Source organism: Culex pipiens, chromosome 1 (genome assembly GCF_016801865.2).
Source record: "Culex pipiens pallens isolate TS chromosome 1, TS_CPP_V2, whole genome shotgun sequence".
Taxonomy (NCBI): domain Eukaryota; kingdom Metazoa; phylum Arthropoda; class Insecta; order Diptera; family Culicidae; genus Culex; species Culex pipiens.
The window spans coordinates 58,192,341-58,336,519 of NC_068937.1; the positions used below are offsets into that span (position 1 = coordinate 58,192,341).

Consider the following 144,179-nt stretch of genomic DNA (forward strand, 5'->3'; position numbering starts at 1 on the left):
GAGAGTAAGAAATGCTCCATTGGACGTGCCAACGTCAGAGGCCTTTCAAGTTATCACCTCAACCCTTCGCCGGAAAAGCTCAAATCCGTTGGGACGACCATCCTCAAAGTGTTATCCGGCGTGTCTTCCGAGTGCTAATTTTCCACCATATGAATCAGCGAACGTTGAGAATAACGGGGGTGGAACCAGCAAAAGTTTTCCATTATGCCATGATTTGGAAACTCCCTCTCCTTCCAGGACAGATCAGACAGGTGTGGGGTGGCAAAGCTTTTGAGTTGCGTAACTCCCAGTAGCGGTTCCGACAGAGATTTTCCTCCTTCAAATAAAGACACCACGAATGAGCTGACTTCTGCCGACAACTTCTTTCGAATACCTACTTAGTATATGGGCATGACCATGTCCTTCCCACTGAGGAGTGTCCTCCCAAGGGCATGTACGGGGTGCCATACCGTAGGATAAAAAGTTTTTCCCCCTGGTCTTGACGATAATTTTGCTCTGTCCGCGCTTGGCAATTGCTGAAGAAGAAAAAATCGTTCACGCTTTGATTCATACCCACAAAAGGTGGGCGAAAACGGTTTGGAAGAATAAAGCACCCGGCTGAAGGCTGCTGCTGCTGCTGCTGCTGAAAACTTGATGACAAAGTGTTATTCTGATGAATTGGCTCCTTTTGTTATTCGATTCGCGTGGGCAGAATACAAGACAAGTTACAAAAGTGAAACTTTCTGCTCCTGAATATAGAGTGAATTTTAACTAAAATAATTATTAACTGCTTAAAAACTCATGCTTCTATAAAACACATAAAATATCGGGTTTTAGTGTACAATTTAGATTGTACTTTTCCTAACGCCTAATGAATTTCAAGCTCGACCTAGGTTCAATTTTTCAAATTTTCCAATACACAAACATCTAATTTTTCATTGCTATCCAAGTGTCTACCAGAAAGGAAACTGAATTATCCGAGGCATCGTGCCAGTCACAGTCGGAAGCCAGCAAGAACTTGGCTGTTGCCACTTCCTGTGTGCTCTTCCTGAATTGGAGTCGCAAACATGGGTCCGAGATCTTTTCGGCTGGTCTGGTTTGGTAAGTTGGTATGGTACACACATTAAGGTTGGTGTGTCGGCCGAAAGGAAATAAACAACGCTATTAATCATGTTTTCTCGTTCCCTCCCCCCTCGGAGGATCTTGGGATTTTTCAAGGAAAATCTAGGCAGCCGGAAGCCGGTCGAGGATGTGGCACTGTGAAGGATATTGTTGTGTCTGCTAAATTACGCTGCTGGCCAGTCTAGGGGTTGGGGAACCATTTTGGCAGAAATCTACTTTATTAAGCAAACATCATGACAGAAACACTGCAGCCTTGGTGGGTCTGGGATTTATCTATTTGTAAAAAGGCCGAGTTGATTTTTGAGTGCCTATCTAATCTAATTTTTCTCTTTGGCAAGCATCATCGTAGTAGTATTACATTTGGCCAGTGAAAATGACTTCGTTTAATCTTATCGTTCATTTATTTCTGTCTTTTATCGCTGCCCTTATAGTTTGTTTTGTAAGTGAGGAAGAAAAAGATTTTTTTAATTTAAAAAATATGAAAATACAGGCTATGGTTCCAGTAATTGAATGAAGAAAAGGATTGTAAAATGCATTTTTCACCAGTCCACTTATTTTGCAATCTTTAGTTTTCAATATATCTTAGTATTGACAAAAAATATTTTTCTTTGGCAAATTTTTTTTTTTGAATTGCACGAAAATTTAAAATATTCTCATACAAGCTTGATATGATGATAAATGAAGGAAAATGCATTTCAAACTGTTTACAGTTGATTAGACTTCACTTTCCGTTAATAAAATTAAACTTTTACTTTTTTGCCTTCCTCACTGAGGTAAGGCTATAATCCTGCTCTAAAAATGAACTTTTTATTAAGAGCTCAGAGACACACCTTCATGTATACATATCGACTCAGAATCGAAAACTGAACAAATGTCTGTGTGTATGTGTGTGTGTGTGTGTGTGTGTGTGTGTGTGTGTGTGTATGTATGTATGTGTTAAAAATTCTTGCCAAGTTTTCTCAGCACTGGTTGGACCGATTTTGATCAAACCGGTTTCATTCGACTTGGTTTAGGGTCCCATACATCGCTTTTGAATTGTTTGAAGTTTCGATAACTAGTTCAAAAGTTATGTATAAAAATGTGTTTTCACATATATCCGGATCTCATTTATATGCATGTAACCGATGTCCGGTTCCATCATCCGACCCATCGTTGGTTAGGTAATCAAGAGACCTTTCCAACGAGTCCACAACATTGGAGTTCTGGCAGTTATGACCACTTAAGTGAAATTTATGTACTTTTTTGAAGCCGGATCTCACTTAAATGTATGTAAACAATGTCCAGATCCATCATCCGACCCATCGTTGGTTAGGTAATCAAGAGACCTTTCCAACAAGCTCACAACATTGAAGATCTGGCAACCATGTCTCGAGTTATGACCACTTAAGTGATATTTATGTACTTTTTTGAAGCCGGATCTCATTTATATGCATGTAAACGATGTCCGGTTCCATCATCCGACCCATCGTTGGTTAGAAAATTAAGAGACCTTTCCAACGAGTCCACAAAATTGAAGATCTGGTAACCCTATCTCGAGTTATGACCACTTAAGTGATATTTATGAACTTTTTTGATGCCGGATCTCATTTATATGCATGTAAACGATGTCCAGTTCCATCATCCGACCCATCGTTGGTTAGAAAATCAAGAGACCTTTCCAACGAATCCACAACATTGAAGATCTGGCAACCCTGTCTCGAGTTATGACCACTTAAGTGATATTTATGTACTTTTTAGAAGCCGGATCTCATTTAAATGCATGTAAACGATGTCCGGTTCCATCATCCAACCCATCGTTGGTTAGAAAATCAAGAGACCTTTCCAACGAATCCACAACATTGAAGATCTGGCAACCCTGTCTCGAGTTATTACCACTTAAGTGATATTTATGTACTTTTTTGAATCCGGATCTCACTTAAATGTATGTAAACGATGTCCAGATTCATCATCCGACCCATCATTGGTTAGGTAATTGAAAGATCTTTCCAAAGAGTCCAGAACATTCAAAATCTGGCAACCCTGTCTCGAGTTATGACCACTTAAGTGAAATTTATGTACTTTTTTGAAGCCGGATCTCACTTAAACGTATGTAAACGATGTCCGGATTCATCATCCGACCCGTCGTTGGTTAGCTAATCAAGAGACCTTTCCAACGAGTCCACAACATTGAAGATCTGGCAACCCTGTCTCGAGTTATGACCACTGAAGTGCTATTTATGTACATATTTTTCTGGATCTAAAAAAAATAGCTGAAATATGTGTCCAAACCACTCATATTACCCATTGTTGATAAAAAGTGAGGAAGGCATCAACCACATAGGTGGATTAAGTTAGTTTTTTTTTTGTTAAACAATATTGAATTGCAACATTGCAACCATGTTCGATGGTTAACATCTTAATAATCATTTCGCAATCGAATAAAGAGTAGCAAAAACTTTTTCAATCCAAATGAGCATTCATTACAACATTTCTCACACAAAAACGGTGTGTGGCAAATGAAACCCATCCCACCATGGATTGGATCCTTTTCCCAGAGATAAACTTTTCCTCTATATCTTGTTCAACTTTCACAATAGAAAGCTAATAAACTGTGCAACAGAATGCCTAAAGTATGCCAAGTACGTGACTGGAAATTTGGTAAAAGGGTTCAATGGGATTGGATAAAATCTTTATCTTTTTCCGAAAGGTGGAAATCCCAAAAGAGGAACTTTGATTATGTCACTGAACGAACAATGCGATTATGGTTGTTCGGTTCAACGCGGATTGGATTTTTGCAATTAGTGAAAATGTATTGCACATTTGAAAGCATAAACCGATTCCGATTTCATATTGATAAACCAACCAATCATAATCGACATAATTATTGGAATTCTTTAATGTATCTACACGATTCAATATCCGTACCTACTCATAAAACATATCTAATAATCGTTCTTTCATACCACCACAACTAAAGATGACCTCCCTGCTCCTTGCGAAAAGGCTCGCATTCATCATTCTCTGTGATATTGTTGGGCAAAGCAATCGACATCGACCAACACACTTGTATGCCACCACCCACCCGTCGTTACACATCGCAAGTAAGCGTAACGTGCTGGAAAACTGCTTGATTGCATCGTAAAAAAAGCTAATCAGTCCTCTTCAGGTCTGAAGAGAGATTATATTTTTAGCCTGGTGATTGATTCGCTAAGATCAGACAGACCAAGCTCATTCAACGGTTAAGTGTCTTTAAGAAAGTTTTAGTGATAAACTTCAATTAAGGTTGTGAATGAAGGACGCAGTACGAAAGAAATATAAAAAATATGAATTTTCTGAGTGTCAGCATAACGTGAGTTCCAAAAGTATCAATGGCATGGGCAATTTACAAAAATGAATGTAACTGACATCACGTACAGCAATGATCCAACATCTAGTCTGTCTAAATAAGCATTTAGAGGTGGAACCATAAATGTGAGCAACTGGTTTAATAGGGTGACTCCCAAGATGTTCAAATTAAGAATGTTGAGCTTTTTGTTGACATTTGAAGCTATGCCTTATTGCCAATTATTGCTGAAATTGGACGTTTATAGAGCCATTTTGGCACATCCCACTGTCTATTGTATCACCATCTAATCCCGTACGTCGTTATCCTTTGACCTGTGATATCCTTTTACGCCAGTAGCTAGGAGCTAATGAGCTTATATTCTACCTGTGTTTATAGACATTAACGGAGTAGCCTTATCACTTTCCCCTGCGTTTTCTCGGTGAATAGCGCAGCGAAATGAGTGGCCCTTAGTGGCTGTTTCTTTTCACATCAAGCCACTTCTGAGACAAACAAAAAATCGTCTAATTTGCAAACATGACCCCTGGCTCCAGCTAATTTGGAAGCTAACGTGCAGAGTAGGCACCCATTATTAGAGTGGCTCAATTACATGACTGGATGGAATAGCTGTATGAAATTGTGTGATTTTCTACATGTATGTAACCCATTAAATATTTCGGCTGTATTTGGCAATACATATTCGTATAATTTTGTCTTGTACTTTTTTGTGCCACCGTCATTACAAATTTATTCATTAGTTGTCGTGTTGATTCAGCACTTTTTTCTGGCGCTCTTCTACTGAACCATTCCATTCATAAGATTTTTGGCACCGACTCAGCCGTCGTCTCCGGATAGATGTCTCTGCTGGCCAGGATGTATGTTTCGCAGAGAGCTGGAATTTCTTGGCGCCATTCCAGTGCCATTTTGTTGGCAGCACCTTGCTCGTTCACCTAGCGATGTAAGAAAATCCCAGTTTTGCAGCTGTCGACCTCCCGCCAGCCGGGCCGTTGCTCTCGACAAGTAATCATGAATATTGGGCACATAAAAATTACACACCCTCAACCGATATCCATCGTCGTGTTAAACCGGATGGCTCCTGGGACGCTGGTGGTGGCTCCAGCAGTACCTTCAAGTCGTCATTTATCACATTGATATATCTTTTGCAGAACTTGGCGAACCGAAGGCGGAACCAGCCAGCAAAGGACAAAAGTGTTGTGCTTCGTTTGGGATTTTCATTGTGACTCACTCCTTGGGGGCAGGACACTGGGGATATCCGGTGTAAAACAATAGAGCAAGGTTATACTTTACATTTAACCCTGCTTTGTATGAACGGATTCGCCCACAATTTAGGTGATAATTTATTGCAACGGGATCGAAAATGGCACTTTAGAAATAAACTGGATTTTTGAAGTCCGCTGACTTATACATATCACAATAAATTGGTTTATCTAATGATCACTAAGTGATCGACGTAAGGCGTAATCAGACAACTCTCGTCTCGAAAATGCCAACCGATTTCGAACCCAGGACAAAAGAGATGCGCATCACCTTCGTCAAAAAAGACACTTAATATTACACACTGCATGTACAATATTTGTTAAACACATAAAAAAATGCAACCGACAGGATTCTAACCCAGCACCAACAGTCCATCAGATGTACATAACCAACTCTGCCATGTAATTCAAATAGGCCTGTACCCCCATCGAGAATCGCTGATCCAATATTTTTTTAAAGGAATGCTAAACATATGGGTAAACAAATTCTTTCAGCACTTTTTTTTCTCCAGTGTCATTCTAATTTATTAAAAGTTCAACAAAACTGCATCGCCCGGCTTTCATTTTTTGTTCGCGAAATCCAACCACTTCCCCTTCTTTTTTCTTCGCGTTAAACTAACCGGAAGTTCTAAATTATTCATGACTATCCGGGCTCTCATGGACCATCTTTTTTCAGCCCTTTGCCCCTATCATCATTATCATCGTCGTCGTCGTCTTCGTTATCGGACGACCGGACTAAACTCATTTGGTGGAGAGCAAAGTTTTCCTGGCCAACTTTCCAGCAGGAAGAACTTTCGGCTCAAGACTTTTGAATATTATTACGGTTTCTTTGTGTGACTGTTAGCTGAAGTTTAAATTACACTTCATTAGGAACCATTTCAATGAAGTCCCGATGGTTGAAAATATATTTGTTTTGGTCAGCTCTTTTGAAAATTTAGATTTTTTTTTAAGTTTATCAAATATGATTTCATCGGTTTTCCTACATTCACCAAACCTTCAAGAAGTTCAATATCAATGTTTACTATATTCAATCATAATTAATTGTAAAATAATTCAAAACGAACAAATAAAACAAGGATTCTTTTACAACATTTTACAAACAAAAAACTACTTTTTAAGATGACTGATTATTTTCGTTTGTTCAAAAACAATTCTTAGAAACACTTCAATGTTTTGTCTTCAATTGAACCATCTGTGAACTGATCCTATTCTTGGAACAAATATCGCATTTCGTCCATCAATTTGTCCAACTTTTGAAGGCAAGCCCATCTGCCAGTATGGACTTGTTGGATGAGAGAAGGAGGATAGCAGCCCGGGTTGTTGGATTTTCCCGGAATGTACAAAACTAGCTCAGTGCGAGATTGAATGAGAAGTGAGGCAACAGAGTAAAGCAAATTATTGGGTGTTATATTTGCCTTTCTCCGCACTACTTGGGTAAAACGTGTTCTGTTTTACGAAACAGAAAGGGGGGGCGTTAGAAGAGGTCCTCCGGGAAAGCTAGAACGTCCAGTGCGCTGCGGCCAGGACATTTTGATTTGTGTCCCTCGCTGGCGCAGTTCCCCATGGGATGATGACGTTGGGCGGATAAACGTCGAGATTTCAATTAACGCAGCGATGCGAGTCACGAGCCAGATTATGTTGTCAACCATTATGGGCAGGGGTAGTTATTTTAGTTACTTGGGCGAGGGGGAGATTTGCTGCAAAAGAACAGACTTAATTTGCTAATCACTTTTGGCAGACCAGCACTATTGCATTGCAAGCTAACATAAGTTATATCAGTTTCAGCTTGGTTTGTGAGAAATAAAATCAAATTGAAAGGTTTGATGAGTGCCTTTACTGATTTCTGTAGTTATTCATTCATGGATTGCCTTTTCCAAACCAACAACTATTCTAGGGGTAATTTTCGGCCCCATTTGAATGGTTGACTATCTGTTACATTTCTGAATAAAAATGTCTAATATTTGCTAGCACCATATGAGGCCTCATCATACACACAAACAAATATTCCGAATGTTACATCGTTTATGAAATTCAAATTTAAATGCAATTTGATGTTAATTTGATGTTTACGTGTGATTCAACCAAAAAAAAAGAAGCACGGACCCGGTGATTCAACCGTTTACGTCGAATCTCAAATTTAAATGTAGAGGTGGGCAAAAAAGAGCGAGCCGCTCAAAGGGCCGGTTCACTAAAAAGAGCAAAAGATCCGTGACTCACAAAAAAGAACCGCGGTTCTTTTTTAAACTTTCGTCTTTTGAAAAATCCGGCTTGAAATGGCATGATTTATGTTATAAATATAATTTATTGAACTTAAAAAAAAAAAATTGTATTGAATTTGTTTTTGAGAATTGAAAATAAAATTTCAAATTTTTCAATGCTTATGAAAATTAATTCCAAAAGTAAATGATTTATTAAACAATATGAAAAAAAAACTATTGTACATTAAAGTATTACTGGAATACCAATTTGAGCATTTCAAACTGCATAATTTGTAAAATATTACCAAAAATTTACTGAATAATTCAGAGATTTTGAAAAAAATCCTTTTAGCAATTACAGACTTTATTGATTAAACCAGAATGTAGAAAATAGTTCGCAGAATGTTTTCTCCAAATAAAATATCAGCATTAGTTCAATTCTTGCAGAAATAAACGCAATTTCAAAATTAAAAGCAATTTTTCCAACATCCTAGATTTAAGTTTGGATGCCATTCAATTACTTGAATGTATAGGTTCGAGTAGAAATCTTGACCTAGAGACCGCCAAGACCTATGGTTTTAAAGGGCATCTTCTCGTTTTCAGTTTTAATTTTTTTTATCAAATTATTTGTAAAAGTCCAATGTGAAATAACTTATAAAATCATACGATTTTAGAAAAATCTATTTACATGTGATTCATTCTTTCCGTGACGAGTCAAGTCACACTTTTTTCTGTGTAGATTGCAAATTTTCAATTAACTTTGGATCATTCATATTCGAGTTCAGCAACCCATATTTAGTTACATTTTAGTTGTTAATTGAATGTGTATTGAATTCATTGATTTTTTCTCCATTCTGCCATATCTTACGTCGCGCATCTCTTTTGAGATCGAGTAAATCAACCGGCATATTCGGATTTAAGAGGGTTGATTTAGCCTTGATCTATAAAATCTGGTTACACAATTTGTTTCCTGTCTCTCTATTTTCGGGTTGTGTGCCTTGACTTATAGGCATGCCGATGTGTTCCTGTAAAGTTCTATACCGTCAACTGGGGTAAATCGAGGATACAGTCTTAATAGGAACAATTGTTTTTAAATCAGTTTAAAGCATGAAATTTGGAAAATGATGCACTATTTTTGTTACTCTGAGTCTGTTTTATCCGAAACTAATCAAAAATATAAAAATATTATGCAGTAACAATGCTAAAACAGCTGTCCGAATTCGCCCCATGTGTCCCGATTCACACCTGTTGACGGTACTGGAAGTTTACCATAAAATTCAGTTTTGTGCGTGTAATGTTCATTGCCTCCGGATGAAAAGTACAACTGAACGAACAGCCAATGACAGTTGATAGCATCAGTCAGAAGTTCGATACGGTTCTCTATTTTAGACTAGACTGGTGCACAATACAGCAGGAATGAGCCAATCAAATCGGGTGAAGCTTTTTTTCTCCCTCTGTTGTATTGAAAGTACGTGACAGATACGTAGAGTTCGAAAAACTGAATCAGACAAGCTGGCGTTCCTTGTTCCGGGAAATAAATCTAGCACCTTTTTCTATATTGTATGAAATTGATTCATAAAATGGACGCTTTGAAATTATACATTAAAAATGTTACCAAGCAATATTTTATTCCCTGAAATTAAAGGTTGCCCAATAAAAAGAGTGCTGACTGCCCACATTATATTTTATGCATATGACTCATTCCAGCGTTGCAACGTCTCGTCGTAATATGTCTCGTATCAAAAACCATTCCAAAATATAATTTACGATTCGGATTCGGATTAGAAATTGAATATTCTACAAATGAAAAACAAGTTTTATTTCGAACTTTTCATTTGCTACATCGATTACTCCGTGACGTTGCAAAGGAGTGAGAAATTGCGAAATTTCGATCCTTTTTGGTTTCAAACAAATTAATAATATGTTTTAGCTATCATAAACATTTGTCATTGTTAATCCTCCAGCGATTGATGACTGAACCAATCAAACAACGAATAAATATTTAAAATGTACAACCTGTCAGCCAAAATGTGTCGTTTTTGTCACTGTTCTCCTAATCTTTTCAAATCATTTATTTTGTTAAACTACGTAAAACCAGTGAGGATTGCAATTTTGTTTTCAATAAAATCTCAAGCTATCCAATTGAAAACCGTTCAGCGTTTGCAATATTTTCAGATTTTGATTAATATTGATTTGGCTTCAATTGTACGATAAATCTGCCATATTGAATAGGTTTATCTTCGAATATCCTTTGGTTTGGTCACATTGCTGAAGCCGTATAATGTAACAGCTGCAATTGAACTTTGCTAATAATATACCATTGACGCACCACACACCTTCTGTTTGCGGTCAGTATGTTCCAACAAACCCTTCATCCCTTTTCCGTGGCGATGAAGAAAAATCTGACCGTACGTGCCACTTTCAGCCACAGCCATCAAGCCTGGCCCATGAAGTGCCTCCGGACCAGATACGGGGTTTTATAAATTTGTCCTTCATACATTATGCAATTTTCCATTTGACATACTTTGAGAATGATGAGGCAGCTTCCAGCTTTGCAGCGCATCCTCGCCGTTCTACCCTACCGATGACGCTGGGACCAGAAGGGAATGTGCATCGAAAGTGTGAGTTATGGAGGATAAACAACGATTTTTCCACCATGTCTTCTTGTGCCTTTGCTGACGTTCTGTTCCAAGTTGGCATCAATTTATTTCCGTACGGTGAACCATCCACCCACAAAAGCTGCGATGTGCACTTTGGTAGAGCTTTATAAGGGGTAGTAGGGATCTCCCCTGGAAGTGATTTAAGAATTAGCTTTACGAACAGTAGAACAAAAGAGAGGGGCGACTTTTTGGGCAATTCCTAACCTCTATTAGGCTTGTTTTTGCTCTCGCCGGAAGCAGCAAGTTTGCAAATAATGTTCTTGATCGCTTTGGGACCATCCATAAACCATGTGGACACCTAAGGGAGGGGCGGGGGGGGGGGGGTGTATTGCGATGGCCACGATCCATACAAAAACTTTTTTTTTGTATGGACAATTGTCCACGAGGGGGGGTAACAGATTCTCAAAAAAAGTGTCCACGTGGTTTATGGATGGTCCCTTTCCTATCAAGTGCATTCTAGGGTGCCCAGAATATGAGACTTCTCCTCAAAACCTCGCTCCACATGCTGAATATTGTTCCTTGGCTATTTTAGGACTCTGGGCCAAACATGAGCAAAATTGGTCATCATTTACCCATTGATACTCGAAGGTGAAGTTTGTATGGGAAAAATCGAAAAATGTATGGAAACCCCAATTTTATTACAAATTGGTCTGCACGGTGCGCTACTTCCATCCAAATATTCCCAAACGTGAGATTATTAATCAAAATTTATGCTTTACAACTTACAACATTTTTTCGCCAACTTTAGGTTCGGGTATCAATGAGTTAATCTCATCCAATTTCGCTTAAAAATTGCACAGATGCTTACAATAACCCAAAAAAAAAAAAATTTTGCTTGTGGCGCAGGGGGTCATTTTTTTCTGGGCACCCTAGTGCATACTCATCTTATGCGGACAATGTTAATAACAGAAGACAGATCATTTAAACAACCATTATTTGAATTACCACAATGTCTCCCACAAATCAGTATCGATATTATCGTTCCCTCGAACTTTTATTTTGCAAATGAACATCGAGGGAATAATTCTCTCTCCTATCTCGAGCTGTGTCCACTGTGTCCGTAAATGGTACCACTATTCTCTCGGCTTGAGGCCATTTTTCTCTCGGACGCGTGCTGCTCGGTTTTGGGTGTATGATGAAAGTAGCTTTATTTTCACATTTTTTTGTAATATAAAACATACCTTCAAATCCATGATAAAAAAGGTGCAGGTGGTTATGTTCTACATGACCAATATGACAAAGAACTTTGTACAAAACTCTAAAAATTATCAATTTTTATTTGTATTTTTTAATTCTTTGCCAATTTATTTAATCATTAATAATTAATTCTAATTTAATGTTTTCAATCATTGGCACCTCTGAGGAAATAAGTTACCAAAAAACGAAAATATTGCCAAAACAAGTATTGTTCGGAAAATGAACTTTTATACCCATAATGCCCCAATTTGTATGGTTCCGTAAATGTCCTCACGGGAGAACCTTCCCCAGGGCAATGGCCACTCCGGGTGTGGTTAATCCTGTCAAAATGGCCATTTTCATTACCAGTATCAAAAACCATAAATTGTGATACCCATATTGCCCCAATTTGTATAGTTCCGTAAATGTCCTGCCGGGAGAACCTTCCCTCAGGGCAATGGCCACTCCGGGTGTGGCCAATCCTGTCAAAACGACCGTTTTCATTACCAGTATCAAAAACCATGAATTTTGATACCCATAGTGCCCCAAGTCGTATGGTTCGATAAATGTCCCCGGTAGAACCTTCCCTCAGGGCAATGGCCGCTCCGGGTGTGGCCAATCCTGCCAAAATGGCAATTTTTATTACCAGTATCAAAAACCATGAATTTTGATACCCATATTGCCCAAATTTGTATGGGTCCGTAAATGTCCTCCCGGTAGAACCTTCCCTCAGGGCAATGGCCACTCCGGGTGTGGCCAATCCTGCCAAAATGGCCATTTTTATTACCAGTATCAAAAACCATGAATTTTGATACCCATATTGCCCCAATTTGTATAATTCCGTTAATGTCCTCCCGGTAGAACCTTCCCTCAGGGCAATGGCCACTCCGGGTGTGGCCAATCCTGCCAAAATGGCCATTTTCATTACCAGTATCAAAAACCATGAATTTTGATACCAATATTGCCCAAATTTGTATGGTTCCGTAAATGTCCTCCCGGTAGAACCTTCCGCAGGGCAATGGCCACTCCGGGTGTGGCCAATCCTGCCAAAATGGCAATTTTTAATACCAGTATCAAAAACCATGAATTTTGATACCCATATTGCCCCAATTTGTATGGGTCCGTAAATGTCCTCCCGGTAGAAGCTTCCCTCAGGGCAATGGCCACTCCGGGTGTGGCCAATCCTGCCAAAATGGCAATTTTCATTACCAGTATCAAAAACCATGATTTTTGATACCCATATTGCCCCAATTTGTATGGGTCCGTAAATGTCCTCCCGGTAGAACCTTCCCTCAGGGCAATGGTCACTCCGGGTGTGGCCAATCCTGCCAAAATGGCCATTTTTATTACCAGTATCAAAAACCATGAATTTTGATACCCATATTGCCCCAATTTGTATAATTCCGTTAATGTCCTCCCGGTAGAACCTTCCCTCAGGGCAATGGCCACTCCGGGTGTGGCCAATCCTGCCAAAATGGCCATTTTCATTACCAGTATCAATAACCATGAATTTTGATACCCATATTGCCTTAATTTGTATTGTTCCGTAAATATCCCCGGTAGAACCTTCCCCAGGGTACTGGCCACTTCGGGTGTGGCCAATATCCTACCAGTTTAGTCCCAACTCCATTGCCCCAAATCATTCTGGTTTTCGGGTAGCCGTCTCAACAATCTCCATTAGAACAGAACTCCTCCCAAGTTGGTGCACAAACTGTGGCTTCCCATGTGTGCATGTGTGTGTATGAGCAATAAAATTACCACCGTCGATCCGTCTCTGACGGATTTTCAGTCAAAACTAAAATTGCTCAGAGGATATCTGTTAGATTATATAGTTCGCATGAAATGTGGCAACAGTGGTGCAACATTCTCGCGTGACAGTTCCAAGAAAGCAGGAGACGAGGCAAAATTTTGCGCCATGTTGCCGCATTTCATGCGAACTATATAAGCTAACAGATAGCCTCTGAACAATTTTAGTTTTGATCGAAAATCCGTCAGAGACGGATCGACGGTGGTAATTTTATTGCTCAAACACACACACATGCACACATGGAAAGCCACAGTTTGTGCACCAACTTACGAGGAATTCTGTTCTAATGAAGACTGTTAGGACGGTCACTCGAAAACCAGAATGATTTGGGGCAATGGAGTTGGGACCAAACTGGTAGGATATTGGCCACACCCGGAGTGGCCATTGCCCTGGGGAAGGTTCTACCGGGAGGACATTTACGGAACCATACAAATTGGGGCAATATGGGTATCAAAATTCATGGTTTTTGATACTGGTAATGAAAATGGCCATTTTGGCAGGATTGGCCACACCCGGAGTGGCCATTGCCCTGAGGGAAGGTTCTACCGGGGACATTTATCGAACCATACGACTTGAGGCACTATGGGTATCAAAAGTCATGGTTTTTGATACTGGTAATGAAAATGGCCATTTTAACAGGATTCCCAAAAAAGTGTCCACGTGGTTTATGGATGGTCCCTATCTGTAGTTTTGTTGATGCTGAATCTTAATCCTTGGCAGACAAATTTTCTCGGGAACCAGTTTGGGACATTTGCTTGTTGATGACATCAACATCAATTTACCGGAAAATCGGCAAGTAAAGAAACAATTCTCGAGTTTTTTTGAAAAGGTCCTATAAACACAATTTTTATTTTTTGCTTTTTGGGTGTTTTTAGAACCGCCTTGAGTCAGGGGTATTCAAAAACACCCAAAAAGCAAAAATTGAAAATTTTGTTTATAGGACCTTTTCAAAAAAAACTCGAGAATTGATTTTATGTGTGATTTCCAAGGTGATTTCTAACAAATCATTTCACAGCTCCCTAGATTTCGCTCTCAGAACGTACTTGGTCCACCACGACTCGCAAGCGTGTAAAACTGAATTGAAATATGTGTAATATTGTTTCTCAGTGTAGACAATACGTCATTATCCAAGCGCTTAAAAAGGCTTAGTTATTTACAATTCCACACTTCTTCGCCAACAACCACAACTGAAAAAGATATAAAAAGTGGCCTGCTGTGTCTCGTTCATCAAATTGATTAATCTGTTCCGGATTACGCAAGCCAGGAGTTGATTCGGGCCACATGCCTGTTAGTGGTCCATCTGGTAGCTGATCCAGTTCCTCAAACATTTAGTCCGGAAAATGTTCCAACGCAGTCTACGAAGGCCGAGTTGGACAAGGACGCAAACACGTTGCTCCCGTAGTGTGCTGTAGGGACGTCGAGCACTCTCCGGCCAATTTCCAAGCGTCGTTCTGGTTCCGGAATCCGTTATCCCAGCAAACGGAGGTGAGGATCAAACTGGCAGCAACGGATGGCAAGCGATCATCGATGGCCGTTTCCGTCGCACCCACTCCGGGGGCAACGGGCGCATGTTCGACATCCAGCAGTGCTCAAACACCATTATATAGCGGGCCTGACCTCCCCGGAACCCGGCCGCCGTGTGCGGAGCGTGATCCAGCCGCTCGGGGATTCTGGAGAAAGCTTCTATTATTAAATGGATGTTCCGGCCGAGGAAACGAAAGGCGACGATTATAGGCGGTTATTAGTGAGGAAGGTTGGTTGAAGGTGTTGTTCAAAAACAATCGTTTTTAAATAACATTTTTTTTAGCTTCCTACGAACCGAGGAATAAGCATGTGTCTTTGGTGAGGTCACCGGATTAACACTTCTTCAATCGAAATGGCCAGATTCACCGCCTGCGGTAGAAGCAGTTGAAGTTCCACGAGCCGCAGTTGAAGTTCCACATTTTCCGCAGGTCAAGAATCCTACCCTGAGCGGCCGCCGACCGGGTGTTGATCATCGTAGGGGGTTAGCCGGAGAGAACGAGCCAACACGAATGCAATTCGATTTCGCTGCCCTCGAGCTGAAACCTGAGCCGCCACTGGGAGATTCACCAATGTCGCTAGTCGTGTAAACGGTTAACACCCACAATCCCTCTAGTCTCCGTTACCGGAAGTAGAATTCAGCAACGATACATCCATCTCTCTGCCACTGGAGATTCGTGGCCTGATGTACTGCCTGGAATTGATGCAGATACCGGTACAGAATTCGTTGGTCTGCACGTACCAGGAGTGCACCAATACGCCGATCAAGATTGACGATTGCGCGGTATGGACGGTGGAGAATGAGCATCGAAAGCGGTGGCCCTGAAAAGGCAGCCCAACTTGCAGGTCGTGTCCCACTTCATGCAAACTTTCGGCAACATTGTCCAACTCGCGCCCCTTATTTCCGTGGTTCGGCCAATACTTTGGTCATTGAAGGATGACCTGTGTGAGCTGGGCCATTAAGTCGGCTTTAATTTAGCCACCGTTCAATCTCTTGTTATAAAATGAAATGAAATAGCAACTTAACTTAGTTTTATGTTATAATTAAAATGTTATGAATTTGATGCCATGTCCAGTATCAAAAACCATGAATTTTGATACCCATATTGCCTCAAGTCAAACGGTTCGATAAAGGAGAACCTTCCCCAGGGCAATGGCCACTCCGTGTGTGGCCAATATTCTACCAGTTTGGTCCCAACTCCATTGCCCCAAATCACTCTGGTTTTCGAGTGACCGTCCTAACAATTTTTGTTAGAACAGAATTCCTCCCAAGTTGGTACACAAACTGTGGCTTCCCATGTGTGCATGTGTGTGTGTTTATGCAATAAAATTACCACCGTCGATCCGTCTCTGACGGATTTTCAGTCAAAACTAAAATGGTTCAGAGGCTATCTGTTAGCTTATATAGTTTGCATGAAATGCGGCAACATGGCGCAAAATTTTGCCTCGTCTCCTGCTTTCTTGGAACTGTCACGCGAGAATGTTGCACCACTGTTGCCACATTTCATGCGAACTATATAATCTAACAGATATCCTCTGAGCAATTTTAGTTTTGACTGAAAATCCGTCAGAGACGGATCGACGGTGGTAATTTTATTGCTCAAACACACACACATGCACACATGGGAAGCCACAGTTTGTGCACCAACTTGGGAGGAGTTCTGTTCTAATGGAGATTGTTGAGACGGCTACCCGAAAACCAGAATGATTTGGGGCAATGGAGTTGGGACCAAACTGGTAGGATATTGGCCAAACCCGAAGTGGCCAGTACCCTGGGGAAGGTTCTACCGGGGACATTTATCGAACCATACGACTTGAGGCAATATGGGTATCAAAATTCATGGTTATTGATACTGGTAATGAAAATGGCCATTTTGACAGGATTGGCCACACCCGAAGTGGTTGTCCGGTAGGAACTACTTCAGAACCTTCCCCCAGGGCAATGGCCACTCCGGGTGTGGCCAATCCTGCCAAAATGGCCGGTTTTATTACCAGTATCAAAAACCATGAATTTTGATACCCATATTTCCCCAATTTGTATGGGTCCGTAAATGTCCTCCCGGTAGAAACTTCCCTCAGGGCAATGGCCACTCCAGGTGTGTCCAATCCTGTCAAAATTGGCATTTTCAAATTTTTATTACCAGGATCAAAAACCATGAATTTTGATACCCATATTGCCCCAATTTGTATGGTTCCGTAAATGTCCTCCCGGTAGAACTTTCCCTCAGGGCAATGGCCACTCCGGGTGTGGCCAATCCTGCCAAAATGGCCATTTTGATTACCAGTATCAAAAACCTTGAATTTTGATACCCATATTGCCTCAAGTCGTATGGTTCGATAAATGTCCCCGGTAGAACATTCCCCAGGGCGATGGCCATTCCGGGTGTGGCCAATCCTGCCAAAATGGCCATTTTTATTACCAGTATCAAAAACCATGAATTTTGATACCCATATTGCCCCAATTTGTATTGGTCCGTAAATGTCCTCCCGGTAGAACTTTCCCTCAGGGCAATGGCCACTCCGGGTGTGGCCAATCCTGCCAAAATGGCCTTTTTCATTACCAGTATCAAAAACCATGAATTTTGATACCAATATTGCCTAAATTTGTATGGTTCCGTAAATGTCCTCCCGGTAGAACCTTCCGCAGGGCAATGGCCACTCCGGGTGTGGCCAATCCTGCCAAAATGGCCATTTTCATCACCAGTATCGAAAACCATGAATTTTGATACCCATATTGCCCAAATTTGTATGGTTCCGTAAATGTCCTCCCGGTAGAACCTTCCGCAGGCCAATGGCCACTCCGGGTGTGGCCGATATCCTACCAAATTGTTCCCAATCATTTCGGTATTCCGGTGACCGTTCTGGCAACCATAAACAACTTCTTGGACCTCCTCTCAAGTTCGTGCACCACCTGTTTCTTTCAACGTGTGCGTGTGTGTGTGAGCAATAAAATTCCCAACGTAAGGTCCGTCTTTGATGAAAGTCTGATGGACACTAAATCCACCAGAGGCTAACTTTTAGCTTAAATAGTTGGCACGGCATCCACGCAACAAAAACAGAATGTCACGCCGAGGGCATGCGACGGTAACGCTACATTTTCGAAAAATTTTGCATTGACACCGCAGATAGAGCTTTAAGACAAAGTCCTTTGTCAAAAGAATGAAGTGGTCTCCAATGGAAAAGATCGTCAATGCACATATTCTCGCGTTACCTTGGTTTTTCTTTATCTATAAGTTAGTGAAAGATGGAAATTCTTGAAATTCCACCAGGAAGACGAGCTCAACTCTAGCGAACAATAAGTTTTCAGCTGTTCCCTGCCATTAATCCTTCGTTTCCTCTCCACACCAGCTCATCACCAACGGTGAACGACTCCTGGGGATGCCACTTAAGGTAGTGCAGCCCAGCAATGTCACAGAGGCTGGAAGGCATGGGTTTTCTCAGTCTTTTCCCAGTTGTCAGGTTGTTTTAGTGACGTATTTTTGTCTCCACACTCCATTATCGATTTGAGGAGACCTTTTCCCGAAGGGGGAAAGGAGAGATTTTTTGCCTTTATCGGTTGGTTTCCGCTGTTACTGTAATAAAGAACATATTGTGGTGGAACTTATTTGTGGCTAATGGATATTCATTGTTTTCAGAAAGAAAAATTCTACAAGCACATATTTTTAGAGTAGAGTAGGGTGACCAAAAAAACGAAACGACATCAAAACCTTGGTGCTTACTTCTAGGATGATGGGATAGGAACATTGTTTTCATACACTTCTCAAAAATGGTTTGCAACTCATCATAAGCCATGCTGAAAAAAACTCATTTTGGATTTTTTTCCAAAAATATACCTTATAATAATATGAACGTCATTAAAATTTTACCGTCTTATCTTTCAAGTCGTAGTTTAATATCCCCTAAAAATTGTGTACAAATATTTCCCATATAATCTTGTATATATGCAAACCAGGGCGTTTAAAGGAGAAACATTGTTTTTTTTTAGATTTTTTCACAGAAATTATTTGGCAAAATAATCTAATCATTTTTAAGACAAACGCCAATGCACGTAGATTGCAGGAATTTTTTAAATGTTAATTTATAAATTTTGAAAAATCGTGATTTTTTCTAAACTTAAATACCTTGGCTTTGCGTGGATGCTCTGGAATGCACAAATACAAGCTTTAATGGGCTATATTTGTACAGGAACTTTTTCAGAGGAGACATTAAACTATGACTTGGACGCTTTAATTTGATTTTAAGGAATATTTATGGCAAAAAATACTTCAAAAAGTGATTTAGTAAGACTTAGCCCGCGAGTTGTAAACATTTTTGGGGAATTTTTTTATGTATGAAATTATTGTTCCTGACATCTCAACCTAACGTTCTACGGGTGAGCACCAAGGTTTTGATGAATTTCCCTTTTTCGAAACAGCCTGGTAGAATAGATTATTATTATTTTTTTTTTTATTTGAGCTATTACCATTTTTTTAAAGTTCATGCCTCAATGTTGTTTGAGTTGTTTTTTAATCTTTTGAATTTTCGATGTTTATTATCGCTAAAATTTTTGTTTTCGTCAAATCTAACATTTTTGAAAACTAATGATTGCAAAACAACTGAACTAGTTTAAAATGCATTTTAAAATACTTTTTCCATGCAAATGTTATAACTATAGCTTATTATTTCAGTATTTATATTTTTTTTATTTTTTGTGAAAGAAAATAAATGGCAAAAATACATTTTCTCCCGCAGACGTTAACACGATACAAACTTTTAATTCAATTCAACTCGTGATTTCATTGTCTTTTGCAAACAGAACATAACAAAACTTTTCGGTACCCTCCACATAACGTTAAATCAATAAAAAATGCTGCCAGATCTATTTCTGGATCTCTCCTGGAAAAGATCAGGCAGCAATTTCAGCCAACTTGACCTCCGAAACAAATATTCGTTTTTCTCCAAATTGTAACAAAATTTCTATCGAAGACCGATGCAAAAAATACTTTATCATTTTTTCATAATAATATATTCAAATGCTTGTTTATTTTTGAAATTTTCACTCGAGGAGCGAAATAAAATCTTTGCAATGTCCGAACAAATCTGTTGATACTGTACAAAGCTCAGAAAAAAATATCTTATATATGTATATTTCGCAAACTTTTAATAAAGAGTAACATGAAAGAAATCAAGCATTCACTCAACCCCCGGTGGTTGGTCACTTTTTTGTTTGACACTTTTTTAGTTTGTACCCCGTTGGTTGGTCAAAGTCAAACTAAAAAGTGACGACATGTCACTTTTTACACGCCGCTCACGAACACTATCAAGACAAACGTTTGGTAGTGTCTGTGAACTCCGTGTAAAAGGGGTGTCAAACTAAAAAGTGACCCCGTTCGTTTGACAACAGCTGGTGTCAAACCATCGGGGTTTGAGTGTATAGCATTTTGTGATACCTTTTACTTATGTGGGAGTGTGGTTCAATTCAATACGCGCTGACCAGCAGTGAAATAATGGAAAATATAGTTTGTATCAGACATTAGTTATGCAGATATAGCTTATCGCAGTCTCTTGTTTTAGACGTTGATAGCCCTGGCGCTGCTTTCAACAATGTTTCCGAGGTCGTTGAGAATTGTTTGGTCCACGCGTAAATTTTTCGCCTTGAAAGAATTGGCCAAGCAGCAAATGTTAATCGAAATTATTATTTCTTAGTTTTGCTACACTTGCCTGTATCATATATCCTTTCACACATTTTTTTAAGCTTCAGATCCGATGGACCTTAATCAGAATCTTAAACATACAAAAAAACATAGAAAAAAGTAGACAAAAACAAAAAAAAAGTTTAATATCAAAATTACACCTCGTATTTGAAGAGAAAAATAAAACACGAAAATCACCACACTATCTCCAAAACAAACCCTAACAACCGTATTAGTCGGATGCTGCAACCCTTCTGAAGGAACAGAAAATTGATCCTTGAAAAGGGAAAAGGACTTCGTGTGTATAAATCGCAAATCCCACCACTAACAGAGAGTAAAATAGGGAGACCACATCGAGTGAGCATGTATGTTTGCACTCTCTTGCTCGAAATTATCCCTTTTCTATTATCCTACCAAGGATAAGGGAGAATTTCGTAACGCTTGTGAATACACTGCCATTTGCCACCTGGCGACGGGTTTGAACATCGACCCAACTTTGATGAGAATATTGAAATTTTGGTCGCTATTTGCCTCTCAAAGTAAATGTTCAATGAATTGAATCATTTGTTTAGTTGAACAATTTGTAAGTTCTTTGTAGTTTTTGTTTCATAGTTTCTTTGTTGATTCAATATTGCGCAAATAAATTTTCGTTTGAACCCATTTTGGATCACAAACCAAGTGTTATTTTCACCGAAATGTTCTGTTTTTGCAGTTGTTTTGATCGCCACTTGGTGTCGCTATAATATAAAAGCACAGGATAATAGAAGGGACGCAATCCAAAGTTAGTATATAAAAGCCGTTCCATTCTATTACAGCGCACTCCAACTTGAAAACACAAACGTCCTTAAACCTAAAAAGGAGAGGGGGGAATAACTACATACAAACCGTCATCTGGAGTGAATCAGGACACATAGGGCGAATTGGAACTCTTAATATAACTTTGTTTTTGCCCATTATTTTGGATTTTTTGAGTGGTTTCGCCAAGAAGAGATACAGAACAATGCCAGATCATCCATATTTTGGACTCGTTGGAAAGGTTTTTCGATTACCTACCTAACCAACGATTGGTCGTATGATGCATCCGGACATAATTTAAATGCGTGCAAGTGAGATCCTTCCTCAAAAAATACATAAATATCACTTAAGTGCTCATAACTTACGACGATTCTTCCATCGCTGCTCTTAAGTGCTCATAACTTATGAAGATTCTTCCATCGCTGCTTTTAAGTGCTCATAACTTTTGATAGGGTTATCAGATCTTCAATCTTTTGGGCTAGTTAGAACGATCTTTCAGATACCTTTCTTAGCCCACCGGCAGTAAGGGCATTTGTATGAAACGCTAAACCACGCGACTTTCGGCCCATTTAAGCATTTCCCCATTATAGTACAATTTTTTTTATTCAGGCTCGAAAGGTTTACGCTGAACCAATTTCATAGGTGAACATAGCCTAACCGGATCATTCGGGAAGACTGACAGTTTACTACACTGCTGAGTAGATATGTAAACGCGAGTGTGCGTCTAGGAGGTCTAAATAAGAAGTTAATATTGCAAGTGTTTTAAAGCCTTTCTTCGGTGATGTGAGAAAAAGCAAAATCTGTTCAAACTTTTTATACAAGTACAAACTTCATTGTACTAATAAAAGTGTTCAAATGAAAACAATGTAGTGAAGTCAGCTTACCTCAATTTGCGTTAAACATCTGATCGACATGGTAAGTCAAAGATAGCTGATGCAACATTTCATTCAATATTCACAATACAGTGGATGTTACGATGGACGATGGAAATGCGACTGTTTACTGGTATGCTTGTTATTCAATGAAATGTTTATTTACTGCTCGAATATCTCGAACTTATTATAGCAAACTTTTACATGTATTATTACGTTCTACAACCATAACTTATGAAAGGCTTTTCTCTTCAAGATAGGATCTATAACTAAGTACTAAAAATTTTCATATTGTAAAATTTATTATGGCAAACTTAACGAGTGGAACATTTCAACCGTAAATTTATGGAAAAATTTCACACACGCAGTTTGTATACAATGTTTCATTCAGCATTGTGTACAATATTTCATACGTATTTATTATCTTTCTAAATCGTGTGTGTGTGTCAACGATGCCAAATTATTTTATGGAAGATCTGTTATTTCCTAAAAATAATTAATTATATTATCTTTCTTTATTTCTCGATTAAATTTTCAAAAGGCCCTATCTGCATAGGAAACCCATGAGGGATAGGTTGTTTTGAAAATTTAATCTAGATTTTATCTTTTTAATTTTTAACAGCAGAGTGGCATTGTTAATATGATTTTGGTTAACCGCGGTAATTTTTTGAAATATTTCGAACTGTCAAAAATCTACCGAGCATCTATCACATTGATCACACAAAATACTGAGGTAGAAAAGTATCCACCGCGATCAATTTTTGACAGTTTGACACCAACGAATTTTTTCAAGAAAATTTACCGCGGTTCACCAAAATCAAAGTGACAATGCAACTCAGATTTAAACTTTGAAATCATATTAAAGAATAATAAAATTACTAAAATGTTAAAATTTCGAAAAATAATTGTTTTTGGGATTGAAAAATCTGTAGAATACAGATTTATCTGTATAATTGGCATGGCTGTTGTTTGTGTATGTGGTATAATGCAATACCTGCTGACCGGTATCGAAATTGCGGGAAAGTAAGGCTAAGCTCCTGTTAATAGTACGGTAAAGCAAATTAGTTTTACTATTTTGTCGTTTTCTTGTGATCAGTCCTATCTTTTTTCAGCAGATGTGTCACAAGAGCCGGGACCCGTGGTGTAGGGTAAGCGTGGTTGCCTCTCACCCAGTCGGCCTGGGTTCGATCCCAGAAGGTACCGGTGGCATTTTTCAAGACGGGATTTGCCTGATCACGCCTTCTATCGGATGGGGAAGTAAAACGTCGGTCTATTTGCGTAAAACAGGTTTTGCTGCTGTGCTTTGCTTTTTTTGTCACAAGATAGCACACAAGAGACGATTTAATTTAAGATGTTTTACTTGTAATGTAGTGACTTGCTTGTTTCCAAAAAGTCCATAAGTGCACTCAAGAATACAAATATTGGCTATAAAAGTGATTCTAGTTGTAAAATGAACGAATAAAACTATGTCCGAAATTTGAAGCAAACTTTTGCCTGCTTCGAACTGCTGGAAACTCAGTTTATTTCTAATAAAATAATAACAAACTTGTTAGAAAATCATTCAAAATTAATTACAAATACACAAAGCTAAACTTTATGGTATATCGCAGGTACATCACACGCCTGCTCCCAGCTAACCTTATGGAGCCAAAAAATGTAATGACTTTTCTTCAGACTGGTCACCCTGTGTTACTCTGTGGATGTAGTGTTCATAAAACATAAAAATCGGTTTAATTTGAAAGACAACTAACAATTATATTCTATGCCTTTTTTAAATGTGATGTTGAATTGATATAAAAAGAAGAGTTTTTTTTATTGAGTTTAACGTTGAGAAATTAATAATCAATAAGTGGTGTGAATCAAGTATTCCGCTTCATCTTTGAGTTGCAGTCGTCAATTTGTGAGAAGCTGGAGTCAGAGCTGATTATTTTATTATTATATTTGAATTGAGTAAGATGTTGAAGTCGAAGAATATTTTTGAATGCTGTAGTCGTATAGTTACTTTGAAAATACATCATTGTTATTTTTATTTCATCAATTATAATGGATATTACACTGTTTTTTTGTACTTTGCCCAAATTAAAATCAAGCCAGTGGCGTACTAAGGGGGGGGGCGGCGGGGGCGGCCCGCCCCGGGTGTCACCCATCTTGGGGTGACACCCGAGCTGATGGGGTGACACCTGACTCAGACGAAGAAAAAAATATAATTGACCTAAAATATGTTCATAAAAAAATCATCAAGTATCTAACTAATATAAACAAAACATACAAGTTAAATTTTCTGAAACATTCATTTTAGATGGGGGTGACACCCAAAAGTAATACTCATTTTTTAGAATATGTTTACATAGTATACTTATAATGATGAAGTTAAGTATTCACAGTTAGTAAAAGTGCATGTTTATATGAAGACTAAAGACTTCAAAAATTTAATTTTCGGGGGTGACACCCGATCATCAAATAAAGAAATTTTGATAAAGATACTAACATGAAAGGGGTGTCACCCCTATATTATTAATGTACAAGCTTATAAAAAGAGTTAAATGGAAAATGTTTTCTCATAAACATGTTCTTGAGACAAACCACTCTTGAGTTTGATTTTTTTTTAAATTTTCTCGGAATGTGGGTTTATTTTTGTTTTCTTCGGCAATGTATCAATTGAAAGCAAAAATAATAAAAAAAACACTTTGAATTGAAAAATTAATAAAACAACTGTTTGCTATCAAAACTGGAAGCTAATAAAAGGGTGCAGAAAACGGCAAATTATTTTAATGACAATCAGGAATGGAGTAGTTGCTAAAAAAACTTTTTCGCTTGCGAACTTTCATCACCCGGAGCCGAAACACGCAAGAGAAAATTGCCCTTGAACTAGTTTGATTGTTAGCAACACTTAAATTATTTTATATCGTTTTGCTTACATACATTGTTACTCTACGAAATGAGACAAGCCATTTTTCAACGTATGAAGTTACATCTGAAAGTGTAGTAATGAAATCGGTGTTTCACCGAACGGACTGATGATTTTTTGGTTACATTTTACCGATCTTTCGTGCACGATTAAGAAGAGCCATGTTCCTTTTCGATTTTTTTTTATTTGAACATGTACTTTTATTCATGTATTCAACTATTTTATATAAAAATCACCGTATTTCTTTTAGGAAGGTCAAAGTATAACCTAACAGTAGATACAGTTTCAACCGTAGATCCGTTTGAAAATGTGTTTAATATTTTGAACAATATTTGATTATATTTATTATTCTTTAGTATTTACATTTTACACAACCTTTGATATGATTTTTAGATTTAATTAAATGTTATAGATTTTAATATTTAACAAGATTTACGTCCGTCTCAATCCCTTTTCATAAATTTCCTTCTAGTAAAATTTCCTGTGCAAAAAATAATTGTCATTCAATTCGATACTTTAATTCAATTATGTTTAAGGTTTGTTTCACCGAATTTAAGATTTTTGGAAAGTAAAATATTTTTCAGTTTTACAAATATGTTTGTACAGAAATCCCTTTTGTAAAGAAACATTTCTAGATTTTTTTTTTGAAAAGGTCCTATAAGCTATTGTGTTTTATATGTTTATAGGACCAAATCAAAAAAAGTCTAGATTTTATTTACTACTCTTTTCAATTTGAATGAATATTGAAACATACATTTAAACAACAAAATCTAAAAAATAAATTTTATCAAAAATTACATCAGAGAAATTTATGTTTTGCAAAACAATGCATATTATGATGTTTTTCGAAATTCAGTGTTTAATTGTAGAAAAAGATCCAAATATTTATTTTTTTCTAAATCTAAACGATCTGACTGGAAGAAAACACACGCTTTTTCAATAAATAAATATTCCAGCTAGGGGAACAGCATCTAATTCCAGCGTGCCTCTAATGTTGACAGGTCAGAACTTTGACATTCAATTAAAGCTAATTAAAAGCGTTTTCAACTGAACTCGAGTGATAAATAGCTCAATAAGAAGTGAGCAAGCAAGTTTCTATCAACAGTTTTGCAAAATTAGTTGTTTAAATAGTGAAAATCAGCAAATTCGATGGAGTTAGGAGCGAGTGCTTAACCTGCCAAACATACGAGAATTTCCCCTAAATCTTTACTAGGCAATAATGAGAGATACAAAACAATCTTAACGTTACCATTGTTTTCTTTTTCATTAAATTGACAGAGAATATTTAAAATTGAAAATTCTTAAAGAATGTATTTAATTCGATTCTTGATTTTTTTTGTACCAAATTTTATCATATCATAATTATTAAGAAAAGATAAAAAAGATAAGGAATAAAAATACAAATTATATGAAATATAATTGTATCATCTTTTTTTTGTTATTCGGGTAGGAGAATTTAACATGAAAATAATTTTGATGGGAAATTTAACGACAATTTCAAATAGGTACGAAAAATCCGAATTCGTTTCCTAAACAACATTTATTAGGATTATGATTTTTTTGATTATAATGATTAAAATTTGTAACTCCTACTTGTTAGATAGTATTGATTTCAGATAGATACACATGATTCGAGATGTTATTTGCAAAATATAGATTTAAAAGTACCGCCATTAGTTAGGGTAATTTAAATTTGTTTATTGTTTATTATTTTTGTTTCAATGAAATTGTTTTATCGAACTTTCCTTCGGCCGAGCACTAACGGCCATGTTTTAAATTTTATTTTAAAAATTGTCAGGCAGATCCGAAGGGGTCCACAGAATTATGATTTTGAAATTAATAAAATTTACTTTTTGAATATAGTTAGAATCTATGTTTCAACAAAGGAAATAATTTTTTTCCATTATCTTCCCTTCTCTTATATTTTTTAGTTTTTAACGTTTAATAAATCTTTTCGGAAAATGTGCTAATGCTTATTCAATATTTTCCGAATACTCATAAATATATAAGGTATTAAAATGTAATTGTAGTTTCTCATTTTTTTTATTAAATTTCATATTTTTTTATTTTTGTTTATAAAAGCACTTATTCATCATTTTCCTAAACAACTTCATAAGAAGAATCCAAAATGGGCCGGATTCCACAGTAATCTTAAGACCAGCCTGCAAGTCTCTATATAATTTTAGCAACTGTCCCTACAAAAATTGTAAGTAGAGTAAGACTCGGCAAGAGTGCCCAACAACCTTTTCAAACCCTATTATAATTGAAATAAACAAAAAAAGCATCCATGCCAAAAACGTTAGATATTTGAACAAATATCCTAAATTATGATCAATTAAAAATATAAATTAACGAAACATTAAACTACTTGTCACAAAAACCATTTTGATATTTTCACATGCAATTTAGTTGAAAAACAGCACCGTAAATCAAAAAAGGTAGAGTAATCGGCAATTCCATTGAAATACAGAATGCGCAATCTTTGCTCGTATTGTTGCCGTGCTTCTAGATTATATGAAAATCCTTGTATTCGATTTTTTTGTTTTAGATTATAGTAAATTTAAGATAATCAAAAACACATCTTTTGATTTTATGAAAGGTGGTGGTAGTTGATTTATTTCAGGCAGCTTTAACATGTTTGTCATTCGCTGCCTTATGAAAGAGATAGTCAAAAAATGTCATGGCGGTATGATACAAAATGCGATTTAAAAAAAATATTAGGATGTTCTCATAGCACTTTAAAAAGCATTTTTTTTATTTTCAAAATAATTATATAGTAAACTTAACTATTGTAAAGTTTTTAGAAATTTACTAAAAGGCATTATTTTAAAGTTAAAGGCAATAAAGGACCAAAGCATTTTTTTTAAAGTAGTCCCAAGTATGTACATTTTTGTTGATTTGAAAAGATATGAAATTCTCTTACTTAAGATTTTGGAAATTTTAAAATTCAAAATAACAAAGGTATTTTCATGTTTTTTTCAAATACCTTTCATTTTTCAATAGAAGTTTTTTCTCAATGTTTTTTTGTCAGCAAGGTTATATCTCAACTATTATTTGTCTGATTTTTTCAAATTCTGCAAGTGTTTTCATAAATGGGCACTCTCTTGAAAAATGAAAAAATTACTTATTTTTCTGAAATTAAATAAATAAAATGAATTAAGTTGTTTGACATGCGTTGGGTGTTCCAGTGTTAAAATAAAGCTTTAAATATTAAATATATATATTTGTTCATTTGAAAATCAGATTTTTTATAATATTAAAGTTACAAATATAAAGATGCGTGAAAATCCATTCAATACCTGAGGAGAGCAATTAAAAAAACTAAGTTGACTCCATTCTTTTTGTGAGTGTTTTCAAGTCAAGGCAATATTGATATATTGACAAATATTGAAAGGTGAATCTACCTCTACCTTCAGTCTTAAGAAACAAAAAAATGTTTTCTGAAAACAGTAAGATAATTTTTGAAAAATCAGTGATTTATTTAACATTCTGTTCTTGAATATTATAATAGATTCTTAAAAAAAACAGCTTGATAAAAAAATTAAATAGATTAATTTATTTTTAAAAAAATCATCAAAAGTTTTTAAAATAATTTCATAAAATAAAAATTTATTACAAAAAGATTCAGATCTCGTAAATGTCTTTAGATGTTTGTTTTGTTTTAAATTGTGCAAATATTTCTGATGTATGATTTCCCATCAATCAATCAAAAAATCAGAATACCTACAAAAAAATGCAGTTAACACTGAAAAAATACTTCAGACATTTTTTCTCGAATTTTCCATGACAATCAGAAATGAGTTCATTCATATTTAAATTTTGAAAAATATGCTTTTTAAAAAAGGAAACTAATTTTCTAAACTTCCCTCATCAATACTTATGATTTGTCTGGTCCTCGAAAAGATTCTATAATGTTTCAGCAAAATTAAACAAAATATGAATGAAACTAATTAACGCTTTTCAAGGAAAATTCAAGGCAAAATGTCTCAAGTTTTAGGATTCAGTGTTAACCACTTTTTTTAATTCTGATGTTTTGATTGATGGGAAAACATGCATCAAAAATATTTGCACAATTAAAAAAAATAACATTTCAATTCTCATTTAAAGACATCACCGACTTCTTAATCTTTCCGGAATCGATTTTTAATTAATAAAATAATTAAAAAAAAACTTTTAAATATGTATTTAAAAAAATTAAACCATTTCAAGATTTTTTGAACAAACTGTTTTTTTTAATGAACAAATATATTTAAAGCAAAAAAATAAAAATTAAATTATTGGTTGAAATAAAATTCATTGATAGTTGAAAAATTTACCCTTTTTGTGTTTTTTTCCGTTTTGCCTTCCTCACCTTACTGAGGAAAGGCTATAAAATCACTCGAAAACTGAACTTCTTAATTAGACCTCCTAGACCCACCTTCATGTATACCTATCGACTCAGAATCGAATTCTGAGCAAATGTCTGTGTGTGTGGTGAGATGTTGATCAAAAAATTGTCACTCGATTATCTCGACATTGCGTGAACCGATTTTGTCCGTTTTGGCGTCATTCGATCCGTTTTGGGGTCCCATAAGTCGCTATTAAAAATTATGCAGTTTAGTTAAGTACTTCAAAAGTTATGCTAAAAAAACGATTTTGACAAAAGTCCGGAAGATTGTAAAAAGGGTGGTTTTTGTAAGAAACCCCGGCATGTTATACATTTTTAGAAAGGTATTTAAAAGACCTTTCCAACGCGACCAATACATTGAAGATCTGACAACCCTGTCAAAAGTCATTAGCACTTAAGTGTTATTTATGCACTTTTTGGAAGCCGGATCTCAGATATCACGATGAAAACGTTGTCCGGATCTATCATGCAACCCGTCGTTGAACAGGTAATCAAAAGACCTTTCCAACGCGTCCAAAACATTGAAGATCTGACAACCCTATCAAAAGTTATAAGCACTTAAGTGTTATTTATACACTTTTTGGAGGCCAGTTCTCAGATATTTAGATGAAAACGTATTCCAAATATAGCATGCGACCTATCTTTGGATAGGTAATTAAAAGACCTTCCCACGAGCGTGTCTATTTTGGATAGCATTACCCTTTGAATGAGAGGAAGGCACCAACCACCTAAGGGTGGATTTAGTAACGTTTTATTATTTTGATAACTTAATAGAAAATTATTGAGCATTTTTATTTGATAAACAAATTTTACAATTTGAAGTTTTATGTTAACACTGGAACACCCAACGCATGTCAAACTTACACGGACGCCCAACGGCAACTTCTACTCGCTGGTTCTTGTGCATAATTCAATCAATTAGGACGATTTTTTTTCTTTTTTGATTTGTAAGAATGTTTAAATGATCCTAGAAATTTGAAGTAGGGGAAATTTTCGTATGTTTGCTATTTATCACTCGATTTCTGTTGAAAACGCTTTTAATGAGCTGTAATTGAATGTCAATGTGCTTATATGGCAACATTATTAGAGGCACGCTGGAATAAGATGCTGTTCCCCTACTCGATTCAATTTGAGCGTTTAAAAAAATCGCTCAAAATTCCGCGGGGCAAAACAAAACTTGGAATGTTGTTTTTGATCGCAAAGAATACAAATTTGATCAAACTAATTGTTGATCAATCGTTGGAATGTTAAAAAAAAAACTAGTGAAATGTCAGTTTATCTGGTGTCAAAAATTTCAATTCAAGAAACCCTAAGTGCAAAAATGTTTTTTTTGATCTGCAGTTCTTAGAAAAAAAACTTAATTTTAAGTGTCTTTTCTAAAAAAAACAACGGGAAATTTAAGTTTCAAAATATCCTACCCTTAACCGCTTAAAATATTAGGCTTAGCTTTAATTTATTCTAATTCTTTTTAAGTTTAAATTGACAATTATTTTAGCTTCCAAAGATTTTGGAAAATATGGAATAGATGGTTTTTTAATTACGGCTATAGATTATGTATATTAAATCAAATCAGTTTGCTTTATTAAATTTGTTGCCTTTGGAAAAAGATTTATAAAGCTTGAACAAATGTCATGTCTTATAATTATTAAAAAAAATATTTATCTTAACAAAATTTCTAGAAAATACTAATACAGCGAATTTTTATTTTCAAAATAAATATTTGAATTTAAATCAGCATTCAAAATTTACGAATTTTTCAATCTCGTATCGATTGTTGAGCGTATATGAATTTTTAATCTATCTAAATTTTAAGGAAAATGATTTTGATTTTGATGAAAAGAATATTCTGTGTAAACACTATCAAACGATAAAAATAATGTATTGTGTATTTGATGACACAACATATATTCTGAATATTTTTCATTTTAAAAAATCTGTTATTTATAAGGAAAATCGCCGAGCTGAATGATATTTTCTTTTTTGAACTAGTTCTTCGATATAATTATTTCGATAATTATAATACGTGTATTTGCACATGAGAAAAAAAATCTAATTATGAACACTTTTTGAAAAAGTCTTTGCTTTAATATAAAATTTTTAATTTTCATTATTAAAAATATTTGTATTTTTTTATATTGCAAGATTTTCGCTCATTGCAGAGTATTATTTAGAATTCCAGTTTGTAAGAAGAATACCATGTGACATAAGTTTGGTGGGATTAAACCTAGAAAGGGGGGTGTGAGAAGGGGGGGGGGGGGGTGAGGGGTGACACCGGGCAGCCCGCCCCGGGTGACACCCGGCCTTAGTACGCCTCTGAATCAAGCAACTGTGATATCCATCTCCGCGATTTAAAACATCATTATTTACACTTTATAACTTTTTATTAACCATTTCTAAAAACATAAAAAATAAATACAGAAAAAGAAGAGAATATACAATGGTGTTAGCTGCTTTCGCTAAACAGTACCACCTTCAGACCATTTAATGGTAACCTATTAGATAACAGCATAGGGTAGTAAATTTAAATAACGGTTCACTAGGAAATGATAAAGGGCTTCATTTCTTTTTCTTTTCAACTCACAATCACTACGACATTTTTGCTTACTAATCCACTGTCTAATGTAATTCGCTGGAAATCATTTCAACGCTTAAAACTATGTTTGAGTTTTACTTTTTCTATAAGTCGGTCTGATTTTCATGCATTTTCTGTTTTCCCGCTTCCCTATTGTCTAACCTCTAAAATATGAGCACTTTTCACTAAAACGTAGACTTTAGTGGCCGAGCCGGCGTCGTGTTAAACAAATGGGTGAAAATCAAAAGTGAAAAATGTAAATATTTCCACCTGCACACAAACCCACGTGGTGGAAAGCTCAAGTTTGCACGCAGTCATCGTTGCAAAACGAAAAAAATAAGGCAAGCTAGGAAAAACTACCGGCTCCCCAGACTGGCGGAGTTTCCAGTTGTTGTTTCTGTTTATGATGACTAATATCAGCCCCTACGACGACGATTGAGGGGTGGGTTGCTTCTGTTTGAGTATTGCCGTTTCGCGATTCGATCACACCGCTGGAATGTGGAACACGTTGATTGCGTCGATGATAAGAAGAGGCAGCTTGCTGTTGTTGTTTTTGTTGGGACTTAGCCTACAATTATTTTGGCGTAGTTATCATCATCTGAAAGAGAATTTGGGAAAGGTGATGTAGATAAATGTGTGTTTACATTGCTTTGATACTTTTCAATGGTCAAATATGGCCGTTACTGAAAAAAGTGACTTTGCCCATACAAAATCGTATGGAAAATGTGGCCTAATGAGCTCAAGTTTTCGTCCAATTTACAGTTGCTCATAAGTTGATAAAAAATAAACTCAAAATTGTTTTTTTAATTCCCAGCTGGATTCAAATCAACTGTACCCCTCGCTTTTCAAATTGCATAAATTTTACCGTACTAACCAAGCAACTATCCTTTTGTTTTTTTTTTATTTTGTTTGAGTTGTTGCGGAAATGTTAGGTACCGCCAGTGGGGATGACTATGGGTGAAAAAACGATACACCACTCTTAATTTATTAATAACATTTTTTTTTAAATAACATCGAAAATCTTTTAACGTAGAATTAATATTAATTATTGTTCTTAGAAAGTTTACTAACATGTTCCCAAAATATGGTGGAATTTGATGAACTCTACCTTAAATGCCAATCGTTTGAAAATTGACACAATCTAACGCCATAGAGAGGTGGCAACCATTTTGACAGAATTTAGTTTCATTGAGAAGATCCTGAGAAATGGTAAAATACATAAAAAATCACTTGGACCCATTCTCACCTCCCAGACCCAATGTCTCCTCACTGACGGTAGTAAAAAGGTGCAGGTGGTTATGTTCTACATGACCAATATGACAAAGAACTTTGTACAAAACTCTAAAAATTATCTATTTTTATTTGTATTTTTTTAATTCTTTGCCAATTTATTTAATCATTAATAATTAATTCTAATTTAATGTTTTCAATCATTGGCACCTCTGTGGAAATAAGTTACCAAAAAACGAAAATATTGCCAAAACAAGTATTGTTCGGAAAATGAATTTTTATACCCATAATGTCCCAATTTGTATGGTTCCGTAAATGTCCTCCCGGGATAACCTTCCCCAGGGCAATGGCCACTCCGGGTGTGGCCAATCCTGTCAAAATGGCCATTTTCATTACCAGTATCAAAAACCATGAATTTTGATACCCATATTGCCCCAAGTCGTATGGTTCGATAAATGTCCCCGGTAGAACCTTCCCTCAGGGCAATGGCCACTCCGGGTGTGGCCAATCCTGCCAAAATGGCCATTTTCATTACCAGTATCAAAAACCATGAATTTTGATACCCATATTGCCTCAAGTCAAATGGTTCGATAAAGGAGAACCTTCCCCAGGGCAATGGCCACTCCGGGTGTGGCCAATATCCTACCAGTTTGGTCCCAACTCCATTGCCCCAAATCATTCTGGTTTGCGGGTAGTCGTCCTAACAATCTTCATAAGAACAGAATTCCTCCCAAGTTGGTGCACAACCTGTGTCTTTCAATGTGTGCATGTGTGTGTGTTTGTGTGTGAGCAATAAAATTACCACCGTCGATCCGTCTCTGACGAATTTTCAGTCAAAACTAAATTGTTCAGAGGCTATCTGTTAGCTTATATACACTGAGCAAAACTTACACAGCTCAACGAAGTGTTCTACACATGATCTGGCCCTGCTGTACAGAGCACTCAAATATCATTCGCAAAACACTTGAAATTTCGGTGATTGGTCATGAAATAATGTCAATAGCCAAACACTAGAATTTTAAATGGCGTTGAAAAAAAAGTACGTACAAGCGATTTACAGGTTCTCGCTTGCTAGTCGTGCACGCTACCACTGCGCCGGCCGGCCAGTTGAAGACGGGAGTGTTTTTTGTGCTATTGGTTCTTGCCTCGCTTCTAGCCTTCGATGAAAGTCGCGCAAAAATCAAACAGTGAAACACATTCAATTCATTTGGATAATCACGTTGACTTTGAATAGTGCCTGTTTTGGGTAGATCTTAAGATCATTTTCAAGTGTTTTGCTCATCACTTTGAATAGTTCAAGAAGGTGGGACAAATTCATGAGCAAAACAATTGGAAAGCTTGAGCCACCCGAATGAAAATAACATGTTAAAAAATACCAAAAAGTCAACCGCCCAAACACTTGCATTTGATAGTGGTTTGGATTGATGTTGAAACACAAACCAATTAGATCTACGATGTGACTTTATTCAATCATTCAAGTGTTTGGGCACTTGAATAAAAAGTGTGGCATATTTTCAGTGTAGTTCGCATGAAATATGGCAACAGTGGTGCAACATTCTCGCGTGACAGTTCCATTAAAGCAGGAGACGAGGCAAAATTTGCGCCATGTTGCCGCATTTCATGCGAACTATATAAGCTAACAGATAGCCTCTGAACAATTTAGTTTTGACTGAAAATCCGTCAGAGACGGATCGACGGTGGTAATTTTATTGCTCACATACAAACACACACACATGCACACACACATGCACACATTGAAAGACACAGGTTGTGCACCAACTTGGGAGGAATTCTGTTCTAATGAAGATTGTTAGGACGGCTACCCGCAAACCAGAATGATTTGGGGCAATGGAGTTGGGACCAAACTGGTAGGATATTGGCCACACCCGGAGTGGCCATGGCCCTGAGGGAAGGTTCTACCGGGGACATTTATCGAACCATACGACTTGAGGCAATATGGGTATCAAAATTCATGGTTTTTGATACTGATAATGAAAATGGCCATTTTGGCAGGATTGGCCACCCCCGGAGTGGCCATGGCCCTGAGGGAAGGTTCTACCGGGAGGACATTTACGGAACCATACAAATTTGGGCAATATGGGTATCAAAATTCATGGTTTTTGATACTGGTAATAAAAATTGCCATTTTGGCAGGATTGGCCACACCCGGAGTGGCCATTGCCCTGAGGGAAGGTTCTACCGGGGACATTTATCGAACCATACGACTTGAGGCAATATGGGTATCAAAATTCATGGTTTTTGATACTGGTAATAAAAATTGCCATTTTGGCAGGATTGGCCACACCCGGAGTGGCCATTGCCCTGAGGGAAGGTTCTACCGGGGACATTTATCGAACCATACGACTTGAGGCACTATGGGTATCAAAAGTCATGGTTTTTGATACTGGTAATGAAAATGGCCTTTTAACAGGATTCCCAAAAAAGTGTCCACGTGGTTTATGGATGGTCCCTATCTGTAGTTTTGTTGATGCTGAATCTTAATCCTTGGCAGACAAATTTTCTCGGGAACCAGTTTGGGACATTTGCTTGTTATATATCAATTGACCGGAAAATCAGTAAGTAAAGAAACAATTGATTTTATGGGTGATTTCCAAGGTGATTTCTAATATATCATTTCACAGCTCCCTAGATTTCGCTCTCAGAACGTACTTGGTCCACCACGACTCGCAAGCGTGTAAAACTGAATTGAAATAGGTGTAATATTGTTTCTCAGTGTAGACAAATTTGCCTGCTGTGTCTCGTTCATCATGCCGGGTCCGGTGGTTTAGTGGTTAGCGTGGTAGCCTCTAAATCCCAGTATGGCCTGGGTTCAATCCCAGACGGACCCGGTGGCATTTTTCGAGACGAAATTTGCCTGATCACGCCTTCTATCGGATGGGGAAGTAAAACGTCGGTCCATTTGCGTAAAAGAGGCTATGGGTGACTCACCACACATAACCTTCGGACGCCTAGAAATGAGCAGAAACTTGCAACAGAGCCCACAAAAGACCCGGGGGTCGTTAAAGTGGATTGCTTTGCTTTTGTCTCGTTCATCAGATTGATTAATCTGTTCCGGATTACGCAAGCCAGGAGTTGATTCGGGCCACATGCCTGTTAGTGGTCCATCTGATGGCTGATCCAGTTCTTCAAACATTTAGTCCGGAAAATGTTCCAACGCAGTCTACGAAAGCCGAGTTGGACAAGGACGCAAACACGTTGCTCCCGTAGTGTGCTGTAGGGACGTCGAGCACTCTCCGGCCAATTTCCAAGCGTCGTTCTGGTTCCGGAATCCGTTATCCCAGCAAACGGAGGTGAGAAACAAACTGGCAGCAACGGATGGCAAGCGATCATCGATGGCCGTTTCCGTCGCACCCACTCCGGGGGCAACGGGCGCATGTTCGACATCCAGCAGTGCTCAAACACCATTAGCGAGCGGGCCTGACCTCTCCGGAACCCGGCCGCCGTGTGTGGAGCGTGATCCAGCCGCTCGGGGATTCTGGAGAAAGCTTCTTTTATTAAATGGATGTTCCGGCCGAGGAAACGAAAGGCGACGTTTATAGGCGGTTATTAGTGAGGAAGGTTGGTTGAAGGTGTTGTTCAAAAACAATCGTTTTTAACTAAGATTTTTTTAACATTTTTCTAGCTTCCTACGAACCGAGGAATAAGCATTTGTCTTTGGTGAGGTCACCGGATTAACACTTCTTCAATCGAAATGGCCGGATTCACCGCCTGCGGTAGAAGCAGTTGAAGTTCCACATTTTCCGCAGGTCAAGAATCCTACCCCGAGCGGTCCCAACAAATAGAATTCAACCTCGCTACCCGACAGCGACGAAAACAAGATGCACTACATGGATGTTTGGCTTGGCGAGCATGGCAACGACTTGGCCAAGGCAACGGAAGACGAAGAGGACGCCGACCGGGTGTTGAACATAGTAGGGGGTTAGCCGGAGAGAACGAGCCAACACGAATGCAATTCGATTTCGCTGCCTTCGAGCTGAAACCTGAGCCACCACTGGGAGATTCGCCAATGTCGCTAGTCGTGTAAACGGTTAACACCGACAATCCCCCTAGTCTCCGTTACCGGAAGTAGAATTCAGCAACGATACATCCATCTCTCTGCCACTGGAGATTCGTGGCCTGATGTACTGCCTGGAATTGATGCAGATACCGGTGGAGAATTCGTTTTCTGAACGTCCCAGGAGTGCACCAATACGCCGATCAGGATTGACGATTGCGCGGTACGGACGGTGGAAAATGAGCATCGAAAGCAGTGGCCCTGAAAAGGCAGCCCAACTTGCAGGTCGTGTCCCACTTCATGCAAACTTTCGGCAACATTGTCCAACTCGCGCCCCTTATTTCCGTGGTTCCCCAGCTACGAAGTGATCGGCCAATACTTTGGTCATTGAAGGATGACCTGTGTGAGCTGGGCCATTAAGTCGGCTTTAATTTAGCGAGCGTTCAATCTCTTGTACTAAAATGAAATGAAATAGCAACTTAACTTAGTTTAATGTTATAATAAAAATGTTATGAATTTGATGCCATTTGCAAAATGTCATGTCCAGTATCAAAAACCATGAATTTTGATACCCATATTGCCTCAAGTCAAATGGTTCGATAAAGGAGAACCTTCCCCAGGGCAATGGCCACTCCGGGTGTGGCCAATATCCTACCAGTTTGGTCCCAACTCCATTGCCCCAAATCACTCTGGTTTTCGAGTGACCGTTCTAACAATTTTTGTTAGAACAGAATTCCTCCCAAGTTGGTGCACAAACTGTGGCTTTCCATGTGTGCATGTGTGCAAATTACCACCGTCGATCCGTCTCTGACGGATTTTCAGTCAAAACTAAAATGGTTCAGAGGCTATCTGTTAGCTTATATAGTTTGCATGAAATGCGGCAACATGGCGCAAATTTTGCCTCGTCTCCTGCTTTCTTGGAACTGTCACGCGAGAATGTTGTACCACTGTTGCCACATTTCATGCGAACTATATAATCTAACAGATATCCTCTGAACAATTTTAGTTTTGACTGAAAATCCGTCAGAGACGGATCGACGGTGGTAATTTTATTGCTCACACACAAACACACACACATGCACACATTGAAAGACACAGGTTGTGCACCAACTTGGGAGGAATTCTGTTCTAATGGAGATTGTTGAGACGGCTACCCGAAAACCAGAATGATTTGGGGCAATGGAGTTGGGGCCAAACTGGTAGGATATTGGCCACACCCGAAGTGGCCAGTACCCTGAGGGAAGGTTCTACCGGGGACATATATCGAACCATACAAATTAAGGCAATATGGGTATCAAAATTCATGGTTTTTGATACTGGTAATGAAAATGGCCATTTTGGCAGGATTGGCCACACCCGAAGTGGTTGTCCGGTAGGAACTACTTCAGAACCTTCCCTCAGGGCAATGGCCACTCCGGGTGTGGCCAATCCTGCCAAAATGGCCATTTTTATTACCAGTAGTGATCATTGCCCCTCAGTAAAACCATGAATTTTGATACCCATATTGCCCCAATTTGTATGGGTCCATAAATGTCCTCCCGGTAGAACCTTCCCTCAGGGCAATGGCCACTCCGGGTTTGGCCAATCCTGCCAAAATGGGCATTTTCATTACCAGTATCAAAAACCATGAATTTTGATACCAATATTGACCAAATTTGTATGGTTCCGTAAATGTCCTCCCGGTAGAACCTTCCCTCAGGGCAATGGCCACTCCGGGTGTGGCCAATCCTGCCAAAATGGCCATTTTCATCACCTGTATCAAACACCATGAATTTTGATACCCATATTGCCCCAATTTGTATAATTCCGTAAATGTCCTTCCGGTAGAACCTTCCCTCAGGGCAATGGCCACTCCGGGTGTGGCCAATCCTGCCAAAATGGCCATTTTCATTACCAGTATCAAAAACCATGAATTTTGATACCCATATTGCCCAAATTTGTATGGTTCCGTAAATGTCCTCCCGGTAGAACCTTCCCTCAGGGCAATGGCCACTCCAGGTGTGTCCAATCCTGCCAAAATTGGCATTTTCAAATTTTTATTACCATGATCAAAAACCATGAATTTTGATACCCATATTGCCCAAATTTGTATAATTCCGTTAATGTCCTCCCGGTAGAACCTTCCCTCAGGGCAATGGCCACTCCGGGTGTGGCCAATCCTGCCAAAATGGCCATTTTTATTACCAGTAGTGATCATTGCCCCTCAGTAAAACCATGAATTTTGATACCCATATTGCCCCAATTTGTATAATTCCGTAAATGTCCTTCCGGTAGAATCTTCCCTCAGGGCAATGGCCACTCCGGGTGTGGCCAATCCTGCCAAAATGTCCATTTTCATCACCAGTATCAAAAACCATGAATTTTGATACCCATATTGCCCAAATTTGTATGGTTCCGTGCATGTCCTCCCGGTAGAACCTTCCCTCAGGGCAATGGCCACTCCAGGTGTGTCCAATCCTGCCAAAATTGGCATTTTCAAATTTTTATTACCAGTATCAAAAACCATGAATTTTGATACCCATATTGCCCAAATTTGTATGGTTCCGTAAATGTCCTCCCGGTAGAATTTTCCGCAGGGCAATGGCCACTCCGGGTGTGGCCAATCCTGCCAAAATGGGCATTTTCATTACCAGTATCAAAAACCATGAATTTTGATACCAATATTGACCAAATTTGTATGGTTCCGTAAATGTCCTCCCGGTAGAACCTTCCCTCAGGGCAATGGCCACTCCGGGTGTGGCCAATCCTGCCAAAATGGCCATTTTCATCACCTGTATCAAACACCATGAATTTTGATACCCATATTGCCTCAATTTGTATAATTCCGTAAATGTCCTTCCGGTAGAACCTTCCCTCAGGGCAATGGCCACTCCGGGTGTGGCCAATCCTGCCAAAATGGCCATTTTCATTACCAGTATCAAAAACCATGAATTTTGATACCCATATTGCCCAAATTTGTATGGTTCCGTAAATGTCCTCCCGGTAGAACCTTCCCTCAGGGCAATGGCCACTCCAGGTGTGTCCAATCCTGCCAAAATTGGCATTTTCAAATTTTTATTACCATGATCAAAAACCATGAATTTTGATACCCATATTGCCCAAATTTGTATAATTCCGTTAATGTCCTCCCGGTAGAACCTTCCCTCAGGGCAATGGCCACTCCGGGTGTGGCCAATCCTGCCAAAATGGCCATTTTTATTACCAGTAGTGATCATTGCCCCTCAGTAAAACCATGAATTTTGATACCCATATTGCCCCAATTTGTATAATTCCGTAAATGTCCTTCCGGTAGAACCTTCCCTCAGGGCAATGGCCACTCCGGGTGTGGCCAATCCTGCCAAAATGTCCATTTTCATCACCAGTATCAAAAACCATGAATTTTGATACCCATATTGCCCAAATTTGTATGGTTCCGTGCATGTCCTCCCGGTAGAACCTTCCCTCAGGGCAATGGCCACTCCAGGTGTGTCCAATCCTGCCAAAATTGGCATTTTCAAATTTTTATTACCAGTATCAAAAACCATGAATTTTGATACCCATATTGCCCAAATTTGTATGGTTCCGTAAATGTCCTCCCGGTAGAATTTTCCGCAGGGCAATGGCCACTCCGGGTGTGGCCAATCCTGCCAAAATGGCCATTTTCATTACCAGTATCAAAAACCATGAATTTTGATACCCATATTGCCCAAATTTGTATGGTTCCGTAAATGTCCTCCCAGTAGAACCTTCCCTCAGGGCAATGGCCACTCCAGGTGTGTCCAATCCTGCCAAAATTGGCATTTTCAAATTTTTATTACCAGTATCAAAAACCATGAATTTTGATACCCATATTGTCCAAATTTGTATGGTTCCGTAAATGTCCTCCCGGTAGAACCTCCCCTCAGGGCAATGGCCACTCCGGGTGTGGCCAATCCTGCCAAAATTGGCATTTTCAAATTTGTATTACCAGTATCAAAAACCATGAATGTTGATACCCATATTGCCCCAATTTGTATAATTCCGTTAATGTCCTCCCGGTAGAACCTCCCCTCAGGGCAATGGCCACTCCGGGTGTGGCCAATCCTGCCAAAATGGCCATTTTCATCACCTGTATCAAAAACCATGAATTTTGATACCCATATTGCCCAAATTTGTATGGTTCCGTAAATGTCCTCCCGGTAGAACCTTCCCTCAGGGCAATGGCCACTCCGGGTGTGGCCAATCCTGCCAAAATGGCCATTTTCATCACCTGTATCAAAAACCATGAATTTTGATACCCATATTGCCCCAATTTGTATAATTCCGTTAATGTCCTCCCGGTAGAACCTTCCCTCAGGGCAATGGCCACTTCGGGTGTGGCCGATATCCTACCAAATTGTTCCCAATCATTTCGATATTTCGGTGACCGTTCTGGCAACCGTCAATAACATCTTGGACCTTCTCTCAAGTTCGTGCACCACCTGTTTCTTTCAACGTGTGCGTGTGTGTGTGAGCAATAAAATTCCCAACGTAAGGTCCGTCTTTGATGAAAGTCTGTTGGACACTAAATCCTCCAGAGGCTAACTTTTAGCTTAAATAGTTGGCACGGCATCCACGCAACAAACAAAGAATGTCACGCCGAGGGCATGCGACGGTAACGCTACATTTTCGAAAAATTTTGCATTGACACCGCAGATAGAGCTTTAAGACAAAGTCCTTTGTCAAAACCGCATTTTTTAGATCATCCTAGCTCGTCACCATAATCACCTAACAACTAAATACCAGCAATTAATTTTTTATTGAATGAAAAACTATGTTGAAAACTATGAATTTTTACACTATTATGGCGAAAGAAAACTTCTATGTGCTTTTGCAATACTAAATTCCTCGAAAAGCAAGAAAATCAATATCAGTTCGACAATGAAGTTTGAATGTAAACCGACATCAAGCTGGCAAATATAAAACAGAAATACTGTGTTTGTCACTTGGGTCAGCATGCTGCTTGTTTCCATACAAGTGATTTCAGCTCTTGACTGTGCATGACAATTACGATAAACAATTTTTATTTTTAAGGTGCAAATGGGCTTCTCCGTTATGGATGAAGTATTTCAATTACAATACTAAGAACGTAAAAAAATCTTCTACAAAAGTGCTTGATATGAATGTGTGAAAAGATAAATTGAAATCGAAGAGTTTCTAGATTTTCAATGCTACTTCTATCTAGTGCTTTCCTTCATCTCGTAGGCTACGTGTGGGCGTGTGTTTGTTTGGTGTGAGTTAGTCAAAATGTACGCTCAAATGATCAGAGACACACTTTACCTGGATCTCGTTATCGCGCGCTTGGGTTCAATGGTACACTAAGTCCAAATGACTAAAAATGGTTGATTCGTCAGTCGTCCCTTGGTCTACGTGGCAGTCTTCTCTGTTTGGTCACTTGAGCTGCTACTGGCACTAGTACTGGCTGTCGTCGTCGTAGGCGGCTTCAGATGACCGTCCTTGTCGTCCGATCGTCGTTCCAGGTCGTGACTCGCGATGTGTTGGGTCAATCCGGCAACGTCCACGGGGTCAGTGATTTCAAATGTGAGCGATTTTTGCACCTCAATCCCCGGGCCGAACTTTTGGCTTAGATCGTGCAGTTGCTGTTCATGGACCGAATGGTGATCGTCGTCAGAGGAGTGGTGATCGTCACGGAATCGTTGTTTCTGGTCCCTGGTCAGTGCGGTAGGCTTCGGAGGGGAAAGGTAGGAGGACAGGGAGTTGGTGCTGGTGGTATAGCTGGTGACCTTCGATCTAGGATCGGGATGACTCGAATGAGACTGATGTGTAACGATCTTCTCTTTCTTACCGGCCATCTTGACACTCATCGAGCGGTAGATGTCATACGATGGTGGATATTGAGGTTCCGACTCGGACTCCACGTGGTACTGGCCACCGTTAAAAGGTGCTCCGAATGCGGTCACCACCGATTGGGAATGCGTAACGGACTCAATAGGTCCGTGAGGAGCGCCGTATAACGGAGGCAGGTAAGCGTTATTGCTGTTCTTCAGGGGTTTGAATGGTGGGGGGAAGGGATCATTCGGGATGTCGTATTGGGAAATTGGGGTGGCCTTGGGTTGCTTCTCGTACTTCATCGGTCCCGTCGCGTGGTGGTAGCTGTTGTAACTGTACCCGGTCGATGTCGAGGGACTGTTGTGAGAGGGAACTTTCTGGTTCAGAATTTGCCTCAGAACGTCGGACGCCTCAACGACGGATGTCGTTTTCCCCGGCAGTGTGTAGTGGTGGTGGTGTGGTGCCGATGAATAAACTAAAAGATAACTGCATTAGAAAGGTTTGAACATGCAAATGGATACCGAACAGTAATAACTGTTGGAACCTTCAAGTGGATTTAAACATTAAGTACAGTTCTTTTAAATCAGTTGGCTAAACAGCTCATAATCTATGTAAGAATTTAATTTTTAGGCAATACCCAATAATAGTTGTAGTTTATAATGTTTTGAAGGAACTATCGATGTAACTCATGCAATACTTGGTACAGGTGTGTTTCAATGAATGTATAGAGCCTGTCCATTAGCGTGGTTCACGTTTCTATGAAAAAGACAAAAGTTGTTATTTTGTCTTGCATCAACCGGAATTTCGTTCTTTTATGTCCCCAGAAGCACTCCTGAAAATTTGAGCCCATTTGGTAAGGTCTAGGAGCTCCAGTTTTAATTTGAAATTTATATGGGATTTTGATTTATTTTCCATGGGAAACTATCTTTTTTTACATTGTATTAGGATTTTTTTATAAATCGATGAAATGACTTGATTCTTATAGTAGGAGATAGGTTTTGAACTGGGGAACAACTTTGTAGAACATACCAACATGCTAGGAAGTGACCCTTTAAAGATACAGATACTTTTAGATGGTGGCTTTTGAAAGGGCTTTATTTCTGTATCTTTAAAGGGTCACTTCCTAGCATGTTGGTATGTTCTACAAAGTTGTTCCCCAGTTCAAAACCTATCTCCTACTATAAGAATCAAGTCATTTCATCGATTTATATAAAAAATCCTAATACAATGTAAAAAAAGATAGTTTCCCATGGAAAATAAATCAAAATCCCATATAAATTTCAAATTAAAACTGGAGCTCCTAGACCTTACCAAATGGGCTCAAATTTTCAGGAGTGCTTCTGGGGACATAAAAGAACGAAATTCCGGTTGATGCAAGACAAAATAACAACTTTTGTCTTTTTCATAGAAACGTGAACCACGCTACTGTCCATGTGGATCAATTGGACCGCGCACTGGATTGACAATTCAGAAGTTGCACAAATCCCTAGCAGACGCAAAAAAACTAACTGTCTAACTGTTGAAGGCCCCCATGACACTAGCCATGGGGCCTTCGAACATGACCACCCGTCGCTTGGTTTGTTGGGTCCCTAGGCTGTTACGTCACTTCGCTTGAATTTTTGGTCGAAACTAAACTTTTAATCAGGCTTTGGAGGTAAAGAACCATTCGAACACTTGTTCAACATTATACGCTTCGAAAACTTTACCTGTCAGTTGTTCTCTTTTTGGCTTTGCAATCACGCAAATGTTATGTCGAGCAACTTATCGTTTTTCTTAAAGCGTTAAAAGTGTTTATCTACCGTATTACTTTATTTAAGTAGGCTGTTAGTACAGGCCCTCGCCACAAATAAACAATCAAATTACAAATTTCAAAAATTCAATCATTGAGCAGGTTATGCAGACTTGGGCACGATGCAGTATGCAAAATAGAATTATGAGATTCAAATTACCGCACGTTATGAGTTAAAACAACGGAGTGACAACTTTAAATTAAAGCTTTATGGTTAGTTGATCATTTTACATCTGTCTGATTTTTATGTTTGCAACAACGTTAACGGTCAAACGTTGGTGTGAATGATTTTTTTTTATTGGCTGTGGTAACGATTTGCCAGTGAGAACATTAATTAGTGGATTTCATGATAATCAACGGCATTGAGAAGAATGTGATTATTATATGTGCCACGAGACCAGTACCAGTGATGGATAGCTTTACTCAATCAGTTAAACAAACATTAAAAATTACACAATAGCCTTATTTCAAATAGCATTGCGAATCGGTCGAATGTGATACAACGGATAGTTGATTTCATGTAATGTTATTAAAACTCAATAAACTAACCGTCAAGAAACCAATTTTTTGTCCAAACAGTTTAATTTGAATTTCTATCCACCCTGGAACCATCGTTCCGGAAAACCGCAAAAAGTGTAATCATCAGTGGCCAACCGCCAGACCGCCAGGCTGCTGAAGCGGCACTCATCCGTCACAAGGTGCATTTACCGTACATCACAGCTACACCCACATCGTCGTCATCAACCACGTGGATCGATTACGGCAGAAAGCAAAAAAAAAAGGCATTGCAGTTTTACGGCGGATGCACCTGCACACACGGGTTCAAATGGCACACCACACACCGCACAAAACCCATGATTGTCTTAATCGGTCATCTGTGCGGCCGGCTCTTGCTTGCTGTTGTGCGATGGCATTCATTCATTCATAAAATGTTCCCACAGCTGCTACCTGGAAAACGAGCGTGGTTCTTCTTCTTCCGCAATACCACTTAAGCTGTTCCATTCATAACTCGAGTGACTTTGTTGGTTTTATTGGGCAACCAGTGGGTGGTGTTGATTCTAACGATTTTATGACAGGCGTTCTTACAGGGAAATTTTGCATACAGCTGCTTAACTGATTGATAGCAGACCAGTCATTTTCTTTTTACATATCCACGAATAACTTATATAAAATAAATAATAACTAAACATTTTCTTTTATCATGTCCACAAATAATTCAATGAAGATTGACTATTAAAAAACTAGTAAACTGTTTGAACACTTAAACTAACAAGCGCGCGAAAAACATTGAAAAAACAAAGTTTTCCTCACGCTTGATAGTTAAATTTATAATTACGAAGAAAATAAAATAAATACTTAATTTTTATGATGACGAATGACCATGGTAGATTAAAGTCACCTTAATTCAATAAACAACAACATAATTTTTAATAGAATTTGGCATAAAACCTAAAACATAAACACATTTTAAAAAAGGTGTTTCTTTGTAAATAATGGCAAGAGTACACAACATACTTCTATTCACTTTTTCAAATCTGTTCCAACCAACCATGGCTTATCTGGAGCTGCTTTAAATTCGGCAGGAATGAAGACGCAGTGGATGCCAGACCGTCCACCACTTTTTGAATCTTTTTAAGGTTTGAAGTCAGATTAACGAATTTTCATGTGGTCTGTAATGTTTTTAAATTTAAACATTGGATGTGAAAAGGGTGGGGTTCAATATTTAAATAATTATAATTATTATTCTCACATTGCAATGCCATGAATTGATACATCGGACCGAAAACGAACATATTTTTGGATAAGTACCCTTTAGCACGTCAATATTTATTTTTCAACTTAATCACTTTGGCAGCAATTTTAAACCATAATTAATCATTTAATTATTGGGCACCCCATTTATCCAGAACCAATTTTGCATCGACAATTCAATTACGAAAATTTTCACCCAAAATGTGACCGTCATTACTCCCCGTCGGGGTTTCTTTCCAGAGTGATGGCGGTGTGCCGATGGCATTTTGTCCCAACCAGGTCCACACATGCTGCAACTGGCATAATCTCATTAAAATATGCGATAACATGTCAGGAACACATTTACACAAAGAATTGCTCACTCAGCCCAGTATCGGCAACCGTCGAGTGTATAATGTGCATCGAAATGCAAGCCCTGTGCCCTCTGTGAGGTTGTGTAATCCATGGATTACGGTTTGAGGAGGAACAACAAGAGTGTTAAAGAATGTTAAATCTGTTGATTGTCATGCAATTTCTGGGTGTCGTCCTGAAATAGAGTTTGGTTATTAAATGTATCAGATACACCATTCATTAAATGGTTTTCAATTGAGCATATTTTCACTGGAAATTTAAACATAAAAAAATTTTTATAATCAAAATAAATCTTACCATCAGACTCGATTTCTGTACCATACGACGTCAGGGGAGCCTTGTAGTGAGCAGACTGCTTCGGAGGAATGTACGAGTGGGACGAACTGTGAGTATCATAGCTGCTTGGTCCCTCGTAGCTGGTGAAGCCTGTTGTAAAATAATGTCATATTAACATTACTTTAGAAAAACGCGGTTTCAAAAACACTCAACAAGCGAAAATTTTAAATTTTGAGTAGAACTTTTTTTTAACTCTAGATGTGTACAATTTGAAAATTACAATGATAATTTTTAGAAAATTATCAGAATTAAATAAATATTTACTTTTCGGAAATCCTGAAATATTTTTTGCAATAATCGTGAAAAATTGTGTCGACAGGTTAAATAAATTGATTCGGAACATGATGCTCATGTTATAACACCGTACGTGATAAAATCTTCAAATCGTAATTGGGTGTTACGCCGCTCTAATTGGGATGGGCAAGTAGTAATAGCCACGTGCGCACTTACTTTCACTGGACGGTCCCGTGTGGTGGCCGGACGAAGACGACGACGATGATGAACCGCCGGACGATGAAGATGATGCCGACGAAATCAGGCTGGACGACCCAGACGACAGCGATCCACTCAGCTTAGCGAACGGATGAATGACGGACGAGTGCGACGGCGCCGGGACCAGGTGGGCCGACGAGGTGATCTTTTTGCCCACGTTCGAGACGGCATCACCACCGGACGCGACGACCTTGCCGAGGCCGCTGATCGCGTAACCGGAACCCTTGATGAGCTGGCCCTTGAGAATCGTGACGCCACCGGTGATGGCCTTGACCGCCTGGAACAGCGTGTTCAGGATGGACTTTTTCAAGCTCCAACCGTCAAAGTGGCTGTCTTCCTGGAAAATTGGTGGGATGTTAATTGGCATTTATTTACGGTGAGGAGTAGTTTTTGATATGTTTTTCATTTTTGCCAAATTTTAATAAGAACAATAAATTTAGAAAAAGTTGGTTTGGGTGCAACGTGTTGTAAAACGTCTTTTAGGTCATTTAAAAGTCATTTGAATAAGTTTTTAATCCAATCTGGTAAATCAACATTAGAATGACATTTCCGAAATATAAAGTGCTTTGAACATCTGTGTGCGTCCACGGGTTGTATAAAATTAATCGTTTTTTTTGTACGATACTTCTAATGTTACTTTCAGAATATCTTTATTTATATTATATCTGAAAAAGCCTTAATGAGCTGACCTTAACTAATTAATTTTACCAAGCTTATGTACGCATACTTTAATTTCAGTATTTTTTGTATTCGCATTAAAATTTTAAATATCAATTTAATGTTTCAAGATGAATGCAATCAGCATTCCAGAGATACAGTATGTAAAAAAAGTATTTACACCCCTTGAACACAATGCACATTTTGTGATGAAATATGTAAACAAAATAAAGTTTGACAGAAACCTAGTACTACGTTTTGTTTAGAAACTCATGCTGAACATTTTGCTACAAAAAGCTCATGAATAGATGATTTCTATAAAAAGTTATATAACAAATACTATTACAAAAATCAAAAAAGGTGCAAAAAAAGTTTGTACACCTTTCGAATAATAAAGTTATTTGTTGACAAATCACCATGAATCCAGTCTCCCAACTCCAAATAGGCATCCTTGACTAATTAAAAAAATAATTTGGATTGAATATAAAGTTTACTAACTACTTAGTATATAAGTTTATTAAACTCCAGAAATTCTATATAAAACTTATCTAAACATAATCTTGCAAACTTTTAATTTAACTAAATGTGAATATATTACCATAGAATTGCTAAATAAATAATTTGAAGTGGGTAAAACACCATTTTGGGGGTTTTTGTATCGATAGAATAGATTTTTCGATGGAATTTCGTACCAACCCGGAATTACGTCGTCGGAAAATCCGCCGGCATCCGAACCGGTCCACGATTCACAAGTCAACCTATGTGGCATCGGATAGGACATAAAATTTCCGATCTTTTGATACCCAAACATGTAGGTTTTCTATAAAACCCACGTTTTTAAATACCTAGATAAAAACGTTGTTGTGGTTTCGTTTGAGCAACCTGCCAAAAATGTATGGAATTTCGTAATTTTTGTTCTCATGGATCAAACTTACTTTTTGCCCAGGTATTAAAAAACCTGGGTTTTACAGAAAACCTAGATGTTTGGGTATCAAAAGATCGGAAATGTTATGCCCTTTCCGGTGCCACTTAGGTTGACTTGTGAATCGTGGACCGGTTCGGATGCCGGCGGATTTCCTGACGACGTAATTCCGGCTTGGTACGAAATTCCATCGAAAAATCTATTCTATCGATACAAAAACTTGCAACGATAAATCTATTCTATCGATACAAATACCCCCAAAACGGTGTTAAACCCACTCCAAAATGTTTATTTAGCAATTCTATGGTAATATATTGACATTTAGTTAAATTAAATGTTTTTAAAATTAAGTTAAGATAAGTTTCATATAAAATTTCCAGAGTTATATAAACTTTTATACTAAGTAGTTAGTAAACTTTATATTCAATCCAAATTATTTTTTTAATCAGTCAAGGATGCCTATTTGGAGTTGAGAGACTAGATTCATGGTGATTTCTCAACAATAACTTTATTTATGTTAATTTTTCGAAAGGTGTACAAACTTTTTTTGCACTTTTTTTGATTTTTGTAGTAGTTATCTATCTTCTTCTATATATATAAAAAATTTCGACGGTTTTGTTCGAACGCGAATCAGTTCAATACGGATCGTCGGATCTAGGTGCTTTTTGTTGCGTTGGGTTCGTATAAGCTCAAGGAAGGTTCTTACGCCAAAAAGTTACAACTTTGGCCACTCTGGAACCGATTCCGGAAAATTTGCAGATTGTTTGGGAAAAGTTACGTAAAATCATATTTTGATCACAGGAGGCTGAATAAGCAAAAAATCAAAAAACGTCAACAAACGAAAAAAAGGCAGAACGAAGTTTGGCGGGTAAGGCTTGTTGTTATATAACTTTCTATAGAAATCATCTTTTCATGCGCTTTTTGTAGCAAAATATTTGGCATGAGTTGCTGAACAAAACGTAGTACTAGGTTTCTATCAAACTTTATTTTGTTTACATATTTCATCACAAAATGTGCATTGTGCTTAAGGGGTGTAACCAGTGTGTCTGTAGTGTTCGATATCGGTGTGACTCGTCGCGTATTTGTGTAAATGTAGTGCCAAGAGATGTTCGTGGTTGTCGACGGAAAGCTACCTGGACGTCTCCCAGAACGACTAGTCCCACGCAGTGCGTTGTTGCCGCTAGCCACCACCAGATGTCGTCGTGGAAAACATCGCACGAGAGATCAGCAGGGGGTGGCGAAAGAGGGCGAAAAGAGAGGAAAGTTGGCGGGTATCGGATCAGGGGGGTTCAGGACGAAGTGGCCAGGATTGCGCCATCATTAAGTCCGGTGTTGTACGACGAAGGAGGCTGTCGTCAATCGCAGCCGAAACCGAAGGCCAGTGTCCCGGAGTTGGACCAGCGGCCGCAGTGAACCTGACCGTGTCAGGAAGTGCCCGGAACCGTGCAACGTTCCGCGGACAGCGAAGAGCAGGAGCTGCTCGAAATTTGGACATCCCAGGTAGGATGATATCCCCCACAACAATCCCCCTAGTGAACCTTGATCCCGACCGCCATCGCGCTAACGCCATCTTCAAATCCCTCTGCCCTAGGACCTCTCGGGTTTTACCCATAGTTTCCCCGTGAAACCCCGTTGGTTTCTGCCCTGGCATTGCCATAACCGGCCCGGCAGACCAACCCTGAAACCACCAACCGTCAACCCGTTGGTCGGTGCGTCGCCAAGCCGCCACGTAACCTCCGTGTCCCAAACCCGGACAATCCCGACGGAGGCGCTGCCTCGTCGAAGCCTGCAGCACCGTTACACGCGCAGGAAGGACACGGACGGCTGGCGATAGGTCCGAGAAGCAGCAGCAGAAGTCGGAGGGTCCATCCGACGACCGAGAAGCCACCCCCGTTGGCGTACTGCAGGAGGAGCTCAACGGTCATCCGGACGGAACAACGACGACCGCAGTGCAGATCGGGGCCCCGCAGCAGATCAACGGTGCACAAGGAAATAGGAAGAAGGATCGTGTGAGGTAGGATCTAGTAAGTAAGGAAGCAGGAAGGGAGACGTGCTAGTAAGGAGGAAGGAAGTGCCCAATAAACTGTCGACGAACTGCGTGAAATAAAGGTAGTTTTTCCTTAGTCGATCGCGAATGTTTTCTTGGCCTAGCGTAACTTCGAGCGTCATGCCGATCCTGGGTTTTGAAGGAGAGTCCCATCGGTATCTGGCTCTACCCATACTGGAAGCACAGCTCAGCAACCTCAAGTTGTTATAGGGGTGTAAATACTTTTTTTACATACTGTATATCAAAAATGTCTAGCTAAACCACATAACTCTTTCGTTGATATTGTCACTGTTCTAATGTCATTATATCTCGTGTTCACGTCCAACGTCAACGTGCATGAACTATTTATGAAGTGTTCTTTGTGTAGTGGAATGTTGAAATGGTAGTATAGGGAACGAGCGTAGACGCCAGATAAAAGCCAAATTCCAGTAATGCAAAGAGTTTTGTGAACTGCAGCATGTTTGGAACATCAGGTACATCTTAACACTTCGTCGCCGTCGTGCTAACTTGTCGGACGTGCATTTTGGGCCAAATTGAGTTAAGAACGCCATTTTGTGCAGCTCACAATGCCTCACCTTTTGACCTTGACAGATCCCCAAAATTCGATTTCAATCCTGAGATATTCAACGAAATCCGAAAAAACTCCGTGCATTTTTGTCACTTTCCATATGAAAGTAGATTCAATCTTGTCGTGCTATCTTGTCACTCCCTGAAAATGGATGTAAGTGTGACAAAGGGCAAAGGGATTTCAGGTCAGAACGCGTTTGACGCACGTACAAGTTAGACTACCGTGAACATTTGTAATTATAACTCGGGACTCCAGCAACCAACTTCAACCAAACTTCGGGACAATGCACAGAATGTTCAGCCAGACAAAATGTGTTTGTTATTGTTTAATTTGCGTGCTTTCGTTTTTGTTTATTCAAGGTCAAACAATAAAACGCATTTTTCTCGGAACGTCAAAACGGCGTGTGCGACAAGATAGCACGACGACGTCGACTTGAAACTAGAGCGTCCAATTTCCCGTCCAGGGAAAAAATTTCTCGGGGATTCCCGGGATTCCTCTAAAAAATATTTATCCCGAATTCCCGAAATTCTAGTGAAAATTCTTAAATTTTGGGCACCAATGTTTTACAACTACAAAAAAAAAAAACAATGGCAGAACCTAATTTGATTTTATTCATTTCAAAAAACTGTCAATTTCATGTCAAGGTTTTTTTCAGATAACATTTATTTCTGGAGCATTAACAACTGGGAATAGATTTTGGTTTTTTGTTGTGCAACATAAATAAGTATATAATGACATGAAAATAATCTATTTTATTTTTTGTTAATCTTTTTTAACGGAACCCCTTCCGGCCAAGATCAAAACTGAGATTTGTTTAACGTTTTTGTTTACCGTGGAAGAAAATTTAATTAAGGGTTGAGCAAGAAGAGTTTGTTCAATAATATTCGAGAAATTTCAATTTGAGCACTGGAAATACCAAGGGCGTAAGAGGATTAAATATGAAAAACATGTATCATTTAATTTAAACCACTTCTTGCACAATGAACATTTTTTTAAGCTAAGTCATTTGTTGAGCTGAATACCATGCAACAATATTTTTCAATATATTTGAAAACTTTGGGTGATTTCTTGAAGTAGTGTTTCAAGTGAAAAAGCACGAGAAGTTAGATTTTTAAGGTAAATTCAATTATAATCTTCTGAAAAAAAGATAGTTGCCATGAAAAAAAAAAATTCTGCATGATTTTTTTTTCATTTTCAATTTTATCTCAAGTTGGTCACAGAGACAAATTTAGAAGCAATTTCATGGTTGTGAAGCATGGATTTTACTCACTATCCAAACACTTTGATTTAAAAAATAATGCTTCTCAACAAAAAATGCAGATGATAATTTTTTGATTTGGTTCGACAGCATAAAAAATTAGATAAATTAAATATTTTCTTAAAATTGCATGATTTTTTGAGTCAGTCAAGCCATTAATTGATCCTCACACCCATTTTGATCATTATGATCGCTATTTTATACAATTTTGTTGCAAAATATGGTTCAAAAGCAAAATCAGAATAATTTTTGATAAATTTCAAATTTCCCGGGAATTTTGCTGAAAATTTCCCGTTTCCCGGGAATTTTGTAAACCCGGGAAATTGGACGCTCTACTTGAAACAGATGTCATTTCTTGGACCACTTTAAATGTACTGAATTTTTGTCAAGGGGCTTTTTCAACCATTCATACGAATGCAAATGTCGTAATACTCGTGAAATTCATTCTACCAATGTTGAGTGACTTACTCAAGATTTCAATAGTTTTATTATGTTCACTCAATGCATTTATGTTGCTGTTTTCCATTCAGAGAACTCTTCAAAATCAACCTCCAGGAGCGTTCCGGATATGTGAGCATTTCCTCGAACTCGTAAGGTATAAAAAGTCCATTTGGTGACACTTTGCTCGAAAGCCGTCACAAAAGTGGTTTTCCGTTGTTGTGTAGTTGTTACCCCGAACTCAGAGAGCGAGATGGCAATAAGCACACTCCTTAATGCTTGCACGTTCAAGGTGAACTGATTTTCCGGAAAGAGCTTTCAGCATTGTATGCCCCGAGCTTGCTCGCTTGCTTGTTTGCCTGCCAGTGACAGGAATTGTTCTCGCGTACAGCGATGTGGGGGAGCTGAAAAAAAGCCCCAGAAATTGGACGGCGCCGACGACGATGTTGTTTTTCGTGTAGTGGCAACACGTGGAAGCATCTGGTGGATTTTATGCTTGAGTCGTTAAAATAAAAGCTTTGGGAGGCATCAGTTAGTTTTACACTTTAGCTCAGAAGAATAACAATAACATTTTCGAGAACTATGGCACGTTTTTATTTATATTTGTGTGGCATGATTGGAAGACCAAAATATGTTTTTAAATTTTACTTTGTATTTTCTAAGAGGACTTCTTACATTTTTGACATATAACTAATAAAAATACTGCTTCATGTAGGCTTCAACTACAGTCCAGACTCTCTTATCCGAAGGCCTCGGAAAAATTTCACTTCGGATAATCAAAACTTCGCATAATCGAATCACGAAAAAACTTTTTTTTTCGTTGTCCTATTTCTGATTGTCGAGCTTAGGTATGACCCTTAAACTACGCCTAAGTGTATTAGAATGTTTAAATCCAACATGGCGGCCAAAATGGCGGTGATGAGGAAATACTGAAGAAAAAAAATCCATTTTGTAATTTAATTAGCAAATCTGACTAAAATGGGGTCACAGAACTTGAATTTGATGTTAAAAGTAAGAAAATAAAATAATACGATTTTTTTTTTATCTAGAATCGATTATCCGAAGTCCCATACAAACCTTCAGACAATCGAACTTCGGATAATCGAAACTTCGGATAATCGTATCTGGACTCATAATTGACAAAATAAAGAAAATAAATTAGTGACATTAAAAAATCTATTTCGTACTCAAAAAAGTCAATGTTTAAATAAATTTGTATTGATTTATTTGTTTGCTATTTTAATGGCTGAAAGCATGTTTGGGTTTTTTGATACTAAATTATGATAGGTGAAGCTGTAGTAAATTTTTGAATTGATATTTTTTTGACATTACTAAAACTAAATTTTCAATTGCAGATAATATTCAACTTGTGAATTATCATTTGCTATAATATTTATAAAATCAGCTTTAAAAACGATGGCCAGATGACGGTGGTGCAACTTACGTGTGGTTTTTCGTACGAGTGTCCACTGGAGGACGACCCCCCGCTAGAAGACCCCCCGGAAGAGTGCATCGCGAGCGAAGAGGAAGCCGTTCCGGCGCTGCTGGCCGCCAGTGAGGCCGACGCCCGTCCTATTCCCGATAGCAGTGTCTGAAAGGTGCCAATGTAGTGATGGTGAGGTGACAAATGTTGTTTTTTTTCGGGTGAATATTTTATTCAGTGCAGTGGAGAGGAAATTAAAAAATGTTTGTTTGTGTGTGTGTGTGAGGGTGAGTGGGTGAAAAGTGCTCCAGTTGTGCCGTGCTGCCAACAATACTAACGCTCTTGAGACCGGAAACGAGATTGAATCCGGACCGTTTGGCCCGGAGCAAATCGGCACGGGCCATGGCATCGTCTTTGGTTGCTGGAACGACTTCCACAATTTCCACGTCGTCTAACGCTGTGGTTGCGGGCTTTGGCTGCACCAGCAGTGGCAACAGTGCCACTATGAGAAATGCAACCTGGGAAAAAGAAAGAGAGAAGGTAATCGAATTAGTTGAGTTAATGTTTACTTTAATAACTTGGGGCAGTATTTGATAAATTTAAAATGTTTTAATAATCATATTTGCAATTCTTTTAGAAGAATCTAAAATGTAAAGACACTGAAAAATTGTAAAGAATGTACCAGTTTGTGATAAAATCAACAAATACCCGTGATTATATTATGTAGCATGTAATAAGTAATATTTCAAACGCAAATCAGACCCGGCGTTAACCTAGTTGCACAGAAACTGCAAAGAAAATTGCGCAACGGTGAAAAATTGCACTGCAACAAATCGCACTATACAAGAGCCAACAAGAGTAAAAGTATAAGTTCCCCCATCATCATCAGCATCAAAAACTTCGTTACTTTAAACTTAGGTGCCTGCCCCAATCAGCTGTACGACAAAGCCAAGCGCCCTTTCTCGCGCACCCAATCTGTCGCGACGTCTGCTAGTTAGACGCCCAGCCGTCAGGCAAACAGCAAATGGTTGGGTTAACCCTCAACAAACCAAACTGTGTGCATTTAAATAAAGTAAATCTAAGAACACTGTTTGACATTCGAAGTATAAATAGAAGTTCATGTTTAAAAAAACGTCCATGTTTAAAAAAAGAGACTTTACATTTTCAGATTTAAAATTACACATTTTTTCTGACATAGAATATGCACTCTTTCCTAGATGTAATATAATCATGATTTTTTTACAGTGTAGTTGTTGATCGTATAATAAAAAATAAAAAAATAATAATAATAAATTCCACCTGCAAATACTTGAATCTTGATACTTAAAATAGCATTTTAACCTTTTTATTTTATAAAAAAAAAAAACAAAACTTGTTAAGGGTTAACGCAAAATATACTCACAATCTGATTTTTAAACGTTGTGGCGCAGTAAAATGAATGGCAGTGCGCTTGAATTAGCGTTTACCTGTGAGCTTCCCAACCTGCAGAGCATGGTTGGTTACAGATGATTGGTGATTAGTGTTTAATACCGATGCTTTTGTTGTTGTCGTTCCTGGCAGACTTTACGCGTGAACCGTTACGTAAGCTGCTGATTAATTGAGCGTATAAATTTAAAGCCCTCAATGGCACTAGATAAAAGAGTATGCCTGAAGTGCAACAATTTTCTGGACATCCAACTAAGCTTTAAAATATTTTACCTAACTTTTTCTTCGTTTTATAATTACACTTAAATAAAATTTCGACTGTTCATTTTCGTTGACATACCGTCTCAAATTTACATTGCACTTTATTTTTATGCGCAGCTGAGTTTGATTTAAAAGAAAACAAGCTAAATTTAAAAGAGACACTATTATTCACATTCCTTAGACCAAATCTATTACGGATTCTGTCATGAAAAGCGATACTACATATTTAAGGAAGATATTAAATTACATTTCATTGTACCCTGTCGATACCCTACAACTGCGACATAGTCGAGGTCAATAATGTAACAAATTGAAAAAAAAAACTCTTTCCACAACCAAGCTCTCCCAGCATCACTGAACATATTTGTTACTTAAGGGTGCAAAGGAATAGTCCAACTTTCCAATCAATCTGTTGGCCTCAGTGCAACGCAAAGATTGTTGCATCTGACTGACTGTTGAAGGGATGCTGGTCAATTCAACGATGAAGGCTGCATTTTTCAAAAAGATATATTGTATGAACCCATAATCATACAGTTGGTTGCCCATCAATCCAAATAGGGTGATAGTCAATTTCATTAATTTCACAGAAGAAGTATATATGGAAATATTATCTTGACCATGGGTTTTTTTTATATTGATAAATAAATAAAATAAATTACTATCATTAAAAAAATGGTTGTACAATTTATGGTTAATTGTAAAACCTATAAATTAGATCACTCTGATGCTCCATTACAATGAGCAATAATGTTACGATGTGGAAAAGGGGCTTGATAGTGAGACATGATTAGTTCTGCTTTATTCAATAACATTGTCATTGTGTTATGATACTGAATCACATTGTATGCGTTAAATGGAATATCATTCTAGTGCATTGAATTTTAATTAAAGGGATAGTTCTTTGATCTCATGATTAATTAAATCATAAATACTATCTGACAATATTCGACGAATTCAAAATTACTTCCGAGTATAGCTAAAAGTCAATTCAAAGCACACTTCTCATTATGTAGCACTTTAAAAGTAAATTCCAATCCGTTTCCATTTTCATGATTGAAAAACTTTCCAGAGAGCCAACTGCACCGGCATCGAAGGGCATCATCATCTGCATTCCGTTTCCGTATTATTTCGAAAAGTATTTCGGAATCACGAGAAAACGGACTGAAACGAGAACATAAACAAGGGGGGGAGGGACAATGTCGAAAGACTAAATCCACAACTTCATTCTTCAAATCTGCAAAATGTATGCGACTGTACGAGGGTGCTGCCCTTCCAGGAGAGGGTGGCCATTTTATCCATCATGGCTGTCATACCCACGCGCTAAAGTTGGGAATTTATGTGTCAGTGAAGAGGGAAAATTGACAGAAAGGATTCCACAAGTCGCGCGCGTTGAGTGGTGTGGATTTCAGTCGGTGGAGTTAAAAATAGGATCGCTGGAAAATGGGCCAAAGGGCGGTCGAATGATGCTGCAAAGCGAAAGATCCGTGAAAATTGCGATGAAAAATTGGATTGTTGGATTTAGGTTTTTTTTCTAATGCTGTGGATTTATGGATCTGTCTCTGTTTTTGGATGGAAACCGGAAACGACAACTTCCAACGAAAAATACGTTGCAAAAGAATAGTAAAAAAGAAACTTATAGCCTCCTTGAAGTATTAGGCTAGCCCACTCGGCCATCAGACCGATAAAAAATGGAAAGGATCAGGCCGTTTCGTCTTTCAAGAATGACAGGTTTAACCTTTTAACAAAGTATTTAATTCCGAAAGCATTGAAATGCACTTTATGCGATTCCCTCTTCGATTTTCGTTGAACTTTTTTCCATGAGTTTTCCGAATTGTCACCCCTTGAACGTTTGTTGCGGATCCTACATTGCTTGAATGCGAGGATTATTATTTTTTTTTAACAAATATTAATTTAATAAAAATATTGTTAAAAATTACCTTTTAGACCAGAATTTCACAAAAATTTAAAATTGAAGAATTGGCAGAGAGACCTATAAGGAACTATCCATAACCCACGTAGACACTTTTTTGAAATCTCATCTCTTGTAACAATTCAAATTTCGAATACAGAGTCAAATTGAGTGTGCGCTTGGCATTTAAAAAGTTTAATTGCAATATCCAGAATTGGTCCCATCCTTCAAGTATCATCTTCCAGACGTGACCTTCCGAAACCGATTCTCCAAGTTAGAACCCGGCACATACAACGTGAGTCTCCTCCACATTTAAACTAAAACTGCAGTAGACTTTCAGAGGTGGCCCAGATTAAAATCTACAAGTTGTGCTCTCTCATGGTTGGATGCAAATGCAGTGGCTTAAGCGTCGAGTTCCTTTTGACAAACTGGTGCTGGTGCTATACATTACATTTATTCCGGCACGTCCTGCTGGATGGGGAGTTTTCGGAAGCCATGCCCAACTCATGCTCGGATTTTACGCTCAGCGAAGTGTGTCGAAGAAGGTAATTTTACAAGGTGGCGTGTCTTGAATGTTATTCAGAAGATTTATTGGACAAAATTTGTTTAAATTGCACAAAAATCAATTTAAAAAAGAAATTGTAGAACCTGTAATGTGCATAGTAATTATGGTGAAAATAAAAAAATATTTTATAAAAAAAATAAATTTTGTTTTGAACTAGTGTGCAATGTTGGCAACAGAAGCTCCAGGCAGAATCAAGAATTTACCGAGCACGGTAACCAGCTAGTTGTCGCAAGGAATATTAATAGCCACTGTCGAGTTTCTTGAAAATTAAGTTATCCCTCGTTGAAACTTGTCCTGCGTAGATATTTTGAAGATCCAGTTGCGTTCCTAAAATTAGGTTGCGTGGTGCAATTTGCGCGTAAGGTGCAATTCAAGGATATTTCCATAATGAAAACCACCAAAAATCTATAAACCAGAACGGACCAAAAAGGACTAACCGCAATACTATAAATTAAATTGGCAAATAGATTGAATCATTCTTGAGAACTGCTTTACTACACAGAAAAAAATCATGGCAATATTACATTTAGGAAGGGTTACATCTTTTATGTCAGAAAAAAGGTGTTATTTTACCTCTGGAAATGTATAATTTTACCATATTCTGGTGTAGTGCGTCCATCCCGGGAATTCCCGGGACAAAATTCCCGGGATTTTTCCAAAACCGGGAATTCCCGAATCCCGGGATTTTTTTTGTATTTTGTCCTGGGAATTCCCGAAATTGAAAAAAATATCAAATTTTGGTCTGGAAATTCAGGTTTTGTTGTGGAAATAGATGAACAACGAAAAAAATATATTAAGCATATATCCAGGGTTTTTTTAATGTCCTATAAGCTATTGTGTTTCTCATATATTTATAGGACCTATTGAAAAAACTCTAGGTATCAGCATTAATTTGACTTTTAAAGGAAATTTGTTAAACATTTACCAATCCGTAAATTGCCTAGCGCTTTAAATATTTTCTATATTTTTGAAAAGACTACGTATCATAAAGATTTTCAATTAAAAAATATAATTTTAAATTTTTTCCATGACACATTGGGCAAATCGGAATATATCGAATTATGACAGCTGTTTTAGTCATTTTTTTTGCATAATGTTTTGATTTTATTGATTGATAAACCAAAAACAGAACAAAACAATTAGTAAACCGATCTTCAAATTAAATGCTCTAAAATCTCCTGTACCTATTTAGACTGTAGTCCCGATTTTCCCCAGTTGGTGGTATTGACTTTTAGATATTCAAGTTATCTAAAAACTGTTATCCTTGTTAAGATGGAAGTGTGGATTATCATTAATGAGCTAATTCTATGATTTTAAGCTTGAAAATATGACAAATATATTCAAAACATAGATTTTACTACTGTTTTATAAATTTCCCGGGATCCCGGGAATTCCCGGGATTTCAAAAATACTTTTCCCATTTTCCGGGAAATTTAAAACCCGGGAAAATTGGACGCCCTATTCTGGTGTAATGTAACTTTTTCAGTCTTAATTGAGGTAAAATTACATAATAAAAGAGGTAATATTAAATGTTTCCAAATTACAGCTTCCAAATTTACATTATTGTTTACTGTGTATTCTAGCTCAAATAAAATTTTCTTCAAAATCCCTGTGCTATTTTCATGACATGAAAATAATTTAAAATAAACACAATTCACATGCCACTCAAACTATTTTCTTTGCATAAAACGCTTCAATCGCAATCAGCCTGGTACTACAAACTATACAGCATCGCAATGAAAAAGTGTGACCGTAATTTATGGCCCCCATATTGCATCGTTCAGCCCAGTCTGGTGAGACACTAGAAAATGATAAATCCGCATTTCGTAGCCGTCTCTCTGTGTGATTACACCACATATTCTTGCTGCCTATTCTGTTGAAGATATTCAAGTTAATGTATGCCTTTTCGACATCCTCGGCAGCCTCTGCTCGGGTTCCCTTGGAGAAAAAGATATCACTTTGAATTCTTCTGGAAAAGCAAACGCGCACAAATTTATGGGGGTCATGCCGTCAAAGGTTGTAAAGCAAAGTCAGTTCCGAGATGTTGCAGGCCGGTTGACAGACTGGGGGGTGATAAGATCTTGGTAAACATTTCATGGTCACTTTTATATTCTAATTTCGATGTCAACATGAGAGGAATAATGTTAGTGGAAAGGAATTGAAGCTGAAGTGAAGCAGAACAGTTTTTACTCTTTGAATAGACAAAATCTGCTGGGTTTATGGTGGAATAATTTAAACCTTGTGCAGAGAAGCTTGTTTGTTTGTATTTGCATAGCATATCCTTCAGAAGCTGCATTTAATTTGTAGGCTGAAGCTAAACATAGACGTACACCTATGTATACACCATGCTAAACTGATTATCCATCCATTCATAATACGCCGTAACCCAGCCCCAGCACTTCGTCGCCATCGTGCTAACTTGTCGTACGTGCATTTTGGGCCAAATTGAGTTGAGAACGCCATTTTGTGCAGCTCACAATGCCTCACCTTTTGACCTTCACAGATCCCCAAAATTCGATTTCAATCCTGAGATATTCAACAAAAACCGTAAAAACTCCGTGCATTTTTGTCACTTTACATATGAAAGTATTTTCAATCTTGTCGTGCTATCTTGTCACTCCATGAAAATTGATGTAAGTGCGACAAAAGGCCAAAGGGATTTCAGGCCAGGAAAGTCAGGATGCGTTTGTCGCACGTGCAAGCTAGACTACCGTAAACATTTGTAATTATAACTCGGGACTCCAGCAACCAACTTCAACCAAACTTTGGGACAATGCACAGAATGGTCAGCCAAAAAAACGTGTTTGTTCTTGTTTACGTTGCGTGCTTTCGTTTTTGTTTATTCAAGGTCAAACATTAAAACGCGTTTTTCTCGGAACGTCAAAATGGCGGGTGCGACAAGTTAGCACGACGACGTCGACTTGTTCAAAGGTCTAATCCTAAAAAATCCAGCCGGTTGTTTGGAAGGTCCTCTTGCAGTGTAGAGAGAGAGAGAGAGTAGCTCAACAAGCACAAGGACACGGGTCGTTATCAGTGACTCTAATTAATCTTATTTTTGTGCTGAATTTGCGCACCGGACCGACCGGAGTTTTGGGCGGTAGATTTTCCGAACACTTGCTGGCAAGATGGATCGGACTCACCGTAGTCCGAACAGGAGCACCAGAAAACATGCTGATGACAGGGAACACACTGTCTTGGCTTTGTTTGATATATGAGACTACGTGGAGTGCAGGGAAGGTTTATCAGCGCAGAATGAACGGCTCTTGATGTTGGACTACCCGGTTTACTGGGAGTAGGTTAAGGTAGGAACTAGATGTAGAAAGCTGTTGATTGGCTGTTATACGCTCAATAAAGTCATTCAAAGTGGAGCTTGATGGAACCGTTCTCAGATGTCCCGGGCAAAATCAAAAGAAAATTATGCGATGGTTATAACATCTGGTACAGTAATACAACTAGCTACTATCTGGGAATTGCTGTGAAGTTTTTTTTTCTTCTTTCAAACCCCCAAATCGAAGAACGTTTTCATATTTCTGATATTTTGATTGTTAAGATTTATTTTATTGTTATTTCTAAACAAGGTTTGTTTTCATTTGTTACATGAAAATTGAGTTGAAATGGATTAACAAATCGACGCCTCTGTGCTCTCTTATACTCACTAGATAGGAAAACCAGCAAATTTAGTACAAGAGAGCATAGAGGCATCGAAATATTAACGCAACCTTAAAAAACTTTTTTTTTACTTTTTCAAATTACAATGAAATGAATCCCGACGGTCTTCCATTTAGAACCTGCCCTACACGTCCTATCACAGTATGTAATGCAAACACCTGTTCAATCTGTCAGTGCCACTCTTCTCTGAACAGCTCTGTCCCGAGAAACTGCTTGAAGCAATTGAAATATGCGATTTCCTCGCATTCCCAGAATTCAACCAAAGTTTGATTGTGCTTGTTGATTCCATTTCATCCATCAATGTGTTTGCATTTCCTTGGAAGTACCGATTTATCTCGATTGATTAACAATGAACTCAAAGATCGGATAAAAAGTTTCTTACTTTTGATACTAATTAATTCGTAATTGAAGTTTAAGTGAAATTTGTTTTCCCATAATGCATCAATGTCTCGATTTATTTTTCTTCGATTATTTGCATAGCTTTTTAGGTCATATGTCTAATTAAACCAAGCTTATTGCATAACCCATAGATACACTAAACAAAAATGACATAACACAAACACAGAGACAACCTCACGTCACGATAACTCCTGGATCTCCGGAAGTTTAGCGAAAACGACGTAAAATAGCGTGCCTGATGGCGCCCGGCCACCAACCATAGATGACGACACTAGGGTGACTAAAATGGTGCCCGAATGAAAAAAAAATTAAAACCTTTTCCTTTTTTTACAAACTTATCACCTATCAAGAAATTGTGTATCGTATCTGAATAACTCTTGTTTCGTGGAAACGCTGAATTTGACTAGAAAATACCTGAATGAGCCGTTTTATTGACACCCTACTGTCCACTGTCAGGTCAGTCCGAAAGCCAAACCATAGCTCAGCAGGAGTGCAGGTTGGCGGCATCAGGGTGCAGCATAAGTACCACTTATGGCACGTTATTTTCACCGTGGAATTGTGGTTTGAGCGTTTGGCGGTTTGGTTAAAGGTGTCCACCACCATCACATACATAGGTACACAGATTCCCATAGTGATGATAGTGGAATAGCTTTATAGCGTGATTTGTCGACGGGTTATTATGTCGTGTTCATGCAGGAGAAGGACGGTATGTGGTACGTTTGGGTGCCCAGAAAAAATGACCCCGTGCTCCACAAGCAAAAAACGGTTTATGGGCTATTTTAAACATCTGTGCAAATTTTGTGCGAAATTGGTTAAGCGTAACCCATTGATATCCGAACCTAAAGTTGGTTTTTAAATCGCTAATATCTTTTTAGATTCGAGTTTTACAGCTTTGGTATGTTCTAAAAAGTTGTAGATCATTAAATTTTCAATGAAAAGCTCACTTTTGGGAATATTTGGATGAAGTAGTGCACCCTGCAAACCAAACCGTAAGGGTTTTCCATACATTTTTTCGTTTTTTCCCATACAAACTTCTCCTTCGAGTATCAATGGGTACATTAGGGTGGTCCAAATCCGGACTTTTTTGGGGCTACCCCCTGAAATCAAAGATTGACCCATCACTAGGCTAAATTCCAAATTTGAGCTCATTCTGACCACGGGAACCCCTCCCTCCAATCGCTTAAAGTTTGTATGGGAAAATTCGTCAAAATGTATGGAGAAAAGCAACTGTTTTACTTTTTTACCTGTGGAAGGCGCCATAATTATCCGATTCTCACCATTTCTCAAATGTAGAACCTTCATTATATTTAGAACAACTTTCCCGAAGACACCATATTTTTAGGATTTTTTCCCGCGAAGTTATTAGCGCCCAAAACTGACCCTTTTTGCGCGGCAAGCTGTAAGGGGCTACCTAACAACGATGTTTATTTCCAATTCGTACACGCACGTGCTCTTTCTCAGGTTCAAACTCTCTCACGAGCTTGCTCGCCTGCCTGCCTGCCTGGTTACCTACAAGCGCGCGCTGTTTCTCTGCTTGGACTTTTGTCGTTTTTTTTTTTTTTTATATTTATATTTATTTTGATTTTCTCTTCCATGTACATTCATTCAGTTAAAATATTATTGAGTGTCCAATCACAATCGATGACTTTTCACCTCAATTTTAAATACTAGCAACTTTCATTTATTCATGAAATATTTAGCTTTCGCTATTCAGTGATTTCAAATGTAGGAGGTCCTACATGTACAAAAGGGAAAAGGGATACCTTAAAACTAACTTATAAACTATATAAAGAGCGGATCAATGCAGCTGAAGACTGCAATGATTTTTGTCGAAATGCATCAATTATCTTATTGGACATAACATCCAAAGTGTCAACTTCGGCTAATTGATGAAGTTCACTGGTGCTGAACCAGGGAGGAAGTTTCAGAATCATTTTCAGAATTTTGTTCTGAATCCTCTGAAGTTTTTTCTTCCTGGTTAAGCAACAGCTTGTCCAGATCGGCACAGCATAAAGCATGGCAGGTCTGAAAATTTGTTTATAAATTAACAGTTTATTCTTGAGACAAAGTCTAGAATTCCTGTTTATAAGTGGATACAAACATTTAATATATTTGTTACATTTAACCTGGATACTTTCAATGTGATCCTTGTAAGTAAGGTTTTTGTCAAAAGCAAGTCCAAGATATTTCACTTGATCCTCCCACTTTAAATTTACCTCATTCATCTTTATAATGTGATGACTTTTTGGTTTAAGAAAATCAGCCCTTGGTTTGTGAGGGAAAATAATAAGTTGAGTTTTTGCAGCATTTGGAGTAATTTTCCATTCTTTCAAATAAGAATTGAAAATATCCAAGCTTTTTTGTAATCTTCTTGTGATGACACGAAGGCTTCTACCTTTGGCGGAGATGCTTGTATCATCAGCAAAAAGTGATTTCTGACATCCTGGGGGCAAATCAGGCAAGTCAGAAGTAAAAATATTGTATAAAATTGGACCCAAAATGCTTCCTTGAGGGACGCCGGCACGTACAGGTAGTTGATCAGATTTGCTATTCTGATAACATACCTGCAGAGTACGATCCGTCAAATAATTTTGAATAATTTTCACGATATAAATCGGAAAATTAAACCTTTTTAATTTCGCAATCAAACCTTTATGCCAAACACTGTCAAATGCTTTTTCTATGTCTAGAAGAGCAGCGCCAGTAGAATAGCCCTCAGATTTGTTGCTTCGAATCAAATTTGAAACTCTCAACAACTGATGAGTAGTTGAATGCCCAAGGCGAAATCCAAACTGCTCATCAGCAAAAATTGAATTTTCATTAATGTGTGTCATCATTCTATTAAGAATTATTCTTTCGAATAATTTACTAATAGATGAAAGCAAACTAATGGGCCGATAGCTTGAGGCTTCAGCAGGATTTTTATCCGGTTTTAAAATCGGAATTACTTTGGCATTTTTCCAACTACTGGGAAAATATGCCAAATCAAAACATTTGTTGCAAATTTTGACCAAGCTACTTAAAGTTGCTTCAGGTAATTTTTTAATTAAAATGTAAAAAATGCCATCCTCACCAGGGGCTTTCATATTTTTAAACTTTTTGATAATAGATTTTATTTCAGTCAGATCCGTATTAAAAACATCATCTGATGAAAACTGTTGTTCAACAATATTCTGAAATTCTATTGAAATTTGATTTTCAATAGGACTCAGAACATTTAAGTTGAAATTATGAGCACTCTCAAACTGCTGAGCAAGTTTTTGAGCTTTCTCCCCATTAGTTAATAAAATATTATCACCATCTTTTAAAGAAGGGATTGGTTTCTGAGATTTCTTAAGAACCTTTGAAAGTTTCCAAAAAGGTTTGGAATAAGGTTTAATTTGTTCGACATCTCTTGCGAACTTTTCATTTCGCAGGAGAGTGAATCTGTGGTCAATAACCTTTTGCAAATCTTTTTGAATTCGCTTCAGTGCAGGATCACGAGAACGTTGATACTGTCTTCGGCGAACATTTTTCAGACGAATCAGAAGCTGAAGATCGTCATCAATAATGGGAGAATCAAATTTGACTTGGACTTTAGGAATAGCAATATTCCTAGCATCCAAAATTGCATTAGTTAAAGATTCCAAGGCTGAATCAATATCAGCTTTGGTTTCTAAAACAAAATCATGATTTAAATTATTCTCAATATAATGCTGATACCTGTCCCAATTAGCTTTGTGGTAATTAAACACAGAACTATTGGGTCTGGTAACTGCTTCATGAGAAAGTGAAAAAGTTACTGGAAGATGATCAGAATCAAAATCAGCATGAGTCACTAAAGGACCACAATACTGACTTTGATTTGTCAAAACCAAATCAATTGTTGATGGATTTCTAACAGAAGAAAAGCAAGTTGGCCCATTCGGATATAAAACCGAATAAAGACCAGAAGTGCAATCTCTGAATAGAATTTTACCATTGGAATTTACTTTTGAATTATTCCAAGATTGGTGTTTGGCATTAAAATCACCGATGATCAAAAATCGAGATCTATGCCGAGTAAGTTTATTCAAATCCCCTTTGAAATAATTTTTATTTTCCCCAGTGCATTGGAAAGGCAAATATGCAGCTGCAATCATAATTTTCCCAAAAGAAGTTTCAAGTTCAATGCCCAAACTTTCAATAACTTTTAACTTAAAGTCACGTAACGTGCTATAAGTCATACTACGGTGGATAACTATTGCAACTCCACCGCCATTTCGATTCATTCTGTTATTGGTTATAACTTTATAATCTGGATCACTTTTCAAATAAGTGCCAGTTTTAAAAAATGTTTCGGTTATAACAGCAACATGCACGTTATGAACTCGTAAAAAGTTGAAAAATTCATTTTCTTTCGCTTTTAAAGAGCGAGCATTAAAATTCATAATATTGATGGAATTACTTAGATCCATGATTAAACTTCAGGGTAAGAACAACATCATTCGCAAATTTTAATCCAATCTGGATAGCTTCCATCATGGATGTAGCATTACTCATTGTTTGAATCAAACCAAACAGTGAGTTTTGCAAAAAAGTCATTTTTTCAAACGTAACATCGCCGAGATCAGAAGATCCCAAAGCGTTGCCAGCAGAAAAATTTTCAAATGAAATTTGAGGTACCTGCCCAATTTGAAGATTGGTAGAGGATTTAAAATTCGTGGATGAACCCGAACCCGAAACGACGTTGGCATAAGAAATACCATTAGTGTTACCTAACTTTCCACGGTAGGGGTATTTCTAGCATTGTTCGAGTGAGACAGCACGAACGTTTGATTTAAAGATGCAGGTACAACCTGACTTTGAGAAAATTTCGGTTTGGATTTCGGCTGATGCTTAGCACGAGAATCCAAAACCTTTTTCTGATGGGGCAATCCCAGAAATTTGATTTGTGATTTCCACCACAATTTGCACATTTAAATTGGGTGACTTCTTTCACGGGACAATTGTCCTTGTCGTGAGAAGAATCCCCGCAAACCATGCATTTTGGAACCATGGCGCAATGATCAGTACCGTGACCGAATGCCTGGCAACGCCGGCACTGGGTCAGATTCTGGCCATTACCGCCATGTTTCTTAAAATGCTCCCACTTTACCCGTACATGGAACAAAAACTGAACTTTGTCCAAATGTTTCAAATTGTTGATTTCATTTCTGTTGAAATGAATCAGATAAAATTGTGAAGTCAAACCAAAGCGAGAAATATTCCCGTTTGATTTTTTCTTCATTGGTATTACTTGGGATGGGGCAAAGCCAAGCAACACCTTAAGTTCGTTTTTGATCTCATCCACCGACAAGTCGTTGGAGAGACCTTTCAGGACCGCCTTGAATGGACGAGCATTCTTGGTCTCATACGTGTAGAAATTGTGTTTGTGGTTTTTCAAATAACCAACAAAAGTTTGGTGATCTTGTAAAGATTCCGTCAACAAGCGACATTCTCCTCTTCGACCAAGCTGGAACGAAACCTTCAAATTGCAAGTTTCCTTGCAATTCTTCAGTTGCGTTCGAAAGCTGGCCAAATCGGAGACGGAAGTCACTACAATTGGCGGAGCCTTTACTCGTTTCTCGACGGCAGAAGGCTCAGTACGAGGAGAAGGATCCTTGTCAACAGTTTCGGATAAAACACCGAAACTATTTGCCAATGGGATTGGAGGATTAACCTCACTTTCAGAATCAGAATCAGACCTCGGATGAGGCTGTTTTCTTTTTCTGTTTCCGTTAGCCGGTTTAGCGTTCAAACGCTTCACCGACGTAACGATCAAATCTTCAGAAGATTTGCGTTTACCTTTGTTTTGACGCATTTTGCAAGCAAAGTTCTCTTAAAAAGATGGCTTCGTTTATAAAATACAGCAAAATTTCAGGTGGGGTTAGTCTTGAAAAGACTGTTTAGAATTTTGGAAAGTAACTCAGGTAGTCTTTAAAAAGACTGTGAATTTTGTTTGAAATAACTCTGAGCTTAGGTAGTAAAAAATACCGCAGCTCTAGTGTCCGTTCACCACGAAGGTTCGCAAGACACTTTGGACTTTTGTCGTCGTCGTCGTTTTCGTTTGCTATCCGCTGCGCTGCGTTTCTGGCATGTTTATTATGATTTTCAACTAAAATAGCAGGATTGTTTTGAGATATATTTAGCATATACATTCTTAAATTATGTCAAAAATAAAAAAAACTGCGCTGAAAAAAAATGTTTAAAGAAAAGACAGCTTAGGCTCAGTTAACAAAATACAGCAAATGTAATGAGAACAAGGTTTGTTTGTTTTCCCCAGCATTACACGCAGTTTTTCGTGCTAAAGAAACATGATAATGATTCAATTGTTTTAAAAAAAATCAGGTAATACAAATGTTGTTCCTTTAGGTAGTCTGCTTTAACAAAAATATACTTTAGTACAAATCAAGGCAATTTCACAATTATTGCTGCAAATTCTCATTCATACTCTTTAGAGAGTATGAATGAAAATTTGCAGCAATCATTGTAAAATTATTATTTAAATTTTAATTTTAGAGTTATTTTTTTATTCTTTCTGGAAATTTCTTTCTGTGTTCCTAGACCAGACCTAGCAACAAATATTGCAACTGTTTATCATTTTTTGTCAGTTTACCTGTACATTTTTCGATTCAGGAAACATCTCTTTCTGCACAATCGTTAACTACATTCAGATCAGTTTAAAAAAAATCTAAAGAAAATTCCTTCCTTTTTTATCTAAAAAAACTAACTTAATCCACCTATGTGGTTGGTGCCTTCCTCACTTTTTACCAACATTTGGTGATATGATGGGTTTCCATCTATTTCTCAAAAAAAAAAAAAAAGAAAAAAAAAACATAAATGTTGTTACCGTTGTGGCATTTTACCCTATTACTCACCAAGAGCAACAAGAGATAGAGAGTGAGAGCAAACGGTCATAGTACTCTTCGGAGTGAACTCACTATGATGATCCGTGCCATAATATTCGTTTCCATAGTTTCGATGTTTTTTTAATAGTATTTTCTATATGTTTTGCGTAATATATGATAGGTTAGTCATTGTATGTTATTCGTTCGTCCTTTAATCAATGGCTAATAGAAGGAAATTGTTTAGGAGCACTAGTTTGAATAAACTCCACAGTAGGATTAGCAACGGTCATTTTGAATACACCTAACACAATTTGTTAAACACTCCTCACCAATTATGTGTACTGCCGTGCGACTAACGAATGGGATGAATAAAAAGGGTCATGATGAACCTTGATGATCTTTAGGGGAGGTTAGCTACTGGGTCGGGTCGATTCCATCGGTCTTTTTTTTTTCCACCGTGACCGCGAAGCCAATTACACGCGAGTTGACTAACATTCGTCACTAGTTAGTTCATATAAGATCCGGTTGTGCAACACTATTTAACCGACAAAGGATACGCAGTATCCCCGTGAGTGGAAAAGACAAGAACCCGAGCAGTGATTAGATTGGAATCAGGTATGCCAAGTCCCGATAACCTCAAAACAGAACCCCAGTAGCGAACCCAACCTAACCCTCCCCCATTGTGCGAAACTCACGTGATGTAGGACCCAGCAGTTTTAAGCTGAAGAACCGCTATCGTCGGGGAACCGAGTTCTCCCCGGCCAGCCCGGGCTGTAGACACGTTCAACGTCTCAGCCAGTAGCCGAGCACGCCCAAAAAGCTCGCCCAGAAGGTCCCGTTGACCACGTGTCCTGACGTGGCCCCTGCAGACCGCCGTCCCCGGTCCGCGAGGTAAAGCACCCCATTTGGTTCCTACCAAGCCCGTGGTGGTCGAACGCCAGCCGACGTTCGGTAGCCTGGCTAGGCTCCGTCGGTCCCTCCGCAACCGTCCAGAAGCACACCTGTGCGCGACTCGGTGAGCCTGACGAGGCTTCGCCGAGATCATCGTCAGCAGCTCGCAGCAAACTGGAGAGCAGAAAACCAGCAGCAGCACGCAGTACCGCCGGCCGGCCCCGAACACACACTTACACACACGAACACTTCGTAAGTAATTAAAAAGCAAGTGAAAATGCAAAGACCGTGTTTCTTTTGAGTCCCTGATCAGCTTCCCCCTGTTGCATCTCGACCCAGAGCCGAAGAGTCCTCTCCGAAAGCTCGCCGCGTTTGGTAAAAGAGGCCAGTGAAGAGCCCACCACCGATCCCCGTGGCTATTAGACCAGGGAGAGGTGGATTTGTCTGGAGGCGTTGACCTCCGAGTTAAAAACTAACAATGTTACTTAAGCGGTCCTATCTCGAGACAGGGTTGCCAGATCTTCAATGTTTTAGACTCATTGGAAAGGTCTTTTGATTACCTAACCAACGATGGGTCGGATGATAGATTCGGACATAGTTTTCATATAGATAAGTCAGATCCGGCTTCAAAAAAGTGCATTAATATCACTTAAGTGGTCATATCTCGAGACAAGGTTGCAAGATCTTCAATGTTTTGGACTCATTGGAAAGGTCTTTTGATTACCTAACCAACGATGGGTCGGATGATAGATCCGGACATAGTTTTCATATAGATAAGTGAGATCCGGCTTCAAAAAAGTGCATTAATATCACTTAAGTGGTCATATCTCGAGACAGGGTTGCCAGATCTTCAATGTTTTGGACTCATTGGAAAGGTCTTTTAATTACCTAACCAACGATGGGTCGGATGATAGATCCGGACATAGTTTTCATATAGATAAGTGAGATACGGCTTCAGAAAAGTGCATAAATATCACTTAAGTGGTCATATCTCGAGACAGGGTTGCCAGATCTTCAATGTTTTGGTCTCATTGGAAAGGTCTTTTGATTACCTAACCAACGATGGGTTGGATGATAGATCCGGACATAGTTTTCATATAGATAAGTGAGATCCGGCATCAAAATTCCAGCACCCGATTCGCAACTCTGACACTTTTTTATACGTAACTTTTAAACTACTTATCGGATCTTCAAACAATTTAATAGTGCAGTATGGGACACCAAACCGGATCGAATGCAACATGTTTGACTCAAATCGGATCAGCCAGTGCCGAGAAAACTTGGCAAGAATTTCGAGCACCAAGGGGAATACGCACACACATACACACACACACAGACATTTGTTCAATTTTCGATTCTGAGTCGATAGGTATACATGAATATAGGTCTATGAGCTGTTTTTCAAAAGTTCATTTTTCGAGCAGGATTATAGCCTTACCTCAGTGAGGAAGGCAAAAACAGCATGGTATTTCTGGTAACAAAAGCAGATAAATTAAAATCCAAAACGTTTGCAAATAGGTTTGGATCAGAACAGATGACGATTCATGGATGAACTAATCCATCAAATTTGTATTCTATCTCACACGCTCTTATAACATGATATCTATTGTTGTGTTTTTTTTTTTCGTTTTGTTGATCACATATTACATTGAATTTTATATCTCAAAACAAACCTGGTATTTTAGTTCAAAATTATAATAAACATGTCAAGAACACATCGCAGCGAATAGCAAACGAAAACGACGACGACGACAAAAGTCCAAGCAGAGAAACAGCGCGCGCTTGTAGGTAAACAGGCAGGCAGGCAGGCGAGTAAGCTCGTGAGAGAGTTTGAACCTGAGAGAGAGCACGTGCGTGTACGAATTGGAAATAAACATCGTTGTTAGGTAGCCCCTTACAGCTGGCCGCGCAAAAAGGGTCAGTTTTGGGCGCTAATAACTTCGCGGGAAAAAATCCTAAAAATATGGTGTCTTCGGGAAAGTTGTTCTAAATATAATGAAGGTTCTACATTTGAGAATTGGTAAGAATCGGATAATTATGGCGCCTTCCACAGGTAAAAAGGTATAACAGTTGCTTTTCTCCATACATTTTGACGAATTTTCCCATACAAACTTTAAGCGATTGGAGGGAGTGGTTCCCGTGGTCAGAATGTCCTGAAATAGCTCAAGGAACAATATTCAGCTTGTTGAGCGTTTTGACAAAAAGTCCCATATTCTAGGCACCCTAGTGGTACGAGTTTCAGAGGCAATCATGACATTGAAGTTTTGAAGACTCTGGTGCTCGGTACATGCCTTAAAAATTTGCATTTTTTCGAAAAATTAGCACCAATTTTTTTTTTAATATGGTCTCTAAAATGAGTAAATTTACATCTTTTCTATATTTTTTCATTTTTTCTTCGAGAGAATTGTACCCACCCAGATCATATTTAATTGTTCAAACAGAGCACCCACTTGATGAAAACCCAATCCTTTGAACCAAAAAATGGACGCCACCATACCATCAATACTAATCGTCTTTGCGAATATTGAATTACATGGCAGGAGCGTAAACGTGACCTTGCTCTGATTGGGCCATTTGTTGATTGCGTGTCGTATTGTGGAAGAAGGTATTTTCATAACAATATCAAACGATTTGAAAAATGTGAAGCACAATATGATGTTTTAAAAAATCTTACCAGACCACATTGCATTTCAATTCAATCAGGCTCCGATAAATCCTGCTAAAACCGAATGTACCGACTTGCTGAGATTGAAACGATAAGTAACGCTCATCCTTAAGTTAATTTGAAACAAAATCTAAAAAAAGCTTTTCTCTCAGAGTCGATAACACCTCAAAATCACCGCAAAACAACCCTTTTTGGGGTGCGTGGAACAGCTTATGCGTTGTTGTTACCCCCAAACTATGCTAAAGCCATCATGTTTTATTCATCCCACGAGTGGCAGAATGACGGGAAACTTCAGTACCTTTATCCCCATTGGTGTTTCTTTGTGCCAGGTGGCGACAGCTTGCTTTTAAACTAATAGCCTGCAAACAAACAGAAGGCAAAGAAAATCTAATTTAACGGTGTTTTTTTCTCTCGTGAAATTTGTCTCCTGAATGAAGGTGATTTGGTTAGAGTTGGACGTGCTTCTGATAAAACTTGATTTCTGTTTGAATGTGCATTGCGATCATCATGCTGCGTTTGTTGATTTACTTACAAAAAAAAGGTTCATTTTACTTACAATGCTATCAGAATAATTTATTTCCCAAACCATCATCTGCATTTGCTATCATTGAGAAGATTTCCAATCATCTTTATTCAATCAGATGTAATTGAACCCTGGCAAAGAATGCGATTCAGTATACATCTGCCACATTTCAATACCCAGAAGCAATTTGAATAAAAATCAGATTCTGTCAGGTGAGCTAAGTAGCATTTGTGGTGCAAGTTTCTCAGTATATTTTTCTGCACCTGAATCGTTTGCATGCATTGTTGCAAGAAAAAAAGGGAGAAACTCCTGAGAATTGACAACATTTTGAATGTGTACGACACATATCAATGGAACAGTTAAAAATAAATGTTTTTCGTTTGGGAAAACTGATATCATAAATTTGAAAATACATTTCAATTTTACTTTGTATTTACTTTACCAATGTACACACAATTGAAAAGTGATTAATTTATAAATAACTTAACTATAGAAATTGATACATGACGTTCAAAGCAACTGAATAAACTGAAGCGACACAATGTGATGTTATTTATTCTGCATTCTGAGAATCGATACAAAAGCGCATCGTTTTCTCGATTCACAAATTTCTGGGGAAATTAGGTAGACTGGTAGAACATATGTTTTAATTCAAAAAGGCAATCGGATGGGTAACACCGACCAACAAAATTTCAACGCAGATTCAACTGCCTTTTGATTTTTCCAAAAATGTTTAGACAGGGCCGAATGGGTTTTCTCCAAGGTTTGTATGGAGAATAAGTGCTTTTCGCTTCTCCCACATATTGCATGCAATTTTTTGGTTGTATACAAGAGCGACGAACCGCCATATTCTCCATGCAAATTCTGAAGAAAAAACCATTCGGCCCTGTCTAAATGTTTAAAAAAATCAAAGTGCACGTGTTTCTGGGGACCCCAAACTTCATGCTTCCCCTCGAGTTGAGCCTGCGCAGTCATCTAATCTAAACAACTACATAATAAGCAAATAAGCGTTGCTTCCCGATACGTTACATTCCCTGATATTTTTTTTTATCTTTTCTTTGGAAGACATGGTAATGAATACTATCTAAATGTTGACTAAATATTTTTAGTATGTTTCATTTGAACTGGTTCTAAAATTCATGAACACAATTCACGATTTCGAGAATTGACTGTTATCCGACAATCGATGTAAAATGGATTACATTTCAAATACCGTAAAACGGGGTGACTTTGATAGCCGGGGTGACTTTGATAGGTTTGCGATTTTTCCGCAAAATGAAGAGTACAATTAAAATACGTAAGGAATGGTTCAGAAACATACTGACCGTGATAGAGAAGTGTTCAAAGTACCTCAAGAAGAACTTTTCATAAAATGTTGACAAGTTTAAAAAGTTAGTTAACTATAGTTAAGAAAATGTTGATGAAAGCCATTATTTTAAACTTCTCTAAGTGTCATGATTTTCTCAATGAACATGATTTTTAATCGGAAAACAGAATACATTTTCGGATTCTTTGGACAATTTTCCACTAGGAGAAGGTTAAAAAAGTTTGTAAATAATAAATAATATGTATTTTTGAAACATAATTTTAAAAAAAATCACCAAATTTATAGGCAATTTCAGTATAACAAATTTCATGTAAAATGTGAAAACTTGTGATTCGTGCTTCGAATTCAGTATAAAATGCAATATAAATCGATAATTTTACAAACAAAACTAGTTTTAACAAATTTCAGGCAAAATTCCGACTTTTTAACAATTTTACCTAAAATTTATATGTATTTTGTTGAAAAAGCTTATAAACTTAGTTAACTTAACATAAACATTGATTTTTTTTCTTACAAACTATATCAGCTACTTTAGTGATGGTACATTTAACGTAAAAATAAAGTTTGAACATCTTAAATATGATTTTAACAAGAAAAACTATGACTATCAAAGTCACCCCGGAATTAAAACTAAGAATTTTTAACGTAACTATTTTTCTAAACACTATTGAAAAAACTGTTTTTCCAAAATTGTGCATGGACTTTGTGTGGCCTACCTCAGTACATGTTTTAAAAATAATAATATTGAGAAAACGCCTAACCTGTTGGAAAATATTCTAAAAACAAATTGAAATCCTATCAAAGTCACCCCGGTTTACGGTACCAGTTATTCGTATTGCGTTCTTTTTCCCTTTTCGAAAATCATACAAAGCATTAAAAATTCTAAACAGTAAGATTTTCATTAAAAATAACAAGAACGCTTCAGCCCACTGTAGGTTATGATATAATTTCTCTGCCACGGCCAGCTAGTCGGAAGCGCAATGCGTGGCTACGCGTGATAACCATCGACGGTGCGGCATCGCCTACTATGGGCACTCCTGGCACTGTCAAGGGGGGCATCCCCAATAGTACAAGTGTACACACACGAGGAAGCTTTCCTTACCACTTAGCGAGCTTTGATTTGAAGCTTGGCCTCTTGACGTTGGAGAAAGTGGTTTTGAAGTGTTTTGCAATCGCAGGTACTCGAATCGCCATAAAATTTCGTGTGCCCCAGCGATAATACTTGGAGCAGGAAGATGTTTCTACGATCGGAGAACCAGTCGGGTTGGTTTCAAGGCTGCGCGCCAATACTGACTGTGGCCGGTTTTGGTCGATGGGAAGCTTAAGTTGAGAGCTGGAGAAGTTAGGTAATATCTTAGTTGGGCATGGATTGGACTTGTATTGATTTGCCCACTCAATTACTTTGATGCTTTTTAGTGTTTTAATGATTTAATTGAAAATCATTGATTGACACTTGGCAGCAAAACCTAATTTATTTTCTCTAAAGTTATTTCAAATTCAGTTGCATGTTTTTATGCAAAACATTTTTTTTTATTGTATAAACAATATGAGTGCCCAAAAATGACTTGACCTGTTGCACAGTTTCAACTACGTCAACTACGCTATTGCTATAAAATCACAGAACAGCATATTTTAAGTATTAATTTTAAATCTGTCAAATCTTTAATAAAATCTGCGAATGAAATCATATCTCATTACTAGGGTTAGTGAATTTTCACGGACAGTGTGAAAATCGTGAAATTTGAAGATTTCCGTGAAATCCCGTGACATTTATCAATTTTCTCAAATGAATTCTTTAAAATAACAACATAATAAATATTGCATTCATAAGAATTTTTAAGTAAATTTCATTAGTTTTCAATTGAAAAGCGTGATATGAATCATTTCAAGAATTATTAGCACAACATACATTAACATGAAATTGATGCAACATTTACGTAGAAGTGAATGCTGTGAATACTTAAATGATGGTAACAAAAATCAGTCAAAGAAAAAAAATATTCTCGGGATTTTTTTTTAATGTTGTCTTTTTCAGTCACCTTTGTAGAACATTTCAGCCGTTTGTCTGAGTCCTGTTTGATTTTCATGATATTTGATTATTTGGGTGGATTTATCTATTTTTTTGTTTTTGATTTTAAATATATTTTTAAAGATTTCGTTACAGATTAAATTATTTTTGTCTATTGATTTTTAATTTAGTTTTTGAAAAGTAACATTAAAAGCTTAAACATATTTTTACTGGGAAGAATATCGCAAAAAAGTTATTTAAATGGTTAGATTTTTTGGTAAATTTGGCTTTGATATGAAATTCAATAAAATGTACAAAGATAAAATAGTAGCAAATAGCTATATTAGTCGTACATTAAAAAAGGAGCTCAATAAATGACAATACGCATGGACTACATTTTGGTGTCAAAATATAAATAGAGCCCATCCATAATCTAAGAGGAATTTTATTTTGAAATAAGTAAAAATTTGTTTTGCGTTAGGTTAAGATTTTTTTAGTTTATTGAAAAATAATATATAATAAAGCATAAAAAGTAGTTTCTTTAAGTTTAGCATAAGATTTGCATAGTTATTTTAATATTTTCCACGTACCTCGAAATTTCCGTAACATTTGGTGATTTTAAATTAAGATACCAGTGAAATTTGAGCGTGAAAAATCACTAAGCCTCCCGAAAGTCTTTTGAAAGTGTTATTGTAACACAGCAAAAAATCCGATAGTAAAATCGCATGCAAAAGCATGCACATCACTTTCGTCAAAATAAACACTTAATATTACACACTGCATGTACATTTTTTTCAAACACAAAAAAAAGTTGTAACCGACGGGATTCAAACCCAGCACCAACTGTGAGGACTGGCGCCTTAGCCCACTCGGCCGTCAGACCGATGATAAGCTGTAAGAATAAACGCATATATAAGCTTGACATTTCGGTCAAGTAGGTTTCCCATACTGATGGGCTACATATTTAAGGGTGTAAAATCACATAAAACTGCATAAATAAAATAATGCAATATTTATTTTACACCCAGGCCTTTTACACGCAGCTGGATTACTACTCATAAAACTCATTTTCCGAACGGTCACGCTTCAATTTGTCAAAGTGGCAGACCTCTCGTCATAATAAAAATCAAACATTGCACAGCATATCAAACTCGCCGACTCGTCTCTAATTGATGAACAAACAGAACTCAGAAATACCTCCATCATTGAATTGGCCATTCAACAATTCCAGGCACTGTGTTGCTGTTTTCCACCACCATCACAAACACCACTCCATACACCATCCACCATCACCAGCATAATTAATTAAATCATCATCAAATTCCTTGGCGCTTTCCCGCATGGCCAACGAATTCCCGCCGGAAGCTCATTCCACGATGTTTTAAATCCCGTTTATATTGGACATAATCTTTGATGTTTGCTGCGCAAATACCCCACCAGAAGCTGATACTTTGTATAGCCCATGAAAGGTCCTTTTTCCTGGTTTGGAAGGATGCTAATTTGGCTGGCTGTACGAAATGGACGATAAAAGTGCTCAGCAAAGTAAAAAAGCAATTACCCGATAAATTTAAAGAGAATCTTTTGCTCGTTTTGCGGGAAGATATTTCTCTGTGGAGAAGAAATTCACGGCAAAGGAGCGATCCCGTGAACGACGGAAGAGGAATTTAATACCAACTCAATCTGTGGCAGACGTTGAAACTTTTGGGTCGACTGGACTGGGTTCCGGGACCGGTCAACTGGTTAATTCAAACTTAATGGAGCGTCAAAGACATAAATATCGATTGCAAGTTGAGACAAATACCATTAGCAGATTTATTAGTTTTGAAATAAAATTCACTTTGGGTAATTCTCTACCAACTCACACGAAATCGGGAAAAGTTGCCCCGACCCCTCTTCGATTTGCGTGAAACTTTGTCCTAAGGGGTAACTTTTGTCCCTGATCACGAATCCGAGGTCCGTTTTTCGATATCTCGTGACGGAGGAGCGGTACGACCCCTTCCATTTTTGAACATGCGAAAAAAGGGGTCGTGCATAAACCACGTGGCCTCATTAGGGGGGGGGAGGGGGTCCGAAATCCAACCGAAAAAAACCATGAAAAGCCATGGGGGGGAGGGGGGGGGGTCGACGGCTGACCACGTGGCCTTTAAAAAAAATCTTTTCTTTAAAAAAAAAACAAAAAATACGCGCTTTGAGTTTACTTATATGCATACATTCTTTGTTACACTTCAAAACCATACAATTATTGTGTTTAGAATTATTACTTATATTTCAATGTCACAATATTTTCCAATTCAATATTTAATTATATATTTCGGCAGATTCATATCAATACTTCGAGCCTGTTATTGAATGAACACTTTAGCAACTACGTATTACAAAAGTTATTATACCCTACAAAATGCGTACCAAAATGCAAACAAAATTTATTTTTTTTTGTTGATGGTATCTTGTAGCTAAAAATGTGCTTGCAAATTTGCATTGAAAGTAGATGTAGTCTTCAATAGTTCTATTTTCGAACAGCTTAAAAAATAAATATTGCTGTCAATTTTATAAGATTTTCGTAACAAGGCAAAAGACTAAATATGTATTATGTAAGTGTCTAAAAATGATTCTCCGCGAAAAAAAAAATATTTTCAAAATCTTAGATCTTAGCTAATTACCGTAGCTGGTCCTATAAGTGATCGAAGAATCTTTATCGAAAGATTTCCTTTTGACACTTAAAACAAACTCAAGATATCTTGTATCTCCTCTCTCATACAATTTTTTTAAGTACAAAGAAACTAAAAACCCCAATTTCAGGATTATCGCGCAAAATTTCAGTTTCACTACCTCACTTGCAAGTGAACCGTCTAATATTAAAAAATAACCAGTAACGAAAAAACGAACGATACATACTTTAAGATTCACCAAATAATTTTGGATATTTTGGTCTGAAAGGTATTCCTTATTTCATAGGTTACACAATTCGGATTGTTATATTACATAACATTTTATAAAATACACGTTTACTATCCATCGGCAAAGTTGTAGGTATTTTTTTTAGTTTTTTTAATGGACCATCTCTTGAGCCAAAAAGAAACATGGGCAAACATTTTAGATTTTTAGAGAAAAAAACGAGCTTCAAGCAAACATTGTTTTTGTTTCTTAATTAATTTAAAGATTAAAAAAATAGAGGCCAATGGTGCCCTTTCCTGAAAATATTAGTTTTTCTTTTGCCGATATCAATTTGTGAAATAAATTTCAATACAATGCCGTTTAAGATCAACATAAATAAAACTCCTAAAAAAAGATGGAACGGTATTTGCAACTCGCTGGTTCTCGGGCATAACTCAACCAACCGGGACATTTTTTTTTGAGTGAATTATAAGGATGTCTAGTTGATCCTTAAACTTAGCAGAACTCGATTTGATCAAATCTGTAATTTATGCGATCAAAAACGTCGTTCCAACTTTTGTTTGCTCTAGTAAAAAATTGCCCGAAAATCTACCCGACAAGCCCGAAAACCTGCGAGTTGAAGTTACCGTTCCAACGTTTTAAGGAGGCTTGGGCATCCGTGTATATTGGACATGCGTTGGGCGTCCCAGTGTTAATAATTTCAAAGATATTGAAAAAATAACGTATATTTAATATTTTTTGTATTTATTTTGAGGTAATACCTCGGCAACCAAAAGTTGGATCAGAAATCTTTAATCGTAGATAATTGCCTACTTAAATAACTGAAAAAAGATGTAAAATAAATTCCAAATTTTAGCTCAATCATTTTTTTTTATTTATCACGACATAGCAAATTCAATTTAAAGTAAGAGTAAGACTTAAACAATTTGGATGTCCATGACTAAAAGAATGATTTTTAGCTCGTTGTCTACAACTTTGCCAAAGACACGAAATCGATTTTTTCGATTATTTTCACATAACTGTACAAACAGCCGAGCAATTCTATTCAAAATTGGTCTTTATTCTTTAATTTTAATTTTTGATTTTTTTAATCCGTCTGAAACTTTTTTGGTGCCCAAGCCATCTTGCAACATTAGTTTGTCTATATAGTTTTCCATACAAATTTGGCAGCATATAAAATTAAAAAAATTGTATCTTTTCAAGAAATTTTCGGTCGATTTGGTGTCTTCGGCAAAGTTGTAGGTATGGATAAGGACTACACTGAAAAAAATGATAAATGGTAATTTATTTTGCTGATTTTTAATTTCACATTTTGTCACCAACACTATTTTTTTTTTAATTTTTTTTTTAAAATTAAAAAAAATTGTATCTTTTCAAGAAATTTTCGGTCGATTTGGTGTCTTCGGCAAAGTTGTAGGTATGGATAAGGACTACACTGAAAAAAATGATAAATGGTAATTTATTTTGCTGATTTTTAATTTCACATTTTGTCACCAACACTATTTTTTTTTTAATTTGCCAACTTTTCAGAAATTTTCGGAACGGGCAAAAATCTTCGTTTGAGTTATGAATTTTTGTATCATTACTGATTTAAAAAAAAATCGAAATATTTACCGCAACTTAATTTCAACTTTATTTTTCGATGTAAAATCGAATTTGCAATCTAAAAGAACCTTAGCGAAATTTTCATAAAGTGCACCGTTTTCAAGTTATAGCTATTTATAGGTAACTTTTAAAAATAGTTGCAGTTATTAATTTAAAAAAATAGTTCCCATGTTTCCCCCTTTTGAAAAAAATATTTTTGAAGTGCTGAGTAAATTCTTTATATTTTGCTTTTTTTGGACTTTGTTGCTGAGATATTGCCATGCAAAGATTAAAAACAGAAAAATGGATGTCTACTAAGTCTCACCCAAACAACCCATAATTTTCCTATGTCGCTATCTCAGCAACTAATGGTGCGATTTTCAATGTTTAAAAATAAAACTTTCGTGAAATTTTCCGATCTTTTCGAAATCAATAATTTCGAAAAAATTAAATTAAGACTATCATTTCAAAAGGTCGTAATATTGAATGTTTGTCCCTGTCTCTGATTCTTGTATGGAGAAAAAATATTACACAGCTCGACTTTTTTTGGACACACTGAATCATTGGAATCAATCATGCTTAATTAAAAAGAAAAGTTGCTTTAGTTTGGATTTTTATGAATGTTTGGAATAAAATAAATATTAACCAGGAACTTTCATAACTAGACATTTTCCTAAAAATAAAATGAAAATATTTTTTTTCTAAAGCAAAACTTTTTACTTTTTTATGTATTAATTTTGATTTTATAAAAATATTTGAAAGCGCATTTTAATTAAATCATGAATGCTGTTTAATAACAAAATAGCTTTAATTCCTAAAGCATATTTATTCTGGACGCAATTAATTGCACTGCAATTCCATAATTTTGAATACATACGATTTACTAAGTTGCTTGTTTTGTTGAGAGTTTTTTTTACTTTCTGTACCATTTCAATAAATTGTTATACTGTTATTATTTACCTTAAACTTTGTGATGTCATACTTTTTTTTACAATTTTAAGTGAAGTTCTGTTTCGTGAAGTTCGTCCCGCCCGTGTGGATCAATCGGACCGCGCACTGGACTCCAATCCAGAGGTCGCCGGTTGGAATCCCGCGGCGGGCGCTCTAAAATTCTTTGTGTAAATATGGGTATTCGGCGCCGTCGCTCCGTGCCATACTTTCATACACTTAGGAGCCCAGGGCGGCGAAGTCCTTGTAGATAAAAAGGAAGACACTAGTGGTTGGTACTAGCAATGGTGGCCGACAGCTATAAAGTCAACTTCGTTTTTCTGTTTTTTTTATATATATATTGTTAAATTGGTTTTAATGGTGTTACAGCACCTACACAAATTAAAATGTTTTCTATTTGATCCAATGTCACCCCCTCTAAAGGGTGAGTTTAAATTAATTTTAAAATGATTGGCATTTATGAACGGTGTGATTATACTAGCCCTATTCTGGGAAAATGTTTTTAAATCATTCAGGAACATTCCCCAATATTATTTATTTCGACATAATTTCAAATGTTTTTGTTGTTTTGAAATAACAACAGTAATTTTTTGACGAAAAGTCACCACCACTGACGGTATATCATTTGTGGATAAACATTTTTGAAATCTATACTTATTTTGTTTTTAAGATTTTTCACCTGGGAAGAAAAAGCCACGTGGCTATATAGGGGGGGGGGGGGTTGGCGTGAAACCACGAAAAACCATGAGGGGGGAGGGGGGGTCAAAAATTCTCCAAAAAAAGACCACGTGGTTTATGCACGACCCCAAAGAGGTGTTTTTCAATAATTTGCAGCCTGAAACGGTGATGAGATAGAAATTTGGTGTCAAAGGGACTTTTATGTAAAATTAGACGCCCGATTTGATAGCGTACTCAAAATTCCGAAAAAACGTATTTTTCATCGAAAAAAACACTAAAAAAGTTTTAAAAATTCTCCCATTTTCCGTTACTCGACTGTAAAAAATTTTGGAACATGTCATTTTATGGGAAATTTAATGTTCTTTTCGAATCTACATTGACCCAGAAGGGTCATTTTTTCATTTAGAACAAAATTTTTCATTTTAAAATTTCGTGTTTTTTCTAACTTTGCAGGGTTATTTTTTAGAGTGTAACAATGTTCTACAAAGTTGTAGAGCAGACAATTACAAAAATTTGATATATAAACATAAGGGGTTTGCTGATAAACATCACGAGTTATCGCGATTTTACGAAAAAAAGTTTTGAAAAAGTTACTTTTTGCGTTTCTCTTTGTTTCGTCGTCCGTGTCTGTCGCGGGTGACCATGAACGGCCATGATCAACGACGACCAACTTTTTCAAAACTTTTTTTCGTAAAATCGCAATAACTCGTGATGTTTATAAGCAAACCCCTTATGTCTTTTTATCAATTTTTTTGTAATTGTCTGCTCTACAATTTTGTAGAACATTGTTACATTCTAAAAACTAACCCTTCAAAGTTAGAAAAAATACGAAATTTTAAAATGAAAAATTTTGTTCTAAATGAAAAAATGACCCTTCTGGGTCAATGTAGATTCGAAAAGTACATTAAATTTCCCATAAAATGACATGTTCCAAAAATTTTTACAGTCGAGTAACGGAAAATGGGAGAATTTTTAAAACTTTTTTAGTGTTTTTTTTGATGAAAAATACGTTTTTTCGGAATTCTGAGTACGCCATCAAATCGGGCGTCTAATTTTACATAAAAGTCCCTTTGACACCAAATTTCTATCTCATCACCGTTTCAGGCTGCAAATTGTTGAAAAACACCTCTTTTTTCGCATGTTCAAAAATGGAAGGGGTCGTACCGCCCCTCCGTCACGAGATATCGAAAAACGGACCTCGGATTCGTGATCAGGGACAAAAGTTACCCCTTAGGACAAAGTTTCACGCAAATCGAAGAGGGGTCGGGGCAACTGCTGTGTGAGTTGGCGATAAATTACCCCTTTTTTTAAAGATAAACTACTTATGTGAAAATTTTTTATTTGAACTCATTAAATAGCCTGATCATATTATTTTGAAATATAGATATTGAATAATTCGCATAATAATCGAAAAAATAAAGACATGAGTAAAGATTAATCAGTCCCGATTAGATTATCCGAATGTGTTGTTCAAAAAAATGGAAAGAAAGTGCGGCAAAGTTAACGGTAACTGAACTCGAATTTGACTTCATGAATAAGAAAACCAAAAATATAAACAATTTTAACTTCAATAAGAATCTCGGATAATTGAACTACGGAGAATCGCAACAATGTTTTTGTGAATTAAATGGAATTCCGTAAACAATTTCATCGATTTTTGACATCTCATTCCAAGATTTGCAGGAGTTATTTCAACATTCCTAACACAACTCATCCTGTGTTTGCAAATATTTAAAATAAAGCTGCAAATTGATTGTCATACTTATTCAGTTTTGTTGAAAAATCTTGGAAAAATCAGTAAAGAACTCTTCGATCACAATTTTCAAGTATACTGAATTTAAACTTTTTGACCACTATCATGATGCCATTATTTAGTTCAAATAATTTTCAAAGAACATCTCAAAGTCTCTGGAGTTAATCTACCATTTAAAAATTCACGACAAAGTTCAACAACCACCGCTTTCAACTTCTACCACAGAAAACTTTTCATCATTCTTGGCACGCAATTGCTCATCGTTTTGAGTTATGGCCAGGCCTGTTTCACTTCCATCAGCAAATCAATTTTCACCACCATCTGTCCCCCGCGGCACCACTCTCAGGAGAGTGTCATCATCAAGTTTGCAAGATAAATCAGCCCAAGCGGCCGGAAAAGTCACACCGACTCATCGCAGGCTCATTTCTAGTCCGACGATGACTTCCTCTCTAGCCAACCCCCACTGTCAATGAACTATTTCCGATTCAAATCCGGGGCCAATCTGAATATTATACAAATGAGATCCTGTCGAGCAAACACGTCGCCACCACCTCAATCGTTCACACAGACTTTGTTGTCGAGCAGCATGGAAAAGTTCCTTCAAGAGTTTGTGAGCTCATTTGCATGCTCGTCATTTTTTCCTCTCTTACAGAGGTAGGACTACGTTTCATCGGCAGCTTTTTGATAAGTGAATCCCGATCCCTATTGAGGCTGGGCCTGGAGAAATTCTCTTTAAAATCGTGACTTTATAATAATAAAATTTGGTTTTGAAACGTTCTTTTGACAAAACAATGTTTTATTTGGTAGGTGTAAGCTGGTTCAAAAATGTTTCAAACATAATTTATAGTTTCATAGTTTAATTCAATCAATGTATCATGTATTTTTTTTATAAATAAATGATCCTTGGGATAAATTTCGTCCCCGGAATTTGCCAACCGAGGAGGCGAAAATTCCTGCCAAACAACGATCAATGTAATATCTCTCCCCAGGGTGGATTTGAGAAGCACGCGAAAGTCTACCTCACCAGAAACCTTGTCCTGGAGTGCTTGCCGGATGAGAGCAAGTGAAGGTTAAGGACGAAGGGAGCTCCGTCGAAGCGTGTGCCTAGCCTGGGGTGGGTATTCTTGTGAGATACCGCAAACGACTTAGTTGTCCCTAACAAGGAGTATCTGTGGGAATTGATAAGTAGCTATCGCACAGCGGGATAGCAGTAATGATGGCACTTTATCGTTTGTACACCTAATTAGAAGTGCCGTTGGAGTGCTGCTGGTTCCATGAAATAAAAGTGACATTCTGTGAACGAGCTCTTCCGGATTTTTATGATGCTTTGAAAGACGACAATGGAGCTTGTAATTGCATAATTTTGGTCATCAATATTAGTTACCAATGAGAAAATTCTCAATCATTTTGTGCATTCCTCACTGAACATTCTGTTCATGGCATGTTTTTTTTAAATATTTAAACTCTTTACGACCAGCAGAACTGGCTGTGTTGCAAGCTCAATACATACGTTGCAAGTGCCTATTTAATTTGCATCGACCAGGCTATATCCCCTAGACAGCCTGTACCCGGGCAGGTGGGAATATCAAAACGGAAGTCATTCCAATAACAAACCCTGTTAAAATATCTAATTTTGTTATCAGAAAAACACGATCATCGATATTGAGAACAAAAAAATAATAACATCCTCAGCACTTGGTCTAAAAATTTTTATGGAACAGATCTTATGAGGGAGTAAGACAATAACAACTCAATGTATGGAATATGTAAAATCAATGCAGTCATAACATAATTTATTATTATAATTTACTGTAGAATTTTACTGTAACTATGGGTAAATTTAGACCAATTTTCCATAACCTGACCTGCCGACAATAACACAACTTGAACTTTTTCAGTTATTTTCACCTGTTCGGGTAATCTTCACGTTTACACCTCAGCCCATGCTCCGATTGAAAAATGCTCAATATTTTCTGGAATATGTTAACATGTTGCCACTTTAGCTACAGCTATGGCTTAAGCCCAATATTCCATACTGCAAATCATATCTTGGGTTAGTTTGCAATAAGTTCTACACCCTTTTTAAAAACAAAGACGTTTTCGATCGGTTTTGATGAAATTTACAAACAATAAATTATAAAAATATTTCAAATTATTTATCTGTACTACTTTCGAATGCATTTAACTTAAAAAGTTATAAAAAAGATTACTGAGAGAAAAATGTAAATAAGTGCTGAAAGCCGTCGTCTTGAATGATCTTTCGACGATTCGAAAATTTCGACGGTTTTGTTCGAACGCGAATCAGTTCAATACGGAGTGTCGGATCGAGGTGCTATTTGTTGCGTTGGGTTCGTATAAGTCCAAGGACATATTTTATGTGGTTTTGGATTATATTATATTTTGAAGAACCATTATATTATATTTTGAAGAACCGTTTTACCCATCGTTGGGCTAGTCAAAAAATTAAAATCTGATAACCATATCTAAAGAAAAAGTAGAGAAAATAATATCAATAGAACATTTAAAGTGATGATATTGGGGACATAATAACTACACTCAAACCCCGATAGTTTGACGCCAACTGTTGTCAAACGAACGGGGTCACTTTTTAGTTTGACGCCCATTTTACACGGAGTTCACACAAACTACCAAACTTTTTTTTTTATAGTGTGCGTGAGCGCCGTGTAAAAAGTCACAGCTCGTCAATTTTTAGTTTGACTTTGACCGACCAAACTACAAGCTAAAAAAGTTTCAAATGAAAAATGGACCAACCACCGGGGGTTGTGTGTATATATAAAAGTGAGAAAAGGACCAACTAATTCAAGGTGGATTGAGTATTTTTTTTATAAAACCACGAGGAAAATCAACTTTATGTATACCAATCCTTACAAAATGCTATACTACCTTGCAGTTCAAACAGTTAAACATTTGTTTCAACATACTGAGTACATAAAACGACATTCAACTTAGTGAAATTCCATCTTCTGTTATTGTCTGTAAACAGCAATCGAAAACAAACCAAAAGCTATGTTTGGTAGAGTGCTTTCGCCGGTACGAGACAAACTGATTAACCGCTTTGGTAAATAAAATATACACGTTTTGGATCCACGACAGTAACTGTTAATAAATTCATCGAATGCGAACAGTTCCGGTTTCCGATCAGTTGAATTGAAACTGAAGATAACAAAAATCATGTCAGGGGACATTTAAAAACCACGTGAACACTTTTGGCGATTGTCTTAATTTTCCAAAAATGTGTTAATGTGGTTTGTGTGTGGTTTTTAAAACATTAAGGGGTTGTTCAATCATAAACATGCTTCAAAAAACTAAAACAAAACCATGTAATTTGACGGTCGCATACAAAATCTGGAAGAAAAGCAAACAACCAACAAAATGATAACTCGGTCAACAGTGAGAGTTGTCTCCCGATGAAGATCCGCAGCTGATCAGTCCGGCCTTTTTCACTTCGCAAAAGTATTACCTCACATATGTGTTGTACCGAGCTGCATTTAGGTCGACGGACCGTGAGTTGGCGTCGAACGTGCCCTCCAGGTGGCACCGTCGATTACGTTATCACCAACACGAACGCAACGTAACGGGCAGAGAGAAAGAGTTGTCTCCACCGAATGACTGTCTGTGTGTTAATCGAAGAAAACTGTCGGCACAAAATACGACACGACACGAACTTCCTGAGGTGGTTGTGGTGGCAAAGTTGGGTTCGTTGGTTGATGACAGAGTCTTTGGGTCGTTGAATTGAGATGTGAAACATGAGACACATACGCACACACTACTCTCGAAGCAATGCCGGAACCAGCACTGATGTCAAGATAAACATTAATACGCCAATGCCATGAGATGACAAAAACTTTGAAAAACTGCATCATTGCAATCGTAAGGCTATTTTTACAGAAAATATAGCTTAATTAGATATTAAAGTTTAAAATTTGAAAATTAAATTGATTTCACTTCGTTTAGAGTGAATGTAACATATTTTTTGATGAAATATTACTGCGATTAATTTTTTTTTATTTTACATTCGCATGGCTTATAAAAAATGTTTTTTTTTTTCAGGTAGAAATTAAATGAAAATTTCACTCAAGAGTTGTTATTTTTGGGTGACCAACTTGTTAAAAAAAGTCATAGCTGATTGCCAATCCGAAATCAATCATAAGCTTTGTACAGCTGTAGGCTCCAAACTTTCCCATTCTTTACTTACCTTCATATTATTTCGTAATTTCCGGGTTCACCGACAGAGGCGGCCTGCTGCTGCTACTTCTGATGTTGATAGGCAGTTTGACGATGACCTATATTTAGAGATTATTTTGCTGAAAGGTAATAATCCAGTTACAGATGGAAGCTTCTTTCCGATTTCTCGTTGGAACAGGGTACAAACAGAATGATTAATCAAACAACGGCACAACTAGCTGTCTCCGATGTCGTCTGTGTTTCAGCAAAAAGTAAAAAAAAACACTTGCAACAAGGACACTTTCACGAATCTTGCTCGGACATGCACTTATCCAATCTTTCGCTTTATTCTTTTTTTCTTCTCGACTCTCGGCAGCACTTTTTCTTCGTTTAAAAAATGATCGAAATTTTACCTCAGTCAGTGCACCAGCACAAGATTAACTGAACGAAAGTAGACAAAAAAGTGGAAAGAGACTAATCGTGAGAAGTTACAGTCACACTTGGACGGCCAAAAAACTAACAACTGTTTCAACACAATGTTCATTCATCACGTGGCACTTGGCGCTCATCTCTTCACACCCGACAGCCAACTTTTGTCTTCCGTATCACGATAAGCCTTTCCAACACTGAACCGAACCGAACCTCATCTTCCGTTACTGAATGTGCAACTTGTCATTTGCAGTTTTTGTAGCTTTCTCTCTTTTGACCCTTTGCAGCACACTTTGGTGGTGTTGGATGGGATTTCTGTGTTATTTTTTTTCAACTCTTGAGCTCAGTTTGTCAATCTGCTTAGACCCCCCTAATGGGTTGTGCAGTTGTGCAGATAAATGGATTATTGTAACGTACAGAATTGTTTAGCCTTATTTTTTGCATTCGAAAAACATATTTTAAAAATTCAACTAAATATAAAAAGGCAATTCAATTCATTATTCAAAATCAGGTCTATGTGCTAAATTAAAGCCCATATGAAAATATCGATTTTGATCTGGGTAGGATTCGAACCAATAGCTTCCGAGAATCGCGAGTTTAGAAATGAAGGGCTTAGAGTTGACACTGAAAAAAAAATTTTCACCGACTTGATATTTCAAGTCGTCTACTTAGTCTTGAAAGGAAAACTGATAGAAATTTTCTCAGCATCTCAAAAATATATTTTCAGGTGAGTGCTTTGCTTCATTAAATATTTTTAAAATAAAGAAGAACTAAAAACTTTTTTAAAAGTTTTAGCCTAAAAGTTCTTTGAACAGCAACAACAATTTGAATTTCTATCCAAAAATATTGTTCTTTTTCAAATATAAAAATTTGCATTATTCTTAATTCAATCACAATAGATACTTTTTAGTCCTCTGAAAAAAAAAGTAAAATCTGAAATAAAACAAAATATTGTTTTGCACTCTATAAAAAAAATGAAAAATTATTGAATTCGATATTTCAAAAGCCAGACCAAAAGTAAATAATTCATCGAACAAGCTGTGGTTACTAAGCTCAAAACACAATTGTTACTGTTTGTCTTGAACAATGTACTTGCATCATAACTTCAATCAATAACGCTTAACATTTTTCGCAAAAATTAAAACAGCCATAATTACACTCCTGGTCAACTCCGGTAATAAATTGCAGTCGGCAATTATCGACTCTCAACAGAGAAAAACCGAAAGCCCCTGACGCAACGCAATCTCTAATCGTCAATTTTTCGGTCCCCCTAAAAGATAATTCATATCACACTTGACTGAACAAACGCACACACATACACAAGAAAGCGATCCGCTCACTCTTCAGCATTATCCAATTCGAAGCACTCTCCAAAGAAAAACAAAACAAGATCCAAACAGCAGCAGCTCATAAAATTACGCAACACTGCTGGCTGGCTGCAATTCAATCAGGCAACGTGTAACCTTTAACGAGCCGGCACACAAACACACACTCACACTCTCACTCGGGCACTGTGACAGCTCACTCTGGAATCTCCCAATCAAAGGAGAAAGAGAAGAAGAGAAAGAGTGGACCCACTTTTTTATTCGGGGGTGCATTTTCTTCCGATCGACCCACAAACTTAGAAAAACCGGTCCATGCGAAATCTCTTTCGAGCCATCATCATCGTCGTTTTTGTGTTTTCTGCTTTATTGTTGGCGTGGTGGTTGTGCTGGCTTAGAGGGTGGTGAAGCCGAAATGTTAAATAATTTGAATTGGGAATTATGGAAAATGAGCACATTTCTCTTTCTGTTGGAGCACAGTAAGAAAATGCATTTTTCAAAAAAGTATACAAATTATTTCATGCACAAATCTCTTTAGAAAAATGACTGGCATTAGAATGTATCCAAACATTAAGCGTCAAATTAAACAGCTTTAATTTTAAAATCCACTGTACTTGATGAATATTTTCCTTCTAATAAATTTAAATTTGTTTCACCTGACTTAAATGAAACATTTTCAAAACTCTAAAGACTCGTTAAACCGGTCCCGTGTGCATGACGATGGTCGCTTTTCAAAAGGTTTATTTATTTATTATTATGAAATCAGGCTTCGTCATGCAAATGCGATATGTCTTGAGAGTCTTCACCCCAAATTTTAGCTCATATGGTTCATCCAATCTCAAGATATCGTGGCACCCTAAAATCAACTCGGTGTTTCAAGAAAATTGCTCAAAAAGTTTGACATTTTGCTTTGCGCAACTTCAAACTTAATTCTTCTATTACTCACTATAATCATGAAACATTCAGGAGTGAATGGAAATCATCTTTTTAGGCCGTTGCAAATATTTTTTTAAGTTTATGTCGCCCCCCCTTCAAATTCGATCTGAATAATCAGGGGGCAAAACAACTTTTTTCGAAAAACTTCAAAATTTTAATGAAAATTAAAGTTGAATCAACTGGAAACCAGTTAAAATGCATTTTCAAAAGGATTTGATGGATTTAATAAATTTCCAGTAACATGAAATTTTGAGATTATTTCTACATATATTATGTAACCCTTTAACCATTAAGAGAAGCCTTTAGGTAATAATGATGAATTTGAAGTTAATAATTTAATTTGCACACAACTGTCTCAAAATAAAAACTCAACTTTTGGCTAATTTTTCACAAAAATTAAAAAAAAGTATTGCATACAATTGAAGCATGAGTATACTACTGCCGAAAAAATTAAAAATAATGATGAATTCAGGTAGTATATCCTTTTCTGATCTGTGGTTCAGAAATTAAAAATCACGAAAATGTTTTAAAATAGCCTAATTGATTGAAAATAACTGCAAAATGTATTTTAAAAAGTTTACAACCAGTCAATTAATCTTATTGAAATGAAAATTTATATTTTTGTTAGCCCCTTCATGTTTTGGAAAAAAACCATTGAAGGTATAGGAGATAAACACTAGATATAATTTATAATGGCCTGAATGAATACCTAATATTCAATTTAACAATTTTAATGAATTTCAACATTTCTGTTAAAGTCACCATAATTCAATAAATAACAGCTTTTGAAAATAATAATTTAATCGTTTTTTAATGTATTTTTTAAACATTACTTCCATATGGTAAAAATATTCCAACTGAATCGAAAATAAAAAGGTCATAATAATTCGACATGTTAATTCAAAAATAATTATTTTGATCTCATAGGTGGTAATTTTTCAATGAAATACTAAAAATCTTCAAGCTTAATAATGAAAAAAGGTTATAAAAACCCCTTATAAAATTGAAATTGGCTGAAATTTTAATTAGCTGATCTTTTTTGGAGTGGATGGATTCTTACCCATATGAGCTGTTATTTTTTCAATCGGATGTATTCCCTTATAACCCAGTTTGATTATCACATGTCCTGTTAGCACATTTTTCACTGTGCCATCCTCCAACGCCGATTATCAACAGTCAGGCATCACAACACACCAATAACAATAATAATCAGCAATGCAGCAGCAGCAGCAACAAGAGAGGGTCTCGATTCGGTTCAGTCCGTTGTTGTTGTTGGAAAGAGAAAGAGGGAAGCACGCGGTTTTGAGTTTTCTTCACTTGGCCACCACTTGAAGCGCGCATATTACGCGAGACCCACCACCGTCACGCGTGACGTGACGTGACGCTGGCCAAGACCCAAACACTACAAAGCACAGCACAAACCCGCAGCACTGTGGCGTGGCACTTCTGTGAGCTCTGCACACACTCCGCACGCGGCAACTGGTCGAACGAAAATGAAAGTGGTCTCTTGAGCTTGGGGGTCTTGTGGCCTGGTCCTACACCACCTTCTCCCACCCTCCGTGCCCGCCGGGTTGCCAGCAGTTGGCCAGGTAATTTGTACACACTGTTTTTGCCGAGCTTCTTCCTCGCAACACGAACTTCCCCTACTCCTTGGAGTACAGTAGAACCTGCTGGTTAGACATTTCTTAAGTTGAGTAAACTTGTAACACTGCAGTTACTATTGTTTAACTTATTTTAGTTAGACAACGGTCGTGAAAACAGTTGACACGTTTTGTGCTAATCCCCGTTGGTTTAATAAAATCAATCTTATATGCGCAAAACTGTAACTTTTAACTGAATCCTCAACATTTAATTAGCAACAGTCATTGTCAATCCATCGAGGTTTTACTGTAGCTGAAGACACTGCAGTTGTTGTTGCTGCTGCACGCGGGTAATTGATGCCCAAGTCTTCGGTCAGGAACTTGGCCCGGACCGGCAACTGACCTGTGGCCACGTGGATGTTACACTGCCGGAATACCTCCTCCTCTTCGAGTTAAAGTTACGCACGACGAACTGTGCGCGCGTGAAGAAGGAATTGATCCGCGTTCCGCGACAAACTGAACACTGAGCGATGGGCCGATGGCAGTACCTAGCTTTATAGACTGTCGCCGACGACGACTTTGGCGGTTGGGGAGTTGTTTAGGACCCCCTCGAAACGAACGCGGGCGCGACCTGGGAGTATTACTAGGCGACGAAATTCGCGATGTCGTTAATGAAATGATCGCGGTGATGATGGCGGTGGCGAAGGCAACGACGACAAGATCGTAGATCGAGGCGTGGAGCGGAAAAGGTAGCAAAATAATACGAGATATCGATCGGTGGGGGTCAAATTGGGAGCAATTTGTTACGAAGAAAGCAAAGTCAATTAGGATCATGAACAGTTTACGTTTGATCGTAACTGTAGAGAAGAATTTTTGGTGGTTAGTTGGCCATTCAAGGAAAAATAAGTTGATGGCAGAAAAAACCAGCCTAACATTTTAAAATGTCATATTAAAACTTAAAAAAGCGTCTTAACTGGATTCAAGAGCCTGTGTCTGAAAATATTTATATCAAATTCCATGGGAAATTTTACGTAACATACTCAAATATGGGAGATGTTCATTATGATGATTTTCCCCGTTTCCGTAATTTTTCCGGTCTGTGCGCGGCGCGTCGAAAAAACTGGTTTTTAATTTCAGAAAAACATGATCATGATCTAATTAACATCTCCCATATTTTAGTATGTTACGTAGAGGAATTCGATAAAAATATTTACAGACATAGGCTCTTTGGTCCAGACTCTAAAAACTGTAAAAATGCCATTTTTAGTTTTCATACGACATTTTCAAACATTAGGCTAAATTTTTCGGCTGTCAAACAATTGTTCCTTAAAAGGCTTAGGCTTCATCCATAAAGTACGTCACGCAAAAATCAGCCAAAATTTACCCCCCTCCCCCCCCCTTTGTCACGCTTTTCCTATACTTATAACATGCAATGTCACACTTGCTCAGACATAGTCGGGGTAACTTTGCCTTTGATAGTCGGGGTAACTTTGATAGGATTGTGATTTTCTCTCAAAATGCAGAGTATAAATAAAACACGTACAGTATGGTATGGCCGTGATAGATAAGGGATCAACGTCATAAACTTTGAAAAATATTTGCAACGGCCTTAGCTTTCATTAACAAAATGTTGGTGAGTAGTTTTTTTTTATTATTCTCAAAGTGTCATGATCACTTAGAAAGATTTTGAATCTGAAAACGAAATGCATTTTTTTTTTCACTAGAAGAAGGTAAATTAAGTTTGTAAATTGTAAATACTATGTATTACCATCATCAGGGGTGACATAGGGTCTGAAGGGTGAGATTGGGTCATACAAATTTCACCATTTTTGTATGACCCAACCTCACCCCGCAGACCCAATGTCACCCCTGATGACGGTATCTAATCTGTTATGTAATCTTACAAACTTAGTTAACAAAATATAAACTTTGAGTTTTTGTCTTAAAACCAAATCAGCAACCTTAGTGATAGTACATTTGACCTAAAAATATAATTTCAACATTTTAAATCTGATTTTAACAAGAAAAACTATGACTGCAAAGTCACCCCGGATTTCAAAATGAGAATTTTCAACGCAACTATTTGTTTAAGCACAATGGAAAAATCTTTTTTCCATAAATTGTGCATGGACCTTGTGTTTTAAAAATAACAATTGGAAAATATTCTAAAAATTAATTGAAATCCTATCAATGTCACCCCGGTTCACGGTACATTCAATGTTGTTCAATGTACGAACAATACAATTTGAAAAAAAAATCAAACTTTACAATCCTCAATCAAAATCAATAATTGGCATCGGAGCTGTGCTACGCATATTCTATCTCTAATGTTTCATCAAACTAGATCCAATCATTTTATACGCCCGGTAATGATTGATACAGTGTTATTATTTTGTTTTGTTTCGGTGGCACCTGGTTCGCAATATTCACGCTAAATAACCACTGGTCACATTTTTTCCGTACACCAAAGCAGAAAAAGATCTTTGTCATGGTGGCGTAATAAACGCGCGAGAGCAAGTTGCGCTATTTGCCGCAAATTGGCTCCATAAACCGACCACGATGGATATATTAATCCTTCAAACATTATCCCCAGCAGCATGTCACAGCTAAACATAAGAACTTAATTGAATTTGATTTTTCGGGCAAAATGTGGTAACGAAGTTGTCACAATTTTGGGTTACTCCACGCGTTATTCCATCATCTACAACCAATTTGGGAAATTAGCCTTCCTGACAAATAATTCCAGCGAACCCCCAAATTAATCTGTTCGTAGAACTTTCGCAAATGCAGTTAATCTCATATAACACATTTAAAACAGCATGAGAGCTTGTCAAAATTAGCATGAACTCACTGGTGATAATTGGATTTTCCGACGAGTACGCAGTAATTATGCCATCATTTACATTCGCAAATTAAGCTTATTTTAATTTGATCCCTTTCCAATTGGGAGGTCACGTGAATTAATCGTCTGAATGTTATATAACCACCGTTTAATTCAATTAATTTAAGCAAACATTAAAGTTTATGTGACTCTGCAATAATTCAAATATCATGCCTGTCTAATTACACAGCTTTAATTGCAGGAATTTAAGGTAAAAATAAGTTTAAACACACTGCCGAAAGGCATACCAACAGCTTTAATGAGACCACCCGACCCAGCCAACTGACAACGTGTCCTTGGAGCAAACTTAGACCGGGCGGTAAAGCTTCAACTTTTCTAAAGCCACACGACATGCGAAGCTTTCGGAAGGTGGTGCTGGATGAACAAGAAAACATTTTAAGCTAGCCACAAGAACGTCTGATGGGGGTGGTTAAGGGGAAACAAAAACTTAATTCTTCTGTGGATTTGCTAAATGCTCTGGTATGATAAGAAATTTCCGAGCGGTTAGTTTAACGGAGCACATCAACCAGAGTCTGATTTACTGATATTTTTGTTACAAATCTTTGAGTATATTCGAAACACCAGAAATCTTCAATATAAAAAAATATTGCCTGAAAAGATATTTACAAAAGACTTACAATAAAATAGAATAATTATTTAAATTGAACTGTTTCAATGCTGTATTTGATAATGTAACAAGTTAGGTTGGTACAAATTTTATTTAAAGTTTATGTCCCCTTCCCTTCAAAATCGGTTCCAAAAATCAGGGGACAACAAACATATTTTTTCAAAAACCTTCAAAATTTCAATGGAAGTTTGAGTGCAATCACCTGAAATCAATTTTCAGCAGGTTTCGTTTATTAAAAAATCTTTAGAATTTTTGAAATTTTCGACGTACAGTACCAAAAAAGTTTTTTATCGCCAAAATTTTATTTTCGTCAAATCTTACATTTTTTGAAAACTAATGATTGTAAAACTACTGAACTAGTGTAAAATGCTTGGCTTGTAATTTCAATGTTAATATTTTGACTTGTTTGATTTATTTCAGTATTTTTGTTTTTATTTAATCATTTTTCTATTTTTTTTTCTTTCAAGAATGTTATCCCAGCTCTAACTATCATAACCACTAATTATATCACATCGCTTAAACTTGTCAACCTCCCCTTCCAAATGACGCAACATCCTCAGGTCAAGGCCAATTTCGACGAGCTAGTCGAGCAAAAAAAAAAGGACGCTCCCATTAAGGCGTGCGTCGTTAGGCAAATGATTTGGCAGTTTCGCACTTTATAGTTAAAATGGTTTGTGTTTTTCTCATTAGTAATAAAGGTAAAAATTTACGATGCTTCTTCTAGTGCAGACATTCACTTGAGCAGGTGAGTAATTATGCTGATGAATATGAGCTGTCTCGCGAGGCGCGTTTTTATTCGAGATTGCATTAGTCGCATCTTAAGGTGGGAGGGGACTTGCAAATTCCTTCTACTAGGACTAGCATTTTTAAGACTTTTTTTTTGCACAAATTGCATTCCGTGGTGCAATTGATCTCAACGAAAAAAGAAGGTGAAACCAACATTCTTCGTGATTTGAAACTTAATGGCAACATGATTTCTTACAACAAGGCACTAGAAAAGCTTGAAACAAGGTGAATGTCCGCGGTCATAACAAAATGGGCACGTTATCTGGGTCTTAAAGGTAAAATTATCTAACGGTGCGGTGAATGTGTCTTGTGGAAAGTTGAGGTCACAAAACTGGGTGAACTCCTAACAGTACAAAAGAAAATTGAAGCTGATTATTTCAGCAGTGGATATAAAACAATACTATTGGTTGAAATACAGAAAGCACAAAACGTCAATGCTTATAAAAAAACAAAAAGTTGACCAAATTGACGATGGCTAATATACTTAAAAACGGAGAAAACTGAAAAAAGTTACTTTCCTCATACAAAATCGTATGTAAAAAGTAGCTCATATTTGAGATTTAGGCACAGTTACCCATACAATACAGCCCAATAATGGATGGCAAAAAGTGAAATTTTAACCAATCTAGTAAACACACATTATCTGTAGCATATATTAAAACAAGTTAATAACTTTCGAATCTCTCGGACCCCCCGATGTAAGGACGACTTCCACGAATCGTGACAAACTAATTGATTCCAATCAAAGCTCCAAAATCGAGAAATAATTTAGATTAATGATATGACCGTTGACAGCAGCACCGTTCTGTCCAAGCCGCCACCCAAACTCCAAGGCCTTCGTCGAAATCTTGGGATTAGATTTCAAGGCTCACGGGCACAAGAATAGCTGCTGCTGCTGCAACCAAGAGCCATTGATGGGATTCGCATCGATCGAATCTCAAAACAAAACAAAAGTCAAGTCCAAGTGTCAATCAAGTTGCCATCGGCCGAAAATTAATTAGATTGTCACATTGGCGACCTCCTAATACGGTCCTGCCACCCTAGACCTTGAACACGGTCGAAAACGGCCTGCAGCGGGCAGTTTTTAAGTAGATCAATGGTAACAGGTCGGGATTTTTTTAAAGATTAACGGGGCTTACGTTGACATGTCACTTTTGGTTGGGTCAAGTTTTGCGTAATCGCCCAAATGGAGTCGTATTTGCGGTAGATCATTTAATGCGTATTTCTTGTGAATGAGAGTGTGTGTTTGAATTTCATTCAGCAATGTGGATCAACCTTACTTTTATGGATTCAATGTCAAACAAAACTGGAAAATTTAGGAGAGTATGGCGTTTAAGGCATTACCCAAACTTGTCGATCTTGTGGTTCTCTAAAAAAAAAATCAAATTATTCGCTCTACAGCATTAATGCGTTTTGTCTTGGGCGCTGCACTTAGCTGCGCAAGACGTCTGGCAGATTTTTCCCCCGACTGGCCCAAGAATGTTGCCAGAATTCTGGCGAATATGCAACAAACCGGTCGTGCACGGTTCAACCGATTGAACCGATTGGTTTTTGTGCCAGACAGCTGTGAGTTATCCCGCCAGATTTTCGCCAGCTTCGTCGGGCGTCACGCAAAACCTGGCTAAAAGAAATGTGCCAAGTGTGTCTGAACTGCACGACAAACGTCCGCCTGCGCCAGACACTCAAATTTACCAGATTTTTTTCCGACCGGGTTGCCTTGCCGTTCTCGATTGCGAGATTCCTACTCGAAACTAGGTGTTCGGAGGCTTGATTGTTGAGGCAATTGCAAACCTCTTTTTACACCTTAGCTTCCATCCACCCCGGGATTTCGACCTTTGAATTGGTAGTCCAATTGCCTCCCAGCGACTCCACCGAGACAGGACCCAGGGAGACCGGGGCCAACATTTACTTCCCGTTCGACGGAAGACGAGATCAAACAAATCTCGTCTCGAAAAATGCCACCAGGACCTTTGGGATCGAACCCACGCCGAGTGGGTGAGAGGCAATCACGCTTACCCTTACACCACGGTCCCGGTTATGTGGTTCTCTACAGAGCATAATTTTATTGAAATACAGAGTTCACTTAACAAATTTGAGAACAACAGATTGCTTTTGATTGCAAACCAAGTAAAATTAATATGAAATGGATTTTGTGTTATACCGACCCTTTAAAGTTTTTTTTTTAAGGTAAGGGTATAACTTTTCCAAATACTTGAATTCAGACTTGATCATTCACAAGAACGTTACAGGAAAAAAAGAAAGGAGAATGGGCAAATTTGGTCCAAGGATGTACACGAACGGGACCAACTTTTTTCGAAAGATCTCGCCGAGACATGAAAAAAAGTCTTCTGGACCAACTCTCTAAACCCCGGGGTTCAAAAGTTACAAGTTGTTGAAGTTTGAGCATTTTGGGTTAAAATGTACAAAAAATCGTATTTTTGCTATTTCTAAAATCATTCATAAAATCTCTGTTTCATTATGGATTTCGATTTTCTTGACTTCTTTCGACGCGTATCAGCAAAAACTATGAGTTCTGATATGTCTTAGCATGATTGAAACATGATTTATCTTGTTTTTATCTGTTTGAACCGTTTGTGCAAGAGGCATCCCATAGAAACAAGTCGAAACTTCAAGGTTTTGAAACCGGATCCGACCCAGACTGCTTCAGTGAGTATGGAAAGCTTCAGTGCAATGTTGTAACAACTTATTGGGATGGTCTGAGTCATCCGAGAACTCCTTGGAGTTAAGACCGGTGAGTCTACCGCTTTAACAAGCAAGATGTCGGCGGTTTTTGACCACGGATCATACCCGCATGGCTTCAGTGAGTATGGTAGACTACTATGCTGATGTGTTGGAGTGTCCTGGGTTCTCCTAGAACTCCCTGGAGTTAAGATCTGTGGGTCTACTACCGTAACAAGCAAAATGTCGACCGGTTTTGACAACGGAACATACCCGCATAGCTTCAGTGAGTGTGGTAGACTACTTTGCTAATGTGTTAGGATGTCCTGGGTCATCCGGAACATACCCGCATAGCTTTAGTCAGTATGGTAGACTGCTTTGTTAATGTGTTGGGATGTCTTTGGTCATCCTAGGACTCCCTAGAGTTTAGATATTTGGGTCACTGTAACAAGACAAAGGTCGATGATTTTTAACCGCGCATCATAACCGCAAAGATTCAGTGAGTATGGCAGACTGTATTGCTGTTATGTTGGGATGTTCTGGACCATTCCAGGGAGTCCTTGTAATAGCCGTAGACCTACAGATCATAACTCCAGGGAGTCCTAGGATGACCAGAGACATCCGAACACATTAAAAAAGCAATCTACCATACTGACTGAAGCTATGCGGGTATGTTCCGGGGTCAAAAACCGTTGACCTCTAGCTTGTTACGGCTATAGCTCCACAGATCATAACTCCAGGGAGTCCTTGGATGACCCAGGTCATCCCAACACATTAGCAAAGTAGTCTACCACACTCACTGAAGCTATGCGGGTATGTTCCGTTGTCAAAACCGGTCGACATTTTGCTTGTTACGGTAGTAGACCCACAGATCTTAACTCCAGGGAGTCCTAGGAGAACTCAGGACACTCCAACACATCAGCATAGTAGTCTACCATACTCACTGAAGCCATGCGGGTATGATCCGTGGTCAAAAACCGCCGACATCTTGTTTGTTACGGCGGTAGACTCACCGGTCTTAACTCCAAGGAGTTCTCGGATGACTCAGACCATCCCAATAAGTTGTTACAACATTGCACTGAAGCTTTCCATACTCACTGAAGCAGTCTGGGTCGGATCCGGTTTCAAAACCTTGAAGTTTCGACTTGTTTCTATGGGATGCCTCTTGCACAAACGGTTCAAACAGATAAAAACAAGATAAATCATGTTTCAATCATGCTAAGACATATCAGAACTCATAGTTTTTGCTGATACGCGTCGAAAGAAGTCAAGAAAATCGAAATCCATAATGAAACAGAGATTTTATGAATGATTTTAGAAATAGCAAAAATACGATTTTTTGTACATTTTAACCCAAAATGCTCAAACTTCAACAACTTGTAACTTTTGAACCCCGGGGTTTAGAGAGTTGGTCCAGAAGACTTTTTTTCATGTCTCGGCGAGATCTTTCGAAAAAAGTTGGTCCCGTTCGTGTACATCCTTGGACCAGCTCCCATACAAATTTGCCCATTCTCCTTTTTGAAGTTATCTTTGGTATTCAGTGACTTTGTTTATCCAGTTTGAATTGAACTGAATCATTAAATATATAATAGTGTAGTGAATATTGGTTTTTCTTTATTGATGAGAACGAAAAGATTCAGAAACACGTTACATAATTTATTGTAGATTTTTTTACAGGGTGAAAAAAATGCAAAAATATCAAATGGGGTCCTGTGAGTTGCAGAGCGATTGGTTTCGTTTATGTTTTGTCACATCGTTGCTACTTGACTCCACCGTTCTGTCCGAATTTTCACAAAAGTACATCTAATTGAGCAAAACATGATTCATAGCTTCACGAAATCCGCATATAATCATGTACATTCGACCTTGCCTAACTTGTTCGCAGCACAGTCAAAGAATTTACGTTGTCTGTCTCGTGAAGCGACATATGCCCGGCGGCTACTGATGCGTTTATTTTGTACTTTTTAATTAGACAGCGGGCTAATCATAAAAAAATGTGGTCCCGACACCGAACCTCGTACTCCTGCCCGTGAGCAAATCTGTGTACACTGGCCAAGTTAAAACGCAAAGGAGATTGTACAAATGACACACAGCAAACAAAAATGAAAACTGGAGCAAAAAGTACCTGAAATGTCACGCATATTTCTGACTCGAAATAAAAACACTTTTTCAGCATAAAAACCCGCCGGGAATAACCCCAGTCATGACGGGTTAGTTCATCCGAATTTGTTGAGCAATTATTCCACATTTTCCGCGTGTAAAATCCGTGAAACAAAGAGCAAAAGTCTCTCGCAGCAGACCGAATTCTCCGCGGCACTTTTTCCAAACATTGCCCGGTTGGTTCTGCTCTTTTCCATGTCTATTTTCCTAGCTTGAAGTTTACAACAAGTTCCGAATTTGATTCGCTACTACCATTCAACCATTGCCTGTGCTTGACTACAAACACAGAGTTTACCAGTGCGTACCCAACATGATGCCGCGGTTGGCTGTTGAAATTGAAGGCAATAAATTTTATTCCACCGACGTCGTCGTCACCGTTGGCTATCCATCTATCGCAGCCACCATTGTGTAATATCAATCAAATCGCCCTGCCCGAAGGATATGTAACAGAACCTTCACTGTTTGGCTTCAAGTTGTAACGGAATTTGTTTGCACGCGATTGCGACCAAATTCAAGCATGACTTAAAATTTTAATACATATGATGGTGTTCATTCGTAGCCGGCTAAAACGTGTTCATCCGAAGCACGTGATTTTCTTTCCCTCATGCGTGGAACGATTCGATGCATGGACCGGTAAACGCCTAGATGGATGCAACCAACTGCGAGAGTTTGAACAAAGCAAGAGTGTCTCAAAAAGCATGGTGAAATCAGTAAAACACATTGACAGTAAAAGTTAGCTGACTTGTTTTTGACTGTTATAAAAAAGGTAGTAGTGTAAAAACACACAAAACAACATACTATTCCGTTTTTATCTTTTTGTTGTTTATCGAAACGAAAGGAAACATAAACTTGATTGAAAACATAATTGTCAATGGGTAATTCTCCGCCAACTCTCGTGTGTAAAATCGTAAAAAGATGCCCCGACCCTCTTCGATTTGCGTGAAACTTTTTCCTAAGGGGTAATTTTTGTCCCTGATTAGGTATCCGAGCTCCATTTTGCGATATTTCATGGCGGAGTGGCGGTACGACCCCTTCCATTTTTTTTATTCAGGAAAGACATGATTTTCAACAATTTGCAACTTGAAATGTTGATGGTTTAAAAATTTGGTGTCCAAGAGACTTTCATGTAAAATTGAATGTTCGATTTGATCGCTTACTCAGAGTATTTTGCATCGAAAAGAAAAAATACGATAATAGTGTCAAAAATTTTGCTATTTTTCGTTACTCAACTGCAATTTTTTTAGGACATATCACTTTATGGGAAATTTTATGTGGGTAATTCTCTACCAACTCACACGAAATCGGGAAAAGTTGCCCCGACCCCTCTTCAATTTGCGTGAAACTTTGTCCTAAGGGGTAACTTTTGTCCCTGATCACGAATCTGTGAGGTTCGTTTTTTGATATCTCGTGACGGAGGGGCGGTACGACCCCTTTCATTTTTGAACATGCGAAAAAAGAGGTGTTTTCAATAATTTGTAGCCTGAAACGGTGATGAGATAGAAATTTGGTTTCAAAGGGACTTTTATGTAACATTGGACGCCCGATTTGATGACATGTCATTTTAAGGGAAATTTAATGTTCTTTTCGAATCTACATTGACCCAGAAAAGTATTGTTTTCATTTAAAACAAAATTTTTCAATTCAAAATTTCGTGTTTTTTTCTAATTTTGCAGGGATATTATTTAAGAGTATAACAATGTTCTGCAAAGCTGTAAAAAAACACAAAAATTTTGATGTAAAGACATAAGAAGTTTGCTTACGAAAATCACGAGTTATCGCGATTTTACGAAAAAAAGTTTTAAAATTTCGTGTTTTTTCAGACTTTGTAAGATTAAAAGTACCTAAAATCTCATTAAATTTCCAACTCATATAATTTTTTCGTCGCCAGAAACTGTCCTATTCAAGAACCTGTCATTAAATCATCCAAATATGCAACTATCTGCAACTATTAGATCTGATTTAAAAATCAAAATCATAGATGAAATAACTGTCCGTACATCCACCGATTACTCTGTGGTACATCTGTTTTAACCCAAAGTTTTCAATCGTTTTTGCTAATAAAAAAATAATTAATGTTATTGGCATAAGAATAGAAAAAAGTTTTAAGCAAATATTTGATACATGAAACTTTACAGATCATATTTTTACAACTTAATATGGAAGTTTGACATAAAAAAACACTATTAAGTTAAATTTTTCTTAACGTGAAGTTAATTTAACCAAAAAATATTTATAGGTTGTTACTTTTTGTCGTACTATCATTAACCTTTCAAGACAGATCAATTTTGCTAGTGATATTTACTATAAATTCCTGTGATGTTGACAATTTAAGGCAAAATTTTCCTTTTTGGATCAAATCCGTCGGAAAATCCTATAATTGGGTTGTCTCCTTGGAGGACGCTTTTCGTATGAGGACAAAAAAAGGATTCTTTGTTGATCACAAAATTTACTACATAAGTTATGCTATCCATCTAGCTAAATGAATAACAAGCAATAAAAATTTGAACGTATTGAAAGAAATATTAAATTCAGCGAAAAAATAAACGTTCTCCATTGAACAATGGAACGAAAAGTCTATAATTTTGAACGGGAAAATGCGAAACAAATCGTTAAATTGTTTTATTCATTCTCATTTGATTGTAATTTCATTGTTGACGTTCAATAACAGATTCTAGAAAGTGTTTTCTACCGATATTAAGTAAAAGATAGCTTAATGAAAGTAAGCAATCAAGTTTCTATCCGAAGTTTCACAGAAAAACTTAATAAAAAATCGGCATATTTTTGATTGATTAGGTAATTTTTATAAATATTAGACTATTAAACTTTAAGTATTATTTGCAGTGCAGTGGCTTTAATGTGTGTCTATCAAACCAGTCGTCTTGCTCGTGCTATCATTTCACACGTGTATTTTGTGCCAAATTGAGTAAATAACGCAATTTTGTGTAGCTTTCAATGGCTCACCATTTAACCTTCACAGATCCCCACAATTTGATTTCATTCTTGAGAGAATATTGAGAGTAGTTGTGATCAGGTCATTTTTTTTTGTGATCAGGTCATGTTATCTTGTCACACCCTGCAAACGCGACAACTGGCCAAAGAAAATTTAGTTAGAAGACGTTTTGTCACGCGCCATCATTTGTTTATTTATTTATTTATTCAATTTAGAAACATAAGACATCAAGTCTTTAGAATGTTTTAATGTTTCTAACTGAGTGAGTTGATTTTCGTAAAAGCTTCTTGGTATTTTTATGTTGCTCTCATTCCCTAACTAATTAGTCTAAACCAGCGAATCTCAACGGGGCCTACTTGATTTTCATGGCAGGGGGTAACAGCCTAGAAGAAGGTTGAGAATCGCTGGTATAAACGATTGTGTTTTTTCTTATATACTATGCTTAAAACTCATAATAGTTGCTGGTAACGAATACCAAAAGACAATGCCTCTTGTTTGGCTGACCGTAATGTGAATTTTCCCAAAGTTTGGTTGAATTTGGCTGCCAGAGTCTTGAAAAAATCAAATCAAATCAAGTTCGGATTGTGAGTCCAACTGCCTACCAGCGACTCCACCGAGACAGGAGACCAGGGAGACGACTCCTGCACCTGGACTGAGCTAACGACCTAACCCTAGGATTTTTTTTAATGCGGAATCTTTGCGAAAAATTTAACAATTCCAAAATTAATCCTATTCAAATCAGACTTGGAGAAACTGGTTCCGACCACCATAGATATTTCGGGTTTCTAAAGGTGCATTTGAGGTGTTTTTTTTTTAAATGATATATCGGCTTACACTTCACTTACGTCAAATGTGGAGTTTCATTCATTGAAAGTTTTTAAAAGTTTGTTTAAACTATATTGAATCCAGTAACAGCATCTATTTTGCCATTTAATCAAGTTTAAAAATTATCGCACTGATATACCAGTCCGGAGAATGTGTCATAAACGGTATGTTTTAACTTTAAAACTAACTTGATCCACCTATGTGGTTGATGCCTTCCTCACTTTTTACCAACAATGGGTAATATGAGTGGTTTGGACACATATTTCAGCTATGTTTTTTAGATCCAGAAAAATAAGTACACAGATATGACTCAAGAGGTCATAACTCGAGACAGGGTTGCCAGGTCATCAATGTTGTGGACTCGTTGGTAAGGTCTTTCAATTACCTAACTAACGATGGGTCGGATGATGGATCCAGACATCGTTTACATACATTTAACACTGGAACGCCCAACGCATGTCCAACTTACACGGACGCCCAAGCCTCCCAAAAAAGGTGGAACGGTAACTTCAACTCTCTGGTTCTCGGGTATTACTCAACCAATCGGGACGATTCTTGTTTCCAGTGATTTGTAAGAATGTCTAGATGATCCTAAAATTTTGCAGAACTTGATTTGAACAAATCTGTAATTTCTGCGACCGAAAACATCGTTCCACCTTTTTTTTAAAACGACTGCCTCCGCGGAATTTTTGGCGAATTTTTTTATACACGCGAAAAAAAAAGTTAAGTGTTAAGTGAGATCCGGCATCAAAAAAGTACAAATATATAACTTAAGCGGTCATAACTCGAGACAGGGTTGCCAGATCTTCAATGTTGTGGACTCGTTGGAAAGGTCTCTTGATTACCTAACCAACGATGGGTCGGATGATGGATCCGGACATCGTTTACATACATTTAAGTGAGATCCGGCATCAAAAAAGTACATAAATATCACTTAAGTGGTCATAACTCGAGACAGGGTTGCCAGATCTTCAATGTTATGAACTCGTTGGAAAGGCCTCTTGATTACCTAACCAACGATGGGTCGGATGATGGATCCGGACATCGTTTACATACATTTAAGTGAGATCCGGCATCAAAAAAGTACAAATATATCACTTAAGTGGTCATAACTCGAGACAGGGTTGCCAGATCTTCAATGTTGTGGACTCGTTGGAAAGGTCTCTTGATTACCTAATCAACGATGGGTTGGATGATGGATCCGGACATCGTTTACATACATTTAAGTGAGATCCGGCTTCAAAAAAGTACATAAATATCACTTAAGTGGTCATAACTCGAGACAGGGTTGCCAGATCTTCAATGTTGTGGACTCGTTGGAAAGGTCTCGTGATTACCTAACCAACGATGGGTCGGATGATGGATCCGGACATCGTTTACATACATTTAAGTGAGATCCGGCTTCAAAAAAGTACATAAATATCACTTAAGTGGTCATAACTCGAGACAGGGTTGCCAGATCTTCAATGTTATGAACTCGTTGGAAAGGCCTCTTGATTACCTAACCAACGATGGGTCGGATGATGGATCCGGACATCGTTTACATACATTTAAGTGAGATCCGGCATCAAAAAAGTACATAAATATCACTTAAGTGGTCATAACTCGAGACAGGGTTGCCAGATCTTCAATGTTATGAACTCGTTGGAAAGGCCTCTTGATTACCTAACCAACGATGGGTCGGATGATGGATCCGGACATCGTTTACATACATTTAAGTGAGATCCGGCATCAAAAAAGTACAAATATATCACTTAAGCGGTCATAACTCGAGACAGGGTTGCCAGATCTTCAATGTTGTGGACTCGTTGGAAAGGTCTCTTGATTACCTAACCAACGATGGGTCGGATGATGGATCCGGACATCGTTTACATACATTTAAGTGAGATCCGGCTTCAAAAAAGTACATAAATATCACTTAAGTGGTCATAACTCGAGACAGGGTTGCCAGATCTTCAATGTTATGAACTCGTTGGAAAGGCCTCTTGATTACCTAACCAATGATGGATTGGATGATGGATCCGGACATCGTTTACATACATTTAAGTGAGATCCGGCATCAAAAAAGTACAAATATATCACTTAAGCGGTCATAACTCGAGACAGGGTTGCCAGATCTTCAATGTTGTGGACTCGTTGGAAAGGTCTCTTGATTACCTAACCAACGATGGGTCGGATGATGGATCCGGACATCGTTTACATACATTTAAGTGAGATCCGGCTTCAAAAAAGTACATAAATATCACTTAAGTGGTCATAACTCGAGACAGGGTTGCCAGATCTTCAATGTTATGAACTCGTTGGAAAGGCCTCTTGATTACCTAACCAACGATGGGTCGGATGATGGATCCGGACATCGTTTACATACATTTAAGTGAGATCCGGCATCAAAAAAGTACACATATATCACTGAAGCGGTCATAACTCGAGACAGGGTTGCCAGATCTTCAATGTTGTGGACTCGTTGGAAAGATCTCTTGATTACCTAATCAACGATGGGTCGGATGATGGATCCGGACATCGTTTACATACATTTAAGTGAGATCCGGCTTCAAAAAAGTACAAATATATCGCTTAAGTGGTCATAACTCGAGACAGGGTTGCCAGATCTTCAATGTTGTGGACTCGTTGGAAAGGTCTCTTGATTATCTAACCAACGATGGGTCGGATGATGGATCCGGACATCGTTTACATACATTTAAGTGAGATCCGGCTTCAAAAAAGTACATAAATATCACTTAAGTGGTCATAACTCGAGACAGGGTTGCCAGATCTTCAATGTTATGAACTCGTTGGAAAGGTCTCTTGATGATGGATCCGGACATCGTTTACATACATTTAAATAAGATCCGGATATATGTGAAAACACATTTGTATACCTAACTTTTGAACTAGTTATCGAAACTTCAAACAATTCAATAGCGATGTATGGGACCCTAAACCAAGTCGAATGCACCTGGTTTGGTCAAAATTGGTTCAGCCAGTGCTGAGAAAACTCAGTGAGAATGTTGGTCACATACATACATACACACACACATACACACACACATACACACACAGACATTTGTTCAGTTTTCGATTCTGAGTCGATATGTATACATGAAGGTGGGTCTTTGAGCTTTCAATAAAAAGTTTATTGTTTTTAGGGGATTATAGCCTTACCTCAGTGAGGAAGGCAAAAAACCGAAATATTATGTGTTCATGCATCTTAATCTGCAAACAAAGAATTTATTTAGCATTTATTAGAACAGATTTTACAAAAAAAAAATGTGTTTGCGAGAAACAGCGTGTCTTCTAATTTAATCACGTAAATCACCCGCCCTCCCCCCCCCCCCCACACTCCACACACACACACATACACGCACGCGCGCTTGCATCCAAAGAGCGTACACTGGATCGAGAGAATATGTGCCCTTATCAGTCGTTTTGGCGACCAGCGCCACTCACAGATTCCACCAGAACATCAGAACGATCCGTAGTTTTTCAAAAGGTCAAAAGGTTGTAACTGCAAAAATAATATGTATACACTGATTGTATAGTCTGTAGAGACTGAGTGTTTGGGCAAATTATGTTCTATTATGCATAAATGAACCAACAATTTGATTGATGGTTCAGTCTTGAGAACAAATATAAATAATTGAAAAACAAGATCCACTCGGACCTTCCCAAGAACTCCTCCAGATATCAGCACGTGCGCGCACGCGATCGTTGGAACGTCCAGCTGTTGAAATTCTCTCAAGCGCTTCCAGTTTTCAAGCTCAGGATTCTCTCGCTTTCGTCGCGCCGAACTTGTACGATCGATCCGATCAGTCTCGTTCGTGAGCCGGCCGCGATCGGTTGTCGTGTTAAGTCTGTTCCCACCCGTATCGTGTTCGATTCGCGCATCAAGTGTGCTCAAAGTAAACAAGCGGACCTAATCCAACAAGTGTGTTGAGTCGTCGGTGTCACCGTCGTCGTCGTCGAACTCGTCTTTGTAAATTGAGAGCTACTTTACTCGAAAGGTGCCTGAATGTGTGTTGGATTGAAACTTGGATGATCATTAGGGTGACACAAAAGAAAATGCTCAGCGCTCATCACTTCAAGTGATCCCTGTGTAATATTAAGCATACAGGCCTTATATGAAATATAACATAATTTTATTTAGTAATTTTAACCAAAGTTAAACATTGCATAAAATAACCCAATATTTATTTTACACCCAGGCCTTTTGCACGCAGCTGGATTACTACTTTTTTAGCAGTCACAGCAAAAAAAAAGTAGTAATCCAGTTGCGTGTAAAAGGCCTGTGTGCAGAATAAATTTTGCATTATTTTATGAAATTCTGTAATATTACACCCTGAAAAATGTATCAGAATAGGAAACCTACTTTACCGAAATGTTAAGCTCATATATATGTTTTCCCTTTCCATTCTTCATCGGTCTGATGGCCGAGCTGGCTCCGTAGCCAGATCTTACTGTTGGTGCTGTGTTTGAATCCCGTTGATTGCAACTTTTTTTTTGTGTTTACAAAAATTGTACAAGCAGTTTGTAATATATAAGTGTCTTTTTTTTACAAAGGTGTTGTGCATGTGTTTGCATGCGATTTATCCATCAGATTGTTTACTGCTGAGAGTGTTTTTCCTTAATTTCTATTGAATAAATTTAGTGTAACAATTATATTTCAGTCTCGATTAAATCAACTTTTCAAAATTTGAGCCAATTAATATTAGTAGTTTACAAAAAAACAGTTGATGTTTTAATAATATTTAATCTTCTTCTGCTTCTATCTGAAATTTTTAATGTATATAATATTAAAAATTTCAACGGTTTTGTTCGAACGCGATTCAGCTCAATACTGAGCGACGGATCGAGGCGCTTTTTGGCGCGTTGGGTTTGTATAAGTCCAAGGAAGTTTCTTACGCCATAAAGTGACAACTTTGGCCACTCTGGAACCGATTCCAGAAAATCTGCAGACTGTATGGGAAAGGTTGCGTAAAATCAAACTTTGATCACAGGAGGCTGAATAAGCAAACAAGCTGAAAACGTCAACAAGCGAATAAAGACGAAGTTTGTCGGGATTAGCTTGTAATAATATATTTTAGAAAAGATTTGTTTTTATTTGCGTCAACTTTGTCCGTATTTAAAGAGTGACGAGCGGGTATTCCCAGGAAAATATCCATTTTTTAGCCTCTCGATTACCGAGACTTTGGTCAAGACTCCTGGGAATTTGAATACTTATAAATATTGAAGCAAAATTATATAAAGTCAATCAGTGACATCAGATGAGATATATTCCATACATCAGCGATTCTCAACCTTCTTCTAGGCTGGTACCCCCTGCCATGTAAATCAAGTAGGCCCGGTACCCCCGTTGAGAATCGCTGCCATACATAGAATAATATAGCCATTTTAAAGTTCGATTCTAACAATGCTGCTTTGATCTGCCAGTCCAGCTTACAAAAAAAAATTCAGTTACAGCTCAGAAATGATAAAGCAAAGTAACTAGTCAAAGTAAATAGACTTTTCTCCTCAAGATATTCTTTTAATTCTTTAAAAAAAAGGTCAACACATAAATAATTTTGCATAAAAACTAAAATTCCCGGAAAAATTGCAATATTCAATGTATTTTGCATTTAGTCAATGTTTTTTTTCTTGAGTTTCCTTTCAAACTGTGTTGTTTTACAACTTTAAGCTACAAATTCCATTTTATGGTAAAACTTCTGAAAACAAGCAAAAATATGAACAATTGACTGGGAACATTTTACATAATTCCATTCTATGATAAAACTTGTGAAAACAAGCAAAAAAAAATGAAAAAAAGAAGGACTCTGCACTGCAGAGTGATTGATTTATTTTTTTCTCTCTTGTCACCCTAGTGATCACCTTACGAACACACCGATAGGTGCAGGTCGAGCCGGAGATCAGTTGCGACCGGACTGACCGGTATTCACTGATTAAGTGAGAGGCTAATTAGTGCCCATTGCCTCTCGTCGCAGTGTATTCCCAAGACCCGGTCAGTTTAGTCACCGTTGTGTTCTGATGGACTGTATTTACCGTTGATAGGCAGTAGCTTGTGTTGGATGGTATTTGTACTACACTAGTCGACCTAGTCTAAGTACGACGCATATTGCTGCTCGGCAGTCCTCGACGATGTGTTTGGAATAAAAGTTTCGAAATTTAGCTGTAAAAGTGGTGCGAAAATGTGCGATGTGATGTCACCCTCTGCCAGTGTCCAGTGACTTGTGGCACAAAATCAAAATAAAACTGAAGAAAGTGAAACATTTGCTGTGGAAGGGATAGGATAGTTGTTTGTGTGGAGTGTTACGGGTCGTCCCCGGACTAGATGACAAAGGAAAAGGAAGAACCCGCGACGATGGTCCGGGGTGTCCCGTGGGCACTCTGGCTATCATCCGGGCTGGTGATAGCCCTGCTTCTCTTCAGTACGGTCATGCTGATGGTCACGGTAAGATGCAGCACCTCATCTCATTCTCATAACAGAATAATATTTGAGTAATTCTTATCAAGCGCATTTGTGTCGGGATTTCCCGTCCGTCCCGGCCTGGACACAACTCAACCGTTCACAAACAGTGTATAGTTGGAAGTTCGTGTTTAGACCTCCTAACGAAATCTCTTTCAACCTCTAAACAACACGATCCGACCGTAAAATTTCTCAATCCGGTCTGGGTCAAGCAGCATCAGGAACATCGTCCTACGAGCAACCTGTCAACAATTAAAAAGCATTATTTTCTGTTTTAAACTTGGTGTTGTTAGGGGATGGGATTTCCATAGATTGACGACGACGACCACTACAAACTTATCGTCGACGTCAGTTTTCGACAATGACCGTGACGCACCACGTATACTTTAGAAACACTCAGTTGTATAGAATAGTCATCACATTTAGCTACCGCATGAACCTGAAGAGCAAAATGCCAAAAATTAAACATTCCTCTTGTATCAGTTTGTAAATTTGTGCAGTATATAACTGCAACGTTAAAAACATCGAATATTTCTAGCTCTAGTTCAAGATTATAAATTTATGTGGAAAATTAGATTAAGATTGAAGATAAAGCCAAAATGGTATATTCAACATTACCATGTGTTGAAAAGTTCATTATAGCACTAATGTGAATGCTGAAAAATCCTATTTTTTGCAATACCGTTTCCTGTCATTCTTGAACGACGAAATAGCCTACTTTTCTGTACCAAAAATAACAGAATCGAATAGCAACACTTTTCAGCACTTGTTTCGAAAAGTAACACTTTTCAACTTTTTTTTTTGGATTTAAACGATTTATTGACAAAATACATGAAAATTTGACTTAAAATTTCACTCAATGGGTGTTTTCAGAATTCCAAAAAATGTTGTATGGAACTCGTTGCAAAATTTGATTTTTTCAGCACTCGTGCAAAATTGAAAAATTATTCTAAATTTAAAAGAAAAAAATTAAAAGTCATGTAAAAGTTTTGTAAAATTTACTTAAAATTGCATGCCATGATTACGTTTATGCTGTCGTAAAGCATTCCTCTAAATATATTTTATTCACAGTCAATAGTCAATAATCGATTATCCGAAGACCTTGGAAAAATTTCACTTCGGAATAGAAAAGAAACAGAAGTTTCTTTGAATCCTTCGGACCGCTTCGGACCATCGAACTTTGACTAATCGAAACTTTGGATAACACAACTCGAAACGTTTGAGGTTGACGTCAACAAATGCTTCAGTTTCGTCAAGGAATGACAGATTTGGGCTCCCTAAGCCCGCTCTAATCGACATAATTGAATTATAGTGAACTTTCTGCCATTTTTTTTTTTTTTTTTGTAAAAATGATATGGAATCATCTTAAGCGTGTTCAGGGAGCCCAATTCTCTCATACCTTAAACAAACTGAAGCTGACTGACATCAATTTCAGAATTTTAAGAATTTTAAGAGTTGAAGTTCGTGGACTAGTTGAAAAACATATTTATTTTGCAACGGAGTGTAAAAAGTTCCAAAAGCAAACACCAAAGGGGAGACGTACTGTCGTCAAAGCTGCACACCATCATTGAAGGAGCCAGAAGCACTATTTTTGGAACGATAAATCACGCACGGAACAACTTTGCACAAGTGTTTCGTTCGCTTTCTGTTGCAGTTGGTTTGTTTTACGCATTTTAGATACTTTGATCGGTTCGCTTGTGATAACACGTAATCACACTAAAGTTTAAAATAAATACAGTTTAATGCAGCCCGAATTCTTCCGAATCTAAATTACGTGTTATTTGTCTGCACCCTCAAGCGATTAGTAACTACTCGAGCAAAGTATTGATTAGATTTGTTTATATTATGATGTCACTGTCAAGTTTTGTAATCAGTGGGAAACCATCTATTCTAGGCTTGATAGACGTTTGCTTTCTAGCGTTAAAAGTACTTCAGTGTGCATTACTTCATAACCGGTAACAAGAGAATATTTAGAATAGTTTTGAGCTGGTCAATGTTATAATGACTACAAATCAAACAACCAAATTCCACCTTTTAACTGGCACTTGAAGAAATGTGTACATAAAGCTGGTTTAAAATCCAACACTATCCAGTGTTGTGCCGAAAATCAAATTTAGTTTTAAATGTTGAATCTTTCGAAGGACTGTTCCAAATTCCTTAAAAATGTCCGGATGTTTAAACCTTAAAACTATTCGAAACTTTCTCAAATGTATTATGTCCAACTCAATACGATACAAATTGATCTCACCTTTGTGCCTTTTAGAGTCTTCACACTTTGTTGTGACTTGCTGCCGAAAACCTGTTTTTCTACATTTCGGGGGAACCCCCTTGAGCGTGCGTTCACCACATTGCGTCCTCAGATGCATATCATATTCATTCGATTTCATACTGTTTCTTATTCAATATTCCAGAACAGAAACAGAATCATAACTCATAGAATAATGAGAGCTACCTTGTCGAGTTGCTATTCCAAAAGATGCATTGGTATTTGTCACAATGGAATTCCGTTGGTATGAAATTAAAGAATGATGCAACCCTCTTACGAATACTGGTATTAAACGTGTTTTTAACTAGAAGTCTACTCCGTCCATTTGGTTATTATCATTGCCAGACCAACAGGGTTTTACTGTAGCTTGTAAAAGAACTTCATTGAGGTGCAAAGTTAATTTGTTTGGATTAGCCAGCTAACGACAACGAACGCAGTGTTTTGTTAGTGTGTTAGTCAGGTGGTATAATTTATGTAGGTGCACGATCTGCTCCAGTCACCGGTGCTCAAGCGATGCCACTGAGAGTGAATTTGAATAATAATTGACTGATTGAAATTCTCCTGCTACGTTGTTTGAGGAGGGCAAGTTATTATCCAGCATTTGTGGGAATTTTCGGATGGATGTCAAAAAATCCCCGCTAAAGTAGCTCGTTTATACTGCAATGTGGCTATTTATAGAAAGCAAATATCTGTTGGGTTTGTCTAACAACCTGCTCTTTACTCTTTACTCTTTACTCTTTACTCTTTACTCTTTACTCTTTACTCTTTACTCTTTACTCTTTACTCTTTACTCTTTACTCTTTACTCTTTACTCTTTACTCTTTACTCTTTACTCTTTACTCTTTACTCTTTACTCTTTACTCTTTACTCTTTACTCTTTACTCTTTACTCTTTACTCTTTACTCTTTACTCTTTACTCTTTACTCTTTACTCTTTACTCTTTACTCTTTACTCTTTACTCTTTACTCTTTACTCTTTACTCTTTACTCTTTACTCTTTACTCTTTACTCTTTACTCTTTACTCTTTACTCTTTACTCTTTACTCTTTACTCTTTACTCTTTACTCTTTACTCTTTACTCTTTACTCTTTACTCTTTACTCTTTACTCTTTACTCTTTACTCTTTACTCTTTACTCTTTACTCTTTACTCTTTACTCTTTACTCTTTACTCTTTACTCTTTACTCTTTACTCTTTACTCTTTACTCTTTACTCTTTACTCTTTACTCTTTACTCTTTACTCTTTACTCTTTACTCTTTACTCTTTACTCTTTACTCTTTACTCTTTACTCTTTACTCTTTACTCTTTACTCTTTACTCTTTACTCTTTACTCTTTATTCTTTACTCTTTACTCTTCACTCTTTACTCTTTACTCTTTACTCTTTACTCTTTACTCTTTACTCTTTACTCTTTGACTATTACTTTTTTAAGGGAAAATTATCGTTACTCCCGTTCTGTTGAAAAATAATAATCACAATTGCGGATCTGATTGCTCTTTTTAGTTTGCGTGAGAGAGCTCTATTTCCGGACATGACTGCAATCTCAAATTTAGCGCAACATTCAGCGTTTGATTGATAGCAGAACGTTGTTGCTTGAATTGGTGGAAATTTCGTATCACGCTCACTACACACACGATAGCTGTTGACGTCATTGTGGTTTTCCGGATTGTGCGGTTCCGATGGGTTCGTGCCCCGTCGAATCTAGACCAGTGGTCAGTTTGTTGTTTAGAAGTTCAGATTGACTGAGCCAGATAACTTTGTAAGTGTTGAACATATGAAATGAGTCATTGTTTTATTCGGCATTGTTGGCTGTCAGAGTCATTTACGATTGCGCACAATAATGCAATCGTGCTTGTTACCTTTTGGGTGAAGGCTTTTAAAACAAAAAAACGTTACTTTAAACCACCTCAGTGATTGGTGCCTTCCTCCTAAAATAAATTGAAAAAGTTTTCTGCTTGTATTCAGTTGCGCCTGAATACATGAAACAAAAAGCGTTACTTACGTTTCTGCCATAAAAAGCCATAATATTAAGAAAGCTTGGGCTAACGAAGCCGATTCCATAAAGCTGCCTCAGCTGGATCTGTAGCAATTTCAACCCTTTTTTGTTCCGTCAAAATTATGTTTTAGCACAATTGCTCATAACTTTTGATAGCGTTATCAGATCTTCAATCTTTTGGGCTCGTTGGAACAGTCTTTCGATTACCTATCCAACGATGGTTCGTATGATAGATCCGGACAACTTTTACATCAACATTTTTGAGATCCGGCCTCAAAAAAGTGTGTAAATAACACTTAAGTGACCATAACTTTTGATAGGATTGTCAGATCTTTAATATTTTGGACGCGTTGGAAAGGGCTTTTCAATACCTTTCTAAAAATGTATAGCATGAGATGTTTTCTTACAAAAACCACCCTTTTTACAATCTTCCGGACATTAGTCAAAATCGATTTTTAAAGATAACTTTTGAAGTACTTAACTAAACATCACCATTTATAAATAGTGACTTAGGGGACCTCAAGACCGATCGAATGATGCCGAAACGGACAAAATCGGTTCTGCCAGTTCCGAGATAATCGAGTGCAATTATTTTGATCAACATCCAACCACCCGCACAGACATTTGCTCAGAATTTGATTCTGAGTCGATATGTATACACGAAGGTGGGTCTGGAAGGTCAAAGTAAGGCTTCATCCATAAAGTACGTCACGCTAAAATCAGCCAAAATGTACCCCCCCACCCCCCCTTTGTCACGCTTTTCTTATGCTTATAACATGCAATGTCACACTTGCTCAGACCCCCCCTCCCCCCCTAGAGCGTGACATACTTTATGGATGACGCCTAAGAAGTTCATTTTTCGAGTGATTTTATAGCCTTTCCTCATTGAGGTGAGGAAGGCAAAAACATAAATTTAAAATCACGAATAACTTGGTTGAAAAAATATAGTCCTTTTCAAAAAATTTCGTGAATTTGCATACAAAAAACACGATTTGGTAATTAACATACAATAATATCCAACAGATTTGAACCACTGAAAATATATTTGTTTGATGCATTTGCCAGGGGACAAAATTTAAACATTAGCAATATTTGGATAAATATTTAAAAAAATTTAGAGCAGTATTTTTGGATAAAATAAACCTAGAGGGAATTGACCTAAACTTGTTTGGTCCACTAATCCTCAATGCCTTATTTTGCTCCTTTCTCTAAATCTCTGCAACTGAATAGCGATTGGAGAGGAGCGCTGTACAGTTTCCTGATCTGAGAACAGAGTAAAAAACTGAAGACAAAGTGGACAGCGTTAGCACGCCACCGGCTAAATTACCGCCGTTTATCACTCTTTCAATTACTTTCAGTCGATGTCTTCCAGCTTGAAGGATGTCATAAAGTCAGTGACTGCAACAGTTTGTGTGGTTTTGCTGCTGGCTTCTGGTTTCCGGAAGGAATTTAATTATGTTATGTCTGAAATACTTTTTTTTTCAAATGATTTAAAACATAAAGAATATTTTCGTTAAATGGTGTTTCTTCAAAACTATGTCACCTGCATAGTTAAACTCTCTGTTTCATTTTACATCATTTGTCAATTTCCACAAAAAAAAACAAGTCACACCACATGTATCGTATTTATACGAGCGTCCAATTCAACACCGCTAATAAATATCAATGAAACATAAAGCCTCCGCCAGCACCATTTTGCAAACAAGTCTCGACGCCCGATTTCCATGCCATTAGCTGCTTTATGTGTTACACAGTTTCAGAACCATAACAGTCCTGGGGGTGAGTGGGCTGTTGAACCATATTCCAAGTGGCATCATTTTCCGAAGCCTCGTTCTGCTTTCACCAGCTGATTTTACAAGGCTTGCCAGTTTCGCTACTCACGAGGAAAGAATCTTCAAAAAGGTGCCATAATGAGGGATCGGTCTTAGCAACGATGTAACAGAGGCCCTGCCCTGAGATTGTTGTAGGGTGTTAGATGTTTTTTTTATCTTGCGAAATTGAAATTAAAATTATATTTTTGCAATTCCGTCGAGAAACTTCCTATCATTCTCGAACGACGATATAGTCAACTTTTCTCTATCAAAAACAACAGAATTAAAAAGAAGGTAATTCTTTTTCGATAAGTTAACATTTTAAGGCGCCCAACCCACCAATGGCTCCAGGTAATACTTTGGCGATACACCGACTAAAAAGTTATACTTTTCAGCACTGAAATGGATGCTGAAAAGTTGAACTTTTAAGAACTTGTATCTAAAAGTAAAAAATAAAAAAAATGAAAGATCAAGTTACGTTCTCAACCTTTCAATGAAAAAAGTTTTTGAAATGCATTTTACACTAGTTCAGTTAATTTGCAATTATTAGCCCACCGGAGGTCGCGTACGTGTACTTTGTACACAGTTTGTAAGGGCACTTGTAAGAAAGGCGAAAACACGCGACTTCCCGAAGGTTAGTTTAAACAAAAATGTAAGATTTGGCGAGACAAAAAAATGTTAGCAAATTTTTTTTGCGGTTCTGCAAATGGAAAATTTTCGAAAAATCAATGGATGTATGAATAAACCCAAACATGCTTAAAAATGATTTTAAACGCAGGAGAATGCATTTCAAATATAGCACTTGCATTTCCATTGAAATTTTGAAGTTTTTTGAAAAAAAGGGAATGGATTTTTTTTAAGTATTTCTACCAACCTTATATGAAATTCAAAAGAATAAAATGTTTAATGCATTGCAAACCCTGTACAATTATTTGAGAGTCTAACACGAGAAAAAAAATGTTTCCTTTACTTCCGGAAAAAATCCGAGCTGAGTTCCTTTTCAATACCTAATTGAGGTTCAGGACACTTGGCTGGTGTTTTCTTCACCGTTTGCAATCCAAGAGGTATCAAGCCATATTCACATATGGTTCTAGAAATTTATGGCTATTGGCCAAACTGTCGTCGTCGTCTTCCTCGACTCCAGTGGTGGTGCACAAAGGTAAACCTGGCCGCCCTGGGAGGACACCAGAAAAAAGAGTAGCACCGCGCCATCCAACACAGGACATAAATCTCAGGTTCGCTCCAAGTTTGCTACATTTCTACGAGGACATAGAGCCACTTTTAATGATCATTAATATGAATTCTCCAAGCGCCACCCAACTCTGGCATGTGTTAGCTCAGGGGACTTTGCATACATGTTGGCTTTGGCACCAGCCAGCGGCACCGCGAAAGTGCACACATTTTGCAGCTGCATCAGCTGCAATCGCACGCGACTGCTGTGCTGCAGTAACATTAAATTATCAGCGGGTGAAACCGAAGAAAAGGCAGTCGGTGCAAGTGTGGTGTGGATCTTAGGAAAGGATAACGTTTGCCACGCGTTCCTGGGGACAAAGTACGCGAGCAGAAAAAAACTAATAATAAGTTTTTTTCCGAGAACTTTGATCATGTGTACTTTATGTCCCGCATGTGAAACTTTAAATTATACTTTATCAGATTTTATAAACCAGCATGAAAACTTATGATTTCTTTTTTTATTTCATGTAAACATCGTGATCTCGTGATCTAGATGTACTCCGGAGTCGCTTGCTCAAAGGTAAATTGTTATATTATTTTATAATTAGTAGAACTTCCATGAAAAATAATAACAACAAAAATCCTGAAATTAACAACAATCTTGAAATTCGATATTAATTCAAAATTAGACCATTTTTAGTGTAAGTCGAATGAAAACTTTATTCAAAATTCAAGATTCTTAAAACCAGAAATAATAGGATACAATTTAATTTAAAGGCTTGTGTGATCTTTCATCTTTTGTACAAGGCAGTACAAGAGCCCAAGAGAGCAAACAAGCTAGAATTTGTGATTTTCAATTTTCCAATAAAACAATATATAATTTAGTTCAAAAAAATTAAACCATCAGCTAAACCCTTCATTTCATATTGTAAATAAAGAAAAAACAACAAAAAATCTGCTTAAAACGTCTACAATCGTCATCATCGTTTTTCTGATAACACATTGTAATTATTATCATTAGTTAAAAATTTATTGACCATTTCATAAACTTGAGGTTTGTATAAATGTTGTGGGAAAACGTCTGAATGCATAAATTAAAAAGCATCTTTGGATCTACAGCGTTCTTCCTGGTACAACAAAAGAAAGGTACAGGTAGAACGGAAGTTTTACATTTTATTTCGGAATCATTTTTTTTTAATTATTTTTTATTGCTAAACAGATTCTTAAACATTTGGGATGATTGGTCAAAACTTAATTGAAGTAATAACGTACAACATCTAGATGGTTCGACTTTATTATTCTATTTCTTTTTAATCTACTTGTTATTTAAAAAGAAACATCTATCCCAAAAGCAAACATTAATTGCTTACCTGATTGATGTTTTTTTCCTATTTACATTCAGCCAACAGATTCCACATCAGAGTTCCAGCCTCTGGTGCGGCAACGATCCACAACCACCGTGAGCGACGACCCATCCGATACGGCCACCGACGAGGAGGTGCAGCAGAAAATCTCCGAGTTGTTCAAACGTAAGGGCTATTCCAACCCAGACCCCGATCCGGAGGATCAACTACTTGAGGAGTCCGGCTCTCAGATTGAGGCTAGAATAGTAGGTTTTGCAATGTCCAGCGTTGTTAGATAATTTCCACTCTTTCTGGAAAGTGTAGTGAAGAATTTACAGATCTAGAACCATACAACATTCGAAAATTGTCCGCAAAAGTGACCTTCCTGCTTCAGCACATTTTCCCTGAAAGGTGGATTCCAGATCGAGGCAAATTTTGAGTAATTTTTCCGCGAGCAGGATCCTCCTCGGCGTCGACGAACGCGGCGGCCGCTGCAAAAGATCGGCAAGGACTTTGACGCAAGCCAGTCGTACGTGATCAAGCACGCCAACGGGACGATCACCTACGTCTTTCCCAAGGAGGTTCTGAAGGGAAATGGCAACGCCCAACTGGTGGCCGATACCACTTCAGAGGACAGCAAGAAAGCTGCTGAGGACAACGTCGTGCGGTATCGAAGTAGGAACTGCCTTCGTGGCGATTGTAGTATGAAGTTCTCTAGTTTTGGGTTTTAGTGGGAAATTGGTTGTAGAGATGTTGTTTGGGAGTGTATTAGTATTAGACAAAGACGCTGTAAAATTGCTTTACTAACACATAAAATCATTTTAAAAAAACTCATAAAATCTGTATATTCCCAGTGCGAACGAAAATAATCAACAACGGAACAACATAGCGTCGTTAACAAAAAATGATATAATTTATTTTTCATAAATACTGAGACCTGGTTAGGATCGAGTCGGCTTTTGTAATTACATTTTACTTAAAGCTAAGAGTAATTACAGAGGATCTTGTGTGTAAATGTTAGTGGAAGGGTAGCCGATTGTGCTATAAATTTATAATCTCTTATTTTTAATTTTGGATGTTACCACCGCCATATTTGCTCGATTGAACAATTCTTGATCACTTTGGAGAAGTTAGAAGTTTAGGTGTAAAGACCCATCATAAACTAAGTAAAAATCCTAAATAAAAGTTTTGAGAAGACTCAGGTAAATCGAGTATGGACTGTAAAGCCCATGATCAGATGAATGTCTCAAATGCTACAGCAATTTCAGAAAAAAAAAACAAAGGTAAAATGTCCCATCTATGAAGCAATACTGTAGTATGTAAAAAAGTATTTACACCCCTTGGGCACTATGCACATTTTGTGATGAAACATGTAAACAATTTAATGTTGACAGAAACCTAGTAATACGTTTTGTTCAGAAACTCATGCCGAACATTTTGTTACAAAAAGCTCATGAAAAGATGATTTCAATAAAAACTTTTATAACAAATACTATTACAAAAATTAAAAAAAAAGTGCTAAAAAAGTTGGTACACCTTTCGAAAAATTAACATAAATAATGTTATTAGTTGATAAATCACCATAAATCCAGTCTTCCAACTCCAAATAGGCATTCTTGACTGATTAAAAAAATAATTTGGATTGAATATAAAGTTTACTAACTACTTAGTATAAAAGTTTATATAACTCTGGAAATTCTATATTAAACTTATCTGAACTTTATTTTGCAAACTTTTTATATAATTAAATGTCAATATATTACCATAGAATTGCTAAATAAACATTTTAGGGTGGGTATAGCACCGTTTTGGGGGTCTTTGTATCGCTAGAATAGATTTTTCGTTGGAATTTCGTACCAACCCGGAATTACGTCGTCGGAAAATAAGCTGGCATCCGAACCGGTCCACGATTCACAAGTCAACCTATGTGACATCGGAAAGGGCATTAAATTTCCGATCTTTTGATACCCAGACATCTAGGTTTTCTATAAAACCCACGTTTTTAAATACCTGAGCAAAAAGTAAGTTTGATCCACGAGAACAAAAATTACGAAAGTCCATACATTTTTGGCAGGTTGCTCAAACGAAACCATAACAACGTTTTTACCTAGGTATTTAAAATCGTGGGTTTTATAGAAAACCTAGATGTTTGGGTATCAAAAGATCGGAAATTTTATGCCCTTTCCGATGCCACATAGGTTGACTTGTAAATCGTGGACCGGTTCGGATGCCGGCGGATTTTCCGACGACGTAATTCTGGGTTGGTACGAAATTCCAACGAAAAATCTATTCTATCGATACAAAACCCCCAAAACGGTGTTATACCCACTCCAAAATGTTTATTTAGCAATTCTATGGTAATATATTGAAATTTAGTTGAGTTAACAGTTTGCAAAATTAAGTTCAGATAAGTTTTATATAGAATTTCCAGAGTTATATAAACTTTTATACTAAGTAGTTAGTAAACTTTATATTCAATCCAAATTATTATTTTAATCAGTCAAGGATGCCTGTTTGGAGTTCGGAGACTGGATTAATTGTGATTTGTTAACAAAAAACTTTATTTATGTAAATTTTTCGAAAGGTGTACAAACTTTTTTTGCACCTTTTTTTATTTTTGTAATAGTATTTGTTATATAACTTTTTATAGAAAATATCTTTTCATGAGCTTTTTGTGGCAAAATGTTCGGCATGAGTTTCTGAACAAAACGTAGTACTAGGTTTCTCTCAAACTTTAAATTGTTACATGTTTCATCACAAAATGTGCATAGTACCCAAGGGGTGTAAATACTTTTTTTACATACTGTATCTTTCGCGAAAAAATGTTTTATTTAAATTTTGTAAAAGCACTGTACATTTTGAGCTATTGCCTTCCTTACCCCTAAAATATTTATAATCCGACAATGTCTGAAAATATGAGCATTTCAATGATAAATATTCACTCCGAGGCCTTAGATATTCTGACGAAAACAACTTACATCATGTGACCCATCGTTGAATGCGTAATCAAATAAACTATCCAACGAGTCCAAAAGATTGATGATCTGATAACGAAAAGTTATGAGTCTTAGATCATCTTAAGCAACCATGCGCATCCACGTTTATCTAAGAAGATAACAAAAATTGCTAGGTTGCTAGTAAAAAGGTACGCATTGTTGCCTAAAATGATTTAATAGCATTTATACCAAAATTTTCAATTTTATTTATTGGCAGAGAATTCATAAATATTCAATTCAGCGTGTTCAAGGGGCCCAATTCTTTCATACTTTGACGAAACTGAAACGTTTACTTACACCACCTCAGAAATGTCGAGTTGTGTAATCATCGAAAATGTTTTGAGTGCACAGCTGACTGTCATACTTGAAGCGCACTTTATGGAAACAAGCAGTTCTGGTTCTCACGGTATCGCTGAACTGCAGAAACGAAATTTACGTTTATATTATTAGAAGATTTTCATGTTATATCAAACAGCGCCAAACATTTTCTTTAAGTTTTTCAATTATAAATCAAGTAATGTTGATATTTTGTTTGAAAAACATTTGAAGCAGTTTAAGTTTTTTTACTGTCAGAACAACGAATCAAAAATAAATAAAATCCTTATAATGAAAGTTGCGCTTACGTCAAGCCACCCTAAATCCCTTAAAAGTAATGGTCACTGGCCAATTCATATAATAATGTACTAACATTAGCTTTATTGCATGCATCTACTGTATACGACTATTTATATAATATGGATATTACATCCTGTAAATTTTTCACTCCTGATCTAATCAACATTAGCCTAATATCCTACCTAATCTCTGAGTCGGTATTTCCAGTACAGATTTATGTAAGCCTAAGTAACAGATGTTACGTCCATTATTGATTGGTTTAAATACAAATGCAGTCAAAAAGTTCAATTTAGGCTTACATATTGTCCATATTGTGTCCATATTCTAGCGCCCAGTTCCAACTCAAGCGATATTGTCTTTCCCTCCGACTCAGAACCACCAACCTCGGACCAAGTGACGCCGCAGAAGAAAGAATCGTGCAGTCCGGAGTTTCCGATCTGCAACAACGTGGACAACTATCCGCACAACAAGATCAACGACATTGTCGCCAAATACAAGCAGCAGTACGCCGGCGTTTTCGGCGAGGACGTTGTGGTGCCCGAGGGAGACGCACTGGTGACCCGGTTCGATACTTCCAACGATAGACCACTTTGCTATTCCGTAGAGCGGTTGATTCACCCACAGGAGGGCTTCACGAAGGATAAGATAAACTTGACCATAGTCAACACCAAGGAGTACAAACAAGGAGTTCGGGTGGAACTGTGCAGGTAAATTAGGCTTGAAAGTAAATTGTATACCAGTCGCTCAGGATTCAACGATGACTTTTCCATTTCAGTAACCCTGCCCAAACGTGCAACGAGCTCGACGGGCTAATGGGGCAATATAGGACCGAATGCAAACAGCTGTACCACTACCGGACGCTGCTGGCCGTTCATCCCAAAACCGGAGAGCTGTACAAAGAATCGTTCAAACTTCCTTCCTGCTGCAAATGTGTGATAAAACCCCTTACTTTGCTCAGCGATGGCAAATAAGCGCGCTTAAAACCACGTGCGGATGAATCCGCACAAGTTAAAAAAAAAACAAATTCAGGACATCGCGATATTAAACCATTGACAAAAGCTTACAAAGTGCTTTTACTCAGAATGCGTGTTCGCACTAATTGACTAAGTGGCAACCTGAAGTGCTGCGTGTACATTCTCATCAAATCGAATACGCCATAATGTGTAGTTGTTTGCTCTTAAAAATAATATGTAATAAAGTTTGTATTTTATAGTAATGAAGAATCAATGATTCCAGAAAGAAATTTCCCAGTTGAATGAAAACAAACCATTGATTTCAATACGTAAAACTATCATATTCAAAGTTGCACAGTAGCCTTCAAATAACACTTCTCTCATCGTCAGAGGAGACGGAACGACTGAGCAAATTTAGCATTTTGCTAGATGCTGTCAGTTTTTTGTTCGAGTAATGTGAAACTTTTGTGCGCATGGTCGAGAATTTGAATTGCCAGAAAGGGACCGATATTTATTCATTGAAACAGGATGGCATGTGGAAAGGGATGGAAAGTCGTTGTTTACTCATTGTACGAGAAGCAACAGGTGTTTGGGCATTGTGAACTCATATTTTAACCGTATTCAAGCTATCCTTCTACATTGCTGTGCAGAAAAGTGTAAACATTTATGTTCAACAAATTGAGGGAATTACGAGTTATTTTCCTTTCAAACATAGTATGTATACACTTCTTAGAACAACAGCATTCTGTTGCATGTTCCGCTGAGTAAGCTAAGGGAGCGTTTTTTATTACGTAACGCAAAAAAAAAGATTTTGTGCGGTGACGTTTTTTGTCTTAAATTATGTAGAATATTCAGTGAAAGTTTAAGAAAATTCACGGTTTTTTGGTACGTGCCGGAGGATGATAGCTGGATTTGTCCGCACAATGATCCGGATTCAGTTTGTTTGTTTATTTCTCAACAGGCACTTATTGCCCAAATGAACTTAAAAACTAAGACTAAAACTAGAACATTCGTCTTAACACTGATAAAAACTTGGACTTTAACACATCGCGGGACAAACTGACGTCAAAAACAGAGGACACTTTATTGAAGGCTCGCTTCAGTCCGACGATGGCTCCGTTGGCGCTGTAATTGGTACGGCGGAAAGGGATCTGCATGATTGGCGTGTGGCGTAGCTGGCGGGCAGGTGCAGTCAGGGTGATCTTTTCTCGAAGAGAGGGGCAATCGATCCTGTCGGTCAGAACGTCCGAAACTGTCAACGCACGGGCCAGGTCACGACGCAGCTGGAGAGTGTCGAGATGCATGAGCTGGCAGCGGTCTTCGTATGGCGGCAGCTGCTGGGGATTTCTCCAGGGCAGCAGTCTCAGGGCGTATCGGACAAACCTGCGTTGAATTCTCTCTAGCTGATAAACGGCGTTGTTGTAGTGCGGAGTCCAAACCGACGAGCAATATTCGAGCGAGGACCGGACCAACGAGCAGAACAGCGTTTTCAAGCAGTGGATGTCGGTGAAGTGGCGTGTCATACGGATCACCAGACCGAGCTGACGGGATGCTTTGGCAGTTATGAAGGACACGTGTTGCTTGAAGGTCAGTTTAACGTCCAGTATGACACCGAGATCCTTAACGTGATCAACTCTTTCCACTAGTGTGTCGCCAAGATGGTAGTTGAAGAGTATCGGACAGTGCTTCCGGCTAAACGTTATCACCTGGCATTTACCGGGATTTAGGACCATGTGATTCGCCTCACACCAATCAGCGAACTTATCCAGTTCGCGTTGCAGGGCTTCGGCATCTTCGAGACAGTCGATCTTGGCGAACAGTTTGAGGTCGTCTGCGTAGGAAAGATGAGGTCCTCTCAGGGTGAAGTTGGCGTCGTTGAAATAGAACAAGAACACCAACGGACCGAGGTGGCTGCCTTGACCGATTCCAGAGGTAGCGTCGAAACTTTCGGAGAGTGCGTCCTCGATTTTCACCCGCAGCGAGCGTCCCGACAGATACGACCTGAACCATGTCAACAGGCTGCCACAGAATCCGAGCTTCTCGAGTTTGGCGATAGCGATACTGTGGTTAATCTTGTCGAAAGCTGCCGACAAATCTGTATAAACGGCGTCAGTTTGAGAGCGATTGTCGAAGCTATCGATAACGAACTCGATGAAGCACAGCAGATTCGTGGCAGTGGACCGTTTTGGAAAGAATCCATGCTGATCGCTGGATAATTCCTGGCGGCAATGGGCAAATATTGGACCAATCACCACCAACTCGAACAGTTTCGAGGCAGCGCAGAGGGCCGAGATACCTCTGTAGTTCTCGATGTTCCTTCGATCGCCTTTTTTATGCACGGGGAACATGAAGGCCTGCTTCCATGCACACGGGAACTTTCCGGAGGCGAGGGATAGCCGGAACAGGTGCAAGAGGGGCGATACCAGCGCGGACGAACATCGCTTCAGCAGTGTCGAGGGAATTCCGTCCGGTCCAGGGGAGCTGGAATGTTTCAGTTTAGTTATCGCAGCTGATATGGCGTCGTCATCGATGTCAATCATGGGGAGAAATCGAACGCGACGGGGAACGCTGTTGGCAGCAATTTGGATCTCGTCGTCGGTGATATGTTCATTTGTAAAAACACTCGAAAACTTTTTGGCGAACAGCCTGCAGATTTCCGCAGTGCTCTCAGCTTCCTCGTTGGCCAATCGCATGGACGAAGGCAGCCCAGATTCTTTGCGGTTCTCGTCGACGAATTTCCAAAACTTCTTCGGGTTGGCCTTCAGCTCACGCTGCTTCTTGCGCTGGTAGCTTGCCATACAACTGCGACTCAGACGCTGGTATTTGCTGTTCATTCTCAAGTAGTACTCGCGAAGGGAAAGTGTTCCACACCTGGAGAAGATCTTGAAAGCGGCTCGCTTCTGGGTTTTGAGGTTGCAAAGCTCCGGCGTTTGCCACGGTAGGTGAGTGGAATTACGCTTCCTGACCTTAGGCACGAAATGTTCGATGTGATCTCGCAGGATTGATGAGAATGTATCGACCGCGGCATCGACGTCGACAGAGTCCAAGACACTATCCCAGTCGATGTTGCGCAGTGCCAGAGACATTTCATCGTAATCAGCACCTCGGAAGTTGTAGCATACGGTGTCCGGTCGGTCTCGAGCAACAGAGCTGTGACAGCCGTCGATGGTGACAACGAGCGCGGGATGGCGATGGACAATCTTGGCAAGCGGGGCCGGGGCAACGATTAGCGTTGGGGCGAAATCTTGTGCGCTCACAAAGCAAAGATCGAGACGGCGACCGTCTTCGTTCTCAATATGGTTGATCTGCTGGAGAGTGGCCAGGTTATATCCGGCTAGAAGATCGCGCGCCCAGGGATGGAATTGTGAGCGATCAGGATCCGGGTACAAGAAACCGTTACGGGAGGTGTCCAGGTAAGTTTCGGCAAGTTGAAGTCCCCTACGACAACGATGTCATCGATCGGGCGCGTGCGTTCTGCAATAGATGCTACCGAATCGAGATGGATCTTATACAGGTCCTTGTCGTAAATGCAATCCGGTGGGAAGTATACCACGCAGAGGAAAAGGACACGATCAGACAGCTTCAGAGACACCCAGACCTGCTCGACTGCCTTCCAAGCGTCTTGGACAATCCGGCGTGGCTTGAAACAGCTGCGTGCCGCGACGATGACTCCTCCTCCTTCCGCTTTCCTGCTGTTGTTTGGTCCACGATTGCAGCGAAAAACTTCGTAATCCGGTCCGAAGACCTGCGACGAAAGCGTGTTCTCTTTCAGCCAAGTTTCCGTCAGGGCGATGAAGTCGAAGCATTCTCCTGAGCTGGCGTGAAGGTAGTCATCAAGGTTACCGTTCATGCCACCAGCATTTTGGTAATAAAGATGACATTGCTGAATCCTCGAGGAAACCCTAGCTAACGAGCGAGGGTGGGTGAGCTGTGCGTCGGAGGATTGCTGAGAGCTGGAAGGTTGTGAAGCATCAGGGAGCGTCGACTGAACGGAAAAACGTGAATACATGCCTGGGAGCGCATTTTGGAAGACCCGTTCTCTAAAGCCGTACACAGGGCCGGGACGACTTAGATGTCCGGAACTAGATACGTCGCAGCAGAGCGGTGGCGCGACTGTGACGGAAGAGTCGGGGTCTTCCATGATGCGGAGGTTCGTGCGTCCCGGGATTGCATTAAGGGCGCGCGCTGCATGCTGTTGAATGTGGCTAAAGCTCCGGACATTGGGTCCGCGACCAGACGCTACAGAAGGAACGAGCCCAACCGAGGTGCACATGATTTTGAAGACCTTCATCAACGTGGAGAAGATTTACGAGCATCTGGATGTGACGGAGAATGACACCAAGCTGACCAAGCTGCAGGCCTTGCTGAATGACCCCCGGAACGTGAAGACGTTCTGTCCCTTGGACCGCAAGTTTTACACGTCAGTTGGTGCCTGCTAGCACTGGAGAGTCGTCGGCTGAGTGGAATTATCTGGTGCTGCTTTCCGTCATCGTTGCTGGATTCACGTGACTGTGGTGGACCAGCTGGCGGTCACATCCGGCAGCCCAGGAGATGCCAAGGAAGCGGATGGCAGTGACGTCGTTGGTGTGGGGTCAAATTTGGTGAGAGCGTTCTTATTTATTTTTTATTTTTTTAATTTTTTTATTACTGCATTTTAAATTTCATAATATTCACCAACCAAAACCTACTACATCATTCGTCGGTGAAGTATCCCATCAATCCTTTTCCCCTTCCAAATCCGGATATCTTGGAGGTCGTCTAAGTTCTTAGGCATCTCTATAGGGTATCCAATCATCAAATCCCTCCCCCACTTCCCCCGTTGATCGTGAGGAGTCGACCAAAAGGAAAAATGAATGGTAATGTGTCATTCGGCACATTCCTGACGCATTTATTTTCCTTATCGGCGCCAACCTAGCTTTTGCGAGCATTTTGCTCGGCTAGAGTACGGTCAACCAAGCTAAGCTAAGCTAAGCTAAGGCAAAAAAAATGATTTTGACAAAGAACTTTGTCCTAAGGTTTCTGGATCTGAATCGTAGTAATCGGTGAGTGCGGTCGCGAAAAAACTTTGCTCCGTCATATTTTTCTACGAATTTCGTTACTTTAAAATAAGTTTTATAAAATGTTCGGTGATGTTCCTGAAATGGATCTGTTTCTAAAAGAACCTGGACGTTTAATTTAAAATCGTGTAGAAATGGTTGTGTTGAGAGTGAAATTTTACGTCATTTTCGTTTCAATGAAGATACCACAAGAAGACTGAGGTTACGAGTGACGAATCCCAATGGATGGACCAGCATTTGAGATGGAAATTTGTCTCAAGCTTTTATTTTTCGATCCTGGAGATGGTTCCTGGTTGCAAGTGTGCAAGAACGCGCTGGGATGTTTAACGGAAGCTTCGTTCGATTGCGGAGGAAGTGGCCAGTGGTGTTTCCTGACCGTGCCCTATAACAAATCAAGGATCTAGCTGAGGATGCACTTTTGCTGCGCAGATCAAAATGATTTCGGGTCAAGAGGAATTGGAATCGGTTCTAGAAGAAACGCAAGCTTTCATCGAGGAATTTGGTGAGATCAGTCCATTTTAAATAAATATCTTAATTGATGTCTTTGTGAGGGGAGAGTCCGATTTGCTCTCCATCTGCATTAACTATTTATTATTCCTGATTTTCTATTCTTCTTTTGCTCTTCCTACCTGCCACCATCTCACTTTTTATGTCCTTGTGAGGGGATCATCGATCCATCCGCATTGACACACTATATTTTCAATTTTCTACTTGACTTTCTATATATTTTTCATTGCTTTTTTCACACTTACTACCAGTCTTTGTGAGGGGATACTGAGCTCGATTTGCTCTCCATCCGCATTGACCTTTTCTCAACTATGATTTTCCTTTTTATGAGTAGTTAGAATCAAAGCCGGGGATTGGGAGGGAGCATCAGGGCAGTGGACGGTATGCTGTAATGGCGGGGACTGGATGTAGATAGTGGAAGACCAGAACTACGTCACAAGGGGGAAATAGTTTATTAATTATACAATTCTAAAGGATTGTCTAATTACTACATCTATTGACCTCTGTCAGTCTCCAGCTGTCTGCCGCGCCCTTTTAGGCCCCCAACAGGGTGCGAGCCCTGTTTTTCAGCTTTGTCAGACTTTTTTCGGAGTTATTGGAGGTTACTGTCGGAAGGAGATTCTCTTCCCCTGAGGACACCGTGAGTGATTTTGCTTGTTCGCGTCCAACCACCCCCTTTTGGCCCTTCATACGGCAGTAATTTGAAGATGCTCCCTTTAAGTCTGAGCCACTGTAATTCTAGGCAACCGCTACATAGGTCATCCTTGTGGCCCTGTTGGTTATCACATCAAATCAAATCAAATCAGAACTTTGTCCTAAGGTTTCTATACGGGGTGTCAATCCAAAATTTTCGCGAAGCGAAAACGTTACGTGACGAATTCCCCTCTCGGCAAATTTCCCCTCTTTTTGGTGCACGCTGGTTGGTTGAACAAACGTTTCCCAATCAGTCAATATAGAGACGTGAGATTGATGTATCTAAAATCACCCCCACTCTACCTCATAATTTTCGGATCGTCGACGCGGCAAAAAGCGAATAATGAGATGTAGGAGAATGGGTGCAAAGAGGCGGGGCATACGTCCCCGATCTAAATTAACAAAACTCGGGCCGGTCGGTCCCGAAAATTCAGTCTGTTGCTGGCCGTCGACGAGAACACATCAGGAGCAGATGGCCTGGTGGCCCGTTTGCAGACGGCCTGGAGGCCCGGGAGCAGATAGCCTGGAGGCATGGACACGCCAAGACATGCCAGCCGGCATGAGCGGGAATTGGAATTGGCCACCACTTGGAGTGGCCGGAGTCCCCGGCGGGTGTTCCGATAGGGGGACTTTTCCCGAACCATAAGAGTTGGGGCAATATGGGTATCAAACTTTAGGGTTTTTGATACTGGATATGAAATTTGACATTTCGGCAGTAGTGGCCACAATCCGGAGTGGCCGGAGGCCCCGCGGATGTTCCGATGGGGGGACATTTGCGGAACCATAAGAGTTGGGGCAATATGGGTATCAAACTGTAGGGTTTTTGATACTGGATATGAAATTTGACATTTCGGCAGTAGTGGCCACAATCCGGAGTGGCCGGAGGCCCCGCGGATGTTCCGATGGGGGGACATTTGCCGAACCATAAGAGTTGGGGCAATATGGGTATCAAACTGTAGGGTTTTTGATACTGGATATGAAATTTGACATTTCGGCAGTAGTGGCCACAATCCGGAGTGGCCGGAGGCCCCGCGGATGTTCCGATGGGGGGACATTTGCCGAACCATAAGAGTTGGGGCAATATGGGTATCAAACTGTAGGGTTTTTGATACTGGATATGAAATTTGACATTTCGGCAGTAGTGGCCACAATCCGGAGTGGCCGGAGGCCCCGCGGATGTTCCGATGGGGGGACATTTGCCGAACCATAAGAGTTGGGGCAATATGGGTATCAAACTTTAGGGTTTTTGATACTGCACATGAAATTTGACATTTCGGCAGTAGTGGCCACAATCCGGAGTGGCCGGAGGCCCCGCGGATGTTCCGATGGGGGGACATTTGCCGAACCATAAGAGTTGGGGCAATATGGGTATCAAACTGTAGGGTTTTTGATACTGGACATGAAATTTGACATTTTGGCAGTAGTGGCCACCACCTGGAGTGGCCGGAGGCCTCGCGGATGTTCCGATGGGGGGACATTTGCCGAACCATAAGAGTTGGGGCAATATGGGTATCAAACTTTAGGGTTTTTGATACTGCACATGAAATTTGACATTTCGGCAGTAGTGGCCACAATCCGGAGTGGCCGGAGGCCCCGCGGATGTTCCGATGGGGGGACATTTGCCGAACCATAAGAGTTGGGGCAATATGGGTATCAAACTTTAGGGTTTTTGATACTGCACATGAAATTTGACATTTCGGCAGTAGTGGCCACAATCCAGAGTGGCCGGAGGCCCCGCGGATGTTCCGATGGGGGGACATTTGCCGAACCATAAGAGTTGGGGCAATATGGGTATCAAACTTTAGGGTTTTTGATACTGGATATGAAATTTGACATTTCGGCAGTAGTGGCCACAACATTTGCCACATTTGCCGAACCATAAGAGTTGGGGCAATATGGGTATCAAACTTTAGGGTTTTTGATACTGCACATGAAATTTGACATTTCGGCAGTAGTGGCCACAATCCGGAGTGGCCGGAGGCCCCGCGGATGTTCCGATGGGGGGACATTTGCCGAACCATAAGAGTTGGGGCAATATGGGTATCAAACTGTAGGGTTTTTGATACTGGACATGAAATTTGACATTTTGGCAGTAGTGGCCACCACCTGGAGTGGCCGGAGGCCTCGCGGATGTTCCGATGGGGGGACATTTGCCGAACCATAAGAGTTGGGGCAATATGGGTATCAAACTGTAGGTTTTTGATACTGGACATGAAATTTGACATTTTGGCAGTAGTGGCCACCACCTGGAGTGGCCGGAGGCCCCGCGGATGTTCCGATGGGGGGACATTTGCCGAACCATAAGAGTTGGGGCAATATGGGTATCAAACTTTAGGGTTTTTGATACTGAACATGAAATTTGACATTTCGGCAGTAGTGGCCACAATCCGGAGTGGCCGGAGGCCCCGCGGATGTTCCGATGGGGGGACATTTGCCGAACCATAAGAGTTGGGGCAATATGGGTATCAAACTTTAGGGTTTTTGATACTGGATATGAAATTTGACATTTCGGCAGTAGTGGCCACAATACAGAGTGGCCGAAGGCCCCGCGGATGTTCCGATGGGGGGCACATTTGCGGAACCATAAGAGTTGGGGCAATATGGGTATCAAACTTTAAGGTTTTTGATACTGAACATGAAATTTGACATTTCGGCAGTAGTGGCCACAATACGGAGTGGCCGAAGGCCCCGCGGATGTTCCAATGGGGGGACATTTGCGGAACCATTAGAGTTGGGGCAATATGGGTATCAAACTTTAGGGTTTTTGATACTGGACATGAAATTTGACATTTTGGCAGTAGTGGCCACCACCTGGAGTGGCCGGAGGCCCCGGGGATATTCCGATGGAGGGACATTTGCCGAACCATAAGAGTTGGTACAATATGGGTATCAAACTTTATGGATTTTGATACTGGACATGAAATTTGATATTTCAGCAGTAGTGGCCACAATCCGGAGTGGCCGGAGGCCCCGGGGATGTTCCGATGGGGGGACATTTGCCGAATCATAAGAGTTGTTGCAATATGGGTATTAAACTTTATGGATTTTGATACTGGACATGAAATTTGAAATTTCGGCAGTAGTGGCCACACTCCGAAGTGGCCGGAGGCCCCGGGGATGTTCCGATGGGGGGACATTTGCCGAACCATAAGAGTTGGGGAAAAATGACTGTTAAACTTCTGAAATCTGTTTCTGGAAATTTAGAATAACTATTTCGTAATCAATTAGAGCCCTGAATAGAACAGTTCAGCTCCACTTGCAATTTTCATCCCCTTAGTTCGATAGGACGTTGATATTATGTCTTAAAACTTTACAAATCAAACAGCCTGTTTCAGAGCCACGAAATAGACCACAAAAGAGTTGTCTTGTGTAATTATAAGGGAATCATGGGGAAATTTGGATCGGACGTTCTAATCGAAAATTTCAACAATCATCTAGCAAAGTTCTTTGTCATACTGGTCATGTGTAACATAACCACCTGCACCTTTTTAGACACCCTACCCTAAATCCCTAAAATGTAGGGACTTGCAGACCAGAGTTTTGAAACACTATTCGAGAAAATCGATTTTTAAAATTTGATGATAAATATTTTCAAAACTATGAATGATAGAGCCATACTTTTTGAAGCAATCGGTTCTTATTCTATAGCTTAACAAACGCTCCAAGTTTCAACTTATTTGGTTACACCAGTTAAAAGATACAGTAAATTATGTAAACAAAAATCTGAAAAGCACGTGTCGAAAGTTAAATTGTACTACGTGTTACAAGTGTGCACAGAATTCTCATACAAACTAAAATAAGCTCAAATCAATGATTTAATCGACTAAATCAGTATATTTTCAAAATCAAAATATTGCATTGCCTTTACAAAATATGTATCAACATAAATTTGATCAATTCGCCACGAAAACAGTATGATTCGAAAAAAAAGTTCTCTGATCGGGCTCAAAAATTTTATTTTTTTGTTTGGCCAGTAGGGTGACCTACGCCGTGTTCGGGTGGTCCGAAAAATGGCAATTTTCGTGGATTTTCGCAAAATCCACTTTTTTTTCAAAAAATCATATCTCCGCGCCATTTAATCCGATTTTTGCTGTCTTAGATGCAAAAGAAAGGTGATTAGTTTGGCTAAAATAGTAAAATAGTATGAAGTTTCAAAAATCTAGCTTAACATTTGAAAAGGTTGTATGAAAACTTAAAATGCTGTTTTGAAGGTCTCGGGATCAAAGAGCCTATGTCTGAAAACATGTTTTCTTGATTCCTCGGCAAATTTTACATAACATATCCAAAAATGGTGATGTTATGTTTTCAATTTTCTGAGATACGCCACGCGCAAAAATGGGAAAATGACGAAAAAGGCAAAGGATCGACTTTTTTTCACTAAAACTGCGATAACTTGAAAATTTCAGCGATGACCTGTACATGTTAGGGTACTAAAATGTTCGCAATTGAAAGACGCTTTTTGACACTTTTGGTACCCTAACATGTATAGGTCATCACTGAAATTTTCAAATTATCGCAGTTTTAGTGAAAAATGTTGATTTTTCCCTTTTTTGTTCATTTTTCCGTTTTTGCGCGCGGCGCAAAACTCAATTTATATTTTCCGTTTTTGCGCGCGGCGCGTTGAAAAACTCAGTTATTATTTTCAAAAAATCATATTCTCATTTCTCTCTACAATTTTTATTAGCTCGAGTTCGAGCCATATTGATTCGAAACATGAGCCACTTTTCTCTTTGGACTGCGAGCAATATGTGTAAAATTTTAACAGACGTGCCTGCAATTTCCATTCTAGTGTAGTGGAATTCCAATAAGAATACAACAGAAAAAATAGGCATGCGCCTGTGCTTTGGAAATGTTTCCAAGCTTCCAATCCAAGTTACGCCATCATTTAACATTTTCGTTTGCCAAACATATCACACAACAGATGACACCATTACGAAGCTCGAATATTAAACTCCATTAGATGGCACTGCGGGATTTAACCAAAGCTTTTTAGCTGATGAGCTTTTTAGCTCATTGAGATAGAATGGATTTTTATACCAGCTAGGACACAAACCAAAACTAGGGACTATCAAAATGCAAACTGTTGAACAGGGTGGGCTGAAAAACTGAATCTCTAGAGAAAATAAAATACTTTAAGAATTATTTTCTTATTAGAATTTTCACAAGTTAAACAACCTCATTTGGTCAAGTCACCGTCTACTCTTTGTCACATGGTTTCACTAGATGTTTCGTAATAAGTCTTTCTCATTGCATTATTATTATGTTTGAATCTCTTGGAAGTTTTTAAATTCTGATTGAAATTTTTTATTTTTGCAGTCTTTTTTTTCAAATTTTTCAGAGGTATCCTGTAAGTTTTGCCTTCTTCACTGAAGAAGGCTATAATACTGCTCGAAAAATGAACTTTTTATAAGAACTTTGTAGACCTACCTTCATGTATACATATCGACTCAGAAACGCTTATTGTTTCTTTTTTATTTTTATCGCAGCTGAATTAACCATTAGAAATGTTTAGAATAACTAAAACATGACTTATTAATTTGTATGTAACTAAAAAGGGTCGAAATTTCGCTATTTCTCACTCCGTTGCAACGTCATGGAGTGAACAATGTGTCAAATGAAAAGTTCGACATAAAATAAGTTTACCATAGTCACTACTTGTAGAAAATTAAATTTCCAATCAGAATCTGTAATAAAATTTAAGTTTGGGATGAAATCATAGATTTTTTGAGTTAATGAAAGTAGCAAACTCTTATAAAACTTATAACCAAACCATATATATTTTGCTCAAACATGTAGTTTATTAAATAAATTTTCTTATTTATTACCATAAATAATGTCTAATTAAGACATCCTTACCAATTAGCAAGCGTTTGACCAAATCCTCCCTCACCCCTTCAGAAAACCACTCCAAAGTCCTTAACTGATAGTGATTTGAAAGAATAACCCACGGTCGTCACCCATGCCAACAAACCAACCCGCTCCCCGGTGGGTGATCTATCCTTTTAGATAAGGACCAGCAGCAGGAGGACGCCGGCGACTCACGTGTGCTGGCAAACTGTGGCAGTGGCCGATTAAGGCATTACACGGTCGATTGTGATCTGCTTTCTGTTCTGCTTTTCTACGGTGATTCAAATTCATTTCAGGGTAATGGTTAAGGATGAAGAAAATTTAAATAAGCCACCATATCAACTCGGCCAGGAGCTCTTCAGCAATCGAGCTCGGGGTTGTCTGATGAAACATCAATCAGAGGGAGTTGAAGAGAAAGAGAAGGTGGCGCCAAGAGCTTAAGGGCACGGAAGGCACTCGTTTTAATGAGAAGATTTTTATTTGATCAAAGCTAATTAAGGGTAACGAACGATATTTTGCTCTTCCTCCTGGTCTCTCGCTATTCGCAGCAAATTCGATTGGTTGCGGAGCTGAATAATGAGCAGCATCATTAAGCGAGTGACAGCCAATTCAACGTGGATGTTGTGTGCCCTCTGTGTTGATTGATATATGAAAATGGTTCACATTTTTGTGTAGAATCTTGAATAATGGAGAACAAATAAATATTATTAGCATGGGATGAGCAATCCTGAAAATATTAAATATGTTTTGTTTATTTCAAGAAGACTTTTTAATGAATCAGTTAAAACATTATTTTATATATTTTACAACACAAAATTCAAACTCTCACAAACTAAATTCTACAACCTGTCGCAAATAAATTAATAAGATGGTTCCTTTCCAATTCAAACAGCTTTTGGTTAAATCTAAGCCACCATAAACCCCTTCAATTTGAGTAAGTTTGAACATGGAAAAAAAGAATTGACATTTACTTTCATCATTTTCAATATACTTATGAAAACCTTTTTTAACATAGAATCGCTGAATTTACAGATTATTAGTTTTTGCTGTTTTATTTTTATTTACAGCAGTTTTGAGTTATTAGAAGCGAATTACTTTATTTTTAATGTGTATTAACAATACCATACCACATATTAATATTTTGAAAGTCTTAACGATAATTCATATTTCTCAAAAAGATTCTTCAGTAATAAATAAATCAAGCAAAACGGTGAACAAAAGACATTTTCAGCTTTTTCACTCTCTCGCAAAGGTTTTCCAAAAAAATAAGGTGGGTCCGATAGCCGTTCCCTTGGCTACGGCCCTTCAGAGTAACCTTTTTTTAGGGGGATGCGTAACGTTTGGTAATTTGTCGATTTCTCTGAAATGGCACAATTTTTGTTTCGTGAAAAACTTTACTTTTCTTGTTATATTGTGTTTTAATATTTTTATTCAAATATATTTCGATTAGTTTTAGTTTTAAACTGGTAGTATTGGGCTCATTTGATGTTATTTTATAAATTTTATTCAGTTTTTTTTTCACGCACATTACATTCTTTAACCCTGCAAATAATATCTATACAGCAAATATTGCTTTACTAAAAAGCACATTCTTTCAAACAAATGCTCAATCTATGTGTGTTTTTTTTCAATTGTCTGTACCTAATCCAAAACTATAAAATTTTTATTTTATTTATTTCCGCTTCTGCATTTTGAACTAACTTTTAATTTTATAATCTTTGAATAAAAATGCTAAAATGATAAGAAAAATTTACAGAGAAATAATATGCAAGTTTTTTCTTCCGGGAAACCTATTGCACCTATTGCATTCTAAGGAATCAAGCTGTTAAATTAGTTATCTTTTCGTCACATACTGCAGGAGTTTAATAAAAGCCACTTGCCACTGGAAATAAACACTCTCAGAAACCCGATCCCATCGCCAGTGCACTGCCTACCAACCTCAAACAACCATGTCGCGCAAAATAACAAAAGAAACCAAAGCATAAAACTCATAAAATGCTCTCCGGGATGAAGAAATTTCATCCACAACCGCATATGGCTCCCGCAGCAAGTTTTATTTGCTCATTTGTGATTCATGTATTCTTGAATCCATACGTCCCTCGTCAACCTCGTCAACCAGGAACTACAAAAGTCCCGCCAGAAAGGACTATTCAAGGCTTCTGGAGGGCCCTCTTATTGGTGAAAGTACGTGCGCAAACAGCGAATATTGCCCTAATCAAACATTTGTTCGTCTTCGTGGCTTTTCCACCCACCACGACACTTGTTCGTCTGTTTCTGATGCTTTATTTTTGGCCCTAAGGACTCTTCCCGTTTTACGCCCAAGGACACAATTGGACACACCCGATAAGGCACCACAGTAAAAAAAGGAATCAGGAAACTCCATCGATTGACTCCTGCCGCGAGAGCATAAATACAGCCGTTTTCAAGAAGTGGGGTTACTGGCATCAGGAGGAAATATGTTCACAATGGGCAATCAAAGAGGTCCTCGCGCCAAAGTGGATGTCACGTGGTGAAAAATATTGCGATTTTCCCCGAGTATTTTCAGCAACTTTAAATACCACAGAGCGAAGGACTCGCTGGCTGTTTGTTGAAGCGCACGAGGTGAGGCTGAGCTCTTGATGTGGCAATTCTTTGCGGTTTATCGATTGTTTTGTTGGCCCTGGCCGGGGACCGTTCTAGGGCTGGGTCGGGAACCAGGGCTGCTCGGTTGGTTGGTGGTTCGTTGTTTAAAATTATGCCTGTCAAACTGTGTGAGCAGAGGACACCTCATCGCCGACCGGTGCTCTCGTTGTGGTTAGTTTGGTTTAGCGTTTTAGGTTCTATGCATGATCTTTGAATCTTTATTTAGAAACAGAACTTTGAACTTTAAAGAATCGTCAATAGTGTAGGATTATGAATGGAAACCAGTTTTAAGTCACTTACAGTATCTAGACATTATTTAATTAACTTACAACAATTCTAGTGACCGAGCCACGTAGCCTAGTGGTAACGCTTCCGCCTCGTAAGCGGTAGATCAGGGTTCAAATCCCGGCTTGGACCAACACAACTGGTGATCCTTTCCCTTCTGGATTAGATTGCTTAGTAAAGAAAAGGAAGTGTATCGTCACAAACTGGACCTTACCACGACACCTTAAGGAGGCGACCTATGGAATGTTAACATTAACCTAAAACATGTTAACATTAGTTGAGTGAAAAACTGTCACTGAACCCGCTTTGTAAATGCCGGTCCCGATACTCTTCATGGGTGTTCCGCTCAGGAACAGGGAAATATTTACTTTTTTTACTTACTTACAACATTTCTAGATTACTTTTTCAAAACTAAAATTACCTCTACCTCATAATTTAAAAGATTGAAGTCTTTGTTAAAATTTGAAAACTAACTCATTATAGATGCCATTTTTTCTACTGCATCGGGAAATTATGACAATGGAGATTTTTTTAAGTAACTCGTTTGGTTCTTGAACCCAATTTTAAATTTTATACAGCAGTGGTCCTCAGCCGGCTAAAACTCATGGGCTCTTTCGGCAATTTGCGGTAGTTCAATGGTCATTAACTTACTTTTTGCACGACTTTTGCATTTGATTTTCAAATGTAATCAAATGTTTCCCTATTTTTAAATTTCCACACACCTATACTTTCACATCATTTCCGTTCTGATAAAATCCCCTGGCTTAAATTTGTCATTCATCAAAATTAGATTTTTGGAAAGAAGACATTCTTTTTGGCTTTGAAAATGTTTCTGCTCTTTACTATGTTTTTTTTTTAAATAACTTGAATGAATTTTGAAACGAACATTATCAGAGTAGGGGAAATTCTTGTATGTTTGGCAGGTTATACACTCGCTCCTAACTCCATCCAAGTTGCTGATTTTCACTATTTAAACAACTAATTTTGCAAAACTTTTGATAGAAACTTGCTTGCTCACTTCTTATTGAGCTATTTATCATCATCATTGAGCTCGATTTCCGTTGAAAACGCTTTTAATTAGCTTTAATTGAATGTCAAAGTTCTGACCTGCCAACATTAGAGGCACGCTGGAATTAGATGCTGTTCCTCTACGATGTTTTAAAAAGCTTTTTTGTATGTTTATTTAAAATTCTGCAAAAGAAGTGTTTATTTTTTAAGTGAGGTTGAAACATTTTTTGTTAATCATTATGGTCTGGCTGGAAGAAAACAAACTAGATGAGTACCGTCAGTGGGGGTTACATTGGGTCTGGGGGGTGAGATTGGGTCAAAGTGATCTTTTACGGATTTTACCATTTCTCAGATTCTTCTCTATGAAACTGAATTCTGCTAAAAGGGTTGTGTAGGGGACATCTTAAGATAACTTCGCTGAAAAAATCTCGATCCTAGAACAAATCCTGTTATTTTGGTAGCTGTCTAAAATTGAGGTACGTTTTTGGCCAAAAATGACCTCTCGAAAAATCATTTTTCTAATATTTTTGTTGGAATTGCTCGAAAACTACCCAAATGTTCGAAAATCTCCACTTCAAACATTGTAGCATGTCAATACGATTCTTTCGAACAAGAAACACTGTTGGATGACTTGTTTTTAACATATCGTTTTATTTGAGCATCATTTTAGTTTCATTATACCCAATGTCACCCCCTCTAAGGGGTGAGATTGGGTCAATTTTCTAACTATTGACATTTAAGGTAGTGTTCATCAAAATCCCCCATATTTTGGGAAAATGTTAGTAAACTATCTAAGAAGAAATCTACGTTGAAAGATTTTCGATGTTATTTAAATTGTTTTTGTTATTAAGAAATTACAAGAGGTGTATCATTTTGACCCATAGTCACCCCCACTGACGGTATCAAATATGACAGAAATGATAGCCATATTTTGGCGTTATTCCTGCGGGCTAAGACACAGTCTTGTCTGTGTGTGTTGGGTTTGAATCCCATCAGTATTTTATTGTGCGGAAAACCTGTACATTCTGGGTGTGATATTGAATGATTTTGCTTACAAAAAATGCATTCTTCATTCACAGCAAAAAAATATTAATTTAACTGAGTTTAAACTGTTTGGATTTAAAATAATTTTGCATTATTTCTTGGAATTATATGTAACTTGTAATTTATTAGTAGTGCTAATGATTATTTGCGATTTTGCAGAAGCCGTGAAACCCGTAAAATTTTCCCTTGGCCATAAATGTTGGTCAACATACCGTGAAAGGCCGCTCAATTTTATATAAACAATTGAATATTGCTTCTCAGTGTGATCTCTTTTTTCTTTTTTTCTTTTTTAAACCATGATAAAATAATTGGCTGAATATAAAAATAACAAGTTAAACGTGATTTTCCAAATGAATGTGCCGTTAGCTTTAAATTTTTGTGTATTGTTTTTAATTTAGTATCAAATTTTGAGATGATATGGTTTATCGATTCGTTTTCAAGAAGGATAATAAAATTGTACCAATCAAAAAAGCTCACCAACGAATAA

At 38.1% G+C, this 144,179-nt stretch overlaps 2 protein-coding genes across 16 annotated transcripts; one reads left to right on the forward strand and one right to left on the reverse strand.

Moving 5' to 3' along the window:
• Nucleotides 1-32,034: 32,034 nt before the first annotated feature.
• On the reverse strand, nucleotides 32,035-94,643 carry LOC120423051 (serine-rich adhesin for platelets). Of its 6 annotated transcripts, XM_052706481.1 has the most exons (9): nucleotides 93,955-94,161; nucleotides 90,054-90,286; nucleotides 89,877-89,985; nucleotides 55,651-55,830; nucleotides 55,334-55,480; nucleotides 47,958-48,336; nucleotides 47,469-47,597; nucleotides 42,770-43,754; nucleotides 32,035-32,845 (listed from the first exon to the last, which is right to left on the reverse strand). In XM_052706481.1, the coding sequence occupies exons 3-8, from the start codon at nucleotides 89,880-89,882 to the stop codon at nucleotides 42,856-42,858; spliced, it is 1,740 nt and encodes a 579-aa protein (XP_052562441.1). In that variant the 5' UTR covers nucleotides 89,883-89,985; nucleotides 90,054-90,286; nucleotides 93,955-94,161; the 3' UTR covers nucleotides 32,035-32,845; nucleotides 42,770-42,855. The 6 variants fall into 6 exon arrangements, with proteins under 6 accessions (XP_052562441.1, XP_052562456.1, XP_052562448.1 ...); XM_052706496.1 differs by lacking the exons at nucleotides 90,054-90,286; nucleotides 93,955-94,161 and adding an exon at nucleotides 94,516-94,643; XM_052706488.1 differs by lacking the exon at nucleotides 93,955-94,161 and adding an exon at nucleotides 94,516-94,634 and having other exon boundaries at nucleotides 89,877-90,286.
• A 16,190-nt stretch (nucleotides 94,644-110,833) lies between these two features.
• On the forward strand, nucleotides 110,834-126,892 carry LOC120423044 (protein spaetzle-like). Of its 10 annotated transcripts, none has more exons than XM_052706560.1 (7): nucleotides 110,834-111,032; nucleotides 113,064-113,463; nucleotides 121,276-121,302; nucleotides 122,125-122,331; nucleotides 122,524-122,767; nucleotides 126,005-126,383; nucleotides 126,452-126,892. In XM_052706560.1, exons 2-7 carry the CDS (start codon nucleotides 113,344-113,346, stop codon nucleotides 126,645-126,647), a joined length of 1,173 nt encoding a protein of 390 aa, XP_052562520.1. In that variant the 5' UTR covers nucleotides 110,834-111,032; nucleotides 113,064-113,343; the 3' UTR covers nucleotides 126,648-126,892. The 10 variants fall into 10 exon arrangements, with proteins under 10 accessions (XP_052562520.1, XP_052562515.1, XP_052562518.1 ...); XM_052706555.1 differs by having other exon boundaries at nucleotides 110,834-111,022; nucleotides 112,877-113,463; XM_052706558.1 differs by having other exon boundaries at nucleotides 110,834-111,022; nucleotides 112,997-113,463.
• Nucleotides 126,893-144,179: the final 17,287 nt, after the last annotated feature.

Coding starts and splice junctions, on each gene's coding strand:
- LOC120423051 (XM_052706496.1), bottom strand. Junction 47,598..47,957: donor CACGGGACCGTCCAGTGAAA/GTAAGTGCGCAC, acceptor ATTTTACAACAG/GCTTCACCAGCTACGAGGGA. Junction 43,755..47,468: donor TACAGAAATCGAGTCTGATG/GTAAGATTTATT, acceptor GTTATCTTTTAG/TTTATTCATCGGCACCACAC.
- LOC120423044 (XM_052706560.1), top strand. CDS start 113,344: ATGACAAAGGAAAAGGAAGAACCCGCGACGATGGTCCGGGGTGTCCCG. Junction 121,303..122,124: donor CCGGAGTCGCTTGCTCAAAG/GTAAATTGTTAT, acceptor ATTTACATTCAG/CCAACAGATTCCACATCAGA. Junction 122,332..122,523: donor CTCAGATTGAGGCTAGAATA/GTAGGTTTTGCA, acceptor TTCCGCGAGCAG/GATCCTCCTCGGCGTCGACG.